Genomic DNA, 122,945 nt, shown 5'->3' with positions numbered 1-122,945 from the left:
GACATTTATCGAGTTGATCCAATGCACATACTTTAAGATTACAACCTGTGACCAATAGTTTTCAGTCCCTTGACTGTCATTCAAAGCTATATAGCTAACTCCTCTCATTGCTCCATGGTGCTGTTGCATCCCAATAAGGAGGTTCTATATCATCTCAAGTCTTTCTGTCTTTGTCTTTGTACCTTCTCTTTGTGCTGCTTTTTATCGTGGTAAATGACTTGTGAGACACTTACTTACTATACAAACAGCCAGCCAATTGATCCTCTATTTATGTTTGGTAACGGACATCATGCTAATTGGCTAGCATTTAGTTTCACGTCACAATCAAACAAAAGGACCCACACACACACACACACACAAGAATTTGCGATTGTAAATGCTTTTACAATAGTTGCTCTGATTGGCGAGACAAAAAAAACAAACAAACAAACACTTTTTTCACCCTCACAACAGCATAATATTTCAGAAATGGTGATTGCAAGCTGCAAGTAATGAAAAATTCTCAAATTTGGCCCAATTGTCGGAATGTAAAACCTTGCTAAGTTGGCAACCGTTATTCCGTTTCATGTCACACTCACGGAGTAGGCCTACATGCATTGTCAAAACTTGGTGTTGACTGCACGCAATCATTTTTCAGTCATAAATATCAAACAAGTTGAACTTTTACATTAGTTTTCACCAACTGTTTTCCAAGTAAATTAGGGAGGGAGAAATCCCAAAATATTTTATTTTAAAGGGCGGAAAATTCTTAAATTTCCCACTTAAGGCTGAACTTATCAGCTCCACGACAGCGGTTGACCTCTTATTGTTTCCCGATATTGACATCATTTTTTCCATAGGCTTAAATGGAATACTCCAATTTGTCACCATTTTAAACCTCTGCTAATTGTTCAGTCTGCTTTATTGACAGTCCCGACATAAGTGCGAGGATCTACTTTGCGCATGGTGTAAAAATATGTGGTCACGCGGCCCAAGATGCTCTTACCGCCATACTTAATGTTGTTCATTTGATTGCTTGACATTCATGGCCTAGAAGTGTTCTTCATAAAAATCTTTACTGTCGTCATTTAACAACTGAATTTGTGTATAGTTTAGTGATAGACTACAACTCATTTTGACTTTGTACGATTTTGGCTTGTAAACCAAGGTCCAAAATCTGGTTAGTGTGGTCACTGCTGTGTTGTACCCTAACTCTTGCCCGCAGTCATGTATGGGCTCCGGATCACCCACCACTGTAATGAAGGCCTGAGGTATACAAAAAGGATGGATGAATGCTTCATCTGTATCCAGATCACACAATCCCTGCCATGTTGTGTCTTCTATGTATTTACTCCATCAATTTATCAGTCAGCATCCTTTAGTTTGTATGTTTGGAGGCCTCAGCTGGAAGACGGCTAAGATGCAATGTGATTGTCAGGTTGAGGGTGCCTTAACAGCTGTCAAAAAGCACACAGCCAGGAAAAAGCACTTCGGGATGTGCCATCCATTCTCATTTTGGACAGCTGTGTTTGTCCTATCATTAGTTTGGACGTTGACTGAGCTCCCCTGTATGATCCAGGCTGTTTATGGGGGTCATTATTGAAATGGATAACGCCTAGATTTAGACCCCATTGCAGTGGTTGGTGCACAATGGCCAGGAAGGCTTTCACTGCTGGCCTAGAGACTGTCAGAATCACTGACCTACATGTACAACTTAAATTCTTCCATCTTTTCCATGGAATTGCATTAATTTATTCTTAATAGCCTTTTCTTATCTGTACACAGTACATTATGTAGAGTAAATTTGACTCAATTTAGAGTAAGTTTGACTCTATTTTGAGTGGGAGAAAATAGACTCTGTTTTATAGTAGGCTAATTTTACACTTGGAGGAGAGTAAAATAAAGAATTGAGGGAAAAAATAAAAGTCACTCAAGGGTTGAGAGACTAACTCACGACCTTCAGCTTGAGCTTGGGAGACTGCCACACTACCGCCTGAGCTATGCCCCTCCTACTGTTTGCTTATCTCTAAGAAGAGACCAAAAATTATGTTTTTGAAGTAGATCGACAGTCTGAAGGCAGTGAGCTCGTTCCTCAACCCTTGAGTGACTTTTATCGAATTATTTTTTTAATTCTTTATTTTACTCTCTTCCAAGTCTAAATATCACTCTAAAACTGAGTCTATTTGGTCCCACTCTAAATAGAGTCAAATATACTCTACATAATTTACTGTGTACAGTATGTGTTATATTTTTTGTCCAATCAGATTTCAGCCTCTGTCTGTCAATCTAATTCAGTGATTCCCAACCAGTGCTGTCTTGTGTTGTGTCTGAAAATTATTACATTGAAAAAATATGTTGCTTGTTGAGACTGATGGATATAAACATTCGATCCTGTGTGCATGACTTACATGGATTATTATTATTTTTTTAGCAAAGAGTGAAAGGGATCTTTAACCAATAAGATTTCACATCTTTCCTCTCATCTGATAATGCCAGCATTTTTCTGTCGTCGTGATTGTTTGGTCAGAGCAAAACTTGTTGCAGCCAACTGCGATGATACCAAAAGACATCTGTAGCGATCTGCACACACCAATACATTTAATAACCAGCATATGATGTATTTATTGTTAAATTGTTAGATCTAAATATTGAAGTAGAAACGGTATGGTGTTTGCTTATAGTTTATATTATATAAATGTGACGTGATAAGGGGTGCATTTATTTATTAAATTCCCCACTGAAGAGAACCTATAGGTACCTAATGCCCTCCATTCCCACGCACCACTCTCCACACACTTCCCCAATGACATTGTGTGTGCATCGGAGAGAGAATGGGGAGATCAGCGAGGGAAAATATACACATAGTTTCCCACCTCCTCCTCCCCTCCCTTGTCTCTGCAGACAATGCAGAAATTAAGACAAATGCACGCAAGTGCTCCCCAGCGAATAACCGTGGTGACAGCATTGCTGCACGCATGGAGAAAGCTGCAGGACGCGGCACCGGCGCTACCCGCATTGCATCACGGACACGACTCCCGGAACCCCGCTGTCTTCTTCCTCCTACATCAGCCGTAGCCGGCCTAATAGGACGACTTTTTGTCTTCGCCTGGGAGGCTCATTACAGCACACAAACGCATAATCGCCGTTGCTGATATAGATCCAAACTGCTCGCTTGTGTGCGCCAAACCAGCTAATTGCGCGCCGCGCGGGCAACTTTTTTTTTTTTTAGACCCACTGAATGGATTGCACATCTGCGTGGGGCCAGCGTTTGGCATCCACCCAGACCTCCCACGCGTGTCATTTGCAGCCGAGTCACGTTATCGATTAAGGAGAGCGGCAGCCACACACAACCTGTGGCTGCGCGCGTCCTTGGCTCAACTTCTTCCTGCGAGGTGCAATGGAGCAACGCAGCTGACGATTTGGAAGCGCCTGGAGGAGAAAAGTCGCCCAGGGGAAAGGTGAGTATGTTACGTCCGACTCCTTTCTATAGCTCTAAACTGTCAAAAATTTGATCTCTGCTCAACTGTCCACGTTTTTGCTCAAGGGCAAATGCTGCCAGAAGGTCTTGTTGGATGCGAGTGTGATATTTGTGGTACTTTGGTTACTTCCATCCCCTCTGGGTGCTTATTCTTACTTTGATTGAGATAAACTTGCAGACTTTCTGTCATGGTGTAAACAAAAGACACAGGTGGTTGCTGTGTAGCACATACTCCAATATATATATATATATATATATATATATATATATATATATATATATATATATATATATATATATATATAAAGTGAACATTGCTGCCTCAGAATCCTGTCTGGCATGCAACCCAAGAAAATGGCAATGACCCCGAGATGAAGGGAGCCATGAGAAACAACTGACATTGGTCCTGATCAATGACAAAACAATGGCACTGCTTTAGACACTGCAAAAACGTGCTGGGCATCCCCCACATAAGGCCCCAATCTCGTGGATGCTGACTGGTCCAAAGTAATGGGCCCCTGAGAGACGGCTGATATTGGTTTGTGTCAACAAGACATAAGGAAATCAGGATTTGTGAATCTCCCTAATGAGGCCGCCTACTAGCATGCTGTAGTACCTTTCGGTGAAATGCTTCAGAACGCCAATCCTGGCTGTCATGGTTATGCAGATGACACACAACTGTATTTATTGATGTCCCCAAATGGCAGCGGTTCAATTAATGTATAGTGTCACTGTCTAGAGCAAATTAACAACTGGATGAACCGACATTTCCTTCAGCTCAACCAAAACAAAACAGAAGTAATTGTTTTCTGCAATAAAGAAAAGAGGATTGCTGTTAGAAAACACCTAAAGTCACTATCTTTAGAAACCAGAGACCAAGTTTGAAATCTTGGGGTTCTGATAGACTCAGACCTGACTTTCAGCATCTGGACTCGCTCAAAAGAGGATCAGACAGTTGCAGCTCATTCAGAATGCTGCAGCTCAGGTTCTGACCAAAACAAAGAGATCAGAACGTATCACTAAAGACTTTCCACTAGCTCACAGTCAGCTGTAGTATAGATTTCAAAATTCTGCTACTGGTTTAAAAGTCACTAAATAATTTGGGTCCTGAATGCACGAAAGAAATGCTGATTAAATATGAACCCAGTAGGGTTCTGGTATCTGCAGACTTGGGTCAATTCGTAGAACCCAGAGTTCAAAGTAAACATGGTGAAGCTGTATTTAGCTGTTATGTTGCACACACATGGAATAAGATGCCAACAAAAGTGAAGTCAGCCCAGAGTGTAAATGCTTTTAAATCTAGGTTACAAACTTTGCTTTTTTTCCCTATACCTTTTAAGGTCTTCTAAACATTTGTAATAAATCAAAACATTTAAAGGGAAAACATCCCTTTAAATCTTTTAGAAAACTACTCTTATTTCTTTACTCTTAAATACTTTTAAAGTTTCTGTTTTAACGTTGTCTATGTTCTTTTAGTCATTTTATACTTTTGTTTTCTCTACTTTGTTTCTGAATGTCATTAAATGATGTTTTTGTTAATGTTTGTAGTTGTTGTTTGTGTAAAGCACATTGAGTTCTGGTTATGAAATGTGCTATAGAAATAAAACTGCCTTGTCTTGCTTATTGTCAAAAACACAGACAGTAAAATGAAGCAAGCTTATGATTCACAAATAGAAAAATTTAAAAAGTGGATGCAAAAAAAATCAGATATTGTTCATTAACTTATTTGTTCATTTAATAAAAGATATCTCTTATACATTCAAGTATGAACGATTGAAACACTCACCTCAGGTAGGCAGATGCAGTTTAATCTCGTCATCTAGCGGAAGGAGCATTTATTTCCCCCCCCCCCCGTCATATATATCGCTGGCATAGATAGAAGAACAAAGATACATTATTTTTGTTAAATAATCTTTTTTGATCCATTAAGTGAAATTGAATAATATTAATGTTTTGCAAAACACTGGTTGGGAATCACTGCAATAGTGTATGACATGGCGCCTTGTATATGTAGCACAACATTGACAGTGTCCAAGAAATATATGAATGATAATCAGATATTCACTTCATTTTCTGGCATCAGAGAACTGATTTGTGTTGGACTTTGTAGATTTCACTGAAAATAATTATTTAATTTAATTTAGATTAATTTCCAATTTGGCTAGAACGCTAGCAGAGGGTCACCTTCATGGTTTTCCTGGTCATGTGGTCATGGTGCTTACTGGCAAACAAAACGTATTGATCTTTGTTGTTATACACTAAGTATAGACATAACAGGTGACACTATCAGACAGTGGCTCTTCATGTGGATTGTACAACTCTACAGGGTTCTGCGGGGATGTTGAGATGTGGGTCAGTGTTCTGGTGCTCGGGGCTACAGAGCACCTAGTTCCTTGGCTGTCATGGCCACAATACTTCAGTCAGCCCGTTAGGGGCTAAAACGAAATCGGTGGCATTCCTCTAGGCAAAAAATAAATACAAATGACGCAACCTGCTTTAAAGGGGACAAATATGGAATACAGTATTGACTTTTTAATGGATTGCATAAAAATAGGTCTCTGGAATTTTTTCCTCGCAAGTGTGAAATTGAACTGCTACTAAATCTTTTGTCAGCTCTAGGTTGTGTGTGAGTAAGCCTTTCTGAATATCCCTTATTTACATAATAACCACCGCCACATTTGAGTTTCTCTCTCCACGACTCGGGTGCTAGACTGTCTGAAGATCCAAAGCCACTTTACAGCAATGTTTGGATGACACCGCGTGAAACACGAACCCATGTCAAATGTACACCTGATACATGAATACATGATGGGGTGTTTGACGACTTGTCTGCTGAAGTGTAGTGTATGATGTGCTGCCTCCATGAGTGAAAATGTGTTAGTTGGTTTTTTCACTTCACATCACAATCTGAGCTCAGCTTCCGCCAATAGAAGCCGCTTGCCTCTTTCAACTCGGCTTAAGTAGTGGCGTGTAAAGTGGCCTGTTATTTCACTCCATATAATTCTTGATCAATGGGGTATGTTAACGGAAGCGCGTGATAGACGTCGTGTATATAATTAGACCGACAAATGCATTAGTTGAAACTTTGTTTAAAGCTCAACACAGTTCAGACCCTAAAGTGCCTCAATATTAAAAATAAATTCACATTGTGACTGGCAGGGTGAGCACATGAAAGTGTTCATCTGCGAGTGGTCCCAGAGGGCCAGCTTGGTGCTCGTGTCCGTGGTCCCTACCTTTTTAAGATGAAACATTTTCATCTTCTATGCTGCAAAAGATCAGAGAGTTTCATGTGAAGGTTGTTTAATGTTATGCCATTTTCTCAGCTCTCCTCAACAGTTTTCAGTGCACTTTATCTAACTGTAAGTGTATGGAAAGCCCGCAATGATGAGCTGACTATATGTACAGAAAATGACATGGCCTTTAAGCGTTACGTCCTAAAGTGTGAGCTTTTACCTGCCGGATACAAGCTCCCTTGATGCGTTCATGTGCAAGAATGGGCAACCTTGACCTTGTGTGTGCTCAAGGGATGGTACCAATGAGCAGGGCACTTGTTTATAAAATATTGCCAAAGCGGAGGAACACATGCCCATTTAAACATCTTAATCAATTTTAGTATATGAAAGACACAACACATGATATAGAAAATGCTTTTTTGGGCTTTATTCTCCTGTTTACGTGTACGTCTTATTTGTTTTTTACACATCTGTGCACTTTGCATCTATATGTTTTCTTGATATCTGACACCCAAGTATGTTGTGAATGAGGGTGCAAACACAAGAGTGACATGATTCAAGGAGATTTGAGGCTGACTGTAAATCATGGAGCGTGGAGTTTCCTGAGACTTGTGAATGTTAAGAAGTCTGTGAGAGAAAAACGTCACACTTAATTGTGAAAATACCACAGACTGAGTGAGTCACATTAACATAGACATTTTTTTTATGATTGACATAGAAGCAAATCAAAATAAATAATTAATTAAATATATAACTCACCATTGCTCCATTATGATGATTGGTGTTGTTGAAATAGTGGGAGGGGGATCCCTGCGCTTTCAAAAAACTCCAAAGGCTTGTCCTTTAATGCCGATCGCTGGTACCACGTTTGAAGTGGAATTGCTTGCTTGTAAGGGATAACCCGGCTAATACACTGATAGCCGACTCACACTGCCTTTTAGTTCAGCTCAATAAATACATATCTTTTTCCTATACACATTTGACAGCTTGCTGGAAGTCACTTACCGTACTTCATGTGGCGATTCATGTTTTTTTCTTTTAGAGACATGTATCCCACTTTACGAGAAGCCCAAAAAATATAAATTAGGATGGATTACTTTTGGATTACTCCAATATTGAGTATGCTCATGAAGACAAAATAAAAATAAATATTACCACAATATATATTCTATACAATGTGCCCCTGCTATTTGCAGGTGATAGGGACCCGGGCAGCCTACAAATAGAAAAAATCCTTGTGTAATTAAAAAGCACGTAGGCTATTGATTGATTAATTGATTGATTGAAGGCCATATGCTGTTTTCCAACTGTCACTGAAAGCAACCACACATCACAGTTTGATAGATAGATAGATAGATAGATAGATAGATAGATAGATAGATAGATAGATAGATAGATAGATAGATAGATAGATAGATAGATAGATAGATAGATAGATAGATAGATAGATAGATAGATAGATAGATAGATAGATAGATAGATAGATAGATAGTCAGTCATCCAATGAGGATGACGATGTGTGACATCAACTGCAAAATGAACTTTTATCCCAGTCACAAGTTTAGCCGTGTATATGTTGTGTATGATGTTTAAATAGTGAATTGGTGAGAGGAAGATTTGTTTGGAAGGTGTAACTCACATTATGGTTGTAGGCTAGCAGGCTAGCTAGCAAGAAGCTACAACGCGTAGCATGCCGCTGGACTCTCAGCTCAAACTTTCGCTCCGAGTAAGTTCCAGTGAATACCGGTCATCTTTTCCCCCTCCCGTCTGTGAAGCTTTTTCAAACTGCCCGCGTGTGGAGGGCACGACTAGTCAATTCGTTCGTTCCCACCTCCCCGACATGTAGCAACGGTCCCACTCACGCGGGGCGTGCACGCGCTCTTTCGCACTCTGTCCTTCTCTCTCTCTCTCTCTCTCTCTCTCTCTCTCTCTCTCTCTCTCTCTCTCTCTCTCTCTCTCTCTCTCTCTCTCTCTCTCTCTCTCTCTCTCTCTCTCTCTCTCTCTCTCTCTCTCTTTCGCACTCTCTCTCATCGTAATTGTAATCCCTCAAAGTAATCCCCATTTTAAATAAATGTACATGTAACCTAATGACATGTTTTTTTTCCTGTAACTGTAATGGAATAGTGATTACGTACCGGCGGTACATGTATTCTGTTACTCCCCAAGCCTGCTTCTGATCATTCTTCCTACAACAAACCCTTATTTAGTGTTTTGTTATCGTCAAATAGTATCTAATAATAATAATAATGCATCAGATTCATATAGCGCTTCTCTAGACACTCAAAGACGCTTCACAATGGAATGGATACATTATTCATGCCCTCACACATTCACACTGTGGTGGCGGTAAGCTACTTAAGTAGCTACAGCTGCCTTGGAGCAGGCTGACGGAAGCATGGCTGCCAGTGTGCGCCTACGGCCCCTCCGACCACCACGGCTGACCTTCTGGACCTACTGAACGACCGTCTCTACACCCTGAGCCACGGCCGCCATCTAAGATAATTGTAGGGCTCAGCATGTTAATCGATTCACTGACCCATAAAAGACATTAAGATTCATTGTGAATCGCTCCATCCAGGAAGCTAACAACTGGGCTGGGACCCATGAATTTAATGATCTTAACAATGCAATTTCCCATACATTTAGGCTCAGCGTATTGTGGACCACACTGCATTCTGTTTGCCTTTTGGCTGTGTTGTTTACTTTAATGGAAAATAGAAAAGTCAGCCTGTAGGAAAAACATTTTTAAGTTGTATGTTGACTTAAGATAAGGTTCTAGCCAGGTCCCAAATAACATTTTCAGATAAAGAAATAACATTAGAAGAAAGAGGGAACTAAGGATCCTCGCCAAGAATAGAAAGTTGATTTTTCCAAAAAGTAACAATTTGGTCCATTTTGAAGGAGCTCCACTTCTCTGTCTTTCTCTGACTCTTCCAGTCTCTCTGGATCTTGCCATTCTGTAGATTGTTAAACAACAGCTCAGTAGTGCAAAAAGTACTAAAACATTGAACAAATTGACATGAATTAAAAAAGTTCAGAGAAGGTCCAATTGAATCCAATGAAATTTCACCCGAAAGCTGAATATCCCTAACTTTTAGTCGGTAGCATATACATATATCCTAGCAAGAATATACGTGTGTGTGTATATAATGTATGTATACCCACCCCGTTTTCCTTTCACAGTGATTGAATATTCATGACTATTTCCTGGGTTGTTACCAAGGTCCAATGTGTGAACTGACGGGATGTGTTAAATTAATCGTTTCAATTGCCAGAAAGACTTATTTAAAAATGCAGATGAGCAAGAAAATAAAGTAGCTGGAACATATTCCTACCATCCGTCACAGCCACTGTTTACTTTTCCTCAATTTTAGAGTGTTTACAAATGGATACACTCCATTGGCTTTAGTCATGAGGCCGGGATGATTCATCAGGGGGAGTACTCAGCCAGCGAGAACAGTTTTATTCTATTTGACTTTGGGAGAGAGATGAATTGGGATGAATTTATATTGCTGAATTTGAAATGAAACAACCATCCATTCTTTAAACCTGTACGCAATTGACGATCGCAAATCCTTTTATGTGTGGTCAACACTGAGTCTTGCTGAGCCTCAGACTTTAGGATTTTTAGGAGATTCACTTTGTGCTGCTGTCCTCATTTCTTACCGCCAGTCCCGCCGCCACTGGTATGACGTTTTTCTTAATAGGTGAAGCCAGCGAGGCTAACTGCTGTTCGCACAGACGTATGAAGACTGTCGCCTTATTGGCCGGACATTTCTCTGCTACATAAAGCGTGATAGTCCGGTCAATTACAGTATCTTTCTTTTGTTTTGACCATTCATAGCAACGGATGAAAATGTCCTCACTGGCATGCGCATCGTTTTGACCTGTGGGCAATTTTAAGAGAACAGGATAAATTGTAGCTTCCTTCCATGCATTTGTCCAACGGTGTCACCATGTTTGCTTTGTTTATTTCACCTGGCCTCAGCGCTTCTTGTTTTCTTCACAGTCGCATATTCTACCCCCAAACACACTGTTACTGTATTTTGTGTTTGGGCCGCTCAAGCAGTGGTGCGTCTCGGAGCAAATCCGTGGGCTTGGGTCAAGGTGGATTCTCAGGGTTGTGAATTTACAAGTACTGCGAGAATTCAGCTTGCAGGCATGGTTAACAATAATTAATAATAATAAATATCAATATGCAATACTGAATTTCTTTAAACCTCTGCCTCTGTTGACATTTTGTAATGATCACTACTTCAACGTTTCTATAAAATTACATGTCCTATCACCGGTGAGCTATTTTTAGCACAGGCCTGCGGGCTTCTCATGTGGTCCTTGGTTGCTGACCTCTGCTTTAGAATTATATGACTTGAGTCAAAGTAAAAAGTAGTCCCAATATAATTACTCATGCAACTCAAGTACTAGTGAGTAACTTTACATTTATTTTTGAATGAAAGCATGAACTATCAAAAATTACTTAAGTAAATGTAGTATGTTACTATCCACCTCATTTGATTAGTGATTAGTTTAGGGCTAATCGATTTTGAACCGTAACAGGCTTTTCTGGTTAAAACTATTTTAAAAATGTTCAAATCGATACCTTCGATTTTCAAAACCGCATCATCTTTGTTTTATTCAAGTCACCATAGTTTCCTCTGCATTTCCGCTTCCTCCCACGAGTCTTAAACAACAAGGCGATTCAGCTACGTTTACCCATGCAAGTGAACAATTAGTTGATAAATTGGGCAAAAGTAGATCGGTAATGTGGAAATGGTATGGTTTCAATGAAATGGACACAGACCAAAACAATCCCCAGTGCAAAGTGTGCTTGTGTGTGCCATTTTTGTTTTTACGAAGAGCACAGGAGCCTTGATGCCTATTGTAAAGATGAGATGTTCATAATCCCAATGGATCATTCTGTGTTTGTTACTTTCACTGGCATTAGGGATGCATATTTGTGTTTGTTTAGACAAGGTGATTGTCACCTTGCATATTATTATTTGCACTAATCATTGAGTGCAATCAGTAAACTGTTTAAGTAAGACCAGAGAGAAATGTGACTGTAGCACATCACCCTGAGAATGGCTTCCTACCTACCACACCTGACTGACTGAATTGACTGGCTGGCTGACTGGCTAGTTGCTTGGCAGACTGACTTGCTGACAGACTGTTTGGTTTACAGACTGACTGACTACCTTTTCTCATGTTTGATTTGGTTTTAAATGGTATATGCATTTTCTTCTTTCATTATTTGTTTAATTAAGAACAGAGTTGAAGTCTGCTGTATAAGTAAACTGCTCTTAATCCCAAGGGATTGTTCTGTGTGTATTAACAGTTAAATTCACTGGTACTTTGAGTTCAAAGAAAAATTACGTTTAAATGAAATATATTCAAAATACTTTATTTGTCATATTTAGTTTACAAAGAAATCGTAATTGTTATCGGAATATCGAGTGTGAGGGAAAATCCTGATTTTCTTGTTGCAAAATCGAACATCCCTCGAGTAGTTGACTTCAAGCTTTAAATTTGACTCATCGACTAGTCGACTAATCGGTTCAGTTTATACTTTGGATCATACATACACAATACACAATACACATAGCTAATTTGCAATCTGTGTGCCTAAATTCAACATCTACAGTATCCCTATCTCGCCTCGAATACATCTTATCCAAAACAGTAGCCAGGAAGTCAAGCACATAAACCACACACATATTGCCACTTGTGTAGCACAACACCGAGGCTGAGTGGTGGAGGGGGAGGTGATGTTAGGCAGTGGAGCTGCAGGACCTGAGTGTGTGTAGCCTCTCACGCACGGACTACGGCAGCTCGACGTCGCCTGGCATCATGATCCGCGGTGAGGATTTCGCGTATGAGACCTGTTACTCCAAGCTCACGCCATGTCGGCCGGGGGTGTGTGTTAATTAACTAACAGACTCCTCGCGCTCCGGAGGGGTCTCTGGGTGCTTTGTCCTAATGAGGATACCGCGGCCATGGTGAAGGGCAAGACAGAGAACCGGACGTTGCAGTACCAGCAAACTTTGGTGAGTTGGCGATGAGGTAACGCACGGTGTTTTTCTGTCATGCGTGCAGATTGAAGCTTTTATTGCATAGGTGGTACTGTGTGTTTATTAGAGGTGGGGAGCCTCTGCCTTCTGCCAGCTTCTGAATGATCATTCCTCTAAAATATGTGTTTCTACTTTTATTGTCCTCTTCCTGCTTGCAATTCACCTTGAGCCACAGGTGTCGTGTCCCTATGCCACCCTATCGATGTGATTAATTCCTCTTCATTTAGATTGCAGCCTTCCATGTCAAATGAGTTTTCTGGCCTTAAATGAAAGGCAATTGGAGTAGGGTGATTACTTTACCTAATGGCCCATTGATTGAAATATCGCCGAAGTATTAAGAGCAGAGTCTGACACCAACTGTTTTATAACCCTTTTATCCATCTTCGGACCCCCCCCCGATCCTCGGTATTTCTCTGCCCTCCTTCCTTTTTAACCCAAAGAGGAGTGTTTCTGAATATTAATTGACTCATGCAGCAGTTTTCCCCCCCACTCGTGTAGTAGGACTGACAGCCATGCCCTGGAGCACTGCAAGGGGGGATCAAACCTATGGAGATGTGGAGGCAGACTGTCACTCAATAGTGGATTCATTCTAATCTAGACTGCAGTTGTGTTTCTACATTTAGACATCCGTAGTCCATGCATTGCATTGCGCTTTATTTCTTGCATGAGTTTGGCCCGTGTGGCACAGCGGTGCTTCTTCAGCTCATACTGGCGTCAAAGATCGATGGCGCGCCCGGTATCTCTGCGTTCAAAATCAATAGTAATGTAAGATTGGTCTCTCTGTGGATTGGAATGCGCCGTCTGCGACATTGTCACCTCCTTTTCTGGCCGTAACACTCGGATCAATGACTCTACCGTTTGCTTGTAGCATCCGAGTCCATTAAACCCCAAGGATAGAGGCATGAGTTTGGATGTGAAGGTGATTGTACTGGACTGAGACGCATTCTCTTGACTGACTACGTTGGGAAAATCAATAATCGTATCTATTTTTTATCTTTACAAACACTAAAAATATGTTTATACACAACAATGAACCTCCGTTTATTGCGGGGGATACATTTCAGACCTACACATATAGAAAGACCTTATTATGTCATACAATATCACTCTAAAAACTGCTGGGTCAAAAGGAACCCCAAATGGTGAAATAGCTAATCCAGCGCTCGGTCCAATAGGGACTAAGCTGATGCTAGGTTATTTATATCTAGCGCTTTGGGTGGCCAGCACATTGGGTCAAGATTTTGATCCAACAAGGGGCAAAAACTACACATAATGATGAGATAAAGCTACCAAGAAATGGGTTACCAGGTTATCAGTAGAGCTTTTCTTCAAAAGGGTGCTATTACCAACGTTTTTAAGAGGAAGAATTTTACCCTGTCTGGGGTCACCACAATATGTCACTCGTATGATGTATTTAGCACAGGCTTTACATTGAATGCTCTTTCTGACACATTGATTCCAGGGATGGGCCATCTGTCCTGACCGGGATTTGAACCCTGATCCCTCTGTCCACATTCAGCGGTGTTACTTGTTGAATTCCGTCCGAACCTTTGCTGGATCTTTTTCTTGAATGTCTACTCTACTAACATTAACTATCAGAAGACTGTATATTCTCTTGGAGCCTCAACTTCAGTACTTCAGTGCACAAAATGGTGACCAGCTTTAGTTCTTCAGCCCCCCCCCCCCAAATTCAATCTTCAACCCTAATCTTCTGGGTCAAAAATAATTAACAGAATAGCCTAACTGAGATACTTTTTTCAGATGTTTACTGCTCCCCACCCTTATAGGCCTTGAGGGTGCTCCAAAGGTTCTTAAGAGGGTTGAGGTCAAAGTAGGATGGGAACCACACCATGAGCTTCTCATCTTTGATACCTATAGCAGACGATAATGCAGTGGTAGTCCTCCCCTCATAAGGTTGTTCAATGATTAGTGCCGTTTAACACTGGATGGTCCAGAAGGACGGAGTAGTACAGAGGTGTCCAAACATTTTCTTTCAAAGGCCGCATACAGAGAAATTGAAAGAAGTAAAGGCCATTTAGACATTCTTCACCTCAATTTGTAAAAACAAAACAAAAAAACTGTGTAAGAAAAGTTTTTAACACGCTCTTTGATAATGTGAAGAAGGAAAATAAAATAAATCAACTTGAGCTCTTTTGGGGGGGGTCTGGGTTCATTCAAACGGTCACCAAACATTCAGCACAACAGTTTTAATGTATTTTCTTGTCACGACAACAAGTTAGAATTTTCCTGCGACAAGAAAAAAACCTTTAAACTGTTGGCAAAAGTCTGGCCTTGAAGGAACCGTGATGAAAAATTGACATTCGCTACCTTCACAAAACTTTGCCCCCTCAGTGGGATACGGGGAGGTTCACTAGAAAACAATCAAATTCTACACTATACATACATGTCATACCTTTGATACATTTTTACTGTTATGATCCACTATTTAAGAAAAACACATTTGAGTGCAATTTAAGTTTTTTTTTATTTTTTTTTTAATACTGTTGTAATTGGTAGATCTACTGTCATCGACTCTTTAGGAAAACCGGAGAAAAACAGTAAAAAAAAAAAATGTTTTACCATTGTACGTAATTGCATTTTAGTGTTACAAAAAATATCTGTACTTCTGCTAAAGTAGAGAGCGTGAAACCAAAGCAATTACATAACCTAACCTTCCGAACCTTTTTGGTAACCACACTAGATCAATCACCTTCCACATGGTCCACAAAGTTCTTAATTAATCCAAAATCAATGGAATTGATGCATATGCCCAAGCCTAGACCTTATGCTTTCAAGGTTGTGGCAGTAGTCATCAAATGTCCTCCCTCGGGCGAGACAAAGCATGTGTGTTTTCCCTCTTGGGAATCTGAGCGAAATGCACAGATTGATAACACATTTAAATCAGATAAGTGCAAGCCCACGCCGGCGGCCTCACGTTTTTCACAGTCTAAAATTGGATTGCAGTGTTGACGAAGCATCCTCAGAGTTTTGCTGTTTGCCGTCAAGATTCACAGCATTTTCAAGCTTGTATAACTTGGAATGGCCATGCTGAAACTATCACTGTAGTTGGGCAGAAGGCATACACAAAAAACAACAAAAAAAGATCCATTTTGATGTGTAATCCTGGAGGAAATCTCGACTATCGAATCTGATGTGTGATAGTGCGCCGCATCACTCCAGTATGTTTGCAGGAATCTTAAAAATAGAAGCAGCATCTGTTGGACAGCAGTGTTTGTTTACACCAGGAAAAATGTGTGCCATTTTAGCACAAATTTGTGCAGCTTTGCTGAGATATGAAGTGCATTATAAACAGAATTTCCAACTTAAGAAAGTAATTAATATATTAATTACGGGTGTCAAAATTAGTGCGTTAATTTTTAGTTAATTTAAAATTCCTTTAATACCACTAAAAAAAATGTGCGCGCGATTAAGGACCTTACTTGGAAAGCCTGTACTGGGGGAATTCCAATTGCAACGCAGCAGACACGTCCACGTCAACATTTAGCAGTAATAATAATAATAATAATAATAATAGTTAATAATAATGCATATATTTGTTGAGACTGGGGTCAAGTTGCATTTTACACTTATTAAAAATGTACAGAATTTCACAAGTTACTTCTTGTTAAAGATTAGATAGCTCTTAATGAAAAGAAAAATGCACTGAGCTATCACCAACGTCTTACAAATGCAATTATGCCATCTAGTGGCAGAAAAATGACCTCAACACAAATCTATATCACACTCGTTTTTTACAGTACAGGACATCTTTTTAATTATAACTCAATTTTATGACTTATTATGAAATTACTCTATCAATGACCAAAAGATGCAACCATATTTCAATTAGTTTAACATTTCCCCCCCTCTTTTATGTTAACAACTATATGAAAACTTTGGAAGAAATATTTTACTGTACATTTTATTGTACATTTAGAACAGATATAAAATTTGTGATTAATTGTGAGTTAACTATTGAAGTCATGCGATTAATTATGATTAAAAAATGTAATTGCCTGACAACCCAAATATTAATATTTCTATACACTGCAGGTCCAAATTCCGAATTAATGCCTGGATTATTTATTTATTTATTTATTTACATTCAAGTGACATATATGTGAATGTTATACATTGATGGAAAACGTGAACCTGATTAAATTGCATGTAAATAGCTACACAGATGTCAACCCGGACGTAAACATTAATACATTATTAATACAATATTAAATGTCGCATAGCATTCAGTTATTCATTTAGCCTGTGCCAACTCATTTCCAATTGTTTTAATTGAGCTCAAAATGAATTCTATGATTTGTTTCGAAATACATTATACATGTTTGAAGATAATTGCTGAAAACATTTGCAGCATCTGAGCACTATTGTTGTACTGTAATTGTGGAGATACTGTATAGCGTTTTGGTTTTCCAGATTTTTTTATTTTTTTCACGTGGTTAAAGCAAGGCCTAGTGACGCACTATGGAACCTGGACTCACACCAGGCTACATAGTAAGAACTGATTGTCTGTTTGCATCAGTGGTTGCAATTTACAGTTAGCTAGCTAGCTATTCTGTGGGCGACAGCGGGAAGTAGCATCCATTTATTTTTTAGGCTAGGCAGGATTTCGTGAATTCAGCGAGCATGGCCACAGCGGAGTGGAGAAAACTGCCTGATTTTAACATTATGGCAGAAATACTGGACGAGTCACAGAAAGGCAGAAATGTAGACAGTGTTTAAACACCTGTTGTGAATTTTGAAATTCAACTGCTTGTTAGAAAACAGCAATTTGTGCAAAAAGTGCTGAAATATAAACAGTTGGACATGTGCATTCAAAAGTGTAACAAAGGTCAAATTAAGTTCACTTGTAAAAGTTATAGTGCATTTTAGGTTCATCCTGTGTCCCTTGCTTTTTGTGAGTCCTGTATACAAACCGAGACATCTGTGAGCAAAACTGGTGGTCTCAGGTTCTTTTGAGGGACCTGAGCGCAAGTGAGACATTTTTCCTGTGAGTGACAGCAGGAGAGCCACCAGGGATAGCTTCACGGGTCACTGGCTTCTTCACTGCTGTCAGACGCAGTGCATGCTGGGACCGTAGGCAGTGGCGATCTGCCTTGTAAGGATTCCACGTGGGATGGGACAGGTGGGCAGAGATTGGGACTTGGTGTCAAAACACTGCTGCTGCCTTCAATCTGATTTTTTTTTTCTCTCCAGAAGTGTGGGAGGTATAACCATGTCCTGTTTTGTTACATTTTTGACACGTGTGGGCATGTATGCTCTATATGTATTTATTTGTGTACTTTAAATGCACCATCCATAGCATTGAGCGTGATGGGATTAAATATAAAGATGACAATGCCAAGTTTTGATTGAGACTCTCAGATAAATATCAATTTATGATAGTGTGTTTATTATTTTGCCTCAGGTTTTCCATAATTTTTATATTTTTCATGTACACTATATCGCTGGCATCAGGCTGAAACCTCAAAAGTCACAATTTCGTGAATTTAATATATTTTTTCAAGAATCTATACTATTGCTCAGTCCATGTGTGGGTGCTATTTACAAATTAATGACAAATCTTAAGTGTTGAAAATGTCTCACGCTCTTGGATGATGTAGTGTTAACGGCTGAACAAATATGCAGTTTTTGGGGTCTTGTGAGAAGTGAGTATTTACAAGGTACAAGGTTTCAGCCCGACGTCAGCGATATTGTGACACCTCAAATTATAAAACAACAAAAACAAGACGGAGGCTGTGTCCGAATGTCCACCCTTCCATCCCATAACACGGGGGTCGGCAACCTGCAGTTCTCGAGCCACATGCTGCTCTTTAGCACCACCCTAATGGCTCCCTGAAGCTTTTTTTTTTTAAGTATAAAAATGGAAAAAAGTTTGGGGGGGGGAGAACATATATTTTGTTTAATTATGGTTTCTGTCGGATTACAAACCTTTTCCAGTGCTGTAAAAATAATATGAAATGAATAATACATTTCCACATTTCTGCCAACGAGATTTGTGTCATAGCTTGCGACCCACATTCCTATCAGCTCGGCATTGTGCCAGGCAGGTTCAAACTCTCCACAAAGACAGTGAAGGAAAAGGCCACTAAAATGGCAGACAACATCACCAATCTGCATTTTTTTCTGAAATGAATAAGAGAAGTAAACACAAATGCCATTCTTGATGCAAAACAGCGTCAACAATGTCCGTGGTTGTTCGCTGTTGGGATGACTATGTATGATGGTGACACGCGGTGAGAAGGCGAACTTCAAAATAAACCTTCAAGTACCAAAGAATACATGGACATCAATGCCTTGCTTTGATTTTATTTTGAAGTTGTTCCCGACAGCGCAGCTGTCATGGCAGCTGTCATGACTCGTCTCTTGTACCTGTCGTTTGGGGAAATATTCTGTATATCGTTGTCACAAACTGTTGCCACCATTATCAATTCCATCCTGAAATCATGTTCAACTGCTAATTAAGGACACTCAAAATAATAATAATAATAATTACGTCGACATTCAGCCGAGTGTCTTGTGGCAGAGAGACGCTCTAATATGATGCCATCTCATGGCGCCGTTTCAGCTCCTCTCAATATTCGCAAAATGATAAATCTCTGTAAGATCTCTATTTAGTGTAATAAGAATGTGTTTACACTGTATTTTATTTCCTTTATTGTAATATTTTCAATGAAAACAAATTAATTATTTCTGTATGTAGGTATATGTAGTATGCAGGTAATTCCTGCTTGCAATGCATTGTGGTCTATATTAACCAGTTGGGTAACTCATCAATGTTCACTACTTTTCCAAGTGCATTGTGGGTAGCTTTGAGTGCATTAAGTTTTTTTTTCTTCTTTTGGACATTTGGACATCCCTACAAAATGGCGTGACCCCTTAGTAGTGCACTATATGGGGAGTGGTGGGCACATTCGGACACTGCCGAAGAATGGGCTTTAGATGGCAAAATAATTTATTTAGAGATTCATTCATGGCTCACGTTGAATGTCAGTGCCTTTTTTTTTTTTTACATGGTGTTTGCTATTCACTCTATGAACTGCATTTTCTCACGATCGAGACTTGCACTTTTTACTACTTACCGCAACGCATACTCTGTTTATACCATACATATACTGTACATAATCTGTTTGAGTGAGAGGTATCTAAATTTGTCCAACTTCCAACACAATCAACATGACAAGCCAGGATTCACTGCCTAATTTTTATCTTCTACTCAGAAGCTGTACTGATCTTAAATCCAAAGCGATGTGATGCCACTCTCGACACAGGGGGGTCGTTATTGCGTAGATTTATAAACCTGAATTTAATCTCACAGACAACCTTGGTGAAGCCATCTTCCATGCCTACTTATTGAAAAAGGTACTTGATGAATGTATTTGTGTATGGCAGGAAACAAATATAAGCGAATGAGATTATAACATGTCTGTGACATGCTTTTGTCAAAAATAGCCTAATGATCAAGACATGTACACCTTACAAACTTTATTTCTTGAGTTTACCTGAATTTAGCTCATTTTTTATGCGCTGGCCAAATGGTGAGGCCGTTTTTTGTTCCAATGTAAGCAGTGAAGGCAGTTTGTGCCTGCTGGAAAAATAGAGCGTTCGTAACGGATAAAAGCATTTTCACTTTTGGATGCAGAACTTCATATGCCACATTGTGTGTATGTGGCACATTCCATATGAATACTGATTACTGTGCATATGCAGGACTCAAGAGGTTGGTATAAGTCCTTCCATGAGGTGTCAAGAGTGTTGACACGTGTAGGTGGGTGGGATTGAGCATATGTTTTCACCTTCACATACATGCCAGGGTGTGGTGCGTCTCAGTCAGAGCAGATGTTTGGAGGTGGCACGCTCATGTCCTTCTAACACCAGGGAGCTCAAGAATTGGCAACTGCAGGGATCAAAGTCACAAAACAGTCAGCGCGCACACACATTCACTGGCGACCTAGATTTACAACCTCGATTTTCTTAACACGCTAATTATGTTAAAACATGAAAGTTGTCATGTACAAACATGAAACTTATCATGTAAAAGTGTGAAAACGATCATGTTAAAACATGAATCTTATGTAAAAACGGGAAAAAGATCATGTAAATACGTGAAACATCGCGTTGAAGCAGTAGTGTTAGCGAGAGGAACGGCGTCTGCAGAATGGATAACGCAGTTCATTTAAATGATTTGATTAAGTTCTATTTCATGCTTGGTTTAAGACATGGCGAGATTTTACAATTATGAAGCACTGTCGATGGCGTTGTAATACGTATGCGTACTCTCAGACGGAATTTAAAGTGCATGGGACTGTACAGGAGGAAGAATAAGTTTGGAGGTAGCGTCATTTATCATGGATCAGCTGGAGGGGCACGGACGGCGTCACGGCTACAAGCTATGTTTCACGCTTTTACATGATAAGTTGCACATTTTCACACGATAAGTTTCATGTTTTAATATAATAATTATCATGTTAAAATGTGAAATTATCAATGTTAAAATGTGAAATTGATCATGTTAAAACGGGAAAATGATCATGTTAAATCGTGATATGGGTCTTATTTGTGTTTTTTTCCTGGTGTGGCAGCAATACGCTTCCGTAACTTTGTACTACTTTCAGTACATGTATGTGAATGTTGTATTTTTCATTTTCGGTCCAATCAGATTTCAGCCTCTATGTGTTGCCATGGCAACCTAATCTGCCCAGAACCTTGAGAATCAGTAGAGCTGGTAGTGTAACTTAAGCTATATTAGCAATGAGGCTGTTTCTATAACCTTTCAGATTTCAAAGTCATCCTCACAGGGCCAGAACTCTGGCCTTTGATGACGACATTTTTATGTGCAGCAAGCTAAAGTTAGACTAGCAAAACACACCTGTAGCGATCTGCACACTCTAATACATTAGTAAGAGTGAGTGTGATATATTTTATTTACATTTCTTTAGTTTTTGTCATGAATTGGTTGTGAAGTGCTGCAGATAATGCCAGATAACGTACGTAGCACGGTTGCATACTGTTATATTGTGGGGGGTTGTATTGCATTGCATTAATGGTTTTGATAATTACAATGTGATGCTATTAAGAGGCAATTAAGATGGTCTCTAATGAAGGCCCACGTACCAAATGCACAAACCCCTAGTGTGCAAGCGCACACACATTTACACACTCCACGGTTCTGCAGCACCACTGGAATACCGCAAAGTCTATAGGTTGGCAGTTATTATTAAATCCAGCCAATGTGTGCGCATAGATTTCTATCATGACATTTCAGCACTGAGAAGATCTTCTCCCGATCCTCCAGAATGGCCCGGGCTGATTAATATTTAAAGCCACACTGCTGCAACATCTTTATGTAAAACATGCTATAGTGGTGCAGTGGGACCACTTAATATTCCATTATCTACCTCGGACAATGCACGGGAAAGATAGACGCAAGACAAATTGAATGTTTAGTATGAAAAATGGTATGATCTGGCTGCAGATTGCTTCCTGATTGTACTAGAAGCGCATGTGCTGCAATCTCTCCATCCACACTCACAAGCGTGAGATCAGCTGCTTTTGGTGTTGTTTGTTTCAAAAAGTCACAGCAGCTTTGCAGCTTTCTTCCAGGTGTCAAACTGAAGCTTCGGTTTAGGTGGACCAAGCATGCTACAAATTTTCCTGCACTGCTACTACATGAAAATGTAAAGAAAATGTTGTAGAAATAAACAAAAGTGTAGTTTGCTTATCCCCAGTGCAAATAAATTAGCCCTTAGATTGTTCATATTTTCAGCTACCAGTGCTTATTTGCACTTCTTCATACGGCACTCTTATAATCATTGTCTATTTATGGTAAAGCTCAGGACTGAACATGAGTCAGCAATTTGGGGTACGAGTATATTGTCATTGTGCACCTTGTCCTTTCCGTGCGCCTGCTGCAACACCAATTTCCCCTGTAAGGGACAATAAGATTCCGATTCTAACTGCCTTGCACTCTGGCCACATGCTTGTAGACAAACACATTGCAGCTCAGCCTCTGGCAAGTATGATAAAAATGCCATTTCCAGAGTTTTTTTTTTTAACCTACCAGGCTCATCAGATGGAGCCAAATGTCATCATGAGGGTATTTATATAACACATTTGAATCTGTTACGTGTTGTCTACACTGTTCATTTCCTAAAATGAATCCAAACTATTGACGTTGTGGCTAATTAAAGATTCAAAAATTCCATTGGTGCAAAAGTGTGAATGTGCTCTGTTATTGTGTGTCTCGTGTCTACTCCACCTCTTGCCTAAAAATATCAGCTGTGATAGGCTCGAGCTCGCATGTAACCACAATGAGGAGTGGGATGGAAAATAGATGGATGTGCGCTTCATCTCAAATGTCAGTACGTGTATTCGTGTTTACACAGCAGATAAGCAGTTTGTTTTGTTCGGTGGCTGAAACGGCAGCACTTGTCCTTGTCAAGGTTGTTGTTGTTTTACAGTCTTGACGCATGTACATTGTATGTCCATCTCGTGCACCGAAGCCTTCTCTTGTGGTGACCTTCCGTTCTTTATCCAAAGACACTCAAGGTAAAAGTGCTGTCTCTTTGCATTCCCCCCAGTCAGCACTCCTGTCCTTTTTTCCCACACCGCTGATTCATCTCAATATCAGGCCTAAAATAGATTTGGAAACTTACACTGGAAGATTACCATGAAATTGTAAATAATGGAAGCTCTGATGTTTGAGTTTAACATTCACCATTGACGCCCCAACCATATCAGGGAGGGGGAAAATATCACCTCAACACACCACACCACATGATAATCACTCAGGATGAAACATGAGATACCTGATGACCGGGCCTGTGCTGACTTCAAATTCATCCCATTTATCAGTATGTGTGTTGGGGTGGGGGGAAAAAAATCAATATTGCAATATTGTTGCGCTCTCTGTTGCAATAAATATATCGATACACTGACGGCGGTATCGATATTTTATGACAGCACACCAACGCGACGCAGATAATGGATTTACCCTGTCATTCAGACATGTCAATAAAGCTAGAAACGTACTCACTGTAACACACCGCCTACGCTAAGGCTAACTTAAAAAAATAAAGCTTTACCAAATAATACATTGACCAATAAAACAGCCTTGGTGAGCTTTTACTTTGAAGCTAGCCTGCGCGGCGACGTGACCGCCAGCTTGACTTCCCTTTTCGACATCTTAAATGTCAAAGTTTTTAATTGAAATTACATATTTTTTACCAACATTATCACAATGCCATCCCAAAAGTATATTTAAAAACTTGTTGTTGTTGCGCTAAGAAACCGCTATTTAATCACGGCGCCATTGTATGATACGGCGCAAGTCTCCAACGTTAGTGGCTAGCAGCTAGTGTTAGCATGAGTGCCTGGCTGGTACGGTGGCCCTGAAGCGCAATACTTCTTTTTTAATATCTTTGACCTAGGCTACTTTGTAATTCACTCTCCATGTTTAAAGAAAGGGAATGTGCCTTAAATTGAACTTTGTCTTTTTCATTATTAAAAAAAAGAGAAGAAGATAATAGGACGTTGTCTTCATTTATTTTATAAAACACCTTTGCCAATAAATAAAAACATTCAACTCAAAATGTCACATATTGGGTTTTAGATTTTAGGAACACAGCTTAAATCCATTCATACCTTGTTATTTTATACAGAGACTAGGTATAAAATAAGAATATATCTGCCTCCTATTGCCCTTAAAGTTGTGTACCTAGATCCTAAACGACCATTTTAGACAATTTGAGTTGATTGTTTTGTTTTTTATTTAATGGGCAAAAGTTATTTTTTTGAAATAAATAAATGTATCTTGTTTTGCTTTGTTTTCTGATCCAAAAATGATTCGATCTGCGACTCAAATCTGTGATCTGATCCGAACCGTGACTTTTGTGATTCTTTGCTGTCACCGTCAGTACTTCATTTCTCCTGCCCTGTTTGTGGGGGCGCTAATCCCCTAAATGGCGGTAAAGTAGGCAGAAGCAGTGGCGAACAACGGGTTTCTAGACACTATTTGCAAAGAAGAACAGTCGGCAAATTTTCACTGTCACTCACATACTGAATAGCACGATATATCGCGGAGAACATTTCTGACAATATATCGAATACCGTAGATATCGTATATCGTGATATTATCGTTATCGTGGGCCACATATCGCCACAGTATCAAATCGTGAGTTGCCAGTAATGTCTTACCCCTAGTGTGTAGCCCGTTTAATCGTTCTGTTCAACGTCACAATGAATAATCGGTACATGTGAACCCCATTTAATCGACTATCATTCTGTTTAACGTCACAATCATGAAATCGTTGGATGGGTCAAACTCGCTGTTTACATAAGAATTTGTGATTATAAATCAGGTTTGCCATTTTTATTATTTTCTGAGCTGATTGGGGAAGGAAAATCGCTATTAACAAACCCCACATCAATAATTGATGAGACAATCAGTAGAAAACAGTTTTATTGGTATCTGCAGCCCTAATCCTGAGCAGTTATACTGTACTGTAGTGTGGGTGTCTTAAAGGGACAGTCAGTGATCTCTAGAGCCACATAGTGGTAAACTAAAAATTCATTCATTTTAAAAGACAACTGTTTATGTCAATAGTTCGCAAAAAAAGATGTTGTATCACATAAACATATATATTTATATATATATATATATATATATATATATATATATATATATAATTGTAGGTCTAGTACTCACTAATTATATTACATGGCTGTATTCTCACCTTACGAGAGCTGCCATGTTTCGCAGCCATCTTACTGCTACAGATGCCCAAAGGACAACTTCACAAATATAGTTAACCCGGGTGGTGCTTGCATGGAGTGTCGGACCCAATGGATCACGCAAAATAAGAATTGGTGGTCGGTTTGTGAAATGGGGACTCTCTGAGCCACCGTAGTGTGCATGCTCCTGCGTGCTTTTAATGCTATTCTTTGACCACTATATGGCGCTAAGGACTACACACTGGGTCTTTAAGAGTGATTTTATTCCCTCCGTGATCCACTTGATAGATGTTAAGATGGGTACATACACACATGTATACACTTTGTAGATCTGGAGAAAGCGTATGACAGGGTGCCCAGAGAGGAACTGTGGTTTTGTATGAGGAAGACTGGAGTGGCAGAGAAGTATGTTCAAGCGGTGTAGGACATGCATGAGGACTGTAAGGCAGTGGTGAGGTGTGCTGTAGGTGCGACGGAGGAGTTCAAAGTGGAAGTGGGACTACATCAGGGATCAGCTCTGAGCCCCTTCTTGTTCTCTATGGTAATGGACAGGATGATAGACGAGGTGAGACTCGGGAAAGGGTGGGGGCTGAAGGCTTGATTATCGGATGTCTGCTAAAGATGATCCCTCCCCGATCTGTTCGTAAAATGATCCAGGCTGATAATCATAAATATGAAATGGGTTACAGACTTACAGATAATTAGGACAAATTAGAATTTTTTTTCTCACCCTTCCAAGCAAAGTGAGCATAGGCCTGTTTCTCACCGGATTCTGAGACTGTGGTGTGAAACGGACTGATCAATTTAACAGTTGAGAAAATTCAGCAAATGCTTGATTATTTGATGTGGGGTGTGGTAAGATTGCTTTTTTTTACCCATTCTCCAATCTGCTTGGAAAAAGGTGCAGGCCGATAAAGATCAATTTTAAGATGGGTTCACGCTTAGAGATAATCAAGGAGAATTTGAAAATTGTCCCGATTATCATGTTTTGCTCAAATATATATATATATATTCTGAACGATTATCATGTGGAAATGTTGAGCCTGGTACACAACTACAGATATCAAGCAGAATTTAAAATATTTTTTTCCCCTCACCACTTCTGATCAATTATTGAATGATTATCCTGTGGTGTAGGGTGTTAAAAGGTGATTTTTTTGTTTGTTTGTTTGTAACGGCAACTTTTTGTTGCATCTCATTTGATTGAGGTGCTTTTATAACTTGTACGGTGATTGTTGTTTTGCCTTTTTTTGTTAGAATGCCATGTGTGTTTGACGACACGTAATTGCCCTTTGAAACCCGTTGCCAATATCACATCGGCAGGTTGCGAGCAACAAGCAGCCCTGACCCTTCCAGTCTTTTTCTGACAGGCTATCGTTCTCCCAGACTGATCCCTCAACCTCCGCGTCACTCTCCAGCCCCCTCCTCCATTCTTCAGCCATCGTGCTAACGAGATTGCATGTCGGCGCGTCTCCTTTTCGCTCTCTCGGCGTCACATTGCTGTCACATTCGGTCTGTTCAACAGCAGCGAGGTTCTTCTGTCTTTAACCCCCCTTAAGAGCTGTGAGTCATTGATAACTATTCAGAGCTGTAATGATGCAAATGTTGATGGTGAGATGAGTCCGTTTTGCTTCTCCTGCACTGATTGAATTTTCTTTCTCATCTCAGGAGGGTTTAGGGCCTAATTCATCTTGTTTCCATCACAGTCACGCCGCTATCATATGTAACGTCTGTTGTTGTAACAAGATAAAAGTAATGCCTTGACATGAGGAATACAGTGATGCTCTGACTAGATAAGTTTAATTTGTTCTATGAATGACTAAGCCTTTATCAAATGACTACCAAAATATATATATAAAAAAACAAAAAAAACATTTAATAAAAGGAGTAAGTCGCAAATATGTAGTGCCGAACGGTGAATCTGCGGGGGTCCACTCTAGTTCTTATTTTAAATCAAACTTACTCATAACCATATTTTGCCCTGATTTGAGATGTTTACTCTTGGTTAGATTGTGTTGTTTTGCAGCATTAGTCCTTTAAATATGGTTGAGAATCACACTTTGATAACATTGTGAAAATGTAATTAAAAAATATCCCTATTTCTTATATGAGATGGAAATCACAAATTTTGTAACGTATGTTGCAATCACTCATATTTGATATTATTCACATGTAGGTATGGGCGAGTACCGATACCTACCGATAACAGGTATTGGTATCGGTGCTGACGGCACGACGGAGGCCAATACAAGTATTGTCGCCCTCTTGTGGCTGTTTTACGATCAGGAACTAGAAATGAAATTAATAGAAAATTGCCATTAATTTGAATTATTTTGTCAGAAAAATACTATATTTGAATATATAAGTCTTTCTTTAAAATTATCTGCCATTTTGGGGGGGAATTTTATGTAGTAGTGATATCGGCATCAGTGACTACGCAAGAGTTGAGCATTGTATCGGTCTGAAAATAAGTGGTATCAAACATCACTATTCGCATGTAATACTGATGAAAAACAAATGTGATTAGATGCTTATATCTGTCAAATATTCACAAGGTGTTTTCAGATTAGTTTATTTATACTTTTTTTTTGTGCTAATTTTTTCAGTGGGAAAAAATGCTTTACTACAAAAACTGCCTGATAAGAAGAATTTTTTTTTAGCAGCCAAATAAAAACATACAGTATCCCACCTTGCTTTGAGACATGAAATCTTGATAACATTTTTGTCTTTGCAATGATGTTTTTTTCCTCATGTATCATCAACATTTTTATGAGCAGTCCTGCAAGCACACACAATGCTTTGGTCATTAGAATGTCAAATGTTTGTCCTTTACGCCGCCTCCATCTCCTCACAGCGAATTCATTACTCTGCAGCGCCTTGGGATTTGCTGAATAATGAACAAGTTTAATCTCATCTGTTGTGTGATACCCGCACATGGCCAGGCTTGAAAATGTGGCAGAGAGAGGCATGCGCCACTTGAGCGGGGAGGCTGTTTCACGGGGGAAAACTTGTCATTGTTGTTGGGAAAGTTCTCTCACGAGGAGGATATGTTTCATACTCACAGTTAAAACCAACAAGATAGGGAAGGAGTGCAAAACAGCATAATGTTAAGCCAGGGACACTCATACAATCAGGGCAATTCTGCCATGGCCTGATTTTTGCATGCCTCTGAAACATTATTCTGAATGATTATCCTGTGGTGTGAAGTTATTGAATGATTTTGTTTTGAACTCATTCACTGCCCTGGACATTTCTATCCATGAGCTGTCATGACGAATATATTCGTGAAGTACCGGTAATATTTTAATGCGGCAAAATAGCACTCCATATAGATGCTTAATGCTTGTTAGCATTGAGCTAGCGGACCGACAGACTAAGCTTTGTGTGCATTCACAGTGGACACCATTCAAACATGTCAAGAAAGCTGAAACATACTCAACGTAACATACCGCTTACGCTCAGGCTAACTTCAAAATAAAGTTTTTTTACATTGATGGCAATGCAAATAGCCTTAGTGGACATTTGTGTACTTTAAACGTGGCCCACGTCGTGGCATGATGGCTAGCTTGACTTCCCTTTTAGACGTTTGTAGTTTTGATTGACATTTAAGTTGCGACCAACATCAACACAACGCTATCCCAAACTCATATTCAATAACTAATTTCGGACGTTAAGAAACCGCTAATTAATTGATGCGGCAGAAGTCTCCGACGTAAGTGGCTACTGGGCAGCATGCGGCTAGCTGTTAGCATTAACTACGGGTGCCTGGTTGGTAGCTGTAAATGAGCTTACTTGAATTATTTTTCAATATTCTGGACCAAGGCTACTTTGTAATTCACTCTCTATGTTTAAAGGAAGGGAATGCGCCTTAAATTACACTTTGAGGTCTTTTCATTATTTATATTTAAAAAAAAAAGAAAGATAAATAGCACTTTGTCTTCATTTATTTTATAAAAACACTTTTGTCCATTATAAAACAAAAACATTCAACTCCCAATGTCAATTATAGTCGTTTAGATTATAGGAACACATCTTTAATCCATTAGTACATTGTTATTTTAAACATGGACCATGTATAAAATGGGAATGTTTCTGCCTCATATTGCACTTAAAGTTCTGTTCCTAAATCCTAAATGTCTATATTAGACATTTAGATTTTTTTATTTTATTTAATGGGGGAAAACCATTTTACAAAATAAATGAAGACACTAAATCCTAAAGAGCTATATTAGACATTTTGAATTGTTTTTTTATTTATTTAATGGGGAATAGTATTTAAAAAATAAAATAAAAATGAAGACATAGTACTATTTATCTTTATTTTCTTTATTTTTCTTTTTTTTTGGCTGATCCGAAAAATGACCCGATCCATGGCTCAAGTCCATGATCCGATCCAAACCGGGATTTTTGTGGTCCGTTGCACCACTACTTTTTAGTGAGTGTTTTACGCCAGGATCCCTGCATAGGATAAGAGAGCTTCATAACTTCACTGTTTGCATCATTCATTCAGAGTGTATTATCTCTGTAACGTGAATTGTGACTTGCAGAAGTTAGATTTACATTTTGCAGCAAAATGTTTTCTTGATGTGCTTTGCGTTCATTTGATTGTTGATGGTTCTGACAAGTGTTGGGAATAACGGTGTTTAAACTAACAGCGTTCGGTAACTCTGTTTTTTTTTTCATAAATAGACTAATCTAACTAATTATTCTCCATATATTTGAAATGCCGTTATCGTTATTGTATGAGAAATGCGTTGCGTTACAATTTATTTATTAGTTTCAAGGCTCGAAATAAGCTTACAAGACGTTGTGCGGTGACAGGCTCCTCAAAAGTCATTTGCGCACAGTTAGAGGCACTGTTGTTTTTGGACTTCGTCACAATAAAAGTGTCTTGACAGCTGAAATGTAGAGTGACTTTTATTTTGGAGGTGCCGCAGGCAGCGTGTAACGACGTGACGGTAGAGATTTGCCGTAAAACAGCCGCCATGAGGAGCGATTTGTTGATAATTCTGTTCCACCAAGAACCATATTGCGCCTCCACAAGCACCAGAACAGCGATAAAGATACCGGTAAGTCATAGCAACACGCACGCCTAGTGTAATTAATAGCGCCAACAATTGTATTTCTCTTATTTCACGAGTGGTAAACACGTGAAAAATGTTGAAAGAAATATGCTCACATTCATGGAGGCGATGGAGTGACATTTGTATGCAAATGATGCACGTTAAGCCTCGAGTTGGGCAGTTTTCTGACGTACACCAATCATTAAAGCCTTTAAGCCTTTAAATGTGTAGAATTTTAAGCTGAAGATATATCACCATATTGAAAGTGTATAAAAGTATGTTTTTCATAGAGATCAAGTGGAAGCTGATGATTTTGAGGAGTAAATGTAGTTGTAGTTATGGCAATGATTTTGGCTATGATAGCATTAAGCGCCGTATATTTTAATATCATTGGCAATTTATTTGATCTATTATTGATTATTTTAGCCAGCAACAATCAAAAAATGCCCGCAAAATCCTGGAGGGACTGGCTAGGACTGTCTACAAATTAGTTATAGATGACATATGTGCCACAAATCACCATATATCTAGTATTTATTTTATTTGTATTATTATTCTGATTGCTGTAGTAACTGGTAGTAGTAGAACATACATCACCACTCCAAATTTAATGAATTATTATTATTATTATTATTATTATTATTATTATTATTATTATTATTATTATTATTATTATTATTATTATTGTTATTATTATTATTATTATATGATACGTCATATTATGGAGTGAGGCATTTGTGTGACATAAATACTCACAAAAATAAATGAAAACACCCTATATAGCCTGGACATAATTTGAATTCCTTGTATAAAAATATAATAATAATAATAACTAATAAATACAAATCCAAATTGTTTGATATAATTATTATTTTTTAAGTAGTGAAAATAGTTACTTTGCCTGGTAACGAGTTACTTTTATTATGAAGTAATTCAATTACTAACGCTGTTACTTTTTTAAGCAAGTAATGAGTAACTATAACTAATTGATGATACATAATACAGACCAGTCTTTGAGTAGCACTCAGAAAAATACCTTATGAGAGAAACGACTGTACACGCGCTTTTGGGTGTGCTAGCATCACGTTTACAGCAGGCGGCTTGAATGACGCATGCACGCTTCTCTCGTAAAGCACAGAGCTGTGTGCGTATTTTGGAGTCTCGGCAAGATGACGTAGTAAGCGGACTCTCGGTGATGTGATGAGCAGTGCAGCGGAGCGGGTTTTACGAGAACGCTGACAGTACCTTCTTTGCACGCTGAAAAGTGCCTGGACGCCCAAGGGATATTTTTAGAAGTGCCGGAGCTCCGTACTGGTGCGTTCTGGCCCAGTTAAAACACTGAGTTTGACAGTAAATCTGAAGCTTTTTGGGATGAATTGTTATTCGCCAAAAGTGATGCTCGCCCAGGCAAGCTTAGCACCTCAGACTTGGATAGAGGTTATATTTGTATAGTATAAACAAAGTGTGTGTCGCGACTGTGAGAAAAGATGACGCAGTTCATGGTGTGAATGGCGAAAGCCATGCCATGTAAAAAAGTCACACTCCAGCTAGGCAGTGATTCAGTGTCACTTACAGTTTCTTTCTTAGTTTCATAAATGTAAATAAATGATTATTTTGTCATCAAAGTCATTTCTCAGTCTTGCGTTTGTTTCATGATTTGAAATGTCACAAAAGCAAAATATTGTGGTATTAAAGTCACTATTCTGCTTGGCATTTTTTTTCTCCACAAATAGCTCATTTTCTCAGCTTTTTGGTCAGAAATTGGTGTTTTGGTGAAACCAACCAATATTCCGCTGCCTATCACTAAGAAAATAAAACGCTAGAAACAATTTTTTTCTACTCTTTTGGTATAGGTCCAGTGCTTATATTTTCACAGAACATAACATTCTGTGGGTCTTGAGTCCAGTTCAGTAAAAAGCTGACTGTAAATGAGTTAAAAACTGTTCATGTATTAAAGTTGTTTTGATGGTGTATGTTTTGTCAGTTTCTTGTGCTTAATACTGTACTGCTAATCAAGGTGGATTTGAGCATTTTTCCCGCTTTCCAATCAAAGTCACCTGGGATTCAGCTCCAGCGTCTCACAATCGACAGAAACAGTAGAGAATAAATAAATGATTGCATCTCTTCTCAATTAACACAAAACTGCTTCACAAGAAGGCTCCAGAATGCAAAGCAGTGGGAAATAAAACCTAATAACAATGTAGGCAGGGCACTATAAAAAGTAAACAACGCTATAAAATACTGAGCAATGAAACAGCTAATAAAGTGAACGACTGGAACGATTAGATCTTTTGTGAATATCTATTCTGTATTTTTCTCTTGTTGACTTTGACACCGTTCACACTGCGACAATAATCCCTTTGCCCAATGCACCCCTCTGAAAAAAAGACTACTGTCTCCCTTCAATGCAGTCATAAAGCATCCAACAGCAAACAGATGGGAGGCGCGGGAGCTGAACTGGTGTCCAGGGTTCAGTGTGGGAGTTAAACTGACTAATTCTGCTTCTGAAGTTGCTCTCGTGGGAGGTGAACCAGTTAGAGATGGCAGCTCTGGTAACCCACCTGCTGCTCTCCTAAGGGCGCCGCTAGCCAGATGGCCAGGTACTGCTCCCCCTGTCTCTCGCACCAGGGAGGCCAATAGAGAAGCACTAACATGCCCCAATTAAACACTTGATGGGCCTAAATATGTGAGTGCAAGCTGTCTGCCGTGACTGAGTCATCATCACATCGGATCAAGTCGCTGGTCTCAATTGCAGGGCACGGAGAAAGCAATCTATGGACAATGTAGAACTCCACATTGTAGAGTCTTCAAGGAACCGGAAGGCACAAAAATTAACCAGATTTTGTTCCTTCCCAGCCAAGGATAACAATCGCCAGATTATTTAGTTTGATAGGATTATTTCAGAAGATTATCCTGTGGTTTGAAGTGTGCTGAAAGGGAAATGATCCCTTTAATAGGGTTGGACATTCCTATTTTATATTTTTGTGTTCCCTCGTTTTCCGCTGGGGTTAACTTCCCAAAAATACCCGCAATTAATGAAATCCACGAAGTAGTTAGCGTTATGTTTTACATTGATTTTGGTCATGGTAGCCATGTGCTAATGTTGTGAATGGAAACGACTGGCCATGGAAGCAGAAGAAAAGAAAAATACAGACATGTCTTTTACACATTTGAGAAATATTTTAATATGTGTAAAAGTGGCATAATGTTTTAGCGTGAGAACAAGTAGCATAACGTTACTACAGATACTGTATCAGATGTTGTAGCGTTTGTGATTGTTTAGGCAATGGTTATTTTTGCCGTAACCGTGAATGTCTCCGATGTGCCGTGAACGCTTGTAGACATTTACAAGCGGTTATGAATAACACAAATGTGCACATTTAGGCCACTGTCGCAACGTCTCGTCGAGAAGACTTAGCGGCCGGTTAGCGTCACAAAGTCATGTCAACTAGGTGGCGAGTTGCCAGTCACGGCAAATGAACCACCGCGGATTGTATCTTGACAAAACAATACGCAACCGCTTCATATGATCCAACCACCGTCTGCTTTATCATATCTGACCTCTTGTAACCAAATAACCTCCACACGGAAGTTTAATCTGCCCGTTTGAAGCACACATTTTAGAAAGGAGGAGAAAGCTAAAGAAGTCGCGGATAACCTTTTTTTATTCCTGGTTGGATTGTAAGACACATAGATGCACATAGATGCATATTATTGATAGAAACCCCCACTAAAGTGTATTTTCATACTATGGGACCTTTAAGGCTGTGTAACTTGAAATACCTCCCGTTCCGTTCCTTCAAATTAAACCTGTCTCAAAGTAAATAAGTGTGTCAATAGCGGAATTACTTAATTGTGGTTGATAATAAAATTCCGCATAATATAAATGAGGGTTCGACCAAAATAACGGTACTGTAATAACTGTACAAAAATAAATAAATCCATGAAATAACGGGACCACGAGTCTAGAACCTGCGATGGAGAGGAGGTTTACTGTGCTGAATAATGAATAACTTCTGATTCATTATTTTCTTAACATGAACATCCAGGGTTCCCTTGCTATAACGCGGTAAATTTTTCGCGGCCTTGCTGTATCGTGGATTTTTTTGTGTGTGCAATTTTGCATTAATTTTTTTACAGTCATGTACCTATTTTTTATTTATTTATGAAAGTTTGAACATTGACAATGTTTAAACGAGAGAGAAATGTGAGAAAATGTTAATGCCTCAATTGGAAAAGTGTATAAACTGTGTGGTGAGGGGTTGAAACATTTATAATAAATGTCCCTTTGAGAGAGAAGGGTATGGCCTAGGCGTGGCCTGGTGCAGCTATTTACGTAAAAGTGACACACCCCTAAAACAGGCTGTTTAGAACAGAGCGGTTTTTTTTGGCTGATTTAGGGACAGCAAAAATATTAGATCCAATGTCAATTTTGACAAATGCATGTCACAGACATGTCTTTCAAACATTTGAGAACTATATTAGCATGTAGAATTTTTTTATAATATGAGACCTTTAAGGCTCATCTCCGTTGTCTCAATTTATTAGATCCCTACTCTTCTTTTTACATGCTAGCACATCAAACCAGAAATTCCTTCAAGGAGGGAGGAGACTGACAGAGGAGCGAGGTGGGAAAAGATAGAAATGTTTTGGGGAAAATTAGACGATGTCGTCTGCTAAAGATGACGTCATGTCATTGACGTGCATCACAAATCCAACATCTGCTAGTTGCATTCAAGGTTTTGATGGGCGAGGAGCTACTGTCGGACATTTGACATTTAGAGACTTGAAACTTGTTGAAAATGATTGAATGCCATCCACTGGAATCCTGCTTTTTACGCATACAGAAAGTGACAACTGTAGGTTAATTTTATAATTTATGACAAGGGGGCTAAACACGTCGATCACGATTTACAAGTTGATCACAAAGGTCGCATTGGTAGATCATATGACATCATCCAGTTAAGCACTCAAATGAGGTGCTGATCTGTGTGGACAGCCCAGAATTTTAGCTCACCGCTAGTGCTCTGCGCTCTCAACTGGCGGGTGCAGGTTCGAACACAGAGCGGACCCCCCCCCAAAAAAAGGGCTGATTGCGGGAGGTTGGGGGAACCCCTGATTTACTGTACCTTTGGGCATGATTATTGTTGCATGTGTTGAGATTATAAGTTTGTTAGTTTGGGAAAAAATAATTTGTTTACTTTAAACATATATAGGGATCAGTACATTTTTACAATATTTTGTGTTGCTCTTGCTTTTTCTCAAGATGTGTTTACATGTCTCTGCCTGCAACCCTAAGCAGCGTAAGCAATAGAAACTAACCGAATGATTGAAGGTCTTCTCAATATCCCATAAAAGCTTTACAAGACAAGTACAGAATGCAAAGCGGTAGAAAACAAGAACTTATAACAGTGTAGGCAGGACACTATAAAACAGAGCAGTGAAACAGCTAATAAAATACACAGCCGCCATTAACCAGCCAGACAGACCCCAATTAAATCCTTCCTGATCATTTTGGCTCAAGGACAACTTCTCTCGTTAATCACATCTCATCTCTCATCATTGCAATTTCTTGTTAACCCTGTCCTGATGAACATGACACACACACATACAATCTCACTAATCCATTGTGCTTAGAGTGACATTTTCCTTGTCATGTTTTATTGATCTGCAATCGATGTGAAAATGCTCTACACTATATAAAACAATTTACAGTATTATTGTGGCACCTATTTGTTTATTATACTTTTCTTCTTTTTTCAACTAGCCTTGCGGGCCATGTCAAACGGTATTTTTAATATATGCCGCGGGTCGCTGAAAATGGTGGGCCGCAAATGGCCCCGGTCCGTAGTTTGGACACCACTGGTTTAGTGTTGACCTTATTGATTTCCAAAACAAAAAAAGACACAAAGGCCCTGCCTCAGGATACTTAAATTATACTTGAAGTTTACTCGTGTACCTCCTTTGTATGGATAGAAAAAAAAGAAGCTATTTTCAAGTTTTGAAAAATATAACATCTTACTATTCATTTGAGTGTAATACAGTAAATAAATCAGTAGCATCACAAGGATGCTAATTTAACAAATAAAAAAAATGCTGTTTAGTTTTTCTCTCTCATCCTTGTTTAACTCGGTCAACTTTGCAGATGAACATTCACCTCGCGCACCTCTGTGTTTTTCTTTGTCCTCATGAGCTTTGAAATCTCCGGCAGCTTTATTAGAACCCTGAAACATAAATGGCAACATTGCGCATTGGGGCACGCCACCTCTCATTTGTCACAATCAGGAAGGTAAGCGGGGATTTGTGTTGTTTTTTTCCTGCAGTTCATCTATAAAGCGGCATGTGCGCATTGCCATTTTGTGAGAAGCAATGCTGCTCCCTCTATTCCTGAGCACAGCACAGCAGAGCCATCCACTAGGCAGTCTCTCGGGGATTACGTCACAGGCAACATTGTACCGTAGTATCCTGTGCAAAATGTCAATATCATCAAATGCTAGTGAAAAATAATGAAAATTTAGCATTTTCATAAATTAAAAAAATCTATTTTTTATAACTCTGGGGAGAAACAGGGCAGAGAAAATAAGAAGACTTCTTTCTGCTCCTTTTCATTCTCACATCAATTTTTTTTTTGTCCTTTTACAAGTGATTGAAATGAAACATGTAGAACACCTCCAGGTGCTCCAAACAGGGTGTAAACTGTAGACTTGTCCAGGTAAGAGTTTAACATCCTGTTAGTTTATAATCTGCCATCGCAAGTCAGAACCTACTGTTAGCCTAGCAACACTAGTTGGGATGTACTGTATGGTGGTTGGAGATGTGTAAAGATGGGAATGGAAAAAAGTGAAAATAGTTCATACAGCAATTCTGTCCAATTAATGACAAGGATTTGAAAGTGAATCCCACTCCGTATTGATTTAGTAACATCTAATTGGAAGGGTGGGAAAATGCCGAACAGGGAGATGGTTGAATCACTCAACGATCTGGCTTTTGCTGACTAAGTGTCCAAATATGATATTCAGGCCGAAGCCATCTTCTGTAGCTCCAAAACATTTTCCAGCAGGTTTGATTTTAGGCCAACGTACAGGGAAACCAACACAGTGCTCATTGCCTTTCTGTCAAGAGTGAACCCACATATAGAGCTGCGCCGCTTTTTCATCTGCAACCCTCCACCCTCTGTTCATAAGAGCAGAACAGGCAAGTCTGGAAGAGTCGTGATGCCCATTTCAATGAAAAGAGGGGGTGGAGGAGCTAGGAAAGAGGCGTGCAGAGCAGTGCAGGAGAATGATGCACTAGTTGCAGCATTGAGAAAACTCACAGGGAGACCGGAGGATGCGCATCTTTAAATTGATAGCCCACATTAATGCAAATGGATATTTTTTTTTTTTATGACTGGGAGATGTCAAACTGAAAATTTATACCTTGTGCAACAACTCTAGTAGCCATTTGAAGTCTGCCATCGTACTTTGACATTCTAGGCTATCCTGTGCCAATGTTCATTTTATGCCCTATGGTTAAAGAATAAAAACCTTTTGTTCTAGTCTATAGCACTCAAATGACAAGTCAAGGGCAGTGTGTCAAGACTTTAAGCAATCTATTTACCACCACATTTCACAATGTGACCATAAATGAGTTCCGAGTCAAGGTTGTGACCTTCACATTAGCAATGAGAAAACGCATGGCTACAACAGTGATTTTAACAAGCCTTTATTAAAAGTCATGACTGGCTTTGGGCAAGTGGTCATCTGTTCCATTTTGTCAGGCCACCAGTAGAGAAGCCTCTCATTGGAGTCAGAATCACCGACCTGCTTGAGACCACATCCTGGCTTTGAGACTTACGGGCTGAAGTCACAGGTTTACCTGCATATTCTGGAGAGGGGAACAATATAAAATAATCAAGTCAAGCACGAAGAGCAGCCATCTTTCAAAGTCGCAAGCAGTTACTCACGGTGTCTATGATGGCATGGTTGGTCACAGGAGTTTGTGCTGCTGGGATGGCACACTGTTGTAGCACAGTGGATGAAAACCTGAAAAGTCAATAGTTTAGCCAGTTGGATTGGGCATACGGTCAAGTAACACAAATCTGATTTAACCTTTCAATGAGTCCCAATTTCAAATTGCTTAATGACTAGACCACGGGTGGGAAAACTTGGGCCTCAGTCCTGCATGTTTTGAAGTTTCTCTGCTCCAACACAAGCAGATTCCAATCAACAGGATCATCATGCTTATGAGCTGATCATAGAGCAGCGGTGTTGGAGAAGGGAAACATCAAAACCTGCAGGACTCTGGCCCTCATGGATTGAGTTTGTCCACCCCTTGGACTAGACCCAGTCACAAACAAGGCGACTAATAGCCAAAGTGGGGTAAATGCATACTGATCAGGCCGTATTTGACAAATTACCACTCCCTTGCAATCCAAATTAGAAAAACACCAGATTAATTTTCTATGGATTCTATCCTGTGGTGTGGTTTCTGTTGGCACCCCAAGCTTTATTTAAAAAAAATAAAAAAAAGTCTGAAAATCAACTTTGCTCAGTGTACACTAAAATTTTGTCTGATTAAACACAGCTTTTAAAAAAATATATATATCTCATGTAGTTTGTTCAAAACAGGCCGATAGGGGCTCTTTAGGAGCCTGATCTACCGTCTGCAACATGAAACAGGACAAGTAGTTAAGCAGAGTGCACTCTTATGCATAATCAGGCCCAATTTAGATAATTTTCCTTCCTTGATCCAAATCAGCGCATAGGCCTAATTAGTCAATATCTGAAGGGTTACTAACCTGAAGTCAGGGCTTTTATCAAGTTTGCACGATGAATTTCACAAGTCAGGCAACCAGATAAAACCAGTTTGCCTCATATCAATTATTAAAAGCAAGGCACGTCAGAGGTTCATTATACCCCATCTCAAAAGATGTTTGAGTGAAGCTTTGAGACGTACCCTGTCCCTCTGAGGACTGACGTGGTTTGGATCCACAAAGGAGAACATCTTGAAGAGGAAACGCTTGTAGTGTGTCGGGTAATATATGCTAGAGGACTCCTGCACAGGCACCAATATGGTCTGGTAGCGATCATCTTTGTAGGGACACCTGCAACAAGCCAAAAAAATAAAATCTTAAACTAGAAGGCAAAATTTGGTGGCGGGGGGGTAAATCATTTTCAGATCAACAGAAGCATTTACCCATCAACTAGAAGATCCCACTGAGGGATACTGTTCAGATTGGGCGTGGTGGTGGCCCAGCAGCGCTCCAGATTCAAAACAATGTTGGGATCAGACCTGTCGAGAACGCGGACCTCAACATACACCGGTTGCTTGAGAACTTTGGTGACTGGGTAGTCAGCTGCAGTGTAGAACGAGTTATACGCCACCTCTTCTGCAAGTAGACTTTCTTTTAGAAACAACGCAACTACTGCATTGCAAGACCGCACTGCGATACGCACCTTCAATGCAACCCTTGGAGAAACACTCGCCATTGCCCAGTCGGAGCTCCACTCTGAGGGGTCCCCCGGCAGCTACTGGCACAGGTGGAGGAAGGGCATTGACCTCGATGACCAACGCTTCCACACCTGTGCCTGAATATCTACACTGGAACAGCAACCTGGGGAAAGAAAACATTAGGACGTTCCAAACACTATCAAATGAAATGACTTTGTTACAGTATGGAAAACTGAGACTTCAGCCCACAGGGGAGTACTTTTGATCTGTGAAAATACTGTTGCGTGACAAGTAAACCAAAATAATTTACTCATGTTGGTATTCAGTCATTTTAAATGACTGTTTAAGCCTCCAATTTAACCTTTTAATATATAATGAAAGACATCTTTAATACCTCAATGACATATCAGTTTTCACTAACTTACTCAAAATGGCTGTCCCTGGTAATAGAGCCTCTGGGTCCAATTCCCACTTCATACGCTGACGACATGTGGTTCTCGTACACCACAAAACCGTCTTCCTCCTGCCGTAAATTGTAGCAAAAAAATAAAAAGAGAAGCCATTAGACAGTTAAACTTCTTTGAGTGCCCTTAAACAGACTAGCAGTAGTTTGTGACAAAGTTCAACTTCTGCATAAGTTCAAAAAAAAAAAAAAGCAACAACCACCCACCTTGACCGTAGTGCCACACAGGGTCATGGGGAACTGAAAGATGGCGAATGTTTCGGTAGTGTCGACTGCATTGCAAGTGGGATCGTCCATTTCCATCAGGCTGACTGAAGTCACATCCACTGGGGGCAATGTAGAGTCACGAGCCACCACCACCACAAATTGGCCATCTCTTGTACACTGCACAGTCACTGACAAGATTTATGGAAAGTTGTTAGCCGATCAGCATCATTTTTTTTAATTACCACTACTAAAAATAACTTTGCTTGTAAAAACTGTCAATTTGTAACCCATGTGACATAATTAGCAACGGTTGAATCAAAACTGATCCTCGTTTGACAGTTTTTTGTAAGAATGTTTAAGTGACAGGCTATTATGCAAACAAATTTTGTCTTTGCCAATTTTAAAGGCTAAGTCAATTCAAAAAGCACCTCTACAATAATGTCCTGTGGTACCACTAATTTAAACACTATTGTGATATTCTGTTTGTGGGATATGAACAAAATCCAGCCATCTTGCTATCAACAGTGACATCAGTTGCTCAAGGCTCAACACAGCTTTTGATCACATGACCAAGAAAAAGTTGCAGTGATTAGTCACTCTGACCAACTGATGTCATTTTCAGTCAACAGTAAGTGGCAAAATGGACACCCTTTGAGATGGATAAAATGGGTGGATTCTACAAATGTAATGTTAAATCACAGTGCCTTGTTTAGACTCTGAGGCACATAAAACTTTATTTGCTTTTTAAGTCAAAGCACTGGCCCCAGTCTGAAAAAATAAAATAAAAAAAATAGTGAAATTTAAGCTTTTATAACCATAAACCCCAGTCTGCTGTATTAGATTTTTTTTTTTACAAAATTTTAGAAATTCAGATAAGTACCTACATGGCTTGATCAAATTAAAAAGTTTCTTAAAAAAAAAAAGACCCTTTCCCTTTACTGTGCAATATTTATTCTACTATGAGAGTTTGTTCATTCGGGTCTTATTTGTTTTAGAGTACCAAATGTTCCAATTTAACATTAGATAAGAGTTTAGCAGTATCAACATTATGAAAGCTTCAATAAGTTGTACCATTTGAAAACAAAAAAAACCCCACTCATTTCATTATTTAGCACAAAGGAATGTAGCACCACTTGAACTACATTTCAAAATACTCATCTGATAATGCTAGTCTCATGTAAACCAATTTTAGAAATTTTACACACATCCCTACATAATGTCAAGTTACCTGCTTTGCCGTAGTAGCACTGGCGTCCATTGTGGCAGCAGTTGATGGCTCCGCATTGCTCCCTGGTGATGTCGCGGGTGCCGCACTGGATCATCTCATGGTGCTCCACTTGACATTTGTCAACATGAGTCGCAGGGAAAGGGACCCCCAACTGCTTCTGCGGCAGGGACTCGAGATGCTCATTGTTGATGTGCAGAGCCTCCATCCAGTGCTGGGCCACAGCGTCACCAGCCAAAAGTCCGACAATCACCAACAAAACGCCAAACAGGCTCCTGGAATGCTCCATGACGGTGCTTGAGAGTGCAGGGACAACTCATAAAAGGCACACGCAGGCTTTATACTTGATGGATGGCAGCGGGGTTGGCTGCGGGTTCCGCCTCTTGTCATCAGGAGTCAATTGAATGCCAGCCGTGTGGAGTTAATCAGCTCGGCGCTGACAGGTGGAGATTATTGGCTGGGAGGGGGGCAGTTTGTGAGTGCTGGGTTCAAAACAAGTGGATTTGTGGGTTGTTGGTTTTTTTTTAGAGGTGATAGAGGTTTCGTTTTTTGCGTGTTTTTTTAATTTAATTTAATTTTATTTTTTACATCTTTACTACTGCCAGTCCATGATTGTCATCAGTGATTGTCCTGTTGTGTTAAAAGTGCTTTTTCAACACTTGGTCGACTATTATATTAAGCTTGTTTAATAATATCTCAAATTCTTATATGTACTGAGTTTGACTAAACATGATTTTCTTATGTATATATATATTTTTTTAATTTTGTCTGGATCAGGCATGGGCAACTTAAATGCTGGAAGGGGCCACAAAAGGGCTACTACTCTAAAATTACTATTCAAGTAGAATGGTACAAAACTGCTGAACAGCACTGTGAAAAGTCATTTTTGTTTTCACATGAATCAACTCACTCAAAAAAATATATATATTAGTAGGCTTACTCATGTTATTGTGTATATAGGGGCAGTATAAAAATCTGGTGGAAGTGATTGATTAGTGGTTAATGGTGATATTACAAGTTTAAGCTACAGTCAATGCATATTTGCAATTCAAAACCTGTGAATTTGCATATGGGCCCCCCTCACCACAGTTTTAAATAAATATTTTGTGTTTTTTGTTTCAGGGGCTTTAAGGATTTGTATTTACCTCCCGCTTTGTCAGCGTTTTCCTTTTTTGGGGGGAAGAATTTTCAGGGTTTGTTAAAAAAATTAAAATTAATAGGAAAAATATGAATTAATTTATTTTTAATTAATCTGGGGGCCATTCAGTGGGCCGTAATGTGGCCCGTGGGCCACCAGCTGGTCCTCTCTGGTCTGCATGATGGGCCTACTACTTGGCAAGTAGGGTACTCACATACTGAGAATTGCATTTATTTTGACTTTAAACCCAGGTCCCCCTCTTTTTCAGTCAGTAAACGCCATATTGTCAAACGTCTTTGATTCATATTATCCCGAGTGATTATCATGTGGTGGTTTTTTTCTTTTCTTTTTTTCTCGATCTGCTTGTAAAATGTTCAGGAACCAACTATTGTAAATGTTTAACCTGTTCAATATATAGCCTACAATTGCAAATACTTACAGTATTAGCCTACAGTATGTGGTCAACGCCAAATTTGAATATACTGTAATTACAATCTTTCTTTTTTTTTTACTTTATGGATTACATTTGAGTTGGTAGTGATTAGGGCGGGAATAAGTAAATATTCTAGTACAATTACTGTTAATTGCTATGACTGACCAGGAATCCCCCCCCCCCCCCCCTGTATTAATATATGTGAAAAACTGTTGTGACACATGCAGATGTATGGGCGGTACACTCAGGAGCTGGGTGTCTACGCCAAGGCGGAAGCGGCCCGCCTACGGGCTGGCGACGTGCGGAACGGCGGAGGACTACGCCGGAACACGAGCGTCCGAAGTCGTGCCGCAGATCTGCAAGAGTACCAGAAAGATCCGTGTGCCAAGTGCCAGTGTAAGTGCTTTCGTGTTTTGTCCTGTTGACCTTTCTTTTAACTGCCATTCTATAGAAAGCAAAGACTAAATATGGCATTTACACGATTAAGAATATTGTAGTATTAATATTTGGTTGGTTTATTGTCAATAATAACACTTAAATAATATGTCAACAATTTGTCAAAAATACATTACAGCTATACCTTAATTAATACAATTTATTTTAATAAGTAAATGGTTAATTATTTACAATTAAATTCATTGATTAATATGGAAAACAAATTAATTGTTTTATTTTTTAAATAGCCTATTTCTCAGAAGTAACGTCTTTTAAAATGTATTTTATTAAATAATTGCGTAATTTATCATTTGAATTAATTATGAATAATATAAAATGATAAAAATGAGAATGAATTATATCATTATTAAAATACACAATTTTACACATGTAAAAAACATTTTATTAATGTATTTTATCAAATATTTGGTTAATTCAGTATAGCTATAAGTAGTAACATTTTGAGTGACTATTTTATGCGTATGATAAACAATTTTACACATACAGTTACCATTTTTTTAGACTGTATTATGTTATATATTTGGTTATTCGAATATTGATTACAAATAGTGAAATGAAATATGGCATTGAATAATTTTGGTAATTCTAAACTATTTTACAAAGACAAAAAAGTATTTTTATTATTTTTTGCGGGGAATATTTGAATTTAACATAATTAAAATATGAATGAGTTATTTTATTATTAAAATCATTTTACATACCGTATATAGTTGACATGTTTTACACATGTATTTTATAAAACAATTGATAAATTTGTTATACTTAAATGAACCAAAATTTGTCTAATTTAAAAATGAAAGATTTATGTCCTTTTTTTGTTGCTGTGAGGGGGAGGAAACATTTAGAAAAATTAAAAAGTAAAGCAAAGGGTCTACCTGAGTGTCGAGGTGATGAGACGTGACCATGATTCCTTGAGACTGATCTGAGCAATGACCTCCAGCCAAGCAAGCTGTCTCAATGTCAAACACAAGTGCTCAGTGTGTGTGTGGGGTGGTTCAAGCGTGTTGTTTCCTTGTTGGTTCAGTCTCGTCTGTTAGATTATCTTGCGTCTTGTCTTGTGAGTAGACAAAAGAGTGGCACCTGAGGAGGCACGCTCCACTGCAATATGCAGGAAGACAGAGAAGGGGACACACAAAACAATTGGGGGAGGGGGGATATTTGAACTATTTTCCTTCATCTTTGTGGGGTTACATAATAATTGAAAAGGACTGAAAGCGGCTATCTATCTATCTATCTATCTATCTATCTATCTATCTATCTATCTATCTATCTATCTATCTATCTATGATAGCAGCAAGCAGCTAGCTTAGCTATCTACTGTATCTAGCTAATGCTATCTCCCCACCTATCTATCCATCATCCATCTATCTTTCCAATGTGTCACTGTACCTGTCTGAAGTGCACCATTCAATAACGGCAATAACGATGTCACCCCCCCCCCCCCCCCCCCGCGCATATTCGTCTGTGTGCCCTTGTGACCATTGATCTGATTAAATCTGAGATGGATAGACACAGGTGAAAGCGCCTTTAAATTCAAGCTCGCTCAATTTTTATTGGAGCCGTTTAAAACCCGCACAAAACAACCTAACTGATTTGTGTTCTGGCTGCCTGCTTGCTTGTAGATCAAGAGACTTTTTTTGTTTTTTGTTTTTTGTTTTTTTTTATGCCGGTCATTCAATTACACAAGTGTGCCGCAGAAATCAACCAGGTTAGTGGCCAAGCCACACACCAGAAGGAGCCACACAATGAATGTATGAAATGACGCCCAAAATTCTTTACATAGTACCTCATTATGTCATCAATGTATGTTAAAACACATTATAGTTTACAGTAATCCCCCCTCCATCACAGAGTTTGCGTTACGCTCTAGACCAACCCCGCAATAAGTAAAATCCATGATATAGAAATACCCAATTGAAATACTGCTGAGGCATCTTTTTTAATAACATTTAAGATCTTTAAACACACTTTTAAAATAAATACTGAGTTAAAGATAACACAAAATTATTGCACCGTGTAAAAGTGTACTGGTGCCTGTATGTGTTTACAGTAACTCACAATGTGCCTCAATAATCATGCCCAAAGATGATATATTATCATAAAATGAGCTTGGAGTCGTCACTTTCTGTAGGCGTAAAAAGCAGGATTACAGAGGATTTGACATGATTCATTAATCTTCAGCAAAAACTAGGCTGGGCTTGAAATACTTCCTGTTTTCATTCTTCTTTCCAATTTACACCATGTCAAACACAATAGTGTGCTGCCATCTAGTGGTCGACAGTTTCATTACACCCAAAATAAACAGGAGGCAGACCAAAATACTTACAAACTGTACCCCAAAAATCTGCAAAGAGAGATCATATTTATTTGCATATTTATTTGCTGGGTGTTTAATTGGATTCATGGCATTTACATGAATTTCAATTGGGAAAGATCATTTGAGAGAGAAGTTAAACGTGGTCACAGAACAAATTAAATTGGCACCACTCCACTTTTTTTTTTTAGGATTTTCTGTTGGTGTGCTTTGAGGTTTTTCTAATGTGGAATAATTATCTTCCTTTGCTCAATAAATGTTGGGAAACTTTTTAAACACCGCGGCTGGACAGCCCTCCTCTGTTGTGTCTTGTTAGGTAAGAGTTTAACAAATTCCACTGCGGGAGTTTTAGTGATTCCCTCGTGTGTGTTATATCACATCACGGGGACAATTTTCTGGGTTTTTACTATCATCGTGGGGACCTCGTGTCCTTGTGGGGACATTTTGGTGGTCCCCATGAGTCCAAACTTTTTGAGGGTCAAGACTTGGTTTTAGAGTTTAGGTTTGAATTGGGTTATGGTTGAGGTTAGAGTAAGGAATAGGGGTAGGCAATAATTTTTGATGGTTGGGGTTAGGGGGAGGGGCTAGGAAATGCATTATGTCAATGAGATGGCCCCACAAAGATAGTAAAACAAACTTGTGTGTGTGTGTGTGTGTGTGTGTGTGTGTGTGTGTGTGTGTGTGTGTGTGTGTGTGTGTGTGTGTGTGTGTGTGTGTGTGTGTGTGTGTGTGTGTGTGTGTGTGTGTGTGTGTGTGTGGTGAGCTGCACTACATTTGTGTGTTTTTGATGATGAGTAACCAGAGCTGTAGCTTTTTGGACGAAGGTAGCCCACGCATGCAGCAAAAGGCGATGCTTTTTTTCTGGCCCAGAGCTAAAAACAAGCCTTGGATCCATGTGTGTGTGTGTGAATGTGTGCGTGTGTGCATTTTTAAACCTCGAGCAGTAAGGCTTTCTGAGACTTGTTACACATATCTCCGTCTGCCAGGCAGTGTCCAGTGAAGTGTGAATAACCCTCCACAAAACTATCAAAGGAACATCACTGCCGCAAAATAAAAAAAAATTCTCTTTTTAATCTCGTGTTTGTCCACGCAGTGTCTTTACAAGTGTGTGTGAATGACGGATTAAACAGTTTATGGTGGACATTTTAAGAAAAACTCATTTTCAAGTATAATGTTTTTTTTCTTCTTTTTTGTAATACATTCAGAATAAATTCAGATTGTTTCCTAATGAAGTAAAAAGATTTACAGATAAATTAATACATTTCAAACTGAGGTTTAGTGTTATCATTTTCTATCGTCAATATCGTAATTAGCATCTCTTAAGTGTAAACGGCTCTGTTGCCGGCTCTGCTTTGTATTCTGTGTCAACACCTGTTAATAGTGGTAACAAATAATTCTCATGTATAAAGTTTTGAAAAATAGATTGGACAAAATAATTATGATGGTACAAGAATATTTTTTGAAGGGAAGTCAGGCTTTCAAATACATTTTGAGAAAGAAATTCGATTTACTGATCAACTCTGAGATGGTTATTTTATATCATAATTATCATCTATACCATATTTAGCAGAGGTGGGCGCCTCAAATAATTTTTTTAGCGTCCGTCATTTGTCGATCTTGAACAATTGGGACACTCCTCTGTCATTGTCAATCCGTCAATATTTCAAGCCTAACCGCATTATAATGATCAATGTTTCTGTCATACGTCAGCAAAATGGGCATTCTGTCATTGACGGATTGTCGATTGGATTGACAAATTGACGATTACTTTGACGGATGAAAACCCACTGCTTCGTCTGTCATTCATTAATCGTTAGCAAAATCCGTCATTGACGGATTGACTGTCCGTCAGTGTTGACTAGGGACGTAACGATAACGGCAATATCATGATATTAAAACTGCCACAATATCGTCGTCGTAATGTCACGATATTAAAAGCAGCATATCTCTTTAAAAAAGTCAGGTAGATTTCCATTTTATGCAGTTCTAGCACCCTCTGGTGGCTAGTTTTTGAGTGCAATTAAATTTTCACAAGGCATGTTTTGGCCCTTCTATGTTTAAAATCCACGCTAGTGGTCAGATGAAGGGGAATGTAATATGCTTGTGAACCGAGTCAATATGCGGAGGAAGTCAATGTAAGTGCCTCAATATTAAGTGATATTAGAGATTGTTGTTTATATGCATTGCTGTTATGTACAAAAGCATAATATTGTGTTTTTTTTTTTTTAGTATGAGTTCATTTTTGTTACAATATTGTAACTTTTTTTATATCGGCAACCTCCCCACAATATCGTGATAATTATCATATCGTGACCTTCATATTGTGATAATATCGTATTATGATGTTTAGATATCGTTACATCCCTAGTGATGATGGAATGCCCACCTTTGGTATTTAGCGTCTCTGAGCTTAAATGGCTTTGTCGCGACCCCTGAAAGGAAAAGACGAAAGGAAAAGAAGAAGAAGAAGACTGGCCCCGCTTTGTATTCTGCGATGCAGCTTGATAACATTTTAAGTAGTTTTACATTTTAAACAGTATTACCGTTAATACCATATTTAGCGTTTTTGAGAGTTAGCAACTCTGTCAACGGCCCTCTTTGTATTGAAAGCTAACAGCTGTGTCGCTTGTTCTCTTTGTATTTTGTGACGAAGTTTAATAGCATTTCATATGCTTAGCATTACCGCTCTATTGATTAATCACTAATACTGTTTTTTTATATTATAATTATCGTTGATGCATTATTTAGCGTCTCTCTTAATGCTGTCAGTGGCTCTTTATATTCGGTGATATGATTGATTAATTTGATCGCCCTTTGATTTCTTATGTGTTAATGCTGGAACTTGTTGCAATCAATTAGGTGAATGTATGTGATTTTTTTGTTGACATTTCTCTTAGCAAGATCCTGATAATACAAATAATGCTAAGCGTTTACTCGAGACAGCCTGTCAGGTTTTTTGTTTTTCTGAATTATGGCTCTGGCAAATGTGTCAGTAGCACATGTGCACGTTCTCAGGGGACTTGCACATCTACCAATGCTCTGGATCACTCAAAGTGGATTCCAGGCTTTGGCCGTGTCCGCAGACAAAATAAAATGAGTCCAGCGATGCTCCTTTTAGCTGACCTACCTCTCAGTTATTTTGCGTAACGTAACGTCGTAATTAAAACCCTGACCCAGCTTTGTTGTGTCTGTCATTTTTCAAATATTCCCCCGATTAATTGCCTCTTTTCCTACCACACTTCAATTCACAATTAAAATGTATAGAATTGAATTTGACATTTCTTGTCCAGCTTTATTGTAGCTCTATTATTCTGTCAAGTTGACATGGATATGATGAGGACTTTTGCACATTTCATTATTTCCCCAAGCAGGTTTACAAAAGCAGACGCCTTCTCATTAAAAGTGGATGTACAAAAGCCTCTCCACAAACATTCCACTTAATGAGGTTATTTACTTAGCTTTGCCACTGATTGCCATTTGGATCTTGGAGTTTGTTTGTTTTTTCTTGTTTCGACAAATGTTTATTCTCTCCATTCGAATGGAATTGCTACACAAAGAGAAAAGTTGCCCACCCCAGATACATTCCCAGATAAAAGGAAAAAAAAGTACACCATTTAAGGTAATGCTTTTGTTCTCTTGTAGAGATGAAATGCTATGAACATTTTGTATCACGACTATAGTGACTTCAATGATCCCCATTTTTTTGATATCATAATCATAATGCCGTATTAAATGCATGCACCTAAATCAAAGCGACAAATTCCATTCCGAACATAGAAAAATGCTAAATTGGCAATCGCGTGTACTTTTTACACATTAGAAACCAGCAAGGAAAATGAATTTCAAAATTCTCAGATTCTTCGCATAAACTACATGACACAGATGCCTTCTCTTATTTGTCACAAGAACATAAACTGAAGGAAGGTTTGCTTTCATGCCCGAATAAAGCAGCACAAACAATTACATTAAAAGACGTTGCAGTATCAACCCTTGACAATTGATCATGGTATACTTTTTCCATCCCTATGCTAGTACCTTTTTTGTCTTGATTAGATTACAACAATGTCATGGTTGTACTTTATGTGATGGAAAAAGTCTGCTTTTGTAGCCCTATTTCTGTTTTCTCGATAGCATTGACAGCAGAACTCACAGTTGCATTTTTGTCTTTTTTTCCCTCCCTCTGCTAATGAACATGTTTGCTTGTTTCCCAAAGTGTTTTCCTGACGACGTAACCTTTAAAACGCTCCGCTTGTTTTGTCCTTGTGATGCATCTCATCGTGTAAAGTTTGACTTTCTGCTGATTTATATCTCAAATGTATTATTATTTATTTATTTATTTTCCTGTCTACATTTAAGCATGCGCATCCAGCTGTCAGAAGTTCCTGATCTCGCGGGTGGGTGAGGACTGGATTTTCCTCATCCTGCTGGGGTTGCTGATGGCACTGGTCAGCTGGGTCATGGACTACGCCATTGCCTTTTGCCAAGAAGGTAGGAAAGAGGCACAGAGCAGACAGAAAAGCTTGTAGAGCTCTTGTCATGAGCGTAGGGGTGTCACACTCGTTTTATGTCACAGGGCGCATCTCAGAGAAGAAATAAATGACAGATGGAATTATATTTCAAATGAAACGTCAACAGCTTAAGCCGAAGTGCAACGTCAAGAATTTGTCTTCTTTTTAGGAAATGGCAGATAGAGACAAGTGTTAAGATTATTATGATAAAAAGAAAATTCAATTACTTTGCCACTAGAAATTGCATTCGAACCGCCGCACTGATTCATGTGATGCCATCTTAGTAAGTTTGACAGCACCATATGTGCCATGAAGTAGTGACATAAATATTCACAAAAATCAATGGAAACACCCTTTGTAGCCTGGACATAATTTGAATTCCTTGTATAAAAATATAATACAAATAATAATAATAATAATTATTATTATTATTATTATATACAATTTAAAAAAAAAAATCCAAATTATTTGATATAAAGCTTTTTTTTAGTAGTGAAAATAGTTACTTTGCCTGGTAACTAAAGTTACTTTTATTATGAAGTTACTTTTTTGAACAAGTAACGAGTAACTACGACTAATTACTTTTATAAAGTAATGTTCACAACATTGCCTTGTAGTGGGATTATTTCATGTATAGTAACAATTCAGAGGGTTTGATGCTGCTATTTGATGTTCACATATGAACAAAATGTGTCCCACCCTGTACCGGTGCGAGGCGTGGTCCGAGCAGGCATGTACTTTTGGATCCACTTTCTGCCCCCAAATTGTCACTCCACCAGGCGCATTTTCAAGACACTCTTTCTGCTGTGACGGCTCGCCAAATTAGCAAACGTGCTGATCCGAAAATCTGGATTTTGCTGTCATTGACGCCACAGTGCAGATACACTGTCTACGAAAGTACAGCCTTGTATATTTTAAAAAGTGCTTGTGGATTCAATCTGGCCCAAAAATAAACAATCTATTGATTCAATTGATTAATCGTCCTATTTCTAAGTTTTATTTTATATGAATAAATGAAGGGCGGCACGGTGGATGACTGGTTAGCACGTCCGCCTCCGTCCGGCCTTCCTGGGTGGAGTTTGCATGTTCTCCCCGTGCTTGCGTGGGTTTTTTCCGGGTACTCCGGTTTCCTCCCACATTCCAAAGACAAGCATGGCAGGTTCATTGAACACTCCAAATTGTCCGTAGGTGTGTTTGTGATTGTGGATGGTTGTTCGTCTCTGTGTGCCCTGCGATTGGCTGGCAACCAGTTCAGGGTGTACCCCGCCTACTGCCCGAAGCCAGCTGGGATAGGCTCCAGCAACTCCCGCGACCCTTGTGAGGACAAGCGGTTAAGAAAATGGATGGATGGGTGAATGAATGAGTTCAAATCTGCTTATTCTGCACAAACTGAGCCTCAGTGTGGTTATGTGTAAGTCATCTACATGTGGTTGGAACATGAAAAAATGTGGGGAAAAAAAGTTTGTAGATTTTGAATACTTCAGCAAGATGCAAGAATTTCACTGACACTGATATGTATGTGCGGTATGTGTGTGTGTGTGTGTGCGCGTGTGTGCAGTACAGAAGTGGATGTACGGCGGCCTGGACAGTAATCTTCTGCTGCAGTACATCGCCTGGGTCAGCTACCCCGTGGTGCTCATCACATTCTCGGCAGGATTCACCCAGATCCTGGCTCCTCAGGCCGTGGGTGAGGCGCACCTTTAAAGACTTAATTCGCCAACACATGTTTCAGGCCGGCCGATTGGCAGTCGCTGTTGCGTGTTTGAATAACGTAATTGCCTCTGTAATGCACCGCAAGGCCTCCAAGGACGTGGACCAACATCCCTTTCAAACTCGCGTCGGTGGAAAATCCATAAAATATTGCTCTGATGAGATGTGCATACAGAAGATTATATGAATATCCATCAGCCACTAACCCCCCCCCCCCCCTCTTCCCCCTCGACCCTCCTTTTTGTTGCTGGTTTATTCCTCGATAATTGCTTTCTTTCAATTCCTCTTTTGGCTCCACTCCATCATGGCAACACCTGGCATCTTGTCCTTCCTCAGGCTCGGGCATTCCGGAGATGAAGACCATCCTGAGGGGCGTGGTCCTCAAGGAGTACTTGACTTTTAAGACGTTTGTGGCCAAGGTCATCGGGCTCACCTGCGCCCTGGGCAGCGGGATGCCTCTGGGGAAGGAGGTAGAGGATCTGTTGCCACCTGTGATGTTTGACAGCTTCCCGTTGGGATGGAATAGGATTCTGAAAAGTTCATTCTTGTCTCTAAAACATCACATTGCTTGTAATCAAATTTTTCTATAGCAATTGGCAAATTCACTGCGATAGAATTCATACCAACAAAAGTTATCTCAAGTCATTTCTCATCTGGTCACTGTCAGGGAGAAACCTCCAAATATGGTCAATTTGAATATTTTTTCACATATTTTGTTGGTCAGTCACCCCGACGTCTGTTATTTGTACGCACTACTAACCAATTTAAAGAGTTGAAAATATCTTGATAACGATATTTTGAGAAGTTTTGAAAAATTCCGCCTCTTCTCTCACTCTGCGGGAGCCGTGCAACATTTTGTTGATTGAAGATTGAAAGTGGATGTTTTACACATTGAGTGAAAATAGTTAGGTTTTTGTTAGAAATGGATAGCTGTAAAGTAGCGGTGCAACCATTAATTGATTAATCACCAACAAATTAATAATCAAATTTTGATCATGGATTAATCATTTAAAGACCTTGTTTATTTTAAAATGATCCAAATGTTCGCATGTCAGCTTCTCAACGTAAATCTTCTGTGATTTCTGTCACCCACCATGCAAGCAAACTTAATCGTAAACTTTTGTCAATAAAATTCATTGATTAACCAAAGTAAAATAAACTCATCAATAATTAATCAATTAAAGTAATCACGCAGCTTCATTTCTGTCTATGACATTTCTCAGCCAGCTCATAGTTTCATTTATTGCATTACTCGTGGCTTAAAGAACTTTGAAAAAAGAGTTTGGGATGTAACCAGTAGTGCAGATTTTGATGTGCACAGCTGATTGCGGTCGGTGTCAATTACATAATGTATTGATACATAACATAACCATTTTTTTATGTATTCAATTAGCGATTTAACAACTTTGGGGTGGTCTTGTGTTGATGTTGCAACGGTAAATGATAGCAATACTGTATAATACCAAATTGGACCAAATTGTGATGTTTGATCACTTGAGCCTCAAGAGTTGTCCTTTTAGAGATGGGAATATTCTGCCCGGCTGCTTCATTATCGTTTTGGACCACACTGTGACACTGAGGTTAAAAATAAATAACAAAAACATTGGATTATTTGAGTTCGTTGAGTAGTTCCTCCTGTCGGAAGATTTCCCTTTAACAAGACAAAATGTGTCATCTGCTCTGCAAGTAGTAATCAAAAGACATGAGTCAAGATAAACAAATGATATACTGCAAAGTACACACACACGGATATTCCAAGCTCATTTCGATCTGATTTGACCCCCTTCAGCTCTAAGCCATCAACGTCCAAAAAAAGAAACATTATACATACTGTATTGTACAGACAAGAATTCACCATGCACGCCACGATTGTTCAATGAAACGGATCGATAGTCACTGAGGCAGCAACTTACAGCTCGCACACACTGCAGGATAATCACGCGGGATAATCGACATCCTTTCGTTGGGCCCGAAATCTGCTCTGAACAGTCCGATTGTTGGTACGTGTGTTTCTGTGCCACCGCTGACGATGTTTAGCTGTCATACAAGATTTGAAAATGGAGTTCTTAAAAGCACTTAGTGGTCCACTAACGTCCCGTTCTTCTCCGTCCTGCTCTTCAGGGACCTTTTGTCCATGTTGCCAGCCTGTGCGCCGCCCTGCTCAGCAAATTTATGGCCGCTCTTTTTGGTGGAATCTACATGGTGAGAATGGACGTACGTCATACATTCATGCATACAACTTTTCATCAAACCCTGATGAATGTTTTATTACCCATTAACGATTGACTTAAGAACAATAATAATGACACTCTACACATTTTATTAGTGAGACATGCCATTTAGGTCTAGTTTGGGAGTCGGATAATGGTTGAGGTAATTTTGAATAAACACAATTTTTGACATATCAGCTCCTACTTTTTTTTATGTCAGTAAGGACAGATTTCACATAGTTTGGATTGACACTGCAGGTTCAAGTGCCTAATTCTGATTTAATGCCTATTTACGAAATTCCACATGTGTTTACAATGATAGCGCACCAGAAATGATGGAAATGTATCAATCCACCTGTCGACAGTTTTCTGAGTTTTTTCCTGTATACTTGCTTACTGTTGAAACGGGGAGCCACAGTTGCTGATGTACTTTTCAGCCATTTATTGAAAACAATTGTAAACATATGAACACAATGAGATCACTCAAGCAGTAGCTGCTGTCGGCCTCTGCTCACGCCCATACTCTCGCATGCAGATTTGCCGGAGTCTCACGCCGACTTAAAAACAGGATTGCTTTGGTTCCATCTGGTGGCATCTTACTGCAATTATACTTTGACGTAAGAGGAGTTTTGTTGGTAGAAAAGTGGTCATTTGCTGCCATCTAGAGGCAACTCGAGGTAACAGTTCAGTATGCTTGAAGCGGATTGGAGGGGTAAAACTATTTTTTAAAAAGTTTTTATATAATCTCTGCATCTTGTGAATAATCATGTATTGCAGGTGGTACTGGAACGCACCAAATATGTATGAGATTTTTATCCCCTTTCGGAAGAGGCCTGATCCCAATCTCGTTTTGGGTTTTTTAAGCTGCCAACTGTGCTACTTGAGAACAAAAAAAAATCAGGATTGTATCACTTGAACCATGCAGTGAAAAATCCAGCCTCCGTCAATCTACTCTTCCAAAATGCGTCACGTCTCTGGTCCTTGATGTCGGCTCTCTACCACTCAACAGGGCGCACTTTTAAAGACGGACGCCGGCGATGCGGAGGAGGCAAAACATCGCTTTCAGTTAGACTGAAATAGTCCAAGGAGGTCGAGCTCCCATTAAAAGATAATCAGTCTGGGAAGATGTTGATTCAGTCCAACCCAGACCGTTTGCCCGAGTTCATTTGCTGCTTGTTTCAGAGGGAAAAGGTAACTTGTGCACACTTCCACCACTCAAACATCTCTCTCTTTATCCCCCCCCCCCCCCCCCCCCCCCCCGCTGCTATTACCGCTAAAGGAAGAGCCCTTTGAGGGAAGCAAGGTATGAGTTGTGGCCACTTCCATCAACATTCAGCAAAAGCAGTTTGAGCATCTATTTCATATCTTTGCTATTCAGCTAATAGGGACATGTTTTAGTGTGCTTTTTGTCCTCACGAGTAAGACAAGTCAGTATATCCCGAGTGACGTTTTTTTCCCCCCCGGCACTTTTTTCTAGTAAGACACGTTTGTTCCACCAGTGCTTATAATTAATGAAAACTAACAGAATAACCGAACCTAAAATGTTAACATTTTTGTTAACAAAATAAAATACAAACTAAAATTATTTAAAGACAAAAACAAATAAATAATGATAATAAAATAACTGAAACTACAGCTTACATTTATAAAACTAACTATAAGTAGAGCGAAATTGCCCTTCGTTTTTGTCAGTTAATATACATACGCTTTTGGGGTTAATTTTTTAAATGTATTTATTGTGGTATTGCTGTACATCCGTACAGAAGAAGGAAGACCAAACAATCAGTTTAAAAATTATAGATTTTTTATTTTTATTTTTTATTTCATTACATAATCTTTAGTGACTTTCTTTTTATCTTGTACTGGACAATGCGCCATATATTTAAAAAATAATAAAATAAATTAACACTAAAACTAATAAAAACTCAACTAAAACACTCTTGTAAAAATAAAAACTAACAAACCTGCTCTAAAAAACGAATGAAACTAGCTGAATTAAAAATAAGAGCTAACGCCAATGAAAAATCCAAAGTTTTTATGACCTTGCTTACTAGTGAGGACAGATAGCACGCTTGTCCGTCGATCCTTCAGCTGGATATGGACTAAATGCTCAAACGGCTTTCCATACGCCACGTCCATTTGCGGGCATGATAGATGGATGCTTTTCCATTTGTCTGCAGCGTGTCATGCATCCGCGTCGCCCATCGTCGTGCGCAAACGCGTCCTTTCACGATTTCAACATCTCTCATGCGGAACCTCATGCAATGTGGAACGATGACAGCAGCTTTGTAGTGCAGCATTTTGCTTTTCAAACCTGTACGTATTTGCTTGAATGTACAAGGGGTTCCTCAGTTTTAAGACATTCGAGCTTTCATACAATGCATATTTTCAAGAAATTACATTTTCAACATCGATTATAGATTTCCAATTTTTTTTGTTGCAAAGGTTGATGCGTTGTTCTTTGGGGAGCATGATTGAAAAACATGTTATACGTGTTATTTAACCTTTTCATGTGATAAATGTAATAAAGGAGAAAGTGAAGTCAGTGAAAATCACGCTTGACGGAACGTGTAACGAGTGAATGGGCTTAAATTGCTGTCAATGTGCATCGCATCAAGTTAATGGGAATCTTGCAAAAAGCCAGTGGCGGTAATTGGCACGTGCGAAGTGTGCGATCACACGGAGCCGCATGGAGGCGGGGCCGCAGAAATGTTTGATATATTTGTCAAATATATACGTATTTGTAAATTAGACGAGCACACTAACAGCGAAGGAGGGACATTTTTGGAAAGGTGAATACGTGATACATTACAATGTCAATCTTCGGAGTTAGCGCCCCCTGTTGGAGAAATTGAGAATTTCTGTACAAATAAAGGAGTAACACTTTTTTGTTGTTGTTTTGTTTTATGACCTTATAGCCTTTTTTGGTATTTTCTATTTTTAGGTTTCATTGCATGTGCAATAATGACGTTTTATTAGCCTTAATCTGAGCCAGTTCACAGCGAGAACGCAGCCTGTACATAATAGTACACACCTGTAGCAATACGCATTCATTATGACACACGACATATTATTTCATACCTTGCATTCTGTAAATATCGGTACTTTTACAGTATACAGATTTTTTTTAACGATATAATCCCATAAAGAAATGTTCATGTTATTTTTTGCTAATTTGTGGGAAAATGGAGAGTGTTTGTGCCAGCTTACACTGCCATTAGCAATGATGTAGAGGAGGAAGTTGATGGGGTGGGCATTAGAGTGTGTGTGTGGGGGGGGGGGGGGGGGCATGCAAGCTAGCAACGCCACTCCAAACAATATTGACCTTTGCATCACAAATGTTGGAGATGTTATTTGTAAACATTCTAACTGAATAAAATGGGACTACAAATTTTATTTCTTGAAAATATCGTCAGCCTAATAGCATGATTGCCGAAGTCATATATATTTTTTCTTTCTGAAAAACAAGTAAAAACACAACAAAGTCAGCAAACAAGAGGAGTCCAGTTGTCCTGATTCAGCTGAGAATGTTCACAGAAATATAGGGAAAAAATTAAGAAAACCATTTTTGGTAAGCACTTATTTGATATTGCTATTGTGACAGTCATTTTAAAACGACTTGGGCAATTATGCTATAAGGTTAACCATGTATGTATTTTTTGTACATGTCCACACATCAGGGACACCCTTTTTTCAATTACGGTAATTATGATCTTGCATAGACTATGGGATGTTCCAAAATAATTTGGGTTCAGTCATTGCGGTCATAAACCAAGGACTACCTGCATATGTCTTTTTATTTTTGTTGTGTATCTGACGCCGATCGTACAGAACGAGTTGAGAAACACGGAAATGCTATCGGCTGCTTGCGCAGTGGGCGTGGGATGCTGCTTTGCTGCACCTATCGGAGGTAAGATGACATCTATGGAAAGCCGTCTGAACAGTTTTTTCCATATTCTTGATCTCCACTTTAGGGTGCGTGTACTAATAGGGCAATTGTGTCTTACCGGCAATGTTTTTTACACTACTCGTGACACTTTTAGCCTACTAGTATTATGTAATTAATTCAACCTTATTGGTAAATGAATCTGCTTGCACTAGTAACACCACAATGCCAACTAGTAATTTGGCCTCACTAGTAGCGTAGTTGCACTACTAGTGTGCAGAAATGTCATTCAGTAGTGAAAGGCCGTAGTGGTAAATATGTTACTAGTAAGTCAACCGTTCTACTATTAGGTAGTTTAAGGTATGGATCAAAGCATTTCTTTAATATTCTTGATTGTAGCTAAAGGTCCACGTCCTAGTAGGCTCTTGCCATGCCATACCTTGTCAATGTTGGACAGTGGTGTAAAAATAATAATAATAATAATAAAAGAAGCAGAAAAAAACCCAAAAAACATTACTAATAAGACGATAGTTCTACCAGGGGACTGAATTGTTTTACTAGTGAGGACAAAGGGCCTACTAGCACCGGGCCTCAAAATGGATTTATTGAATAATGGCTTAAATGGTCTTCTTTATACAGTACAAGCAATTGAAACCAATATGCTACATAATGAGTATTTTTTTTTTTTTTTAAGTTGGGCTGTTTAGACTCACAATGTCAATGAAACAATTCGCTGACTTCATTAGAAATGCACATTGACCACTACACGTTCGATCAATCTTATACTTTTGCTGTATCAACGATTGCTGTGCGAGAACGTCAGAGGTGTGTGTGTGTGTGTGTGTGTGTATTTGTGTGTGTTCGCCAAAGGGGTGTTGTTCAGCATCGAGGTCACGTCGACGTTTTTCGCCGTGAGGAACTACTGGAGGGGCTTCTTCGCTGCTACCTTCAGTGCCTTCATCTTCCGAGTGCTGGCCGTGTTGAACCAGGAGGAAGGTACGCGAGCGCGAAGAATCAATTCTTATTATCTCGTGAACCATTTGTGTCTGGAACATTGCACGGGCCCTGTTGGTCACGACCGTCAATATTGTTTCAAAACAATCGCTTCTTGTACGATTCCTTTTCGGCATTGATTCTGAAAAAAACCCACACAGAATCAATCATGGACTGTGGCTAAATTAGGCAATCAAAAATATTTAGGACATCTGACGCTGTGAGCAACAACTGGTCTTTTTAAGACTGTGTACCATCGAACAAGGGTTGGAAGAAAAAAAAAGAAGGTGTTTCCTTTACTGAGCCAAAGTACACATCTGCGTCAAAAAGTGGATACACAGGTTAATCAGGATTTTCTTTTTTCTTTCTTTCTTTTTGGTTTTTCTTTCTTTCTATTTATTATTTTAGTTTCAAGCTGTTCAATGCCACTTCCAGCTGAAATGTACTGTCAAACTAAACATAAAACAAACAAAATAATGCATTCTGAAATTAAAACAAACCCATAACTTTGCGTAAAAAAGTCTGCTAGAGTAATGCTGACCCATAATGGAAAACACTGGAGACGGGCTAACGAATACAGTAGCTTTAATATTGCAGTTTTATAACCACTTAAACAACAAATGAGTGGTTCGGGGAACGAATGAATAAATATTCCGGCACAAATGGAAGAGCAACACTTGTAGACTCAGATAATATAACAATACTCACAACTAGCATATATTCCTTATCCTCTGCAAAGAATGTTTTTATGAAGTACAATAACGAGGAAGGCTTTTTAAAGCATAATACAGTTTTTTGGGGGGTGGGGGGCTAAATAATTATAGCTTGATTACATAAATGACATTTGTTGAATAAATAAATACATGCATGAACATTGTTGTGATACAGATAATCATAATCATCGTGGCCATGATCATTGTGATGGGACATTACATAGTGTTTCATTTCTATTGAAACAATTTGTTTTACTTTCTCAATCATTTTTCTTTTACTCACTCTTAGAAAGAGAAAAACATTTTGCACCACTGCAACTCTCTGCCGCCACTATGAATATTATTTGTATATAAAATCGATCTACATGCACGTCCGCATAACACTGTATCCTTGTTAACATTCAGGAAAACAAAAAAAGAAAGATATATAGATCGACATTGTTTTTTTTTAGTCTGTACCAGAAAAGATTTGAAGTGCATCAAAAATAAGAAAGAAAAAAAGAAAAGAAAATGTGAGCACTACAGCCACCTACTGTAGTGGATGTACAATTACACTTTATTCCAGCAAATTGGGGTCTCACGGGGTCACACCTTAATATTGCACAGCCCCCCCACCCCCACTACAGTATTTGAGAAGGTCTGCTTTGGAGTCAAATTGTTTCACCAACTTGAACTGAATTTCATTATAAAGTAGCTGATGTGCGTCGGTCACATTTGTTAACTAAACTCATTTGTTTCCCCTCAGAGACCATCACTGCTCTCTTTAAGACTCGCTTCCGTCTGGACTTCCCCTTCGACCTTCAGGAGCTGCCCGCCTTCGCCATCCTGGGGTGAGTGTTTGCCTTCCGCCGAAGGACGTTTTCCTTCCTTTCAGCGTCCTCATTTGCATTCCTGTCGAGTTGACTGGATTTGTGTTTGATGAGCCGGGCTTGAAATGGACTTTTTTTTCCCCGATGGCTTACTCCATTTTACACAGTTGTCTTTTTCAATACAGTGTTCCTTCATATAATATTAAATTCTCCTTTTTTATGTGTCCGTTTTACAGAAAAATTCAACTTAGAGCAGTCAAATAGTAAGGCACGGCTCAGTGGAAGAGTGGTCATCTCCCAACCGTGAGGTTGTTGGATCGATCCTCTCGTGACCATGTTGAAGTGACCTTGAGCAAGACACTGAACCCCGATTTGCTCCCAGCCGACCACTTGTGTGTGAATGGGTGAATGTGAGACATTGTAAAGCGCTTAGTTAGGTAAGGCACCATATGGTGTAGATGAAAGCGCTATATAAAAAGACGCCCATTTACCATTTACCATGCGGTGTGACTGCAGCATAAAAGACAAGTTTTGTATGTCGGGGAGGAGCTAAGTTTAGCCTGGGTCGTTAGTGAAAGTCAGGAGAGTCTTGTAAATGTAGGTGCATATTTTCTAAAAAGAATCGTTTGTCAGCCATTTGTAATGTAATTAATGTAGTAAGATTCATTTGAAATAGTAGTAAAATGTTTTGGGATTATAGTTTTTTTTGTTTTTTTTTACTAGCAGCAGGGTTCATTCAGTACCAATCCCTGTATACCAATAAATAATAAGAAATAGCAAAACTCATGGGATGAACACAAAGACGAGTCACCGGGTTTCTGGAGTGTCCGATATCATTTGTGTTGTGTTTTTAGGATCGCCTGCGGTTTCGGCGGCGCCCTTTTTGTCTACCTGAACCGGCTCATCGTGGAGTGCATGAGGAAGCAGAAGACCATTAACAAGCTCTTGCTGAGGAAGTAAGTATCTCATCCTTTACACGCAATTGAGTGTCACCCTCACACTAGCCCTCTTAATTGTTTAATCGGCACAAAAGCAGCACGGCGAACAGTATGTCGCCCAGACCCCAGGGATTACTCAGCTTTATCAGAGAGAGAACCTAATTGTTTTCTAACAAGATCGTCAATCAGCGTAACAACATTTTTCAAATTGGGTACCCACGCACTGATTTTAACCATCTTAACTCGGGGTGTCAAAATTAGTGCATTCATTTTGAGTTAATATGAAGTTCCTTTAACGCCACCATTTTTTTTTAACGTGAGATGAATGACCGCCCCTTACTTGGAAAGCCCGTACTGGGAGAATTCCAGTCACAACGCAGCAGACACGTCCACGTCAAAACTCAGCAGTAATAAATGTAATAATAATGCATATATTTTTGGAAACTGGGGTCAAGTTGTATTTTACAATTTTAAAAATGTGCAGAATTTCACAAGTTCTTTCATGTTAAATATTCAATAGCTCTTAATATGAAAAGAAAAACGCACTGACCTGTCACCAATGTCTTACAAATGCAATTATGCCATCTCGGGGCAGAAAAATGACCTGAACACAAATCAATATCACACTCGTTTTTTTTTTACAGTATAGTACATCTTTTTAATTTAAATTCAATTGTATGAAATTACTGTATCAATGGGGGGGGGGGGGGGGGGGGGCAAATCACTCTTGACACAGCACACACCACAGGATAATATTTTAGAGATGCCTGATAATCCGTCCTCTGATTACTTTAATTGGACATTAGTTGATTCTCATCAAAGTCAGCAAAAATCAGATGATCAGATGTCTCTAAAAGATCATCCTGATTGATTATCATGTGGTGTGGGGTGTGTTAAGTGTGAATTTTCCCCAGAATTTTTTTTTAAATCAGGTTGCATATCGTTAATGTTAAACCTGTTCAATATTAATGATGTGTGTGCTAATAAAGTTAGGCCCAACTGTGGGCATGAAACTGCATGATAGCCATCCAAATCAAATACACACATATCGATAATCAGGCCGAATTTAAGCATGTTATCACTTCCGATAAAAATAAGCAACGGCTCGATTATCAGGTGTCTAAAAGATTATCCCAAGTGATTATCCTGTGGTTGTGTTTAGTGATGTTGTTTTCCCTCCCTCCCTGATATGCTCAAAAACCGCTTGGGCTGATAATCGTAAATGTTAAACATGTTCAACATTTGCGATTATGTGAGTGCAGATTTATGTGTGTGCTGTGCTGTGCTAGTCACGTCGAGTACTAAACACCACTTGACTTGACTTATATTATACTTAATTATTATAATTACTTATAATAAGAGCAGTAAGAACGTGTGCCCTTTTTTTTTACTCATCGCGTGGTGTCTCTCACATTTTAAAAATCAGTGAAATGTTCCAAATCGGTATGTGTGCACCCCGTCCACATACGGCAGCCTTGTGCCGACTAGACTTGATTTTTTTAAATATTTTTTCTGAAGTTGCAGGTCCAATTTGGAGTGGCATGAAGAGAAGCCACATTGAAATCGATTGAGGTTTAAATGTGCTGCTGAGGGCTAAAAATTGCGCTCAGTGGCCCCAAATTTGTGCTTAAAATTGGCCTGGCGGCGTTTTAATTGGGTCAGTTAGTCTCACACATCACACAGACGCTATTTGCGGACGCTGCTCCCTCACCACCTGTGCTTGAAAAATAAAAATCTCACCCTGCCTGGATGCTGAGCGGACCCATTAATGACCTCGCAGTCCATCTCTTCCTGTCAGGCGTTTGGCGTATCCGGCGCTTGTCACCCTGCTGGTGTCCACACTCACGTTCCCGCCGGGCTTTGGGCAGTTCATGGCGGGCCAGGTGAGGATGCCGTTCCCCCCCCCCCTTTTGGGGGGTGATTGATTACTAATTTAAAATAACTAAATATCAACTGCACTGACAATTTTACAGACGTTTGTGCTCAACGGCCTAATGTTTGATTTATAAAATGGAAACTTGTTACAAGTCACCGAATAGTAAAAAAAAAAAAAAAAGTAAAATGTTAATAATAATTCCGTCTATAAATTAATAAAATAATATAATTCATTATCCAATTATTCATTAAATACTGTTTTATGAAATAGAGTTAATTAACTCATTACTTAACAGAATTTGTTAAAATGTTACCTGTGTATAAAATAGTTTTTATTGATGCAATATCAATTCATTCCCTTTCTTAATCATTGTAGTTAATTTACATATGCATGAATATAGTTTTTATTTAATTATGAAAAATGCTTTTAATGATCAATAAAAATTCATCCTATTTTTTTTTTTGTTGCTATAATTTAGTTAGAACAAATTAACTAATTATTTAGGAAAACCGATTACAGACATTTAACACGGTTGGAAACTTAAAATGGTTTATTTGATAATAAAATGATAGTGCATCTTTATTTTTTATTTATCAGTTACATTTGTAAATAATCATTTTAATAATATTTTGCCATTCTTCTATGTGAATTTAACAATTATTTAATCAAATCAGTGAATAAAATTGTGTTAAAAATGTTGAAAGTTTAATTTAATAATAAAATAGTTTATTACAATTTTACTAATAATCAATTTATAATACATAAAAATATGAAGAATTAGCAAATTATGTAATCTATTTTTTAAAAAAAATCCCTTACAATCTTCCTATAATAAACACATGAAAAAAAAATTATACATTTTTTTGAATGCCCAATGTTGTCATTATTGGATGTTGTGTTGAATTTGAAGGGCAAAATTGACTTCATTCCATTTGGGATTGAGCCTGTGAGATTACAGAAAATGTGCACCAATGTGTTTGTGACCTCGCTCAGCTGACGCAGCACGAGTCGTTAACGGCGCTGTTCGACAACCGCACGTGGTGCCGCCAAGGTGTGGCCGAGGAGTTCGACTACATCAGCCACCACCACGCCTGGAAGCACCCCCAGGTCAACGTCTTCATCACGCTCATCCTCTTCATCGTCATGAAGGTGCGTTCTAGACAAACTCTTTTATGCCGTTTTTCACAACTTAAAACAGTTCTTATGTCATTTAAAGGGGAACTCAAGGCAAAACTGTTTGCTATAATATGCTACATATTTCCCCCTCTAGTCTAAAGATGGTATTCTGATTAATGTTGCATTTGTGGAATAAGATTTAAGAAGATTAATCCATCTGTTTTCATCCATCTGATATTTTTGCCATTATACCGCCCTCTGCTGTCAACTGAAAATGTTCAGTTGCGAACCACAAATCAAGTTTCAGCGCCCTCAAAAAACACCAACAACATTTTTTGTGACATGTTTGTAATTTAAAAAAAAATAGAGCTGCATTATTATGATTGTACAATCATAATAAACACACACAAATAGCATTTATAAATATTTTAAAGTCATGGTTATTGTCGTGGGGGCTTTGGCCACCAGAGGGCAGAATATCACTTACAGACTTACATCAAGCAGAAGAAGAGAAGTTTTTGGCAGAGGATAGAGAACATGCATTTTGCCTATATGTTTTGTCTGCGTGAGTTGCTTTTGCTCAAATACAAGTTGTTTAAAGGTTCATTTACATTTCACATCTAGTTTTGTTAGCCTGCCTATTGCATTTTGCATTGTGTGTTAGCATTCAGCTAGCGGATTTTCATACGACTATGGTAACGTGGTTTGGATAAATACAGAAAGTAAAAATAAAATTAAGTAAAATAAAAAAGACTAAAAAAAAGTAAAAGAACAAATGTAAAAAATAAAAATAAAATAATAATAATAATATAAAATATATCTAAAAATAATAATCTAAAAATAAATACAATTTTAAAACAAAGTAAAATAAAGATAATTCTTTATTTTACGTTTATTTTGACGGTGAGTGGCAATGAGCTGACATAAACTCTCAATCTGAAAGCGGTTAAAATGTCAAATTTTCCATATGTCCACTCTCAGTTCTGGATGTCGGCCGTGGCCACCACCATGCCCGTCCCATGTGGGGCCTTCATGCCAGTTTTCCTCATTGGTGAGTCCAAGCCTGCATAAATTATTTCTCTTTATAACATCATTTTGAAATACATCATGTTGTGAACGTGTGCGGTTGTTAGGTGCAGCATTTGGCAGGCTGGTTGGGGAGATCATGGCTGCCATGTTTCCTGATGGTATCCATGCCGACGGCAGCGTCTATCCCATAGTTCCCGGCGGTTATGCCGTAGTGGGTGAGCATCTCCAGCATCTTGGAGCTAATTTGGCTTCATAGACAATTTTCAGGAATCACTTCGCAATCTGCTGCCATTTTTATCACTTCATCGCAGCTTATGGGATGTGACTGATTAAAATGGATCCCGCTTAGGTTCAACATTACATCAAAGGCAGACCAGAAAGTGGAAAATGGTTTGTAGATAAAATCACTATGGTCTCGGCACAAGGCTGTCTGTCTTTCCCATTTGACGAAGAAAACGCGTGACTTCCCCGTTTGTGTTAGCCCACCGTATAGAGAGAAATAAATAGATTTCCGCAAAGAGAGAGTGAGGATATTTTGAGAAGCTGTTGGCAATGAGCAAACACCTCATTCACTGCACGGCAACAGAGACTCTCCACACTTTGCTTTCTAGCCGCAGGTACATATGAAATTGTAAATATAGTTGAGTATTATTGCAAAGTATAACATACACTTGTCTTGTATGTACTGTATTTTGACATTTTTGATTGACTAATATCTGCAACATTGCGACACCGTTCCCAAATTTTGAATCTCAGCAAAACCACCAGCTGATAGTCGGCCACTCATGAAAAATAGTAGTCGGTCACGTGGTGTGCAGCAGACATTAAAATAGCAGTTGTTTGAAGATTTATATTGAACCTTCATGCTCATTTCCATTAGCCTGTCAATGGAATTTTATATTATATGTTAGCATAAAGATAACAGATTTTGTTTGACGAAATTACACGGCTTGGTTGTACATTTTGATATACAATATTCTAATTCTAATTATTTTGTTTATGTTTTAGAGTCCAACTTTCTTCATTTTATTTTTTTCTTTCTTATTTTCCCCCTCCTTGGGCAGGTGCTGCGGCGCTGTCCGGGGCCGTCACCCACACCGTGTCCACGGCGGTCATCGTCTTTGAGCTGACCGGTCAGATCTCGCACATCCTGCCCGTGATGATCGCAGTGATCCTGGCCAACGCCGTGGCCCAGTCGCTCCAGCCGTCCCTGTACGATTCCATCATCCGCATCAAGAAGCTGCCCTATCTTCCCGAGTTAGGCATGGGACATCACGAGTGAGTCTCCAGGCTGACTTGTATAAAGTGGCCATTTTGCATTGCTGTTTGGATGTACGGTATCAAACTCCGGTCCTGGAGGGCCGCAGTCCTGCAGGTTTTGGATGTTTCCCTTCTCCAACACAGCTGATATATGATCAGCTCATCAGCAAGATCTTCATAAGCCTGATAATGATCCTTCTGATTGGAATCAGCTAGTGTTGGAAGAGGGAAACCTCCAAAACATGCAGGACTGCGGCCCTCCAGGACCGGAGTTTGACACCTATGCCCTTTGGTTTCCTCGAAAAAGTAGTAAACAATCGGTGGTCACTAAAAAAGTAGTACAGTACAATTTATAAGCCAACTAAGTAGCAAAGTAGAAGTGCAGCAACAACTAATTGATTATCAAATTAATCAATTATTTTGATAATCAACGAATTATTTAGAGACCTTGTTTATATATCCCCTTTACCAGGGTTCAGCAATTTTCGATCGTTTTAAAAGTTTCCACGCACTAGCACACCTGATTCATATAATCAGCTAGTATCAGGTGTGTTGGTAGGCGGAAACATCTAAAACCTGCAGGACTCTGAACCTCGAGGCCCGGAATTGGTGAACCCTGCCCTATACCCTAACTTTCTCACCGGGAAATATTCTCAAATTTCTGCAGTCTTCCAGGAAAAAAATTCCAATAACTAATTAAATGGCTGATTAATTTAAAAAATAGATAATTACTCAAATACAGTAATTATTGTTTTGGGGTCCCTGAATGTTTAAACTACAAAGATATAAATTACAGGACTGTTTTACTTTTGAATTTTAATGAACTTGCAACCGGGCGAAAAATCTGCAAAAAAAAATCATCTGTTTTGAAAAGGGCTAATCTTGTCCGATTCATTGGTCTCTTCCCCTCCCGTGTTGCAGGAAGTATAATATCCGCGTGGAGGACATCATGGTGCGGGATGTGCGCTTCATCACACTCACCTCGTCCTATCGCGAGCTGCAGGAGATGATGCTGAGCGGTCAGCTCAAGACGCTCGCCTTGGTTGAATCTCGAGGTAAGGAAGGATGATAATATTATGCATTTTCTTTTTCTTTTTTCGCAATTTAAATCAGTTGAAGTTGTTTGATAACTTTCGGCAAAATACCCCAGGGATCAAAATACAAATAATGTTGTGTTAGAAGACAACAAAATGTGATGAAATTAATTGATATGTGGCGTTTTGGATGTGATGAGGGTGTGAGGGTGTGATGTCAAACTCATTTTGTTAAATAAATGATACACGACAACTGTACTGATGCACATTTTCTGTAATCTCACAGGCTCAATCCCAAATGGAATGAAGTCAATTGTGCCCTTCAAATTCAACACAACAGCCAATAATGACAACATTGGGCATTCCAAAAAAATAAAAATAATTTTTTTTTTTTAGAAATTACAAAATATTTTTTTCATGTTTTCATTATAAGTAGACTTTAATGGGATAACATTTTAAAAATATTACATAATTGGCTAATTCTTCATATTTTTGTGTATTATATATTGATAATCAGACATCAAGTATAAGACTGTAGTTTATTCAACCATTGTTCAAGTTACTGTAAAAAAAAGCTTAGTAAAGGAAATTGCTTGTCTCTATGTTACTATTTCTACATATTTGGTTGGATTTGTTTACATGTCAACAGTTAAAACCTTAACATGGAGCGAGCAGTGATTGGAAACTTTTCTTTTTTTTAAGTCCAACTTTTACTTGGCAGCCAGAATGTGGACCCGAGCTTTAGGCTCGCATTACTGCTTTAGAGCGTCCCGTTGTTGGCTGTGAGTGCATGCACGACATGCAGAGAAATGCGGGATAGTGGGGAATGGGAGTTTTGTTTTGTTTTGTTTTTTAAGTCCAATTTGACAGCCATAATATGGGCCGTATCTTCTTCAGGCTTTAGAGCGCCTCATTGTTGCAACTTGCAAGTGTGTAAAAGTCCCACAATGACCCATATATGGGATATATTCCAGTCACGGGAGGTTTTAAGTGGGATTATTTTCGAGGCTCAAACATATTGTGTAGCACTTTTTATATATACTTGTTTTGTAAATATTCAAGTTAGACATAATTGTTAACAACTCCCTTCTATGTGGTGTATCAAATTAGACGACGTACAGTATTTATTGTCACTTTCCAGGGACTGTAAATGTTAATGTCATGCAAGCCCACGTGACATCCCCTTGGCCAATTTCCATTCAGACTCCATGATCCTCCTGGGCTCCATCGAGAAGCTTCAGCTGCAGTCTCTGCTCTCGCTGCAGCTGAGTCGCCAGCGCCGCCTGACCCACCTGCGGCAGCTGGTCCTGGACGGCGACGCCAACGACAACCTGACCAGCCTCACCAGTCTGACGAGCGACAGCGCCCCCGCTTCCCCGCGCGACGCCAACGCTCATCAAGGGGTTCGCTTCCTGGTGAGCACCCAAGAGGTGTGGAAGCGAGGGTTCGAGAGTGAGGGCGGGTCCGGGGCGGAGCCTGACTCCTGACACGGGTTGGGGAGTAGACTTAAGACACAGCATGTGAGCTGCATGTAGCAGGAGGTAAAGGCACAGATGGAGCATGTGCAACACAACACGGTGGTGGTAAGTGCTTTGGATTTAAACTAGATATGAAAATTATTTATCACGATTATCATCCCCAAAACGATGGCGATTATCGGTGTGCTTGTCACTTAGACGGGAAATTCACTTTGTTCTCAGCTTGGTATCTTTGTACCACAAGATTAATACAATATCAGTTCCAAGATCGAAACGAATGACAGTGACACATATTTTTATCCTCTTGCCAAGTGAGCTCATCTAAGATTCAAGACTTCAGCGCTGTCTCTTCTTTCTGTAGCTTTGGTCTGTCTTGGACTTTGTCTTGAGATTTACAACATTATGGATGGATGTAAAAACAAAACAAAATAACAAGCATAACTTTGCTGTAAAACCGCTAGCTCAATGCTAACGCGGTCGCATTTTTCAAACCAATTTAGCAAAAAGTCCAATATTCCTGCAGAAAACAAATTACGTCGTGATGAAACTGTTCTTTGCTCGCTTTTACGTCTGTGTTGTAGTGCCCCCAGGTGGCCACGGTGTGCACACCATAAGGAGCAGCACAATGTCCATTGAAGTGATGCAAAAAATGTGCCGAAAACAATTCTTTACATTCTATTTATAATTTTGTAAAGTACAATATTATAGAATTCTATTTTAGTAATTTACACATTACAACCATTTTTGTTGCGTTTTTGGGGAGGCTTAAATGGATGTGTTGCATTTCCATTCACTTCAAAGAGGAAGGATGATTTGAGATACAAGTTTTTGGGTTACGAGGAAGGCCCGCCGGATAAATTGGGCGATATTAGTGCTTTTAAAATGGGCAGAAATCAGGCCTTTTTTTTTACACATTAAACTCAGTCAAAAAAATTAAATATCAGTGTTTCCCATAGATTTGAAATCTACTTGGGTGGGGTGGGGGTGGTGGGGGGATTTTCCCATTCCTGCTACTTGCGTATCCTATAACCTCATGATCCACAAGTGAGTGACAGTGAACTAATGTTACATGCGGTATATCTGGTCACGACACTTTTTTTAATTTTTATATTTTTTATTGATATTTTTGGAAATCTACTAGGGTGGTGGCCACTTTACTTGGGTGGCCCGCCCAAGTCTTAACATGGTGTGGGAAACACAGAATATTCCCTCCACCCAATTATATGTTATTTCTGTTGTAAAGTTGAACAAATACTAAAGGGCAAAGTATTGTAAAATATTTAAATGTTCGACCTGTAATTCATATCTTGACTGTTGCAAGCTCCAAGGGACCAAAAATGAAGTTATTTCATGTATTTTTTTAATTAATTGGCCGGGACCCGGGTTACTTTCATCGTATTGTAAAGTGTTCAAATGTCGTGCCAGTTGACATTAACGCGCTTGTCTTGTATGTCTCTCGTGGTCTGTGCCCTTACCTGTGCTGTCTCCCGTCCATTTGCATGTCCTCCTTTTTCATGTGTGCATGTGCATGTCGTGGGTGTGTGCGTTTCCCTTTTGTTAATTCGTCTTTCGTCCAGATCTCCACAGAGGAGTCGTCCTCCTTCGGTCCGGCCGTCTCCAACGTTCGCCGTCCTCTCAAATCGGCGCTCAAAAGCGCGCCGGCCGTCGGCGACGCCAACACACCTGGTGGTACGTCACGGCCATGCGATTCGCATCAAATGGGAAAATCTGATTGTGTCTTTTCCCTCAAAGGCTCTCAGATGCTTTCCTGTGCTGACCGAGACAAGGAGATGCAAGAGGTGAGAACAAACTGTGGCAGCAACTCACTTGTTCCACATTTAATACATGTAGTAAATGTATCCCATTATTTGCCACAACAGCCCTACTTGAAAGCCTAACCTTACTTTGAAACCCTAACCCCAATTTTAAACCCTATTTTGAAACCTTAAGCCTTCTTTAAAAACCCTGCTCCTGATTTGAAACCCTTACCCCACTTTGAAACACTAATTAAAAAGCTTAATCCTAATTTGAAACCCGAATTTGAAACCCTAGCCCTACTTTGAAACACTAATTTCAAACCGCACTCCTATTTTTAAATTCAAATTTCAAAACTATTTTAAACCCCAATTTGAGATTCTAACCCTGATTTCAAACACCAATTTGAAACCCTACTCATCTTTTAAACCCTAACTTGAAACCCCACTCCAATTTAAAAAAAAAACAATTTGAAACCCTAACCCTACTTTTAAACCCTAATTTGAAATATGATGGTTTACCCTAAGGTTAATTTGAAACCCCAACACTAGTTTAAAACCCCAAAACCCTACATTGAAATCCGAGCCCTAATTCAAACGGTAATCTCAAACCCTAGTTTAAAAACCTACATTGAAATCCTACCCCTACTTTCAAGCCTTAATTTAAAACACTAACTCTCGTTTAAAACCCTACTTTAAAACTTTGAGGTCACACACTGTGGCGCAATTGTGAGCTGTGGGCAGGTCACTTTTGACCGAGTAAGATCGAAGTGAGTTCAGCTTGAAGTGAGCGAATGTCGGAGTGAAGATTTTTGGCTGTTGATATCAGTAGCTTCTTTTTGTTTCCTTCAAGCTGTCAGCAACACTTCCCTCACCGAAGGAGACTTTTTTTCCCCCGCCTCAAACTGTCCTCTGTCCCTCATGTTGTCTTTGTCTTGTCATGCGTCCACTATCCTTTGGACCCTCTTTCCCGATGGAAAGAGCCCGTCCGGGGCGGCCCCTTGTGAAAGAAGGAAGCCCAAACGCGTGAGGATCTCCATGGCGGTAAGATTGTCTTGTCTGTTGCCTGGTAACCGTTGCCTTGCGACACACCCGGCCGGCTACTGGAGGACCAAAGTACTTGTGGCGCATGAGCAAAATGTGCACGCGTGCGTGCGTGTGTGTGTGTATTCTGCAAGATCATTCTGATCATTCCATGATGTCTTTTTTCTTTGAGTTTAGCTTTTAGAAACTTCAATTCATCTTAAAATTCCCCCAAAAACATATTTTACAATTTACAAGTTTCTTATTATTATTCCAGTTCCCTCCAGACCACCCCCGCACCAAGTGGATTCCCCCATATAGAAATACACTATTTGAATACTCCCTAGACATGTTTTTATAGTGTTTATGACCCTTAATTTATTTTTAACAAGCATACATTTTAAATGAATATAAACACATAATATACTGAGAGAGAGCAAGAGCAGTGGAAAAGCAATATTGCACAGTGTAACAAATATTGTTGTTGTTTTTTCAAACAAACTTCATTTATCATCCCATAATATATATCAAAAATCATCCCGAAAATTATAAACAGCTGTTCACTTTTTGTAGACATAAAAAGTGGGATTGTAGAGGATTTGACATTCAGTAATCATCAGCAAAAACTAGGACAATACTTTCTGTTTTAATTCTTCTTCTTTCCAATGTACATCGTGCCAAACAAAATAGCCTGCCGCCAACTACTGGTCAACAGTGGTAATGCGTGCAATAGTTACAAACTGGACCATGAAACTGCAACCAGCGATGGAGGGGGATCGCTTCATTAGTAATAGTATGTTTGTAATGTGAATATAGTATTTCCTTTTGTTTCATCAGGACTCAACTGAAGTAGAAGACTGCATGAGCCCAACTGAGGTGAGACCCAAAGAAACAGAATACTTTTCTAAGTATTGGTAGTACCGATATGTCCTTTCTGGTTTTAGATCGCCGAGTGGCAAGAACAGCAGCTGGACCAGCCGCTAGATTTTAAGAACTCCAAGATCGACCCCGCTCCATTCCAGCTCGTGGAGCAAACCTCGCTTCATAAGGTGAAACCAGCCCACCTAAACTGTGTGGGACCAAGCTCGTTATGTTAACAGCATCATTCCTGTATCTTGTACCCTCTGCAGACCCACACCATCTTCTCTCTTCTGGGTCTGGATCACGCCTACGTGACCAGCATGGGCCGTCTGGTCGGTGTCGTGTCTCTCAAAGAGGTTTGTGCTTCTCTTTGGCTGGCTACACACCTAACGATCTTTAGCATCAAAACCGATTTTTGAGATGCGAGAGTCCCCATACCTACGTAAAAAGGATATTCGACTGGGTAAACGTTTATTGGTTGGGGATGAAAATGTCACCCTTGACCCACACCACACCACAGAATAATCACTCCAGATGATCTTTTAGACATCCCATAAAGTGTGAAAATCTGTACAATGAATCCACTGACACACCTAAGGATTTGCTATCATAAATATTGAACAGGTTTAACATTTACGATTGTCGGATCACCTTTTTAGGCACAATCTGGCCTTTTTGGTGACTTTCATCAGAAGGGAAATAAAAGGCTCAAATGACATTTAGGATTTTCAGTCATAAACATTTAGGGAACAGACTGGGGAGGGAAAATCTTTCTTGACACGCCACGCACCACGAAATAATCACTCAAGGTTATCTCTCGGAGACATCCAATAAAATGTGAAAGACACCACACACAAGGGGAAAAAAATCACTGACAAACCTAAAGATTTGCGATCGTAAATATTGAACAGGTTTAACATTTACGATTTTCGGATCACCTTTTTTAGACACAATCAAATCTTGATCGGAAGGGGATTTAAAATGCTCAAATGACATTTACGACTATCGGCCACAATCACTTCGCGAGCAAATTGGAAAGGAAAAATTAAACACCACACCGCAGGATGATCATTCAGGATAATCTCATACAGAAAACCAATAATTGGGTCCTTTCTGAAAATCGGGCTGCTCGTCAGTATGTGTGTGCCTCAGCCTTGTTGTCATGTGACTAAAACCCCTGTCCAGCTACGTAAGGCCATCGAGGGCTCGGTGACGGTGACCGGCGTGAAAGTGCGCCCCCCGCTGGCCAGTTTCCGCGACAGCGGCAACACCAGCAGCATCTCCGAGGTCACGGAGCTCCACAAGCTGTGCATCCGCCACCGGGGGCTCTCGTTGCCGCGGGAACCCAGACCCCCGGACCAAGTGGAGGACCAGCCGGACGTGGCGTACCAGGATATGCCCGTCGACGTGTCGAACCCGACCGGCCCGGGCGAGGCCGAGCTCCAGGAGAGCCCCTCGTTCACCGAGGACCAATCGGACTTTACTTTTGACTGCAGCCCCTCCCACACCGAGGAGTCCCAGCTGGGTTATGACTTTGAGCCACCGCCGGGACAAATTCCTGAGCCGGACCAAGCGGCACGAGGATGTGTGAGTCCTCTTCTGAGTGGCGACCAATCACAACCAGCGTCGGTGAGACAAATCAGTGACGACCAATCAGAGTGAGGAATGTTGACGTTTCTTCCGTTTGTAGACATGCAGTATCTGTTATGTATAAACTCAGTGGTTCTCAAACTTTTTATCTACGGGTGTCGTTTTGTCACTACAGGTATGTTGAAGCGGGAATTTTTTGTGCGAGTGAGACACTCTTTCTTGCCTGCCCGTTGAAGAACATACTTGATGAATATATTCGTAAACGGTTGGATTTCAGTTGGCAAAAACATTTTAAAAAATTATGACACAACATAATCTATTTCACGTTATTTTGCAGACCTTCAAGCTGCAGCCTGCGGACGCGCCGGCATCCCGAACCCCAGTTTGAGAATCACTGATTTTGCCAATTTACTCCAAGTGCCATCCTTATTTGCACACCAGACCAATAGGGGGCAGCATATGATATTTTGTTATTATACGGGGGATACCTCATGTGGATATGTTTTTTCATAAAGTAGGAATGGGGAACCCGTATGGCATAATATTTAACCTACAAATACGCATAATAAATAATTCAATTTAAAAGGTGAAATTCATACAAAACTGATTTGAAAGTACTTTTCGTTCCCACACAAAAGCTTTTCTTTTTTTTCTTTTAAATCAATTTTCTTAAAATGTCTTGACAGGGTGAACTTTCATCAATTTTTGTTTTCTGTGAGTTATAAAATTCAAGATTATTTTTTTAAATTATGACAAATTGCACTCTGAACATAAACATGTGAGTTTCACTTTTTAAATTAATCTATATTCCAATTTATTACGATGCAGCTGTAGATATTTTTTGGACCAAATGCTTCAAATAGATTGACATTTATGCAACTTGAAATTTTAATAATAGTAAATTCCTACCAGTATAAAAATTGCATGAAAGGAGTTACATCCTTGCATCATATTTACATAAATGGTATGACTTAATTCAGCATAAAAAAAGGTTCCCCACGCCTGCTTCAAATCACTGACATGAACTTTGAAATATATTCCATTAGGTCACACGGCTCATGGATGATGTCATCATCCCCGTAGTCAACCGACGTTGTCTCGGGCCTGTTATGGACGCCACAGGTGGTGCATGTTGATTATGAATGATTGTCGAATCACCAGCCCGCGTCTTTGAATATTTCCTCGTGCGTGTTCTTTCCTTCTGTACAGACAAATGAATCGCGTGCGCCCAAATCGAGAGGAAAGCACATGCAGCTGTTAACTACCTATTCCCCATAATGGGCTCACCTATGACAGCTTCTATATTCCATCGTATACTGTATAGAATACAGTACGTATATATTTGTAAAGCGGTGTTGGCTTATTCATCACCGGATATGCAATAAACAAACAGTAATAATGCGGTAAAAGGGATTTCACAAATTCACCCAGGCTGTCTTCAGTGGACAAACTTATGTTTGTCCACTGAAGATGTTTTAGGGCCACAACGATAAGAACATTACATTATGGCACTAATGTCATATTTTCGAGATTAATGTTGTAATACTGGGAGAAAGTAACCACATTGGGAAAAACAATGGCAAAATTAATGTAATATATTTTTTATTTGTATTACTTTGTGCAATGAATTTAATTATTTTTAAATGCATGGTTTTTTTTCAAAAAGTACAATGTTTTAGCTAAAAAGTTGTCTACTTTTGAGATTAAAGTATTGTTATGAGAGTAAAATATATTATTAAGAAAATAGGATGTTTTTGAGGGGAAAAAAAGTTGTACTTTCAAGATTTAAATTATAATATTGCCATGATAATGCACATTTTCAAGATTAAAAGTCATATTTGAACAAAATTTATCTTTCCATCTAAAAAAAATATTGTGGAAAAAAATCTTTTTTCCCCATCAAAAATTGGCATTCCTCAAATATAGTGACTTTAATCTGAAAAAGATCTATCTTTTTATTTTGGAAAACTATATGACTTTGACTTTATTATGGATTATGGTAATATTACACTAATCTTGAAAATATATTACTTTCTATCTTGAAAATATAAAAATTTATTCTTGGAATATTTTATTTTTTATTTTATTTTTCCTTGGAAATGCACCTCTATCTCAAAAACCTGTTACCTGATTCTGGTATTTGTACGACTTTAATTCAAATGAAATGCAACTTTTTGGGGGGGATAAAACTATGACTAATCTTGAAAATAGATGACTTTTGTCTATAAAGTTGTTTTTCTTCAAAATGACTTTATTGTGTTACTATTAGCACGTTAATCTTGAAAAAAAATTCTCAAATATACAACTTTATTCTGATAATAATAACACTTTTATTGAAAAAAAAAAAGTTTTTCATGAAAATAGAAGCCTATTCTCAATATGACAACTGTTACAACTGTTAAAACTACCAGAATATATATATATATATATATATATATTTATTTATTCTGATAGTTTTACCATGTTTATTGCGCAATTTTACGACTTACAGCAACACTAAGGAACTTTCAGTTTACGTTGATTATGGCGGCGCCATATGGACAAAAGCGGTAATGTTATGCCTGAAGGAAGACCACATTTCCCATGAGGACAAGCGCTATTGCGTTGTTTTTGAGCTCACGCCAGCGAGTGAAAGCCGGGCCAATGTGATCCTTGGCTGTCCTTTTATCCGGGTAGCTTCCCTTTTTCTTTTTTCTTTTTAGTTGTTTTGCAGCTTCTGCCATGTAGGCAATAATCGTGCGTTGACATTTAAATTGACTTCTATGTTTGTAACGAATGGGGAAAGGGGGAAGGGTCATATGCCATAAAGCAGTCAGCACTTTTGTAGTTTTTTGTGTGGCAGTGTTCCTACCATCCTCCTCTTTTTTTTTTGTGCCAGTAAAAATGATACCGACCCCCTCAGGCCATGGCAAAGGTACCATTCAACTAGTTTTAAGTCAATGTTTCATCAGAAGAGTTATGAACATATTTTATTAAGGTTGAAAAGTTCCTTAGTCCTACTTTAAGTCCCTTAATATTACATTGCTTGAAAATATAACACTTCATTTCATAATATTACAAGTCTAAAAAAAATATTTATGTATGACTATTTTCTCTAAAGAATAAATGTTTTCCCCAAAAAAAATATCCAACTTTATTTTGGTAATATTACCACAATCATTTTGAAAATGAAAAACTTTTTGCTTGAGAATATATAACTTTATTCTCGAAATCTTGAAACTTTTCTCATGAAAAATGATTTTAAAAAATCACTAAAATATGAAATTTAATTTCAGTAAAACTATAGCTATAATTTTGAAAGTATGACTTTTTTTCTCAAAATTCCAACATTTTAGGCCTTTATACTAGTAATGTTACTACTGATCGAGGAAAAAATAAGTTTACCCCAAAAATAGATACCGTAAATATAAAATATTCTCTCAATATTTTGACTGATGTTAAAAAAAAAAAATCTGACATATATTTGAGATTTAGCCTAGATAATAGAAAACACTGTTCATGACTTTATCTGGTAATATTAACATTGTAATCTCGAAAATATACCACATAAAATTATAAATTTATAATTTATAAAATCATAACTTTAATTTCATTCTTTTCAGTGTGGCCCTTATACTCCTTTGCGTCTTTGTTGGCCCCTCCCAAAAATCCCCACGGTCTTTTCTCTCTCTCCTTATTACTGACAAAGGCAGCTTTTAAAAGGTCCACCGGGCTGAGCAGACAACTGCCGCTACAAGTACAAGTACAAGTGCAGGACTTGGAATACGCATGAAGCACACTGTAAATATCACTCTGGCTTTCCAGCGGCCGCCACTTGTGGCTTTATAAGGGCATCGACTATATAACGACCGTGTAAACTGCCACCGCATCGCCACACGAACATATGGCGACGTGCACACGATTATATTCTGTGATATGACCAAGAATATACGTCTATAATCCAGCCTGGTTTTGAATGCAGCGTTGACATTATGTAACCAAGAAGCACACAAAATATTGTCGAGTCGCGAATGTGTGTCGCTTCCACATTTTGGAGCCATGTTTTTGTTCTCGTGCGTGTCGACGTGTGCCACGAATCTCTTTGTATCGTAGAATGTGACGTAGTGCTCGGCCTATAAAAGAACACGCACACAATTCAATGTAAGCTGGTTTGCAGCGTATCTAGTTCAGCAATAAGTCTGTAGTACACGGTCTCCCTTTATATGGCCTGGACATGCTTTTGTACATACCACATACATGCAAGTGTAAATAGAGCCAGGATGAATTCAGAGTCAAACAGCCATTGTTCTTTTTCAGACATGAAATATGTTTTTGTACATGAGCCACTGATTTTGGTTTCAGCAAAAAGCACCTTGGGAAGAAAAATCAACTTGTCTCGGCTCTTTTTTTGTCGTCATTTCATTACCGGGCCGGTAGCGTGGTTTATTATGATTCCTTTAGCCAATTATTCTGCTTTTGGGGGCCTCAACACGGCCGAAAAAACCCGCAACAAACATGAGTGAGAATTTTAGGGGTCCCGATCACAATGCCTTTAAACTCACTCAAGTAGTTACCCATGGAAAGTTTGAAAAATTAGCGCCTGACACCTGTTCAATCGGGTGGCGTCTCAAGGACCAGGAAGTCGTCCATTTTGATTTGAAGCAGCCATTTCACATTCTGTGGCACCCCTGAGAAAGTTTGGGAAAAGTAGTAACAAGACAAAGACAAGAAAAATTGAAGAGGAAATTGTTTATCATAACAGGACGTACGAAAAAGTCTTAGGAACTAACACCTCGAATTCAACAGGAAGTCGGCCATTGTACAGTAGTTTGAATCACATATTTTTGGGCCACTTTGGCAATTTTCACCAGTGTGAAAACGTAACCCTCAACACCAGTTTGATAAATTGACACAAAAGTGGATAGACATGTCTAGCGTAACAAGGCACACAAAAAAGCAATAACAAACAAAACCAGTGCCTTAAATTCAACAGAATGTCGGCCATTTTAGTTTGAAGCAGCCATGTCCATATGACCATTTACACACGTTTGAAAAATTGGTAACTGACAGTAGTTTTACCGATTGGCACTAAATTGGGAGGACTTGAAAAGTTTCAAAACCCCATGCATGAAATCGAGCAGGAAGTCAGCCATTTTTGTTTGAAGCGGCCATTTCGGAGTCACTGTAACCATTTATGTGAATTTGAAAAATAAGCTTGTGACACCAGTTTGACCAATCAACATTAAATTTGGTGGACACGTCTTATCAAAACAGGAGACACCAAGAAGTTTCAACGCCCATTGCTCAGTCAACAGGAAGTCGGCCATTTTAGTTTCAAGCAGTTTTGGTCAATTTAACCATTTATATTTGAAAAATTACTAGTCACCGACACTAGTTTAACTGATGAGAACTAAATTGGGAGGACTTGAAAAGTTTCAAAACCCCATGCATGAAATCGAGCAGGAAGTCAGCCATTTTTGTTTGAAGCGGCCATTTCGGAGTCACTGTAACCATTTATGTGAATTTGAAAAATAAGCTTGTGACACCAGTTTGACCAATCAACATTAAATTTGGTGGACACGTCTTATCAAAACAGGAGACACCAAGAAGTTTCAACGCCCATTGCTCAGTCAACAGGAAGTCGGCCATTTTAGTTTCAAGCAGTTTTGGTCAATTTAACCATTTATATTTGAAAAATTACTAGTCACCGACACTAGTTTAACTGATGAGAACTAAATTGGGACGATTTGTCAATCCTATCAGGGCATGTAAAAAAAAAAAAAGTCTCAAAAACCCATTCATGAAGTCCAACAGGAAGTCAGCCATTTTTGTTTGAAGTCACCATTTTGGAGTCAATTTGACCATTTATATAATTTGAAAAATGTCCCCTTAGCACCAAATTGGGTTAGTATGGCTATGATAATGGGATGCATGAAAAAGTCATAAGGACCAATGCCTTAAATCTAACAGGAAGTTGACCATTTTAATTTGAAGAAGACATTTTTGTGTCAATTTGACCATTTACACACATTTGACACACACAAACTGGACATGTCTACCATAACAATATGCATTAAAAAGTCTCAAACCTATGCATGAAATTAATTAGGTAATTATTATAATTGATTATTTATATTTAATATACATATATATTATTTTTTATATTTATAATTATTAATTACTAATTAATTATAATATTAATTAATTATTCTGAAGTCAATTTGACCAATTGTGCAAATTTGAAAAATTAACCCCTGACACCAGATCCAGCAATTTGACATGATATTTGGTGGACATGTCTATCATAACTGGACACACAAATAAACCGTTAGGACCCATGCCCGGAAATGAACAGGAAGTTGCCCATTTTTGTTTTGAAAAGCTATTTTTGGTCACATTGTCCACTAACACCAGTTTGTCCAATCGACAAGAAATTGGATCAGCATGTCTAGCATAACACTACGCACAAAAAAAAAAAAAAAGTGTCAAGGGCCCTGTTGGGGGTTTGAAGCTTCCTGGAAATAAACGACAAGACTCGTGCGCTCCAGAAAAAGTCACCTTATATTTTGACGTGTGCAAGGACATTCAGTATCAACATCCACGTGACACAGCATGAACCCCGATAAAATACAACACTACAAAATATTCCATAGAAAAACAACGCCATAGCAACACTTGACACCAAAAAATGTACAAAACTGACAGCGTTACATTCCGCTCGCAATTCTCCCGTGGTACTTTTGGCCTGAAAAGAGACTTAAGAGAGAAGAGAAGAAGAAGGACACGAGGCAAAGCAGGACAGATGACGTCATATCCACCATCAACGACACGGACCACACATCACATCAAATATTCTTTCTCCTCCTTCTTGTCTGCTCCTTGGTCCTGGTTCTCTTGGTCTTCTTCGTCCAGGGACGCCACCCCGGAGGACGCCTGGTCAAACGGGAAGCGGCCGGAGCTCCACGCCCGAGCTTCGTGGAACACCTCATCCTCGTCTTCCTCTTCCTCCTCTCCGGGAGATTCCGAGTGCGAGGTGGAGTAGCAGGAATCGAAACGGGCGGGCCTCCACTCGGGTTTGTGGTGGACGCACACCTCGTCGCCGCCGCCGCCACCGCCGCCCGCCTCCTCCTCGGAAATCCTCTCAGACGGGACCGGAGCTGCGCGTGTAAGATCGGACGTGGTGGAGTCTAAAGGAGGAGGAAAGAGTCAGAAAATCGACGTGGATGGATGGGAAAGATGGGAATGTGGGTTTTGGTCAGCGACGGTGGCGGAATGGAAATGGTTTGGGGGTACCTGCTGTGCTGTGAGGGGGGAAGTCGGCGTGAGAGCCCGTTTTGGCGTCCACGTCGTTGAAGTCTTCCTCGTCCGCGTCGTCCTCGTCCACCGACGCCCACGCTCGCAGCTTGGCCTCGGCGATGGCGAACTGCTCGGCCACGCCTTTTGGGAGAGCCAATGGAGTCAAGTTGGTGCAGATTAGACCTACTATGGGTCAAATTGACCCATTTCAACGTTTGAAGCTGGTTAAATTGACGAGCTGTCAAAAAAATCTATAAAATGTTTGTTTTTGTTTTTCTATGTACAAAGAAATCCAATGGAGTCACGCTGCTCCTTTCCCATAACTTAACCCTCTGGTTATGTAGTGGGTTAAATTGACCCATTTTAAAGTTTAAAGCAGGTCAATCTGATACATTTCAAGTTTAAAACTCTCAAAAATACATGGTATCAAAAACAATAGTCTTTGTATCCATTGCAGGTCAAATTGACCCTCAAGTTTGAAACACGTCATTCTGACCCCAAATTAGTTTAAGTTTAAAACTCTAAAAATACATATTTTTAAAATGAACCAAAAAAAAATCCAATCAATTCACATTGAGGCTCTATACGAGTTTAGTCCTGTTGTTTTATTGTGCGTGGGTCAAATTGACCCACTGTCAAGTTTATAACTCTTGAAAATGTTTTTGTATTTTTTTTAAATAATAAATTAAATTAAGTCCTGCAGAATTATGTTGCTCCTTTAGCAAAACTTAATCCTGTTGTAATGCAATGGGTCAGATTGTCTTGAAATTATTATTAATTATTTTTATTTATTTATTTATTTTTTAATTAAGAAAATCCTACAGTCATGTTGCTCCTTTAGCAACACTTAACCCCAATATATAATACAGTGGGTCAAATTGACCTTTTTTCAAGGTTGAATCTGCTGTTTTAAAGTTTGTAGTACAACTTGACACACTTTCAAGTTCAAAACTCACAATTTATATATATATATATATATATATTTGTTTATTTTTTAATACAATAGTGTCTCTGTCACTACCAGAGGTGAGTTAGCCCTGCTGTTATGCTGTGGGTCAAATGAGCCCATTTTAAAGTCACACTGACCCATTTTAAAGTTTAATAATATCTAAAAACACATTTCTAAAATGTACCCAAAAAATATTCCAGAGTCCTTTTACTTCTCTATAAAAAATTTAGTCTTGCTGTTTTTAAAGTTGTAATCTCTCGATGTAACATGATTTAAAAAGTGCAAATATTTTGTGTATAAACTTTCTGCTTCAGGCATAATTCTTTTATTGTTGTAATTATATGAACATTTTATTTTTAAAACATTTACTGTATAATAATATAATAAATGTATCTCATTGAACAGAGTGAAACTGCAATGTGCGGACCCCGATATCGCGGGGGATTACTGTATACTTTTGCGGGGAGGTTTTATTTGGCGTGCCTTGGCTCAGTCCCCGTTGGCGAAACACTGTCAAGTGTTTTGATTGTAGATAAGCAGTAGCATTTTCCTCGAAGCGGAGAACGTCACGGATGAGGGTGAGTCATGGCACAAAAACAACAAGTGTTTTTTCGCAGAGCTGCCGCCGCCATCTGCTCGGCGCCAAAAATCTGCCGTTCTGCTCCAGGAGACTTTTATGGGATTAGGTGCTTGGCAGAAGGTCGCAGGTGCCAGATGATGTCGCTGCTACACCCGACTAAGTCAAAGGACACGCGTGTGCAGTAGGCTGCGACTTTCGTGCTTCAGGCATTGCAGCATATTTAAAAGAAATATTCTGCATATTGAATTGCATTGCAACAACTTTGTAATGTAAAGCATGAATGATTTCACGTCACTATTAAAGTGCTATTGACGTGACATAAGGTGCTACTTTTAAAGACTCCTGGTTGGAAGGAAACATGGCATTATCAGCATTTTAATAATCATGAAATATATTTAATTTTAGAAATGGAAAATTTAGACAAATGGATATTAACATAATTAAAATATTGCTTAAAAGTATTTCTTGCATTACGTTTTTCATTTTATAATCATTTATTTTAATATTATTGATATGATTATTTTGTTAAATATTGAAAAATATTGTGTCTAATAATTGTATATTTAATGCATTAAAATAAAAAAAATATATAGACAGTAGAATGTTTAATACATTATTAAAATGTGCAAATATGTTAGATTTGTTCAAATTTTACTACTTAATATACTAAATATAAATACTAGTACTAACTACTAATACAAACGTATACCCTGTAATGAATAATCAAAATAAATGAATGCTTGTATTTAAAATTATTTTCAGACATATAATTTAATGCATTGAACAGCCATATTCACAAATAAAAATGTCTAACATAAATAGGTTATCGATTACAAATAATATTACAATTAATTTATTCCAAATTGAACCGAATTCATGTGCATGTTTGTGAAAAAATAATACATATAAAAATATTGTACAAAATGCATTCCTAATTGCAAATATTAATAATTCTGTATTACATACAATTTCTTCTAATTTTATTGGAACATATGTAAACACTTGTATTTACAATCCTTTATAAATACAGTAAATAAATAATAACTTGTGATAGCTAAAAATGTGTCAAACTAAAACAAATGAATTGCAAATGTGAGCAATAATGTAATTAATTTATTTATTATTGAATGGTGTTCATGTGAATGCTTGGAAAAGGAAAAAAAAGTTGTTGTTTTTTCATTTAGAATAGTCTCAAGCCACGTTTTTTCACTTCAATTTATCTGAGCACAATAAAATCAGTCAATCAAGAAATTGCATATTATTTTTACACTAAGTTGTTGGGGGTTTTTTTGTTTCTTTGAAAAACTGCTACTTGGCTATATGTGCAGTTTCATTTTTCATCAGCACGTGGCAGTAGCGATTCAAAATTAAATTTTCTACGTTCAGTAGCTGTATATGCCGCGGACCGCTTACAATTGGATAGTGGGCCACAAATGCCCCCCGGGTCATAGTTTGGACACGCGTGCTCTAAACTTTTGCATGAAATTAAACGTGTGTGTTGTACCTGCAGCGAAGCGGGCCTCCTTCTCGCCTTCGCTCAGGTGGCAGTAGGAGCTGAAGTGTGCGGCCTGTGGAGGGTCCATGGGTTTGGGCCAACCTTTCCATTCAATGAGGTGGGCCACCCGGCCCTGAGCCAGCGAGGTGGGCTTGGTCACATGGTCCCTCATCGCCTGAGAGATGCCTGTGTGCGGACAGCCGTGTCACAAAATACAGCGCTGCCTCCAGACACAAGTTTAGCTTGATGCTCACACATCATGCAAAACACTATTGTCGGGCTAACAAAACTAGCACTGATGTTGCGTATTTATTAAACCTTTCAGCAATGAATATTTGACGCAGACTCACGGGAAAAAACATTTCTCCTTTATGAAGAATGACTAAATATTACCGCGATTTACTGAGTTTGAACTGTACATCTTCATGTCTGTAATATACGGTCTCGGATAAAAGAAGCAAAACGTGGCAAAATCAGTAACATTTTATAAATTTTATTTAACGATGTTATTGCTATATGTTTTTACAAAATAAATTATTATAAAACTCTCTTTTTATCATAAAAAAAACCCCACAATACGAGCATTTTTGTTTGTTTTTTTGGTGGCTGAAACGGATTGATGGTATTTCCATTCATTTCAATGGGCAAAGATGATTTGAGATACGTGTGGTTAGAGAATGAAATCAACTTTTATCTCAAAACATCACTGTATATATATCTTTATTACATTAAAAGCACGTATAGTATAATTTAAAATGTATATATATATATGTAAATACAGTATTTAATGTGAGAAAAAAAAATTAAATGACACAAATTAATCAACAAGTGTGAATTAACCAATTGTAGGGCAATACAAAATCATCATTTTGACACCATTTAACATCAATCTTATACAATAATTTGGAAGACCGTGTCACAGTATTTCTCCGAGCTGCTTGTTTACCAAATATGGCGCCATGTTTACAAACGTTTGAGAGTTTTACCATTCAGGGAGGATCTAGCTAGCGCCGCAAACTCATGGATGCCCACACTTTTCCGCGAGTCCGCCGGAGATTTTCCTGACTTTGGAATCATGTCACTCTCCTCGAATTTCACCTGCCAAGTCACAACAGTGCATGGTTATCACAAGTCAAAAAACAAAAACACACTCAAACAAAAGAAACTTTCTGCTGTTTACCTCCGCCTCCTCCTGCCACCTCGTTCGCCTCCTTTCGCTACTCCCGGACCTCAACCTCATGGCGTACATGCAAACTAACAACTAACACTAACCACAAACGGCTAGCGTGTTTTCAAAGCTTTGCCCTTGCCCTACATTTCCTTGTTAAGCCAGCCAAATGGTTGCCCAAAGGTCAGAGTGCAGCGAGGGGGTGAGGTTCAAGCATATGGCTTGTAGTAAGCAGCTCAGGCGCAGAGCGCGAAGTGATCCATGTAAAATAACTGAATTGGTCTGAAAAATAGCATTTATTTACAACAAATAATGCATTTTTGTTTATTTTTCAGAGGAAACACACCTCCATCGTTACGTATAGAAATGCCTTATTTAAAAAAAAAAAATGATGTTTTTAGATTATTTCCAGCACTTATTTTCTTTAAGGTCTTAAAGCACACTTTTCAAATAATACAGTACATCCATGTTTAAAAACATATTGCGAGAGAAAATTGTACAGGCTATTGTTACAGTCCCTCAAACCTTTTAAATGTTTACAGTAAACAAAATCCTTTTATTTAGCAAAGCAACAAATTTATCATCTCACAATCCACAAAACTAAACCTGGCCATGATAAAAATTAAGCTCCAGTTGTTGCTTTCTGTTGGTGTAACAAGCAGGACTGAAGAGGATTTGACATTCAGTGATCTTTAGCAAAAACAAGGCTGAGCTTGAAAAACTTCCTGTTTTTTCTTTTTCTTTCAATTGTACACAGTGTGGCCAACAAAAGTGTGCCGCCATCCTGAAGGCCAAAAGTGGAATTACACCCTAAATAAACTGGAGGCAGGACAATTTTTTTTATTAAATTACATAGCAGACATAAGTGACAAAAATTTTGACTTGTTTCATTTCTGTTATTTCTTGGAGAAGAGTGTTTCAGATGATAATGGAAAATTACAAATAAAGTGTTCAAAACTAATTTTTGACACTATCACTGAAGCAGTGATTCCCAATCAGTGAGCCGTGAACACTCTTAGTGTGTGCAATGGGAAATGACCAGAATCAGAATCCTTTTATCGTCATCATGGACATAGCATGACGAGATACCACTGAAAATGGCGTCTCAAGTCGTAACAAGAATTTAAATCTTAAAATCTACAACAACAAAAAATAATTAAAAGAAATGCCACTTCATTGGTCACAAAATCTGTGCCATGATACTTATAGTGACAGACAGAACAAATAAATGATCTTCTAGTAGATGACATTTGTGACATTTTTGTTTAGTGGTGTTTCATTAAGATTTTGTGCCTTGGTTCAATTCAGGTTGCGAATGACTGATTGAGATGAGCGTCATTCGTAGAACTGGTAGCACACAGATGTCAACTAGTGCAATTTTGCCTCACTTGTAACATAAACTGTACTTGTCCTGTGCTTGCCAGATAACTCACTAGGACTATAAGACAGTTGTTCGATGAACATTGAAGCACTAATAATAGACAACAATAGTACGAATGAAGAAAAAAATGCGTGCCACTAGCGCCATTTGTCTAAATAACGTATATATGTGTACGAGTAGCGCCCATATTCAAGTAGTGCAGTTTTTCTCATTAGTAGCATATTCTATTAATATACTAGTGCAGTCCGCAACGTCAAACAGTAGTTGAAAAAAAAAAAACGTTAGTTTAGTAGACGTTCTACTTCAGTGCCCTAATTCTAGTGCACTTAAACTGGATATCAAGGACTCGAACATGAGACGCAATATCAGGCACAGCTCTCATTATAATGCACTGCAACTCCAATAATACATTTGGAAATGAATATCTTAAATTGAAGGGGGGGGGGGGGCAGCGCTGTTGTCGCAAAGGGTGTCATAGTGGATAGTGAATAAAATGTCCTGGAAATAAGACGCACACACACGCGGCTGACCATGGCGGAGGACCAACAAGTGGGGCTCCAGATGAGCCGGCCTGGGCAGCTTCGTTGCGGGGGCGAGTCAGAGACGGTTGCAGGGGGAGCTGGCCGGCTCGTATGTTAAGAAATGGTGCGTTCAAGTACCGCAGCACTGCACACGCGTGACGTCAGGGCCTGCAAATGATGCCGTTACATGGCAAAAACAAGGCAGGGGGGACGCAGGGATGGCGCGTGTGCTGCACCCCCCCCCCCCTCCCCCAAATCAACCTCCACCCCCGTACCCCGCATCGGTCTCTGCCCCTGCGTCCATCCGTGCACCACTTACCTGTAAATCACATCGCTCATCATAATGCGCAGCGCGTCGTCCAACCCAAAGCCCGATCAACAGATTCGAAGAAAGGGAGAAAGCGCGTTCGTCCTCGCGCTGTCACGCCGACCCCGCGCCGAGCATCTTCAGCCACTCCGGCGTCCGATTTCCGCCACGAAAGGAGGATGATGACGAGGAGGCACCATGGATCGCTCGGCTGGCCAAATGTCTCCCGATATGGCGAGCGTCATCAAGGCGGTGGCACACCCCGCCCCTCCCCTCCGGTACCCCTTCTTTTGCAGCCAGCCCCCCCCCCCCCCACTACAGGCCCCAACCTGCAGCCAATATTATTATTTTATTCACTATGCAGACTCTTCTATAGATGCATTAAACAGGAGGCAAAAACAACAACAACACAACAACAAAAAACAGTCCAAACACATACGCACGGCAAAGATAACTTTACCCATTGAAAAACTGACAAACAAACAAAAAAAACCCCCCCCACTGAATTCTGTTTTTAACGCCCTCCTGACCCCCCAAAAAAGACTATTGCACTCAAAATGTATACTGCATAAGGGGAGACCGGGGCTAGTTGTATCACGGGTAAATTGTCACATTTTTTTAAATCTCCACCAGAGGGCGCAACAAAAAAGTAAAGAACACTAACTTTCTTCGTATAAATGGTCAGGGGTTGTGTAATGTCTGAGAAGAGAATAGCACATTGTGAGCTGAGTTGAGGGCCCGTTTTCTGTTTTGCACGATCCCAAGTAACATTTTCCAACTTCATATATTTAGAAACAGGCGTACACAGACAAATTCTAGCAGAAAATTAGGTGGACTCGTTTGAGGAGAGATTCAGGCATCTTGTCATGCCTCAGTCACCGTTCTGTTTTAAGCTAACTTTAAACTAGAGCAAGTATTAGCCAACATGGTAGAATAGGACAACTTGTCTCAATCATTTTGGGGTTTGTTGTCACATATGCAAATAATGGGCCAATGAAAAATGCACCTCTGGCAATTCGGTTTACATATGCTAGAATTGCCCTTCAGATGATGAGTCTGAAGAGTGAGGAAATTAGCTTGCTCGGTTTTGTTTCATTATTTCAAAATAGATTTTCCGATTTTCCAGTTGTTGAATTAGAAATTACCAGGATGCCCACATGTGAGGACTGATTTAAGTTTCATGATGAACCATCCATCAACCCATTAACCAAAATGCTTTATTTTTAAAAATTCAATTTAATCTAAAATTTCCGGTTTAAAGGAAGCAAAATAGGCATTTGAGGCTGAGCGCTATGAACTACATGCCAGCAGCTCCTAAGGACTAATATTTTATGTTAAAGTTTGCGCAATGACTAGGGTACATTTTCAAGATCAATGACAATTTCTCTGGCTATAAAAACAAAGATAATTTTGTCCTTGTTTTTTTTTATTAGTTGCAAAATCCAGTGTGACATCTTACCCCATAAAGTGTGACAACATACCCATTTGTGGAGCAACATGTCACTCCCCCTATTTGATGGCTTATAACTCTGCACTGACACAAAGTAAGAAAATGACATGAATATCAAATATATACCTAAGACGTTGGTCTTTCATCTGGTAAACATTTTGTTTATATATGATGTATTGATTCCAAGATAAATATAAAAGTATAAAAAGTGATACAATTAGCCCTGGTCTCCCTACTATATTAAGCCCCCCCCCCCCCCCGTTAAAAATAATAAAGACGATGTCATAAGTCAACTTGATACATTTTCCATTGAGATAAATTCTACATAATGTGGTAAATTTCATGTAATGTAACAAATTTGACATTTTAATATTCTAACTTTCGTATTTTAACGTTAGAAATTTTACGTATTTAAGTGATAAATTTCACATTACAACGCGATCGTCAATGTTATAACAAAAAATAAATCGTACATTGAGATACATTCCACATTATAACGTGGTAATTTTCGCAGTGATAACTTTCACATTTTAACGTGATAAATCTCACAATGTGAAAAAGGCAATGTCAGAACATAATAAATTTTACAGAGAAATTTCATCCAATGTGATAAATTTCACATTTAAATGTTATAAAATATTACGTTTCAATGTGATACATTTCAAATTGTGTTAAATTTCATGCTGTAACGACAACATTGCTGGCAAATGTTCGCACATGTCAAATTGCGGTTGTATAGACGAGCAGGTTTATACTTTTTTTTTTCTTTCATTGAAATATATTAACCTATTGTATAAAAAATGAAATAAGACAAAACGTACAAAGATTGGGTAGGACTAGAAACGTTTTCAACTTCTTCCTACTCCCTTTTGAACATGAAAACCGTGATGACTGTATAAGGTTTTTCTTTCTTTTACATTTTTATTTGTACTTTTCTGCTACTTGTTTATATGTTAAATAAGAACATTTAAAAAAAACAAGATACAACTTGCATTGGTAGATATGTATAAAACATGAAACTTTTCATGTTAAACTTACCACGTTTATAACCATATTGAAGTTTTTTTAATTAGGTGTAGCAGCAATAATAATAATAATAATGATAATAAATAAATCAGTAGTATTTGCTCTGTTCACAAACCACCATTGTATCAAATGTATTGTTCTTCTGTGGTGTTTGACACATAGCACATAGGTTTGGAGGGACATTAGCGCCACCAACTGGTATTGCACATCTACTGCAAGGAAACCAGTCACAGAACAAACTCAACTTGGACTTTATGGCATCTTGTTGACGAGAACGTATACGATGGAAATCGAGTTACGGGAGCTTCATGTGGGACTTGAGCTGGCATCCTGGTGCCAAGTAAGGAACTATATTTGTTCAAATGAACTGAGAAGCTTCATTTAGGCTAAAGAAGCATCTTGGAAGGAACTATATGTTGATCTTATTGAGAGTAAATCATCTTGCAGCGTGTTTGAAGGAACTAAGTTGAAGTGAGTTGAGCTTCATTCATATTTGCCGCCACCTTTTCTTAGGTGGTCAATTACAAAAAAGTCAGATGATTACAACAATATTTTGTTTTTGTTTTAATCAAGAAAAAAAATCTGTCATTCTTGTAAAACTCACACTTTAAAAAATTACTTCTTTCTGAAATACATAATAGTTTTGATGACTTTAGCCAGATTCTTCAGGGAAAAAAGATTTTCTAAATGAAACTAAATAAAAAATATATATTTTTGATAGTCGTATATCTCAGTAATATTTTATCTTATTTTTGAATATTTATGAGATAAGTCGTTTTAGAAAAAGTCACATATTTGAGAAAAACATACCTTACACAAGATTAAAGTTTTAAATCTTCAATAAATTCTATATTTTGTAAATTAGAAAAATGTTACATATTTTTGAAGGTCATTTTCAATTGATAGATTTTCTAGAAAAAGCTGTATTTTCACAAGCTCATCTTTTTTCAAAAGTATACTTTTTTCTTGAAATGTATTCATCTAAAAAAAAAACAAATCTTCTGAAGTATACAACTTTAAAATCTTTATCCTTAACTATACACATTTTTATCTTGAAAATATGCAACTACTCTTGTCAAACTATGAATATACATACAACCCCAAAGAGACCTTTGGAAAGAATGAGAGCTTCCGACTCGAAATTTCTCCCACACGTCGAAAGTATCGAACAGTCGCGTACAAGACGAATGGCTGTCCGGGGGGAGGTCGTAAAAAAAAAAGTTCATCACTGCAACTTAATAAGTCCTTTATTTGCAATGTTCCTCATCTTTCCAGTTTCCGATGCAAAAGAAGCCATAATTTCTTAAATAAAGAAAGCAAAAAAATATATTTACAAAATTCCAATAAAACTAATAATCAAAGGATTATCTAAAGCACCTCTCTGCATCCGGACAACTGCATTATTTCAAAAATAACCACAAAAAAAGAAAAAGAAAAAAAGTTTGTAATTAGTATATATTTACAGAATGCTCCAGAAAGGAGTTTCCCACTTGATGTAGAAAAAGGCTTCCGGATATTTTCTGCTTTAACTTTCTATAATGCATCAAGTCCAATTTCTGTCGATTTCAAGTTTTAATGGCGATTGGGTGGTGAAGTGGCCTCCGCAGCGGAGGTAAAAAAAAAAGACCAAGAGTCAGTCAGCGTGATGATGAGGGAAGCATTGAGATCACACCGCATTTGTGTGCGTCTGTCCTCTTAAAATCCCAGCAAGAAAAAGCGCACCTCTCGAGAGAAAAAGAAAAAAAAGAAAAAAGGAGGCCAGCCGACGTCGCTTTTTTAGAAACGCACTTCAGTCATGCTGGGCGACCCACTACCGACAATCATTTCATAGATCGGCCAAAGAACAACCAAAAAACAAAAGAAAAAACAGGCCGTCGGTCTGCAGTGTGGCGAACTTTCATGTTGATGTGGCGGGAATATGTCACAACCTGCATGAGCCATCCTGCTAAATTACTTTTCAAGTTTATTTCATGGGGAGCAGGTTGGTGAGTGGGGAACAATGAAGTAGGAAGGGGGGAAGAGAAATGATTGTTTTCTGAGTTCATACCTCCACAAAAAAGAAAAAAAGAAAAAGAAGAATAAAGATATTTCTCCTCATTGAGGATTTTGATTTTGAGTCTGCCTCGCCGGCAAGATCGTCCTTTGAATCTCTACCTACTCGTCCCCCAGGTCTTTGTCGGACTCTTCGTCGGGCTCGCGCAGCCAAGTGAAGAAGGCGGTGACGGACTTGAGGGCCACGCCTTTGCCGCTCTGCTCCGCCGCGTCTTTGCTGGACTCCCACTTGTAAAAGGCCGCCTCCTTGATGACGTCGGCGTCGTACAGCACGTCGAAGAACATGCGCAGGAGGTCTGCGTGGCACAACCGACGCAACGTCAACATCCATCCAGTAACCTGGCCTGACAGTTGAATTGTGGCGCTACTCACATGCAGGCTGCTCCATTTGCACCATGAGCGCCTGCAGGGCGTAGAGCGCCTGCAGCTCCTTCTCCTCGTCGCTCAGGAAGCCCTGCAGCAGTTCGGCTCGGTTGTTGAACAGCGGCACGTCCAATTTGTATGGGACCCCTGGAAGCCAGACGCCGTTGAAAGGAGGGAATTTTCAAACTAAAAAGCATTAGCCAAGAAGGCGGGCGTCTTACCTGTGATCGCCGACTGGCACACGGCGGTCATGAGCGCGCGTATGAACTGGTTCGAGGAGCTCTGCTGCTCATCCAGGTTGGCCTGACAGGAGGTGGTGGCAAGTCGATTTAGTTATACTGTTCATTTTTTCTGTCAAGGTCAAATTTGACTGGAATCGTACATTAGAGTTAAAGAAGTCAGTACGCACCTCCACCCAGTCTTTGACCCGCTGATCGCTGGCCTTGTCGCGGAAGAGGCGGTCCAGCTCTTGCCTGAGCTCGTCCCCGCTTAGCGGCTTCTTAGTGCTCTCCTTGGACTCCTGCTCCTCTCCGGTTGTGAACTCCACTTTCTGAAAGACAAACAAAAACTGAGCTCAGAACTGTACTTTGTATGTCATCATTGAGCACTAACTGAGAAGGAACAAAATAAATGGGCATGCATAAAAGTGAGTGACACGGATTTGTGATTTTTCTGCCACGAAATGGTATAAATTGCATTTGTTCATCATTGGCGTCAGCTCTGCAGTTTTATTTTCATATTAACTCATTAACTTTCATTGACGGCTATAAAAGGTCAAAAATAGATTTGAACTATTTGTATTAGTTTAACATTTTTTTCCCACTTTTGTTGAAAATCTAGATTTTTTTTATTGTACATTTAGTTTTGCACATTACATTTGTGATTAATTGAGGGTTAACTAGTGAAGTCATGCGATTAATTACGATTAAAAACTTTAATCGCCTGATGCCCCGAATTTTAGCAATATTTTCTTTCTTTTATTCATTCACTGCCATTGACTCTATAAACGTCAACAATTCATTTGAATTATTTCTCTATTAGTTTAACATTTTTTACACTTTTGTTAACTCTTTGACTGCCAGACGTTTTCAGAAAAGGGATGCCGTCAGTGCCAGCCGATTTAAGCATTTTGACTGATCTTTCAAGGTCCACAGAAAATGTTCTGTTTGGACTATGGAAACACACGTACTACCAAATGAAAGATTGGACTTTCATCAGAAAAAAAAAGTTTGTTTCTACCTTATTCCGTTCTTTAGTAATCAACAATAGAAAATGGTTAGTTTGACCCAATTTCGCCTGTTTTGGACCAAAATACGGAGAAATCAAGCTTTTAGTGAAACGATATTATTTCATGCATTCTAGTGAATTTTACACTTCTTGTTGCCCATGAATGATGCCACAAACACCTAAATAGTGCTTTACTTCTATAAAACACTACCACCAAGAATGAAAAAGTGTTTTTTGATAGCAAAATACGTTTATTTACATTCAACAGTGTAACAATTTGACAACAATTTGGCAAACTATTTACAAATGTGTGCAACTGTGGTGCTATTTACAAATATGTGGATGTTTCAACGACAGTTTTTCTTTTTGTAACACTCTCCTGCGTGCAAGGAGACGCAACAGCATTTGCACAACAGATTGCCTCTTCGCGTGCGCCACTTTCTTGCAGGCCGTTTTTTTCCGGGGAATAGCAAGTATATACTGCAGTGTGTCATCAAGTCTAATATCAGGATCATGCTACGGTTACGTTACGGTGGTGTTACGTCTCGCTTCCTCGCGTCCTTCAGTTGCTATACCGGGTGGTAGGAGATGTTCTGATCCATTTTATCCACTCCATTCATGGTGGCATCGTAGTCCAGAAACAGTGTCTTCTCCGTGATCAGACTGTACCCGCTCCTCCGATGAATATGCATTGGACTCGGGGTACTCTTCATTGTCCGATCGAATGTCCGCTTGTGCAGCTCCGCGTTTTCCGGCGTTAGCAGCGCTAGCCGGTGAGGCTTTATGACGAGAGAATAACGGCCGCGTCAATGCTTCCAACTCCGGCGTCAACCTCGGGAGTGACCATCATCATCATCATCAATGTGCATTGGTCGATGCTTTTCGACTACTCTCCATCGTCCGATCGAATGTCCGCTTGTGCAGAAGTACCCGGCCGGCTATTGTGCGCGTTTTCCGGCCTTAGCAGCGCTAGCCGCGCTTAGCCGGTGAGGCTTACTACGTGTTCATAACAGTCACGCCAAAGCTTCCAACTTTGGCGTAGAGCTCGGAGTCATCATCATCATCATCATCAATCTGCATTGGTCGATGCCAACTCTCCATCGCCCGATCGAATGTCCGATTGTGTAGAAGTACCCGGCCGGCTATTGTGCGCGTTTTCCGGCCTTAGCAGCGCTAGCCGCGCTTAGCCGGTGAGGCTTACTACGTGTTCATAACAGTCACGCCAAAGCTTCCAACTTTGGCGTAGAGCTCGGAGTCATCATCATCGTCGACATCAATGCGCTTTTTAGTATTGATTGATGCTTTCCGTCTTTGAAAAAAATGCTCAAGCGTGAGCTGCTTGCAACCGGTTGCTTGGTCAGCCATTGTTGTGGCTTCATCATTCATTGTCTCCTCAACACTCTAGCTCCGCCTCACGTCTTCTACTGACGCCCACGGTGGGCGGCCCATCCAACCTTGTGCAAAGAGAGTCATCGCTGCCCTCTAGGGGCCAAAACGAGTCTTTTACTATTCAGATATGCCTGATACTTTCAGCACAGCTGCCCAAGGCTTTCCTGCACCCGTTTTTGAAAAAAAAACAAAAAAACATAGGGGACGTCTTTTAACGTCCTCGGCGCCCTTCCCTAGGTTTATGCTAAACGTTTTATAACGTTTATGGCAGTCAAAGAGTTAACAAGAGTATGAAAATCTAGAATTTGTACATTTAGAACATAGAATTTGTGATTAATCGTGAGTTAACGAGTGAAGTCCTGTGATTAATTACAATTAAAAAGATTTAATCGCCTCTTGTCCTAATTTTTTATATATTTTTTTAATGAATTTATGGCAGTGAATGAGTTAAGAGCTCTCTAATTTTGAACATGAAGTAACTTGTGAACTTGTGAATTTTTTAAATGGTAAAATACAACTTGAACCCCATTCCCCACAAATATATGCATTATTGTTACATTTATTACTGCCAAATGGTGTTATAGTGACGCATTTGCACCACACAGTTCCTCCACTCTAACCTTCTGCTCCTTAAAAATTGTGTATTATAGCTCCAGTGCAGTAAAGTACATTTTGGGAGGGTAATATTGACATGGCCGTCTGCTCCTGCAACTGGAATTCCCCCTGGACAGGCAAGGGGCGGGCGCTAAAAAAAAAAAGGTGCTGTTTAAACTAATGAACTCGCCAATTATGACAACTGACCCCCCCCCCCCCCAAAAAAACACATCTTTGTATTTTATATTTATATAGCACTAATACATTCATACAAATAATCTCCTGCAACACACCTGCTCGGTCACAAACTTGTTGACGTCTTCATTCTTGGACAGGAAATCGCTCCAGTTCAGTCCCGCCTCTTTCCACAGGGCACCGGCTTTACTGCGAGTCTAGCGTAGAAATGGGAAAAAGTCCAAATTAGAATCGTGTTCCCTCAAAACGCAAGAAAAGCAGCAGTGATGCAAGAGCATACCATCCCTTTGCAGAGCAGGTGGAGGATTTGCACCAGCAGCGTGCCGGCCTGCCCAATAGGTAAGAGAGGCTTGGCGATCTCCCTGGAGGAGCAATTAAGACAGTCAAGATTTGCACTTCATCCTTGTTTGCTTAGTGTGACGCGCAGAAAGTGAAAGCAATGTTAAACTGTCTTTATAATTGCTTGTAAACAAATAAGTGTTGTCTCGGAATGCCTTCCCACACCAAGTCTGAAATTAAAACAACCGTGTAAACATTATATCTGCTTTATTTCAGGGACAGACCAATAATTGGCGACGATATTCAGCATTTTATGAATATTGACACCGGCCTCTTTTTTGTTTTGATGGCCGATATATTAAAAATCCCCTCCGTGTGCTTTGAGTCAGCGGCTGTTGACTCTCTGCAGCATTGGCCCGCTCGTGCAGTGCTAACAGCCAATAAGCACCAATTAGCGGCCATTAGCCCGCAAGCTAACGGTTAGCTCGCAGGCTAACCCAGTAGCTGTTTTTTAGCGGCTATTTGGAAGTTATCCCGGGGTTAGCGTGTGGGAGAACGCTTAGCCCGCGAGCTAACAGTTAGCTTGCGAATTAGCAGCTATTTGTGAGTTAGCATGCGGGTGAACGCTTAGCCCGCGAGCTAACAGTTAGCCCGCAAATTAGCGGCTATTTGGTAGTTAGCGTGTGCGGAAGCCACATTATAGTTGGTGCAAAAGCTGATGGCAAACAAAAAACCTTTAACATGTTGCAAATCACAAAAGCTGTTTAATAAACATGTCCATGAAGGCATTTAAGCAGTCAAGTGCTGGAGGTTTTATTATTATTTTATTGTAAAAAACTTTGACACAAACTTTTTTTTCTTTTTTCTGCAAATGTCTATCAGTTATCGGCCTCCCTGACTGATAATCGGTATTGGCCTTGAAAAAAAGCATATCGTCCATCTCTACTTTAAAAAATATATATATATTTTGGCAAGTTCAGAATTTTGACGAGAGGCCTTCAAGTGACAGTCTATTCAAACATTTCGAGAAGGTCAAATTAAGTTAAAAAATTCCTCCTGAACATCTACCTCAGAGCCTGATACCCCCTGACTGATTGCAACTTGTTTTGAGGACACCATGTGATGAAAAACAAATGCAAATATTTTTCAAGATAGACTTTCGCCCTCCTTGAGCTCACCTGAAGAGCTGCGCCATCGGGATGCCGCCCTCAAGAAGCATAGGGGTGATGATTTCAGCTAGGTAGAGCCAGATGTGAGGTATATCTATGGCCATGTCTTCTGCGATCTCCAGGATCTCAAGAAGCCTGCGATAACAAAAGCACAACTCAAGTCTTGATGTTACTTTCTTTGTGGGGTTTAACAGCAATTCGGGGCCTCACCCTTTGAAATACTGCGGAACAGGCATGGTCCCCATATGGATGAGTTTGTGCAGCAACATGCCTATGTGCTCTCGAGCACTGGTGCTGCGTTCCAGGGTCGACTCCATGCCCTGCCGCACGAACACGTAGAGCAACGCGGTGCTGTTGAGCTCCGACACGCAGTCAAGCGCCTCCTATAGCGCCACATGAGGACAAATAGGTGTTGAGCTGTACAATAATATCCAAGAATGGCACCGAGTGGGGTTTCGAACCTTCAACTCATTGATGTGGAGGTACTCTTCGATGATGGCGGTGGACTTCTTCTCGACCTCCTCTTCCGTCAATGCTGGTTTAGGAAGAGAGGGAGGAGCGGGGGCACTCTCGCGCTTGGCTAAAAATGAGGTGGTAAAAAAACAAAAACACTTTGAAGCGAGCCATAAAAATAAAAAAAAGTATTGAAGACCAGTTTTGTCCTTAGCAGCAAGTACTTGTGACATGTTATGTAAACATCTGTGGACCACTGTTTTGACGCAACCCTTTTATTATTTTTAATTTTTTTTTATACACTAACCTGCGCTAAGGCAGATCATGTAAAGGCATAATTATAGTAAATAGAGTAATAAAAACAGTCAATGGCTGTAAAAGACTGTATTCTTACATCACCGTGCAAATGTATTCATTACACACTAATTGTAACCATGAAACACTATGCCATGCAAACTGAGGACCCACTCCAGCTATTGAATTTAGCTTTCCTGCTGGAATGCCAAGTCATTTCGGCATTTATGTAGAGTGGTCCCAAGTATTAAGACTTGTATAACACCACTAGTTTTCCACTGTAGCCGGAGGCAAATTTGACATTTTGACATGTGCTGGAAGAAAAAGTCGACTTCAAAGGGTTGTTTGACTCAGTGAGCCATTTCCAGCAGTAAAAAGTTATTATTTTGTCCAGAATGAACTTCATTATTTTTCATGTACAACTAATACCTTTAAAAGCAAATTTTTACACTTGCTGTCAACTCAAGATGACGTCACCTGTGTTGAGGAAGTGTAACGACCAATCATTGCTCAGTTTGCGGACCAAACCCAGAAAACAGGTGAGCCATGATTGGTCGTTACCTACTTCCCCAGCACAGGTGATGTCATCTTCAATCGACATAAAGTGTAAAAAAAATAGGTTTTTAAAAGTATTAATTGTACATGAAAAATAATGAAGTTATCAAATTCATTCTGGACAAAATATATTTTTGCTGCTGAAAATGGCTCAATGAGTCAAATATCCCTTTAAAAATAGGTCGACTGAAAATGTCTGCCTCGAAGCTCCACTAGAAACTTGTTTGCACCGCCGTCCATGTTTCTACACGGACCTTTTATGCAGACGCACGCAGTGGACAGGAAGTTATTGAGCTCCACTCGTTACGCATGGACTATTGTTGAAGTATCGACTTTTAAGACACTATTACATGTGTATTGTATAAATAGTAGTTAGTGTTTGTTTACCTTAATGGTAATCGCTAGCACGCTAATGCTAATCACGATTGCTAACCGTTTAGCATAGGCTAAAGGGGTATATGCCACAGAGGAGGCGGGACTTCTGAAGCACTCTGAGATGCACTCTGAGAACTGAGACACACTACACAATCACACCCATCAATGGGAATGCGCAATTGAGTGGCACAAGGGTGGAAGTGCGAGTATTGGGACGTGGCCTATATGTCGCAACAGTAACCGGAAACAGCGTTGGTGTGTGACTTACGGAAGTCCGTGGCATCTACCCATTGTGTAAAATTAAAACATCTGCGGCTAAAGCCTTTTGAACACAGTAAGTATCTATTTAAAAGGGGGTGCTCAGATTTTGTATTTTTCCATTCCTACGACAGCAATGCAACCCGAATTTGTAAGCAAGTCAACAGACTACTTGTACCTGGGAGGTCTTTGCTCGGACCTCTGTCCCGGCTTCCCCCGTCTCTGCTGCCTCGGTCCCGGCTGCCTCGGTCCCGGCTGCCCCGATCTCTGCTGCCCCGATCGCGGCTGCCCCGATCGCGGCTGCCCCGATCGCGGCTGCCCCGATCGCGGCTGCCCCGATCGCGGCTGCCCGTCATGCTGGCCACGCGGCGCACGGGCTCATTGGACGGCCTGTTGTCGCCGCCCCTTCCGCCACGCTCCTCCGTTTCTCTGCTGAAGCTCCGCTTGGTGACTTGGCTCCGGCTGCTTCGATCGTCGCGGTCGAAGCGGTCAAAGCGATCTCGGTCCCGATCGGCCCGGTCTCTGTCGCCACCTCGCTCGCGGCTGGAGCTCGACCTGCGGATGTCAGCAAACGTAAGAGCAGTGATTAATTCAACTGTTTTCTGTGTGCATACAAATGAAGAGGAGGAACTAAGAACGCTGCTGACCTCTGAGGAGCTCTGCGATCTGAATCTGAAGACAAGGAGCTTGAGTGCTGCAGGGCACCGAAGCGGTTGACGGTGCTGGTAGTTGGCCGACCAGAGTCTAATCAAGAGGAAGAAGGCTTGTTGACAATCTTCACGGTCAAGAAAAAAACAAAACAATTTGAAATTAAAGTATGCTTTGAAGAAGGGCTTGTACCTTGGTCTGCCGTTGCAGTTTTGATTCCCATTCCTCCACTGCTGCCTTTGCCCCAGCTTTTGCCTGACGGAGCCAACCGTTGATTGTTGAGATCCGGATTGTCGGGCTACACGCACAGGACATGAAAGTGACTAAATGAAAACACTGGCTGTAAAATAAAAAAGGCTGACAGGGCTAGTTATTTCTGCATATGAAATATGGAGGTGGCCACCTCAACTGGCTCAAAAACAAAATCCTACTTAAGTGTAGCATAAACAAAAGTCAATAATTCATCAATTAGACAACAATAATGCAAACAAATCTGTGGCTTTATAACTTTTCATGAAACAAGGATATGGAAATAAATGTGGACTGCACCAGCCAGGAAATCCTTCTTCTTACCTTTGTGATCTTGAGGCGAGCGGTGTCGTAGGGTCTCTTAGTGATGGGCACCGTGTTCCAGCCCTCATCCTGGGGTTGGCTGCCCCGGCCACCTCCCGGTGTGTGAGGGCCCCGGCCGCCCATACCTCCACCCATCCTTCCGCCGCCGCCTCCTCCTCCTCCACCCGTGTCCTTTTTAGACATGAGCTGCTGCTGGACTTTAATCTGCTCCCTGTGCTCCTCCATCTCCGCGTCCTTGTGGATCTGGTCGATGGTTTTAGGACCTTGGTCTCCTCTACGGGGCACCCAGTTACACTGCAGAACAGATGACAGAGGACGATTGGTTAGAATACAAGAGACTTGGAAGTATTTTTTTGATTAATGTTGCACCAGAGGATTTAACATTTACCCGTCTGAGGTCCAAGACATCTAGTAGCATGAAACGGATCCGGGATGATGTTTTTTTCTCTTTGATTATCTTTTCCATTTGATTAAAATACTGATCCATAAGTGGCTGAGTTGGACGGAGACAAACAATTCAGTCATGAATCCCAACAACATATCAAAATGGGTGCAACGAGCAAGAGACTGCACAATTTAATGGCTAATTGACAGCATATAGTAGAAAGTTTATTTACATTCAGTTCATATAAGAAATGGTTAAACTGCTGGAAGGACAACCTTATGTGTTCAAGGACCACATTTTATTTTAAAAATGAGCAGATGGGCGAGGTCAATTGAAAAAATTGTTACCAAATAAATAAAACACCTGTAAATGTAAAATAGTTTTGAAAAAGGATTCCTTTTTTTTAAAGTACAGTATTTAAGACTAACATGTTTCATAAAATGTTGAACATAGTCATGTAATTTGTGTCACTTTTTTTAAGTATTAAAATAACATTTCAATCTTATTTTAGTTTAGATTTACTAATATTTTGTATTTATTTCCACTACATCAAAGAATGTCTTATAATGCACACTGTCTTCAAATTTTTATTGTATTTTTCATAATTATTTTATGTTTTTTTATGCTATTGGATACATATCGAATGCGTATATTAAAAAAACATGCAACTATGTTTTTAATTTACATTCACACAGTAATCAATACATCAATTGCACAGTAAATAATAATTTAAATTGTTTTGTTTTTATTCTAATTAACAAACAAATTATTTTTTCACAGTAAATATTAAAATGTATTTTACTAGTAAGTTTTAATATTAGATAGAAAGTCTTTACTGTCATTATACAAACACATGTACAGTGAAATTTTAAGTGTCTCCTTTTAGTGCAGCTTATATGTAAAATAGAGGGAAGCAAAAAAAATCCTTAAAATAAATATCAAATATGAATCAAATATAAATATTGAAAAACACTAACAAAAGGAACATGATTAACAGCATTTTTTTGGGTGGGGGGGAATAACTGTTCTTAAGTCTATATAAATACATTTGAATTAACCACTTTTAAGGGGAAACAATACAGGACTCTTGATAAGGTAGATGGCTTGGTTCCTAAAGTGTATGTGTCATACTTGGCCCAGCATAAGAATTTGGGATAACTTTTCAATAAAATGCTTGTGATGGTAGTATACATGAATATAAATGATAAGGGCTGCGTGTGTTGTTTTAAAACCTTGGCTTTCTCGAAGTCCAGGTCCTTGCCAATGGTGGAGAGCAGCCTGCAGAGACACTCCAGAGACTCTTCGTCATGATTCTTCAGTAGTTTGACCACACAGTCGTGCATGATGGCCTCAGTTAGCATCTTGAGCTTAAAGAGTTCACCGATGAACTTGATGTTGCCTAGCGAGCGCCGTCTGGCCTTGTCTCGGGCCTCCTCCAGCTCCAGGCGCATGCGCTCGCGCTCTTCCTCCTGTAAGTACAGCACAAAGTGGGTGAAAATGGCACACAGAAGCGGGTGAGATGATTTCTTACGTCTTTGGAGGCCTCCATCTCTTTTTGCTTTTTGTCAAAGAACTCGTCATCATCCTGGTCCTTCTCAAACTCTTTCTGGCAGCGGTTGAGCAGCAGTTTGCGGAAGGTCACAATGATTCCTGGTTTGTCCGTGGTGGGGACTTTCAACTGAAGACAAGTGAATTTTAATTTTAATGAGTCTCCACCCATTCATGCACAGCTCTTGTAGAGATGTATCACTAACATACTTCCATGACACCAATTATTACTTTTAGGGCTTTGGTTAAGCTTAAAAGTGACATCATCAGTGGAGAAAATGAATCCAAGAACCACAGCACACTTACCCCTGAAAGGCAGCGGCACATGCTGGCGTAGGCCACAGAGAAGCTGGGCTCCAAGATGGCTTTCTCAAAGATGAGGTCGATGGCGCCCTTCAGCCTCTCCTCCGTGTCTATGGTCAGCTCCTTCACCCGATTCATCAGGTCCTGGAACTTCTGCGGAGTCAGTTTGTTGAGGATACTGCGCAATCGCTTCAAGATCTCTTGCGTTTGGGCTTCCTCGGTGGTGAGCTCTTCGTCAGTCACCACCGGCACTTCCTCCTCGGCGCGGACACGGCTGCCGCCGCCCTTCTTAGTCGAGGGCTTCCAGGCTTTCTCTGCCTTGTTGAGCTGCACGTCATCATTTAGCGACATGCTGGTGATGATTTTGCGTGGCTCCTTGCGCTGACCCTGCTGGGAACGCCGTGGCCCGGGGGGCTAAAGAGGTAGAGCAGCAGGAGGGTTTTTCTGTTTGTTTTTCTTTCTAACCACTTGAGTTTTGAATGCAACAACAACAACAACAAAAACTTACTGGTCCGCGTGGTCCTCCAACTGATCTGCTGCCCAGGTTGCCCAAATACGAGGGGGTGAAATCTGGCCCAACATTCATCGTTCGAACTGGTTCTGTGGGCCGCAGTGGAGTCTTGTTTACCTAAAATGAAAATAATTTTTCCTTCCTGAATGAAATGGATCAAACTAGGTCCTAATAACAAAATGGGCCATGACTAAAATCAGCAGGAACTCTTTTCATACATAAAAATGGGTTGATAATCTCACTTTGCATATTTTTTAAGAGCCCTTGTGTGGATTCTGCTTTGTAAAGCAAGTCCGCATAAATTCTTACCAGGTCATTGAGATGTGAATATATGACACACCAAGTGTTGAAGCGATTATGTTCTGTACCAGTGGGCCATTTAACTCATTCAGTGCCATAAAGTGCTTTGAACTATTTATATTAGTTAACCCCCACCCCCCACCCCACACACACTTTTGTTAACAAGATGAAATTAAAACCTAGAATTATTATTTTTTTGTACATTTAGAACAGATATAAAATTTGTGATTAATCGTGAAATAACTAGTGAAGTCATGCGATTGATTACAATTACAAATGTTAATCGCCTGGCGCCCCTAATTTTTAGTAATCTTTTTTAAAGCACGTGAGGTGATTAAAATTTGTAATTAATCACATGACTTCACTAGTTAACTCACAATTTTTATATCTGTTTTAAATGCACAATAAATAAAAAATCTAGGTTTTAATACCCTTGTTAAAAAAAAAGTGGAAAAATGTTAAACTAATAGAAATTTTTGACATCTATAACCGTCAATGGCAGTGAATGAGTTAAATTAGAGCAAACCTGATTATCTAAATGATTGTGCGTCAACTTGTTCAGGCATATTCAGCCACTGAATGTCATCCTGTGTAGACCAGAATAAAATCGGAATGCACCGACCTTGTCCAGAACCACGTCGTTGATGACAGGCAGGCCTTCGGGTTTGTTCATGCTGGCACTGATGAACTGGAAGCCCAACAGGAACTTTCGGTCGTAGCATTTTTTCTCTTCGGGGTTTATTGGCTTCCATTGTTCTGGGTGATGAATGAAGACAGATTTAATGGAACGAGGGGGAAATTTAAGTGCAATGTATATGTTCCGTGTCTTGTTGCCACAGAGGCACCAGTGAAAAAAACGAGAGCCGTATATACAGAATTGGTCACAGCCTGGTAGAGCAGAAACTACAGTACAAGCCTTGAATCCTGAGTAGGACCTTGAATGGGGCGGATGCTTTTTGGAGGTGTGTGCTGAATTTTGAGCAGGTCACCATTTCCACACAGAATGTTGTTAATGCAGATTTATGTTATTTTTAAGAGAATGGTGATATTTTTATTGTCTGTATGTAGGGCTGTGCAGTAAATCAAATTCATTCAATTAATCGGCATTGCAAAAATCCAATTGTTGAAATATGCTGAATCATGAAACCGAGTTTTGTCTTCTGGATTATTAAATCATAAATGATATGTTCTGTTAAATCCAAATGTTATTGTGTGTTGTAATTTTGCACAAATGGCAGAATGCTGGATGAGTGGTTTACAAGACACGTTTACAATAGCTACCAACTATTTAATTGTGGCATTTAAGCGCGATTTAAGCGCAAAATATGAATGTTAGGTTTGTGTTAAATTGATTTAGACTCAGTATAAATTATTGTTGTCTGGACATTCATTAGCACAGGAATTTATTATTTTGGAATAAATGAAATCTTTAAATAAATGTTTGTTGGGTTTATTAGATTAAAATTGTTTAAAATCATAATCGTGCTGAATGACTGAAGAAAAAAAAATCAAGGTTTTATTTTTTGTCCATATCACCCAGCCCTATCTGTACGGCAAATATTTGTTTACATCACTGATGTGTTCATTACAATGTACACTTCTTGAAAACACTTTTCCAAACTGATTCTTGAAAACCACTGTATCGGGAAACACTGCTGTCAAGCTCAAGATCATAACAGTGAGGTGAGTAAGCTCTCAAGAGGACTGGTCCTTAATTGGTACTTTTAACTAACAACTCTTCTCTTTTCTCAACTAGAAATTTTGAATGTCTTAGCCTTTTAAACTGTGAGTACATTTCATTTAGTTATTGAATAGAAACAATGGACGGCATGTCATGTTGTGCAACAAAAGTTGGGCTCCAGGGACACAATAATGCCACTTTTTGCCAGTAAAGTGCAGTTGTAACATACCTTCTTTGTACTGGTATTTCTTGTCAGTGGACTCAGCTTTGGATTCCGGTTCTGCATTCTGCTTGTCCTCCTTTTCCTCCCAGGTCTCATCAACTACCTCGGCGGGAGGTTCAGCTGGAGCAACAGGGACAGGGTCGGCCTGAGTGGACGAGGGCTCAGAGGCAGGCTTGGCATCCTGCTCCTGGGGTGAACAAAACAAGGACCAGACAAGAGAACGCGGTGTTTTGAAAGCAAGCCAAGCAAAAAAATATTGATGATGTTGGGGTGGGCTTGTTGCGATCTTTTTGTTCTATGTCCTGCTGATACAAACCTCTGTGAAGGCATCGAGGAGGTCTCCAATGGCCTCCTTCTTGTTGATTTCCTTCATGTTCCTCTTCTTCTTTGGCACAGACATAGCAGCTTCAAGAGGAGGAGAACGTGGTGTCAACAATTGCAAATGCAATTTTACCCGAGGCAATGTTTTAAAAACGCTGCAAGCAAGTGTCTGTTTGACTTAAACAGCGAACGTGGGGTGAGTGTCCGCCTCGCTTCTCGCTGGCTTTCCACCGTGTGAGTTTGCACCGGTCGGTCGCAGCAGCTCCCGGGGTCATTGCGCACACCAAAGGAGAGGGACGTCGCTTAGTGTACAACATTTAAGTGGGTCAAAAAAAGGTAATAAATGTAAAACATAAAACTAACTACTTTGGGGATTTCATTTATTGCGGGTAATTTTTGGAACCGAACCTCAGCGGAAAACGAGGGAACACTGTACACCGTTATAATTTCGAAAAACACCCTATATATATATCCCACTATAGGATTTTTACTGGAAATTTCATGAAATTAACGGCAATTTTTTGCTCTTCTTATTTCTGCTTTGTAATTCCTGATTGTAAAAAAGCCACAAGAGAGCAGTCAATTCATTTCATACCTTGAAATAAGGGTGGGTATCGAGACTAACGAACACACCAATATTGTTTGTATGATCTCGAGATCACAGATGTTCACTTAGTGTGGTCTGTTTGGGTTTGGAGCGTACATCTGTGATAATCACGCTTACCTTGCATAGCAGATTCCGCTGTGGGACAGTTTACAGCGACAGAAGGGACTTCCTCACTTTTTGCCACCTTCACTAATTCCTCTTTCTTCTCTTCCACCACCACCACCTCCACCTCCACCTCCTCCTCCTCCTCCTTCTCTTCTACCTCTACCTCCACAACTGGCGCTGCAGTTTTCGCCACAGGTGTGGATTCCTGAGATTGAGAAGCATCTGGCTGGTCGCAGGGTGTAGTGTCTTCCTCACAGAGTTCCTCCACGTCTTGAGGAAGGCCGTTGGAGAGAGGAGGCTCTGCTGGTTCTGCCTGTACGAGCTTGGGCTCGGGTTCCGGCTCGGGTTCAGGAGCAGCATTATGGGTCAGTGAAGCAGCAGGCTCCTGCACAGATACTGGAGGCTGAGGCGCTTCAGTTGCCATCTTTGTAGGCATTTCCTCTGTTTCCGTACCAACAGCAGCTACTATTTCTGCAAGTTCAGCAGCAGGCTCTACTGGGGCAACCTCTGCGAGTTCTTCCTTTTCTTCCGCCACCTGCACTTCCTCAACTTGCTGCTTTTCTTGCGCCTTCTCGCACGGAGCTGGAGCAGCCTGCGGTTCCTCCTCTTGTGCCGTCGAAGGAGACGGGCAGACGGGAGCGTCTACCGTGTCACTGACGTTAGTGTCGACTTCAACTTCCACCACGGAAGAGGCTATTGTGACGGGAGGAAGGAGAGCGGGAACTGGTTGGTCCTCCGCCAGTTGGGCCGGCACATCAGGAGCCAGGTCAGGGGCTACAGGTTCCAATTCCGCAGCCGGCACATTCTGGATGTCTCCTTCCTGCGTGGCCTCAAATGTGGGCTCGGGGTTCGCAGTGGGAGGGGGTGGTGGGGTCTCAACATTAGCAACATGCTCCATGTTGTCATCTGGGTAGGGAGAAAAATTGAGATTAGTACTAAACAACCATGTTTCATTATCATCCAAGAAATGAGAAAAAGCACACACCTCGTCTTGTGACTGCCGCAACAGGCGGAATGACTTCACCGTTAGTCTGTGCGGCTCCAGCTTCTGTGATGTTGGCCTACAATCACACAACGGTACCATTTAAATACTCATAAGAAGGCAAGAGACAGTTTTAAAGGAATACTTTACTCATTCAGTCATTTTCAGCATTGATCATATTTTAACGGCATTATTTCTCAGGTACAAAAACATTTTGCTACTTGCTTTCGAATGAAGATGACATCACGCATGCTCAGGAAACAACCAATCATGGCTCAGTTTGCTAACATCACATGCGCAAACCCAGAAACAGGTGAGCAGTGATTGGTCGCTACCTGCACACCTGTGATGTCATTTTCAGTCGACAGCAAGTGGCAAAATGTGTTTTTAAAGGTATTTAAAATAATTTCAGTTATCACATTATAGACTAAATATTAACTTTTTACTGCTGAACATTGCTAAATGAGTTAAATATCCTTTTAATCACACATTAAGTAAGCTACCTGGTAAAAACTGAACAATACATCAAAGAGTATTTTGTCATTCTGCTTAAATAGTAATTTATGATTGTTTAGCAATTTGTTTAAAGTAGCACTAAGGAACTTTTCAACCTTAACATTTTTTTTCTTCAGAACTCTTCTGATGAAACAACTTAAAACTCGTTGAATGGTACCTTTGCCATGGGGGTCTGTGTATAATTTTTCCTGGCACTAAGCAACTTTGAGGAAGATGGTAGGAACACCGCCACACAACAAACTACAAATGTGCTGACTGCTTTATGGCATACGTCACTTCCCCCTTTCCCCATTTGTTACAAAGACGGATGTCAATTTGAGCCCCCCCCCCCACAAAAAAAACTACGCAATGTGCTTGTTCTCATGGGAAATGTTATCTTCCTTCAGGCATAACATTACCGTTTTTTTGTTTAGTTTTTACAAAAATTTGGTTGTCTTCTTCTTTTTTGTTGCTCTTTGCGCAGCAAGAAAATAAAAACTAAGTCACAATTTGGAAACATTATTTTCCGTGGACAAGGAGAAATAATTTAGTGTGTGAATGTTGTAAGATGAAAATGAATTTATATTCAAGTGTTTTTGGGGTCATAGTTAGGGTATACTGAAGGTTCAAATAAAAAATGTAAAAAAGTAGGCACAAACTTTTTTAGAGTGGGACTACTCGTGAATTTTTATGTCAGATTTTGGTCACTAACGGACACAAACAGCTCAGTTTCTCTATACTTCTAAAATTTCAATATACCTTTGGCCTACATTGGACATTCATAAATAGCTATGCAGTGCTGCCTCTAAACGTTCGAGAGCTTGTTTGATTCTTACCTGTGGTGGAGTTGGTGTAGTGGTGGACCTTCCACCAGACATAATCTCCTCCGTGATATCTCGTCCGCCCCGGTTGGGGTCACGTATTCTGATCTGTTGTTAAAAAAGGGTAAAGTGTTGGTTAGGGTTCTATATGCCTCCATTAATGGTATGTAAACATCATGCCTCTACAGATCAATAGCAGCTGACTACCACAGTTTAAAAAAAGAAAAACTTTTTGTCATTTTTGATGTAAAATGGGAAAGTTCCACATTGAACAAACAATACACTTTTGCTCTCCATTCAGTTAGTGACCTCAGACAAGAGGTCCGTTGCCCTTTTGTTGGGACACACTACCGGTTTACGTTCCCTCTTTGGTGGGCCTTGTGCCGGTGCTGGTGGCTGCTGAGGAGGGGGGGCTGGTTGCTGTTGCTGGGCAGGGTTGATAATGACCTGTGCGGGCTGGACAGACGTAGAGTAGGTTGGCTGAGCCGGGTAGTATGCTGCTGCTGCAAATTGGAATTCAACAACAACAACAAAAAAAGGTTAAACAATGAGCAAAATACACATTTCCTGCAGTACTGATAAAAAAACTGCGTGCTTTTATAGAAACATTTTCAATATTCCTTATCGCAAATGCTTGTGTGTGGTCAATACGCAGATGGGAAGAGTCATAAGAAGCCCTAAAATGGACATAGTAATTGGACATTTATTGGTAGATTCAAGTATCAAACACCTGCTGTGAATTTTGCCATTTAGCGCCTTGTTGGAGAACAGTAAAAAGTTGGACAAGTGCATTAAAAAGTTTAGTCTAAATTCACCTGTTTAAGTTATAGTGTACTTTAGGTTCATCCTGGAACTTGCCCCCCCAAACCAAAATATCCCTAACTTGCAGGTATGCATTTTAACAACACAACGCTTCTTGTGAACAGTGGCAGCGTGCATGCAGGTCCATTAAAAAGTGCAATACAATGACAACAGTAGAGACAAGAGGCGCCACTGAAGCCGGCCGACACGCACGCACACACACTACTCACCGGGGTAGCGCTGGGAGGTGAGAGGAGCACCGTGGAGAGAGAGACGGCCGTTCTCTCGGCCGCCGCCTCTCCCCCCGCCACCCCGCCTCTCCCTCGCAGCAAGAGAGGGCTCTGAACCAACGCGGCAAAAGGAGGAGCGAGGGATGGGAGAGGGAGGGAGGAAGGAAGGAGGGAAGGAAAGAGGACAGGAAGAGACAGATGCAGAATGAGTTATTGAGAGGATTCAGAGGAAGCCGGGTGTTAAAAAGGTCCCATGAAATGAATTGTCCTTACGAGACAGTCTTTTCCAGTGAGGTTGCTTGTAACTTTCCATAAAACCATGTTTCCGATGCTTTTCGGTCATCTGATGTATTATGTGATTATCTAACTATGTATCATTTTACAGTTTGTTGGATATGTGTTTATTTGTATTTGCTTTTATTTTACTTCGGCATTGCAAATGAGAATCTGCTCTCAATTGCCTTATCTGGATAAATAAAGATTAAATATTTTTTAATTAATAATAATAATTTTCTCATTCATAAAGCAGCTGGGAGAGTTTCAGGTAAAATTTCAGGATGAACCAAAAATGCACCTTTAACAACTGAACTTCATTTAAGCTTCTCAAAACTTTTGATTGTTCATAGTGTCAGTACTTTTTCAAAACGTGCTGTTCTCTTACAACAAGCTGAATTGTAAAATTCACAAGAGGTGATTTTTTTCTCTTCTACTTTTAAGCCTAGCAACGTGACAGCCAGGATTTTCCAAAAATGACAGTTAAAAGGTGAAGTATGGTTGTAATGCTCACTTTCAATCAGAATACAAAATAATAATAACCAATACTTTATTGTGCAATATCACCTATAGAAAATCGGATCAAAAATGCCTTCAAATTAGAATCAAAAGTCTAGTCTAACATAATAGTTTTATTATCTCCTGGACCCTTGTTTCATCTGCCTATGTGGGAATCCCGCCTCCAACTGGCTGACAAATTTCAGTAAAAATATCTACCAAAAAGATCATACAGGCCAACATTCCCAGGGTTAGTCAAAATCTAGGGGCTGATTATTTTATTGATTTACTGTGCTCTGCTGTATTTTGTTATTAATTTACTCGTGTTTATTTTATTTACTCATTCACTTACCTACTTTTCTCACCACGAGGGAAGCCACTTGTCTCTTTGCTACTATAAGATCAGTGGCCACATCCTATTTATCTAAGATCAGTGGCCACATCCTATTTAAAGCATAACACTGGGGCACAGTACTGTTGATCAATTGTTGGTGTTGTCTTATATATATATATTTCATGATGTTACCGTGTGGACTGGACAGCATGGTGAAGAGGACTGTTTAAATACCAATTCTAATTGAACCAGGAAATGTATTGGTCCATTCATGGATCACACGTCTGCTGATCATTTTGCAGTTCAGATCCTTGTTAGAACAACAAATTGTGGAAAAAAGAAAGGAAAAAAAATCAACAGTTGGAAATGTAACAATAAATGTTTAGTCAATTTAAGGTCAATTGTTAATTTGTTAAATTGCATGTTAGATTCATCCTGAAATTTCATTCCAAAACCGAACATGGCTAACTTTTTTTTGTGAGAAGTGAATCTCATGTGGACAAACACAAATCTCTGGTCTCAAAGCATTTAATGGAACCTGTGAGGTAGCGTGAGCTGAAACTGCAGATAGAAAGAACACAGGCCAAAGCAGAACAAAAAGCCACACCGCATGCACCAGTGTTCGGCTCTCCCAAAAACATTCAACACACAGACCAGCCGTGCAAAACAATCCCCCACCCCCTTCCCCCCATCGCAGCCAACCCGGTGAGCGATGGGGTGATGCTAACATGGCCGCACACTAAGACTACATGTGTTCCTCAAACATGACAGATGATGACTATGAATTAGTGAAGATGAGAGAGAGAATCAATTTTCGTGGGGTTAAGTCTCTTACCATAGCCAGAGTATTCAGCAGGGCTGGTTCCCGCATAGAAGCCTGCAGTACCGCTGGTCACGGGATACTGCTGAGTAGGTGGCATATATGGGGGCCGGTACTGGATAGGCAGACAAACAGCAGAGAGACAATTACAATTCTGAGGGCTTCCAGTACATCAATTAAGGAACAACGATTTGGTTCAATTCACTTCAGCACTCATTGTTTTTCCACCGCTTTCAATTGTAATGTAAAGCAAATAACAATATCCAGCTTTTCAGCAAATCTCTTCTTGGGGTAGCACGTGCAGAAAGCAACAAAAATGTGTCATTCATGTTACAATGGAATGTAAAAAAAAAAAGAGTCTGCGCAAGGGCTGGGTATCGATTCAGATTTCCGAAATCTATTCAATTCGATTCACATTGATTATCAATTCAGTTAAGGATTTCATGCAGTACCAAATTTACTTTTATTTGGAAGACATTCTCAGAATTACCAATGTTGCAAATAGTAGAAACTTATTTCTCTTACTTGGAGCATTAGTAAAAATATGAATGATTATATTTATAATTGAATCCAATACAGGTACATTAATCATGTATATTTTATTGAACATGACCTGATCAAAACAATAAGTAATAATTTAAATCAATTGCAACTACAGCGCTATGTAAATAAAGTGGAAAAAATCACTGGCAAATCACGACATTCACATTCCTGTGACGGTTTTTATGCTAAGGTTCCAGTGGTTAATAAATAAATAAAAACAAACTGACATAAGAGACAGTCATAGTGCATAATTATGCATCCACATTTTGTGTTTTTATGTCAAATTTCTTACCTTATCTCTTTTGGGGGGTATTTGTGTTCAATCTTTCGCTTTTTCTTTCATTTAATGTACAGTTTAATTACTGCCACATGCATGCACTCCATTTAATAAGGTGGCGGTAATGCACCAAATACACCTGCCAACCGCGATAAGAAAGAAGAATTCATGCAATACCGCCAGGGCCTTCTTCATAGCCATAGGTATCTATGCTAAAGAAGGGGGCGCTAATGAACCAAAAGTATTTGACAACCATCAAATGGAAGTAGAAGAAGTAGCCCGTAGTCTTGTGTAAGTTATAGTGTAATATGACTTATTTACTATTTAGAGCAGCAAGATGCACAGTAAACGATCAGGATTCTACTTTTGGCTCCAATGTGAAGCAGAATTTTAGTTTAGGTAATCCATTTAAAACTACTGCAAAAAGAAAATCTTTTCCATGGTGCATCTGTCTAAACAGTGTGTGTTTGCATGTGTGTATTTTTCGAGAGGGAGACCCGTGATGCGGTTATGCTTATGCCGTTTCCTTCCTTTGTAAGCACTGGGCTCCTTTTGGGATACTCTGAATAACAGAACATTTGAACACTCACATGAGGTTTTGAACGAGTACATGCTCACCTCGGACACATTAATTTACAGAAAAAAAGCCATATTAAAAGTATCGATACATGGTTTTATGAATCGAAATTGGGCATTTAAGGTCTAAAATTTACGTTTCTGAATTTTTGACTTTTAAAGACTTTTTGAGAACCCGTGGGAACCCTGATTAACATTCCATCTTTAAAGAAAGAAAGCCACTTTCAACACTTTAGATTGTCTATAATTTGCAATAATAATAATAATAATAATAATAAAATAACATCCACACGTGTGGAATGACCAATATAGTATAGATTTTTGAAAAAATATGAAATCTACAAAATTAAGACTTACATGGTTTTGCCAGTGATCTACACTACACCTTGCTTTGAAAATTTTTCTGCGCACGTAACTTGCACATTGGTTGTACTGAGAGATAAAAAAAAACATCAGGACATTATCAAAACATTGTGTTCCAAAGATGTGAACTGACTGAAAAAATGTTTTGTTTCAGTTTTTAGTGTCTCTATTTTACCCAACCGGCCAAGACGGACAGTTGCCCCACAGAGCCTGGGTTCTGCTCAAAGTTTCTTCTTTAGTATAAGTTTTTTTGTTCTTGCCTCTGTTATCAAGTGCTTGCTCATGCTGGGTTGTTACATATGAAATGAGGACTTTGGTTGTTGACGTGCTCAATGTGTAAAGTGCCTTGAGATAACATTTGTTGTTAACTGGCACTATATAAATAAAACTGACTTGCTATGTGAAAAAAACAGCTTAATTTTTACATAGTAAGGCATTGAAAGTAAAACAATATATACTTGTACAGATATCTGAAATATCTACTTCAGTGCCATCACGCCCCTTGATCCAACTGTACCGTGGAGAACTAAACCGATACCTGATTGGCAAAAACATGGCTTGTGTGAACCAACCTGTCCAGGGGAAAGGAAGTAACCCTGAGGGGAGCCGGCGAACGAGAGCTGCTGCTGGGGAATCATCATCATCTGGGAGCTCGGCGGGTAGACGTGGGGGGGTCCAACGGTTCGAGGGCCACTGCTTGCTTGGACCCTCGGCGCATTGGTGGCCATTGCCGGACGGTTCGAATAATAACCCTGGAGAATTTGGAGGAAAATGCATGATTAACAAAACTGCTTGCCTTGGATTTCTGATTAACCCGCATGAGTGCATGGATCCAGTTTCGCAGACAAACGAACCTGAGGTGGATGGCATACATCACAACAAATGCAAATTGTTCATGGCACATTTAGAGTGCGCAGTACAGCGTTCCCCTGTTGTATCATGGCTCATCGTTCTTGTCCCTGCTTGAAGGTGAATTCGAGAAAACTCTTTGCTCCCCCTACTAATCTAAACATTGTATTTTGCTTAATGGGGTAAATTATAACTACATCACTGCTCGCCCTCTTTCTGGGTTTGGTCACGTGCCATTCGCATTGTGAGCCCGAGGGTACTTTGACGTCAATTTCAGTCAACAGCAAAGGGTTTCTACATATGCAAAAGTAATCCAAATACAGTGACATATTATATTATTATTTTTGACTTGACCTCCGCTTTAAGCCATTATTTTGACATATATTTACAGTGCGCATGCAAGTCTGTTAGTTTTGTGTGCCTTAAGAGAAGGAGCGTAATAAAGAGCCCTCAGTTTGTACGTGATTCTACTCTGCATGTGTAAAAGTATCAGTTATTTGCTTTATAATTACGTAACATTAGGCAAAATTCTGTCAGCTCATCTATGGCATGTCTCATTTTTTGACGTTAACCTAGCAGACTAACTGAATGATCTGGTTTGGTTCAACATTTTGGTGCTTAAATTTACAATATTTAATTCTCTTTGGTTTTATGTGTCAGTTTTACAGAAAATCTCAATTGATGAATAGACAACTTATTTGGACAACTGCATGCGTGTCTGAAATGTAACGCATGTAAAATCTATCTATATCCTGGAGTTTCCCGTTTTTGTTGGTGGGTCTAGAACACATTAACCTGCGATAAACAGGGGCTCACTGTACTGAAGTTTCAGCACTGGCTGCAGGGAGAGAAATGCCGTTACCTGTAGCGCTCTGTATCCACCCTTCAGCCGCACAACACACAAGCAGAAAGCAAGAGAGGGAGTGAGATTAACGTGAAAATGGAGACAGTGTGAACGACAGACTGCAAGACGTTGACGAGGAAGGGAAGGGGGAAACAAGCAGGGGTGTGTAGCTCTTGGGCCAAGTACAGAAAAGCCTGGCAATGGTGTCAACGCATGCAAGTTTTTACAGATCCGGAGTTGAGTGAGAACCTGGCAAGTTGAGCGGGATCCATTTTTAAGTTAGTAGGCGCATGCAGGCGGAAGAGGGGAAAAGGGGCAGGGGGTGCCAACACAACTATATGTTAATGACTTAAGCAACTTCTCAATCATGCTGATGAGGACGATTACATTGAACAATGACATTTTAAAATGAACAGTTATTAGATACTTTCTGATGAGATTGTGAAAGGTACGAGAACATTCTCAAATCACATTTATTTTACCTTTATTAAGAAACCAAATCATTTGGTACCGTTTTCATATATATGATATATAGAAGATAATCTTCTGATAAACAAATAAACTAGGTTTAACACTTTGGTGGCAAGGGAGTTTGAGGCAAGCTGTGTTTACATGTTTGAAAAAGTCTTGCCAAGTCAGATATTCCCGTTCTACTGGCAATTTTGCTTAAATCATGTAATTTATACTCATCTCATGACTTTTTCTCCCCCCTTTTAAGAGCAGTTTTTGCAGTGTAGGTAGTGAGTGAATTACTCTAGCCATCACACTTTGTCAGAGGATTTCCACAGATCCAATCAAATGGAAATGAGACGTGGGGGCGAGCCTCACATTTGTCTGGTGGGGTGGGGGAGTTTTTTTTTTTTGTAGTGGTTGGGATATTCTGAGTGTGAAAGTCTCAACAGTTGATTCAGGAAATGGTCTTGACTAGTTCACAGAATGGAAATAAAACATTCTGTTGGTTTAACACTGCACATACATTTTCCACAAACAAAGCCACTAAGATCATCAAGTCCTTGTCATGTGGGTGTTAATGATGTGATGAGCATGTCATTGTGTAGAAAAAAAAATTAGTACCCTGATTAGGTCAGCGTTCTAAAATGTTCTCATCTTACAATGTTTATTTTGATTTTTAAATATCACGAGCATGGTGCTTCTTAGTGTTGGGTGCATTGGTAAAGTGTTACACAAAATTTGGCTTTTATTTACACAATTAGAAATTAAATTAATGCTCAAACTGAGAATCCATTACAATAGCCGACATGAGACCTGATTGACAGGCTCTCAAAAGGTTAATGAGACTTTTCCCGTCTCCTCTGCGTCAACTGACAGGAGCCAATGAGAGGTCGACTCTTTCCACTAGACAGAGCATTCTCGGCTACATCGCGAACAACATGCGCAGCGCGAAAGAACACAGGGGAGGCAGGATGCGACTGTGCGGGTGGTGTTAGTACCTGTTGGTGTAACGTACGGGGCCCTGCGGCAAACTGGGAGAACAGCAGAAAGAAGTAAAGATCACGGGCAGAGAAATAAGCAGTGACACGCACACAACAACAACAACACACAAGCAAGTTTAGCTCAAGTAGCATAGATGTAGCTGCAAAGGGGTGGAACATTTCCAGGAAATTTCCATGCGAGGGAATTTTGGAAACTGTCCAAATTGGAAACTTTCCATGGGAATTTATGGGAATTGAAATTAATTTAATAGAAATGTCTCATGTGAACATTTTGTCATAAGCAGACATCCATGCAAAATAAATCTCTCCTTGCCCACATATAAGGGCACTAAGGGAATATAATTGCTCCATTTTATTCAATTCCCTTGAGTAGCGCCGTAATTTGCTGGATTGCCAAATTTGGGCTTGCAAAGCGGGGCAAATAAAAACATCTAAAGAATGGCTGTGGTAACTTGTTTTACTCAAAATTATGCGCAAATATACACTAAGGTCAAACGGTTTAGAACAACCCAAAAATGTCAGCTTTTATTTGAAATTCATGCAGTTTGATGTTCCAATGTACTCTGAAATGAGAGCACAGAACAGTTAAAAAATAAATTGACTCAAACTATAAGCAAAAATGTATGCTAACACTTTGATTCATTAAACAGCTGATCGGAAGTTTACTTATATTAGTTTGTACCATATCAAGCTACTTGTTGGACTTGAATTGCTTAAAGATCATCAACAAAGAATAAAATCTGTAAAATGAGGAGGCTCCAAAACGTTTTCCCAGAATATATTTTCCACAACTATATCTAAGATACCTATTAAGAGCCAACTTTATTTTTTGTAAAATCCTGGTATGTTCCCATAAATTCCCAAGTGTCCAAATTTGAAAAAGACTTGAATGCCTCCCAAAAACAGCCTGCAATGGACCATACCTGTCTTGGCTGAGGAGCGGAGTTCATCTGTGGGGGTGGAGGTGTGGCGAAAACAAGAGACGGTGGCTGCCCAGGTCCGTAGGCGGCCTTAAGAAAAAAAAAAAAGGGGGGGGGGGCATGATCATTCAACAATGTCTCCCCAAAATACACCGAATCAAGATGGGGTCAATTACCTGTGTCAATCCGGGGGAGGGGGCGGGGTTTGGGACAGAGGTGGGTCCCGGTATAGGCTGCGGTGGTTTATTCATTTCACGTTCTTTTATGGTTCTGCATTAGGGTGGCGATGTGTTGCCAACCTGTTTGGGGGGGGGGGGGGTGCAAACACACAAACACACAATTATTAGTAACAATTTGCACCATAAATGTAAGGTTGAAATTTAAATTACATTCATGATTTGAAAATACAAATAGCACCCTCTAGTTTGACAGCAAGTTTGGGTGTGGTCTGCGGTTTCGCCCATGATAACGCCACCACCACCACCACCTCCTCCTTCAACCCAGTCTGTCTCACGTTAATTTGCATGGCTTTTGGGGGCCATAGGATGAGTACTTGAGTCCTAATCACATTTGCAAATGATTTTGAGTCATTGAATTTTCACCTAGTTGTCGCAAGGTATTCCATTCACCATTGTTTTAAGACCCTTAGCCAAGCACTTACCACTTCCTGTACAGTAGGTAGTAAGCAGTGCAAAGATGCAGTCTATTCACAATTTAAAACATTACAAACGCAAAATGGATAGACAGATCTATGGAAAATGACAAAATGACCAGATGTTTAAATTTTGTTTGCCTCATTTAATACACCTCGAGAGGTCAGAACAATTCAAGTCGACATTGCGGTGTAGCAGAATGCAATTTTCAAATGGCAAAGGCTGCAATTTGAGGGAAAAAAACACCTCTGCACCATTTTGGTCAGTCAGCATTATTTTATTCTATAACTACAATTATAATTGCATTTATAAGTTCAGTGCTTAAGTGCATTCCTCAGTTACTATCAATGATTCATGAAAAGTTGAAGTGATAAAGGCCACAGATTTGTTTGCATCATTGTTGTAATCCGATTTCTAATTTACTGATTTATGTTTACGCCACAGTTGTTCGGTAAAATGTTGTGACATTGTTGTAGTGAACGTTTTAAAGACTGCAAGTCAAAGTGTCTAGTAAGTGAACAACACCAATTTCCTAACTTATACCAAAACATTAATGTATAACAAATCTGACTGATACCGTTTAATGTAATGTATTGCTAGCGTAAAAAAAAAAAATGGAAAGACGGAGGACCTTGAACAAACCATTTCATGCGAAATTGCAACCGCAATATTAGGGGAAAAAATACAAATATAATTGAACACCCTTAGTTGCACAAACCACATCAAGACTGTACTCCATTTCAATGGAGGCAATGGAATTGGTTAGGTTTTCATTCAGATCAACCTGCCGTACATTGGTCCCACAGACGATGTCTTTAAAACACCACGTACAAAGTTAAGGGAAGTTATATCTGGTGAACACGGTGGCCTGGGAATAGGGCCACCTCTTTCAATCCCCCAACCAGCCGGGAAATGTTTGATTTGGGAAGCCACCCACATGCAGTAACCTCACTGAGTACATAAGAAACACATGCAATCATTCAACAGAGCTCGATTCACTTTCATAAAACATCTATTAAATGTAAGGAGACTGTGAACACACTGTTTTTAATATTTTTTTTGTCAACTGTAAAAAGACTTTGTGGTCATCCTGTAGTTCATACTTCGTTTAAGTGCACACAAATTTAACATTATTAAAACCTGACAGCCACTGATATTAATAAACACCACTTAATACTTTTTTATTTTAATTATAAAGAGAATGTATGTACTCTGTAGTTGAAATTGTTATGTCATCAGTGGTCTGGTGGAGGGGAACTGGAGAAAATGGACACCTGAGGTCAAAGCTCATTTTCAGTGTCACTGACTTGTGCTTAAAACAGCATCCCAAAAAAAGCCTAACAACCAATGTGTGTACTTTATAGAAAGGAAATACGATACCTTAACAAGGACGCAGTTACCCATTTACTTCTCGACTAGTCTTGTCATCACTTGCTAACACGGTGACTGACGTTAGCATTAGCTAGCGCCATGCTCTATCAAGGAAACTCACGGTTAATTTTCACTCGGTTACTCTGTATCGCGAACAAAAGGAAGGTTGTGTGAAGCCCACGGTGGAGTTCAAACAAAAAATGGGAGCTGCTTCAAAGAATAGGCCAACGGTCCCAGTGAAAGCTGGGGGAGAAAGTAGCAGCCGGGCCAATGATACGTGTCCCACTGTCAAGAGACATATTTGCTTGGGTTATACTACGTGGCCGGTCGATGTGTCCCGCATTATTTGGCTGAAAAGTATTTCCCAATCGCAGCTAATATTGATCTAATATTGCTTTTAACCAACAACAAAACAAGACAGAAATCGAAATAGTGCTCCAACCGTCGACATTGAGTGAAACTATCGTGGGTCAACGTTAGCCTTCAGCGTTAGCGCCGCAACTGTGTGTCAAGTGGATTTCATTGTAGGCCCCGGCCGGCTCCATGAGCACACTGAATCCGGGGCATTTTTTTGTTGTTTTCAAATATAACATCTATACCCTACAAGACGAATTGACGAAATGAGCGAGAAACTCAATTATAACAAGTCAGTTCACGTCAAAAGGGGCGATTAATCGTCGTATCGACGTAGGAAAAGAACGAAAGTACATGGCGTGGAGCCTAAAGGGTGGCAACCATTTGAAGATTAGCAAGGAGAACCCCGTGGCTGTAATGCGGCTAATGGTGGTCGCGATTAGCTCAAAGCTGCCCTGCAATCCGCACATCGAAAGCGGCTAGAAAACAGACTACAAGCACAACACATTTGGACATTTTCACACGATCACTTTTTTAAAAGCTTTTCCGGCTTAGCTCGTAAAATCCACGCCGGGCTGACAGCCGGCACGAGGCCTTGTTCGAACGCGGCTACAAAATGAAGCCCGAGTGAACATTTCCATTTCGAATGGAATTCTTACCGGGATAACGTGTGAAGGCGCGGCTGGATTGCAACCCGGGAGTCTGCCTCTCGTCGGGTCCTCTGTGGGATTTGTGATACTGTCACTCCCCGGTGCTCTTTTTCCCAGTCCAACACAAACCAAGATGCCCTTCTTTGGCTACTGACTTAGCGAGCTAGCTACGGCTAACCGGCTCTAGTCCTGTCACTTGACGAAACCCGGGGCGTGTGACAGTGATGAAAAATCTAACAATTTCGTCCTTGACGAGTACTACTGTTGATTCCGATGGCCCCGAAAAAAGCCCCTGGACCGGAGGTCCATTATCAAGGCGCCGATGGTGACGGATTGCCGGTTAGGTATGTACACAACTGTCGTGTGTGAACTCAGAGCGACGCCATGGCGCGCGATGTTGCGTGCCGAGGAAGCCGGTTCAGCCGTGCCCTGCTGCCTGGGTGCGTGCGCCGCCTAGTCGCCCGGATCACTTCCGGGGTAAATGCACGGAGGAGGCCGGCGCCTCCGTCACGTGACGAGGGCTCAGCAGCTGAGCCTGCAAATTCGTATGATAATCTTCTTATGAAGTTCAAAATAAATTAAATAGTTTTGTTTGCAATTATATATAAATTAAAGAGTTTTGTTTGCAATTATATATATATATATAAAAAACACTTCTAGTCGTACAGTAGCGCATTGAGGTACAAGTTTAGTTTGTTTCTGGACCACTCTATTACTGAAAACATCTCAAGTCGTCTTTACCTATTAAAATGAATGGGCATGCAATGAATCTGTTCCAGCGTCTCAAAAAAAAACAACAACCTTAATGTGTTTATAATGAGAAAATTATGCTGTATAATATAGTTTAGAAAAGCATTCAGTAATGTATAGAAGCGTATTGCTGCCACACCAGGAGGAAAAAAAAACCTCAGTATCACATTATGTGATACATTCGTTTTACCAAGTTTTACGTTTGACATCTGCATTTGGCAAAACAGAGCAACACAGCAGCACAAATGTATAAAGCAAGACAATTGCCATCAAGTATCCAAAATAGATTTAATGAGAAAAATGGGGGATATGAATTAAGAGGGACAATGAATTTTAAGCAGACTACAATCCACACCACACTTGTATGTGCATATCGGTCCAGGGCGTGAGGTTGTGGAATGGTCTACCTGCATTACCAATTTAATAAAACCGCTGTACAATTTCAAAGAGCTTTGTTTGAAACATAAGATACTAGAGAAATAGAGTGAATGATAAATATCTTT

The 122,945-nt window shown here is 39.6% G+C and overlaps 4 protein-coding genes across 16 annotated transcripts; 1 reads left to right on the top strand and 3 right to left on the bottom strand.

Moving 5' to 3' along the window:
- Window positions 1-2,908: 2,908 nt before the first annotated feature.
- On the top strand, window positions 2,909-79,381 carry clcn2a (chloride channel, voltage-sensitive 2a). Of its 7 annotated transcripts, XM_086078194.1 has the most exons (26): window positions 12,471-12,547; window positions 12,626-12,734; window positions 43,694-43,862; window positions 50,593-50,724; window positions 52,303-52,431; window positions 52,791-52,924; window positions 54,576-54,656; window positions 55,944-55,967; window positions 58,496-58,574; window positions 59,421-59,546; window positions 61,002-61,086; window positions 61,920-62,021; window positions 63,784-63,886; window positions 64,873-65,028; window positions 65,977-66,046; window positions 66,129-66,239; window positions 67,089-67,302; window positions 68,206-68,339; window positions 69,522-69,748; window positions 71,374-71,485; window positions 71,549-71,595; window positions 72,532-72,594; window positions 73,411-73,449; window positions 73,518-73,622; window positions 73,704-73,790; window positions 74,620-79,381. In XM_086078194.1, the coding sequence occupies exons 2-26, from the start codon at window positions 12,684-12,686 to the stop codon at window positions 75,094-75,096; spliced, it is 3,057 nt and encodes a 1,018-aa protein (XP_085934320.1). In that variant the 5' UTR covers window positions 12,471-12,547; window positions 12,626-12,683; the 3' UTR covers window positions 75,097-79,381. The 7 variants fall into 7 exon arrangements, with proteins under 7 accessions (XP_085934354.1, XP_085934345.1, XP_085934336.1 ...); XM_086078228.1 differs by lacking the exons at window positions 12,471-12,547; window positions 12,626-12,734 and adding an exon at window positions 2,909-3,437; XM_086078219.1 differs by having other exon boundaries at window positions 12,463-12,734; window positions 63,802-63,886; window positions 69,522-69,733.
- LOC147181077 (zona pellucida sperm-binding protein 4-like) lies at window positions 38,257-42,387 on the bottom strand. Of its 2 annotated transcripts, none has more exons than XM_086071906.1 (8): window positions 41,899-42,387; window positions 40,671-40,858; window positions 40,426-40,523; window positions 40,006-40,163; window positions 39,746-39,938; window positions 39,506-39,653; window positions 38,514-38,592; window positions 38,257-38,434 (listed from the first exon to the last, which is right to left on the bottom strand). In XM_086071906.1, the coding sequence occupies exons 1-8, from the start codon at window positions 42,182-42,184 to the stop codon at window positions 38,307-38,309; spliced, it is 1,278 nt and encodes a 425-aa protein (XP_085928032.1). In that variant the 5' UTR covers window positions 42,185-42,387; the 3' UTR covers window positions 38,257-38,306. The 2 variants fall into 2 exon arrangements, with proteins under 2 accessions (XP_085928032.1, XP_085928041.1); XM_086071915.1 differs by having other exon boundaries at window positions 39,746-39,935.
- A 2,165-nt stretch (window positions 79,382-81,546) lies between the features above and the next one.
- On the bottom strand, window positions 81,547-88,949 carry fam131aa (family with sequence similarity 131 member Aa). Of its 2 annotated transcripts, none has more exons than XM_086082134.1 (5): window positions 88,713-88,949; window positions 86,310-86,421; window positions 85,333-85,509; window positions 82,297-82,440; window positions 81,547-82,190 (listed from the first exon to the last, which is right to left on the bottom strand). In XM_086082134.1, exons 2-5 carry the CDS (start codon window positions 86,398-86,400, stop codon window positions 81,844-81,846), a joined length of 759 nt encoding a protein of 252 aa, XP_085938260.1. In that variant the 5' UTR covers window positions 86,401-86,421; window positions 88,713-88,949; the 3' UTR covers window positions 81,547-81,843. The 2 variants fall into 2 exon arrangements, with proteins under 2 accessions (XP_085938260.1, XP_085937747.1); XM_086081621.1 differs by lacking the exon at window positions 88,713-88,949 and adding an exon at window positions 86,504-86,639.
- Window positions 88,950-92,405: 3,456 nt separating this feature from the next.
- Window positions 92,406-122,150, bottom strand: eif4g1a (eukaryotic translation initiation factor 4 gamma, 1a). 5 transcript variants are annotated; one of them, XM_086078052.1, is made up of 33 exons: window positions 121,702-122,150; window positions 118,841-118,963; window positions 118,668-118,754; window positions 117,742-117,774; window positions 116,309-116,329; window positions 115,170-115,349; window positions 112,854-112,953; window positions 110,914-111,024; window positions 110,234-110,385; window positions 109,898-109,990; window positions 108,570-108,645; window positions 107,597-108,490; window positions 106,868-106,956; window positions 106,558-106,738; window positions 105,270-105,403; window positions 104,345-104,464; window positions 103,840-104,250; window positions 103,517-103,663; window positions 103,218-103,454; window positions 101,989-102,093; window positions 101,601-101,894; window positions 101,220-101,325; window positions 101,027-101,123; window positions 100,558-100,934; window positions 98,906-99,024; window positions 98,655-98,827; window positions 98,454-98,579; window positions 97,277-97,358; window positions 97,095-97,193; window positions 94,001-94,141; window positions 93,813-93,894; window positions 93,601-93,738; window positions 92,406-93,524 (listed from the first exon to the last, which is right to left on the bottom strand). In XM_086078052.1, exons 2-33 carry the CDS (start codon window positions 118,913-118,915, stop codon window positions 93,331-93,333), a joined length of 5,274 nt encoding a protein of 1,757 aa, XP_085934178.1. In that variant the 5' UTR covers window positions 118,916-118,963; window positions 121,702-122,150; the 3' UTR covers window positions 92,406-93,330. The 5 variants fall into 5 exon arrangements, with proteins under 5 accessions (XP_085934178.1, XP_085934205.1, XP_085934189.1 ...); XM_086078079.1 differs by lacking the exon at window positions 110,914-111,024; XM_086078063.1 differs by lacking the exon at window positions 116,309-116,329.
- Window positions 122,151-122,945: the final 795 nt, after the last annotated feature.

This window comes from Leptonotus elevatus, chromosome 1 (assembly GCF_054856555.1).
Source record: "Leptonotus elevatus isolate MCC_2025b chromosome 1, RoL_Lele_1.0, whole genome shotgun sequence".
Taxonomy (NCBI): Eukaryota; Metazoa; Chordata; class Actinopteri; order Syngnathiformes; family Syngnathidae; genus Leptonotus; species Leptonotus elevatus.
The sequence above is the reverse complement of the archived record's forward strand: the minus strand, read 5'-3'. Positions and strand labels throughout refer to the sequence as shown.

Bases quoted from the DNA above. Each gene is read 5' to 3' on its own strand.
- eif4g1a (XM_086078052.1), bottom strand. From the start codon at position 118,915: ATGAATAAACCACCGCAGCCTATACCGGGACCCACCTCTGTCCCAAAC. The intron at 116,330-117,741 runs GTACTAACACCA...GTGCGGCTGAAG, and splicing joins CCCGTACGTTACACCAACAG to GGTGGATACAGAGCGCTACA. The intron at 115,350-116,308 runs GTAACGGCATTT...CAAATTCTCCAG, and splicing joins GTGGATACAGAGCGCTACAG to GGTTATTATTCGAACCGTCC.
- clcn2a (XM_086078187.1), top strand. From the start codon at position 12,684: ATGGTGAAGGGCAAGACAGAGAACCGGACGTTGCAGTACCAGCAAACT. The intron at 62,022-63,783 runs GTAAGTATCTCA...ATGACCTCGCAG, and splicing joins AACAAGCTCTTGCTGAGGAA to TCCATCTCTTCCTGTCAGGC. The intron at 72,595-73,410 runs GTAAGATTGTCT...TTGTTTCATCAG, and splicing joins GCGTGAGGATCTCCATGGCG to GACTCAACTGAAGTAGAAGA.
- LOC147181077 (XM_086071906.1), bottom strand. From the start codon at position 42,184: ATGGAGCATTCCAGGAGCCTGTTTGGCGTTTTGTTGGTGATTGTCGGA. The intron at 40,524-40,670 runs GTGGGTGGTTGT...AATTTACGGCAG, and splicing joins TGTGTGGCACTACGGTCAAG to GAGGAAGACGGTTTTGTGGT. The intron at 39,654-39,745 runs GTAAATGCTTCT...GGCTTGTTGCAG, and splicing joins TGGGATCTTCTAGTTGATGG to GTGTCCCTACAAAGATGATC.
- fam131aa (XM_086081621.1), bottom strand. From the start codon at position 86,572: ATGTACGCCATGAGGTTGAGGTCCGGGAGTAGCGAAAGGAGGCGAACG. The intron at 86,422-86,503 runs GTAAACAGCAGA...GTGACTTGGCAG, and splicing joins GGTGGCAGGAGGAGGCGGAG to GTGAAATTCGAGGAGAGTGA. The intron at 82,441-85,332 runs GTACAACACACA...CTCTCCCAAAAG, and splicing joins GGAGGCCCGCTTCGCTGCAG to GCGTGGCCGAGCAGTTCGCC.